Below are 133326 nucleotides of genomic sequence, written 5' to 3'. Positions count from 1 at the left end.
AGGCATCCGCCATTAGTGCCCTGGGGCTCCCCCTGCCGGCCGAGCCTGAATCATACCCTCCCTCGCTGGTTTTCCTCTCCGGAGGCGTGACGTCAGCAGGTGGCTGACGCACTGCCCGTCGGGTGACGTCGCCCGCCCGTTGCCAGAGCGACAGCTGACGCACGGCTGGGGTCCGGACGGCGTCAATGCCCAGGTTGGCCACTGGGGGGCCGGGAGCCTCGGGACCGGGTCGCCCCAGCCCCCACCCGTCCTCCCTCGGGGGCTTCCCCCGGCCTGGGGATCCCGCAGAGAAGACCGGGAGCTCCCAGGAGCGGCCGCGTGTGGCGCGTGGTCCGAGCCGGGGGCCGGAGGAAGCGTCTCCTCCGAGCTGTTGGGCTTTTATGCCTAAACCCGAAATAGCTCCGATGTGCGGGGGCCGGGCGCAGCGAGACGGCGGCTTGGGCACAGATGGGGGACGCACAAGCAGAGGCGCGCGGAGACAGACAGGGACGCGTGGAAATAGAAACAGACAGACAGGGACACAGACGCAGCTCCCGATGATGAGTGCGCTCTGCTGCCGGCGATCCTTGCCTGAAAGCCTGGAGGAGGGGGAGGCTGGTTCGCTTCACCTTCGCACCCAGGTGCTGCGAATTATTGCTGTGTGGCCATGGGTCAAGGACAAACTCTCTGAGCCTCAGTTTCTCCTCTGTGAAATGGAATGATAATCGCTACAGGGTCCATGTGAGAATGAAATGAGATCAGACCGTACTGAATTCTCACAGGACAGTGTCTGGCACTCAGTAATTTGCTTAATACTAACAACATCTGAGCCTGAGAGAGCCTGTTAGAACCCAAGTCAGATCATGTCCCTCCTCTGGTCAGAGCCCTCTATGGCTTTTACTTCACTGAGAGGAAAAATCAAAGCCCTCAAGAGGAGGCCCACACAGTCCTGGCACAGTGTGCCCAGTCACCTCCCGGTCCTCACCTCTTACCACTCCCTCTCAGCCTTTGCTCCATCCACACTGGTCTCGGCTGTTTCTGGACACACCAGTCACACTCTAGCCTTAGGGCCTTTGCACCTGCTGGTCCTGCCTGGATCTCTTCCCTTAAATATCCACAGGCTTCTCACATTCTTCAGTTCTTTGCTCAGATCTCACCTTTTCAGGCTTTTCTCCTGGAGGTTCTCTCCATCCCACCCCTGTTTAAAGTTGCTAGCCCCTCAGGACTCCCAATCCCTCTTATCCTGCTCTATTTTTCACAGGTCTTATCGCCTGATAATGTACTATGTAATTTATCTATTACACTTATTGTCTCTTCCCACATTAGAATATCAGCTGCAGGAGAGCAAGAATATTTTATCTATTTTATTCATTACCATATGCCCAGTGCCTAGAACCGAATCTGGAACATAGCAAGCTCTTAGTAAGTATTTGTTCAATGTCTGGTTATTATTTTGAGGACATAATAGCATAATTATAAAGTTCCTAGCAAGGTCTGCTATGGACTAACTATTTTACCCCCTACTTTGGCTTTTATTTCTTTTTCTTGCCTTATTGCACTAACTACCATTTCAGTTCAGTGTCAACTAGTAGAAATGAATGTAAACATTATCTCACCAACCTCGGCAAACCTTTGACAGACAGTTGTCAAACAAATGGATGAATGTATAAAGATAGCTTAAAGGTCACCTCCACTTCTCAGCCAAACTGAGACAGTCCATGTTCTGAGCTCCCACTGCTGCTTATTTTGTCCCCATTAAAGCATTCATCATTCTGAGTTGTAATTATCTGTATAAATGGTACCCATTCATTATGGTCCCCCACACATGGTCTCAATGAATGCTGAACAAATAAAGGAATGAATAAGATAGACACAGGGAGAAAGAGGCACCCCCTCTCTCTGTATGAAGTCAGATGCATGCACTCAGACAGGCAAAGAAAAGGCCATGTAGTAAGTAAGGGCCAGGCTCAGGCTCCAAAATTATGCTGACAGGGGTGCCTGGGTGGCTCAGTCAGTTAAGTATCCGACTCTTGATTTCCACTCAGGTCATGATCTCAGGATCCTGAGATCGAGCCCCACACTGGGTATGGAGCCTGCTTAAGATTCTCTCTCTCCCTCTCCCTGTCCTCCACCCCTAACCCCCACCTCCACGCAGCATGGGTGCTCTCTCTCTTAAAAAAAAAAATTACACTGACAGCCTTGCATTCAAATCCTAGCTCTGCCATTTATTAACTGTATGTCCTCGGGCAAGTCACCCAGCCTCTCTGAGCCTCGGTTTCCTTATCTGTAAAATGGGAATGATATCCATACCTATCTGAGGAGGTTGTTGTGAGGACGAAGTGAAGCAATGCATGTAAGGTTCTAAGCACCATGCCTGGTTCATAGTGGGTGCTCACAAAACAGTAGCCACCATCCTAGTAATAACAACAGTTATCATCATTGTTGTTGACCTCACATGGAGCTATAGACAGACATGGAAGATAGCAACACATTCACAGAAACCTCACCTCCTCCCATCCTCCCCTTAGACTCACCAGCTGACTCTGTTCTGCAAAGACTTCAAGCATATTCAGACCTCAGGGCCTTTGTACTTGCAGTTCTCATTGACCCAAAAAACCAGGCTCGGATATCGTGTTCCTCCCACTTCCTGATCTCCTTGACTCTGCTTTCAGTTTGTTTGTTTCTCTTAGACTTATAACATTCTAACAAGATAAAGAATGTACCTACTATTTTTGTCAGCTGTTGCTCATCATTTGCTTAGGACTTGAGGTCAGGATGTTGATCTGTTCTGTCTCCAGCTGGCTCTCCAGTCCTAGGGCAATGCTGGCATTACAGTAGGCGCTCAACATATATCTCTTGAAAAGAATGAATAAATCCAGTTGATGCCCTTACCTCCTCAGGCCTCTGCTCAAAGGCACCTCATTCCAGAGGGCTGATATAGATGCCTCCCTCCACCCCATCGCCCTCATTCAGCTTTATCTTTCCTCTCAACTGTCATCATCCCTGACATATCATATATTTACATTTCTGCTGTCCAAAGCCTGAGTTCCACGAGGGCAGGGGATTTTTCAGTCCGATTTTAGCTATACCGAGAACCAACTTCACAGACATGTGACCTGTGCAGTCCTCACAGCCCCGTGCTTAGAAGGTTTAACGCCCTGCCCTTGTCTTGAAATGCTTCATTACTTTGATCAAGGGCCCTGCATTTTCCCCTTGCCCTGGGCTCTTCAAATTCTGTAGCCAGATCCCCAGTGCCTGGAACAGCCCGTGGATTTGCAGATAAAGGAAGGAATGGAGGAGTGGATGGCCGGGAGAGGCCTGCAATCCAGGGAAGAGGGGCAGAGACACACACACTGCCGCTGTCCGGACACCTGTGCACGTTTGCAGAAATCAGCCTTGGCAGAACCCCAGGCTTGGAAGGCAGGGCATCATGAACTGGCCTGAGTGCCCAAGGTAGAGGGGTGCCTCTAAGCCTGCCTTCCCTTCTTCCCCTGGGCAGCAGGCCGGCTGGGGAGGGGGGTCCAGATGGCAGAGCAGGCTGCTCTGGGCAGCTCTTCACTTCATCCTCACAGCAAGGTCCACCAGGCTCAGGCGCAGAGAGAGGTGGCCTCCCTTACCCCAGCTTGTCAGCTCGATCAGCCAGTGGCCCAGCCTGGGAGCCCCTGGCCTGGCTTGTCAGTAAAGCACTGGCTTCACCCAAGCCCACCACCCTCAGAAGAAGGATGCCGGGCTGGATGGCCAGCAAGAGGGAAGGAGGTGAGGATAAATGCCCTTATCCACACCTTGGCCCTGAGCATTCAGGCCTGAGAAGGAATAGTTACTAACCAGCTCTATGCCTGGAGCTAAGGTCTTATCGCCTGATAAGGGCCAGGAAGGATCATCAGGGGCCTCAGGCATGTGCGTGTATATGCATGTGTGTGTGCATGAGAGTATACACAGCTGTCCGTGTGCCGCCGAGCAGGTGGAACTTTCCGTGAGTCTGTGAGTGTTGCACAGCTGAAACCAGACCATACCTGCAGGAGTATATGTATGTGACAGGGCGAAGCCACATCAGCCTATGTAGGAATGAGACTTGACGTGCCTCATATATGGTGTTTGTTTAGTATGATTATGTCCGTCTGGATTTAAGTGTGTGTGTGTGTTTGAAGAGTATTCAACTCCTCCAGGAGGTCCTCCTGGATACCCAACCTGAAGTGGGCCTCACCATTTTGCTCTTTTGACACAGCCTTCTATTTCTATCACAGTCCTAATCGTAATTTGTTATATATTTATTTGTTTATGTTGTTTCTTTTTCTGTCTTCTCCATTATATGGCACCTCTGTGGGAGCAGAGAGTTTTGTTCTGTTTCCTGCTGTCCCCAGCAACTGGCAGATAGTAGTAGGTGCTGAATAAATGCCCGTTGAGTAGATATTCATCACAGTAGGGCTGTGTCTGTGTGGTATAGAGAGGCGGGAGCTGGCTGCATATCGTTAGTTCCTGGGGGGGGGGGGGGGGCTGTGCTCAACTCTGGCCTTCACCTTCTTCCTTTCCCCTTCCTTCAGCCACGCTCACTTTATGGGAATGATGATACTCCATCAACTCCCTGTATTGCCTCTGACAAGCTCTTTCCCCTTTTCTGGGTCTTAGGGACTCACTTACCCCATCTGTACAATGGGAGGGAGGTGGATTGGTTCATGATAAGCCTCCTTCCGGACCTAAAGTACTATGAAAATAGTCTTGATCTAATACCCTAATTCATTCAACATTTATTGAGCACCTACTGTGTGCCAGGCACTGTTCTGGCCCTGGCCCTCCCTCATATAAGGAGCTGAATGAAGGGAATGAATAAGGCAAATACCAACCAGAAACCCCATTCCATCTCGAGCACCCTTACTCCCAGTCACTCTCTATGCCCTATGAGATTTTAGTCTTTAGAGTCTCAAATCACCAGTGGGTATTCCTCGCTTTACACACTGATCTTTCTCCCTCACCAGCCTCAGGTATAAGCACAGCAAACAGCCGGCTGTTTTTGCTGGTTGCTGTAGCCCCACCACCTGGCTGCAGTGCTGGGGCACATAGTAGGCACTTGGAAATATGTGTGAAATGAGCTAAGAAATTAATTGACCGAGTAAAGTCAGGCTCGCATGCATGACCTCAGGGAATCCTCCGTGCCGTTACCCACTTTGCAGAAGAGGAAATTGAGGCTCAAGGAGGCAGAGCCCATGCTGGGGTCCCACCGCTGCTAAGTAGTGTGTGGCTGTGGGATGCAGCAGAGAAAGCTTGGGTAGTCCAGAGGACCACTAGCAGCCGCCCACCCCCACCTCACAGGTACGCAAAACACAGCAGAAGATGCGCCGATGGTGGTGGTGTGAGAAACCGAGGGTCGGTGCAAAGCGACTCAGAGGGCTGTCTCAGTACCCAGGTGGACATGCTGTGCTGGCAGATTAGGAAAGTCTTGGCGCTGATGGGGAAGCTTCCGGCGCCCTGTCCCTAATTCTGGGAGCTCAGGCTCCCAGGACCCCGTTTCACAGGGGCGCGTCGGCTCCAGTCTCGGAAGCCAGGGAAAGACCTCCGCGGAAACCCGGGAATCTCTGGCATCTGGGGTCCTCCCCGCACAGCCACAGCCCGGAGGCCGGCCTGAAGCCCTCAAAGGGCGTACCGGTGGGCCCCGGCTTTCCTGGGGAGCGGGGAACCCCACAGCGTCCTGGTCCCCTCCCTCCGGGGTGCCGGGTCCCCTTCCCCACCGCAGCTCGCAGCCCCGAAGCTTACCTTGCAGAGGGGCTGGGGAGGGGATGCCCCGCCCTCTCCGGCCTGAGGGGCGGGAGGGGACAGGGGTGTCCAGACCCTTTGTTTGCTGTTGTGTGTGTATGTGTGTGTGCGCGACTGTGAGACCCGCTGGGGTGTGGGTCCGTGCGCGCGCGTGCCCGGGCCTTGACGGCCGCGGAGATGCTGGACAGGCTGGCCAGCAGGGGGAGGGGGAGGAGAGGGGGACCCCCCCGCCCCCGCCCGCCCACTCGCGGGTTTGAAAGATGCTCGAGGGGGAGGGGAGGCAGCGGGCGGGCGCTTTTGTCTGGATGGCCCCTCCTCTTCCCTGGGCAGGGGAATCCCCCCATCTCGAGTCCTTTAATACATTCCCTCCAGCCCCCTGTCTCCAAACACCCTCTCAAACACTAGTCTGGGAAAAAGCGCCCCTCACTCGAGGGGCCGGAGCTCCTCCCATCCCACCCGCCCCCACGGAACGCCCTTTAATCTGAGATAATCCTGGCTCTAGGCTGCAACACGGCCTTTTATCCCAGTATCAAAACGAAGGTTGGAATGCACGCAAGTGTGCAGCTGGGATCGCCCAAGCTCGCAGTAATGGAGTCTTTAGAGCCCCGGCCAACTAAGGGGGCTCCAGACCGAAGGGGAGGGGCTACGAACGATTCTAGAGTACCACACGAGGAAAGCTTCCATCCGCACCTCCACGATCCCCTTCCCGTCCCCCGGCTGCGCGGGGCTGAAGCACAGGCCTTTGGCTAGACATTAGCGACACCCAGCGACCACATGGGGAGACGCCGCGGACAAGAGCGCGAGATCCGTTGGCTTGGGTGCGGGGGGAGGGTCCGGGTAATTTTAGAGGTGGCGTGTGTGCGCGAATCCCCGCTCACGAATGGCATAGGATGGTGACGTGAGGGGGAGGCTGTGGGCCGAGCCGGGGAAACACCAGGTCCCAAGGCAGGACCACATCGCCCCCACATCCGACCCCCCAAGGGCAGGGCCATATCCCTCCTCCGCTTAGACCTTTCCAGGGCAGGGTCCTGTACCCCTAGGACTGGGAAAATGCTCTGATCAGACACCCCTCCCCAGCGCAGGGTTAGGTCCTTTTCTCCGGGGGCAGGGGGAGAGGTCTTCCCGCCGAAGCCCGCCCCTGCAGTAGGCTCGGGCTGACGTCACTGCGGCGTGGCTAAGGGGACAATCCCCTGCTTCGGTCTCGCCACCTGCCCCGCCCCTCGCGGCCGCAGCAAACGCCCACCGGGGGGCAGCGGGAGATGAGGGGGGCTCGAGTTTGGAACGCCAGCCCATATACCTCCAGGAGGTGCCCAGCGGAGGCCCCGCGCCCAATGAGGCGAGGTCCTTACGGGGACTCCCGGGGGCCGGAACACGTGCGCCTGACCCTTTAAGGCAAGCCGGGTCGCCACTGCCGCCACCGCGGTTACTAGGGATATAACGTCATGCGCGGGCGGGGAACGTGCGCGCCAGGGCGGAAGCGGAAGGGGCGGGGCTCCGCGGGCCGAGTTTCCAGCGCTGCCGCCGCCAGAGTCAGACCCGGAGCCGGAGCGGGCTGAGCCGCCGAGGCAAGATGGTGGACTATAGCGTGTGGGACCACATCGAGGTGTCTGACGATGAGGACGAGACGCACCCCAACATCGACACGGCCAGCCTCTTCCGCTGGCGGCACCAGGTAGAATGCGCGTGCCCATCCCCTTCCCCCCACCCCCACCCCCGCCCGGGACTCCGCTCCAGAGTTCTGACCCCTGGTACTGCCAGGGACCCCCACATTGACACCTGGGATTCCCAACGCATAGTCTGGACTTACAGTATAGCTTGAGGGGTTCCTCGATTCAACTCCAGAGCGCAGAACTGCCAGGGCGCTGAGTCCCTACCAGAGATCCCGGGCCTCCCCTCCGATTTCTGCATGGAACTCCCAGTTGACCCCTAGGGCACCTTTTTCCGAGTCTGAGCTGCTAAGATAAGCTTTGGGGGTGTTCCCTCAATCCCTTCTGGGACCTTCCACTTACACGCAAAACTCTGCCTCAGAGTCTGGACCCTGATCTGTTCTGGGAGACATTTCTGATCTTGGATATACCATCCGCCACTCCCCAAATCCTAGAGTCCTCAGTACTTTGAATTTATTCTGAGATCTTCCTCCCTAGTTCTTGACAGGGATTCCTATTCAGATCCAGAGGTCTGGCTTCTCCTCCCAACAGAGCAAGGAACTCTGTCCTCCCCTGCGATTTTTGTTTCTGGCTTGGGAGTCCAACCCATACTGGGGGCTCCTTCCCTAGAATGTAGACCGGTGCTCCACCAGGGCCTTAATTCTCATTCAGGACTGGAGTTTTGGAACCCATTTTCTCTCCAGACCAAACCACCGGTTCGACCCTGATGGAGCCTTCCAATTCCAGCCACTCGTTAGCGTCACCTACTGTGGACCCCATTTCCCATTATACCAGGAAACCCTACCCTGCAGGGCTTCCGGCCGGTTTAGAGCCCCTGCCCCTCCTTGGTATTGCAGGCCAGGCACCACCCACCCCCAACAGTTTCCTGTAGGAGCCTCTGGCAGCCTTGGAAGGCCTTATACCAACTCCAATCCAGCACCCAAACCCACCCGGCCTTCATCCTGACCCCAGCTCAGTCTGCTGCTCTCAGACACCCAGATTGTCCCTGCTCTCACTAGGGACCCTCCCAATTTGATTCCAGATTTACTGCCCCTTCTGTTACCTATTTGCCCCCAAATCTGGATCCCAGAATCCTGTCTGGGTGTCCTCCAGCCTTTCTCCCTGCCCAGCAGTGCTCACAGGCCAGCAGAAGAGCTCTCATAAGTCCTAATACTCTAACCTCTTGCTCCCCCAAATCAGAGCTCCTACACCCACATACTTGTGTATGTTGTACTCTCCCACTGAGGGTGAGCTATCTCACGGAACCTTCCAGTTAGGAATTCCTCACCCCACCCTCGCCTATGGCAACTCCCAGTCATTTATCCAGAACCTCCTAGAAGGGCCCTTCCCCGGTCCTGTGTTGTCTAGTCCCTACATCTGGTCTCCAGTCCCATTTCCAACCCTTACCCTAAAGCAGTAATCTCTTGGGTAGCGTACCTGCCAGGCAAGCCACTGAGTGTAAGAAGAAAGTTCTAGCACTTCCATTTCTTGCCGTGTGTAACATTTTATTATGAAATGCTTGAGACCTGCGCAGACCTCTAAAAAGACTATTCTTGGGAACACCTACTTTTCTCACATAAAGAGGTTAATCTATACAGCCGTATGGAGAACATTTTGGTCCTGCTGGGTGGGAAGCCAGCGCCCCGTCCCCTGCAGAGTCCTCCCCGCCACGCCTTCCTCCCTCCTGGCACAGGACCCTTTCCTGTCCTGCTGAGGACCCTGGGGCTGTAGTGGAGCCTAGTGAGGGTGGGGGTGGGGGAGGGAAGATAAGCATCTCCAGCACCAGCTTCGGTTCGGCAAGCCTGGGTTCTAATCCCAGCCCTACCACTTACTGCTTTTACTTTCCCTGCCCCTAGAGACCATCCTGAGAATGAAATGAGATTAGGCCCTACAAGAACTTGGCTCAGGGCCTGGGAGGGAGTAAGCATATGGGAGCGGGAGGTGGGATTAGTAAGAAGGAGCCTGGTGAGCTGCTGAGCACAGGCCTGCACACCTAGGTTCCAGTCCTGGCTCCGGAATCACTGACTTAATGGATGACCTCCGGCGATTCATTTGATCTCTTTGTGCCTCGGTTTCCCCAGCTGGGACTATTAAGGGTATCCACCTGATAGGGTTCTTATGAGGGGTTATCTTATTTATTTAATGTGTGTGATGTCTTTGGGATAGATAGCATCTGGCATGTGATAAGCTCTCTGTAAACTTTAGTGTCGTTATCATCATTGTTATTATTCAGGTAATCTGTGCTCCTGGGAAAGAAAAATTCCGGAAGTACCAGAAAGAGACAAGGGAGTCTCCCAGCCCCCTGCTCCCTTGTCCTGATAGAGCTGCTGTTACTGGTTTCTTGTGATTCCTTTCATCGAACTGGTTGGCACTGAGGTTCTGGGAGCCTCAGGGTTTCTTTCTTTCTTTTTATTTTTTAAGGTTTTATTTATTTGACAGAGAGAGACACAGCGAGAGAGGGAACATAAGCAGGGGGAGTGGGAGAGAGAGAAGCAGGCTTCCTGCCGAGCAGGGAGCCTGATGCGGGGCTCCATCCCAGGACCCTGGGATCATGACCTGAGCTGAAGGCAGATGCTTAACGACTGAGCCACCCAGGCACCCCGAGCCTCAGGTTTTCTATCTGTAAGGCAGGGGGGTGGGGACACCTGCAGACCCCCCGCTCCCTGCCGAGGCGTCTGCTCAAGCCACCCCTCCCAGAGGTGTAAAGCCCGAGCTGGGCAGGCTCTGGGAGCCTTTATTTAGCTTTAGTCTCCCTGGTGGCCACTCAGAGGACACTGAAAAGAGCTGGGTGGCCGCCCAGCAGGAACCAGCAGGGTGGTAGGTTCCTGCTGCCCCCTGAGGCCAGTGATAATGCCAACCCCAGGAGCCCCTCACAAGGCAGCAGGGAGCCTCCGGGGCAACACAGGCCCATCATGGAGAATGGGAAGTGGCAGGGCCCAGGGCCTCTTTCTCTTGTCTCTCCACGAGGCAAAGGCCTTCTCGACCTTTATCCACATGGGCAAAGTGAGACTCGCGATTGACTATAGCAGTCCTGTGGGGCGTGAGTGAAGACTCCAGGTTTCCCAATTCCCACCCACCGCGGGCCTGGCTCTGTGCTGGAACCTGGAGATAACGGCCTCAGAGAAGGCCCAGAAGTGAGTTGGGAGGCCATTCTGGTGGCAGTGGCCATGACGATGGTGATAACAGTGGAACGCGTTTGGTACTGAGTACTGGGTTGCAAGCAGTTTCCTGGGAGTAACTCCTGAGGCCGCATTTCCCAAAGAGGAACGCTGAGGCTTGGGAGAGTTTTAAGTGTTTTAGCCAAGGTCATGTTGCCAGTAAATGGTGGAGCTGGGTGACGTGACCGTGCAGTAACAACCGCTCCCAGTTATTGAGCATTTACTCGGGGCTGGAAATCGATCTAAACACTTGAAGTACATTTTCTTGTTTGAGCCCCAGAATGGTCCCCAGAGAGAGAGAGAGAGATTGTCCCCTTGGATGGTAATGGCAGTCGCCAGCACGGGAATGGGGCTTGCTGAGCGTCCAGCACGGCTCTGGACTGTTGACTTTAACTTCTCATCTCCTTTGCTTCTCCTGGTGCCACCCTGTGAGGTTGGTGTGGTGGTCGCCTTTGACAGATGAGGAAACGGAGGTCCCTAGAGGTTAGGGGATTGACCCAAGGACACCCAGCCTTTACTCTGGTGGCCGTGGATTATGATCCACAATCTCAGGGAGATTGTGCCCCAGCATCTTATCATGTTACCTGGGGATCATGAAGGGGCCTTTGGAGCACAGTGATGCGGCATGGGGGCTCTTGGGGGAGGCTCTGTTGAAGCTGAGACCTGGGGACAAAGTAGGTGGAGCGAGGGGAAGAGAGTTCCAGGTGGAAGGAACAGCCTGTGCAGAGGCCACGAGTCAAGAGCGAGCTGGTGCATTTGGGGAACCATGAGGGCTAGCATCTGCATAGGACCCAGAGTTGGGAGAGGAGAGTGGGACCCAGGTCCTCATGGGGCCTTGGTGCCATCTGGGCAGCTTGGGGCAAGGGTCAGGGTTCCCATCTGAACCCAGACACTCCAGGTTGGGGTGGCAGAGAGGGCTGCAGACAGATGTGGATGTTTCAAAGACTGGCAGCTTCTGAGTCTGGCTTGGGGGAGCAGCAATGGAAAGTGGTGGCACCTCTCAGGACTCAGTCAGTGGCTCTGGATTGAGCAGGCACTGCTGAGAGCCAGGGGAGGTGATGGAGCCAAGCAGGGCTGGAGAGCAGACAGGGCCATGCCATGTGAGGTGGGGTCCAGTGGGGACCTAAGCGAGAGGGGGAATGAGAAGGGGCACCATCTGAGCTTGGGGTGCAGCAGAAGAGGAGGTCTGGGGAGCAACAGCTGGGGAAGGGGGGACAGGAGGCTGGTGGGCACCGAGCTAAGGCTCAAGGAGGTGTGGCGGCCTGGAGACAGAGCTGAAGGGGCCTCGGGAGTGGTCCGGGAGCAGTGGTCTGGGTGGAGCGAATTGGAGAGACATCTAGAAGTGAAAGTAGTCAGGACTGGGTAGCAGAGAGGGAGGGAAAAACAGGGCCAGTGAGCAGGCCTCAGCTAGGGGCAGAGGTGGCTCGAGGAGGTTGCTGGGCAGGGAAGGGCACCCGAGTGTCACTGAGGGCAGCTCCAGGGAGGAGGGGGAGCCTGAGACTCCCATCCAGTACTTCATCAGTTTATTCATCCAACAAGTGTTTCCTGACTCTTTACTGTGTGCTTGTGTGTGAGACACAAGAGTGAGCAGATCCCCACCTCCATGGAGCCAGTATCCTGGGAGGGGGACACACGGAAAACACAGTAAATAATTGTCACCAGATGTTAGCAGGTAATGAGTGCTGAGGAGGAAGGTGACACAAGACAAGAGTAAGGGGAGGTTGCCATCTTCAGCAGGGTGGTCGGGGAGGGCCTCATCTGTAAAGTGACAACTGAGCCAAGATGGTTAGGATGCGAGGGAGTAAGTGGTATGGGGGGCGGAAAATCTGGAGGGAGAGCTTTCCAGGCTGCAGAAACAGCCAGTGCAAAGGCCCTGAGGTTGGCAGTGGGTTCAAGAAAAGGTGAGGCGGCCAGTGTGACTGGAGGGAGGGGGGCAGATCCGCAGGGCCTTGTGGGTCATGGATAGGACTTAGGCTTTTGCTGAGTGTTGTGGATGCCAAGGAGGGTTCTGGTTCTGAGCGGGCAGGCCGGGGTGGGGGTGGTGAGTGTGCCCAGACTCAGGTGTGTGCAGGTATACTGGTGGGGGTGGAAGCCGGGGGTTGGGCCACCGAGGGTGGTGCAGACATTCCCTGGGGCCGTCCCAGGTGCAGTGGGTGGGAGCCCCGGGTGGGGCCCGGCTGAGGTCCCGGGCCTGAAGGGCTGTGTCTGCCCACAGGCCCGGGTGGAGCGCATGGAGCAGTTCCAGAAGGAGAAGGAGGAGCTGGACAGGGGCTGCCGCGAGTGCAGGCGCAAGGTGGCTGAGTGCCAGCGGAAGCTGAAGGAGCTGGAGGTGGCCGAGGGCGAGGGCAGCAAGCTGGAGCTGGAGCGGCTGCAGGCCGAGGCTCAGCAGCTGCGCAAGGAGGAGCGGAGCTGGGAGCAGAAACTGGAGGAGATGCGCAAGAAGGAGAAGAGCATGCCCTGGAATGTGGACACGCTCAGCAAGGATGGCTTCAGCAAGGTGGGGTGGGGGGGTGCTTGGTGGTGAGACAGGTGCGGGGTGGGGGGGGAAGGCCTCCTCAGGTCAAGGGGTGGAGGAACAGGTATGGGGGCCGGGTGGACGAAGCACCCCACTGGTACCCCCCTCTGATCTGCCCGAAGGCCCTAGTCCGAGGCCACATGTGCCACACCCACGCTCCTGCCACACTGATGCTCATGACACCGTCACCACCTCCGCCGTGGAAGGGATGGGCGCTGCGGCCTCGGCCCACGCGGCCGTGCTGGACACGCCCTGCGGCCTCGCCCCAGCCCACTCCCCCTCTCGCCCCATCACAGAGCATGGTCAATACCAAGCCAGAGCAGGCGGAGGAGGAGTCGGAGGAGGTGAGGGAGCAGAAACACAAAACCTTCGTGGAGAAGTACGAGAAACAGATCAAGCACTTCGGTGAGTTGGGCACCAGTTGGAGGGGGCCCACCGGGGGGCGGGGTGCGTAGGACAGGGGCTGGCCCTCTGCCTCCAGGGCCCTTCAGCACTTTGCCAACACCTTCTGTAGGCATGCTCCGCCGCTGGGACGACAGCCAGAAGTATCTATCAGACAATGTCCATCTGGTGTGTGAGGAGACGGCCAACTACCTAGTCATCTGGTGCATTGACCTAGAGGTGGAGGAGGTGAGTGGAGCCTGCCCTGGGACTGGGGAAGAGTCCTTCCCTGAGGCCGCCACTTGGTGACATCCTGCCTATATTCTCTCTGGGCAGAAATGCGCACTCATGGAGCAGGTGGCCCACCAGACCATTGTCATGCAGTTCATCCTGGAGCTGGCCAAGAGCCTGAAGGTGGATCCCCGGGCTTGCTTCCGGCAGTTCTTCACTAAGATCAAGGTAGCATCCCTGAGGAGCCTGGGTGGGGTGGGGTGTGGCTCTCTCCAGGGCACCAGGCTCAGTCTACAGGAGGGGTGGACACATGTCCACTCAGACTCACGGCCGTGGGATCAGAGCCTGCTCTATCAGGGGAGGGCAGAGACGTGGAGGGGCCAGTGGTCGGCCCCCATACAGAGTTTAAGAGACAGGGGTGAGGGACAGAGTCAAGGACACCTCGGGGTTCCTCAGCTGAGCACCTGGAAGAACAGAGCTCCCCGTGCTGAGGTCGGGGAGACTGAGGGCAGGGCAGCCCGTGCGGAGCGATCCAGACAGAGCTCGAGTGAGGCGTGTTGAGTGTGGGGTGCCTGCAGGCCCCTACAGGCACATGTGGAAGAGGGGAGCATGGCCGGCCTGTGGTTTGGGGGGGGGGCGGGCAGGCAGGCAGGCAGGTGATCCGTCAGCAGGGAGGCGACAGCGTCTGCGGGTCTGCGGCGGGCCGGTCCTGGGGCCGGCCCGGTGACCGTCTCTCGGCCCCGACCCTCCAGACAGCCGACCGCCAGTACATGGAGGGCTTCAATGATGAACTCGAGGCGTTCAAGGAGCGCGTGCGGGGCCGCGCCAAGCTACGCATCGAGAAGGCCATGAAGGAGTACGAGGAGGAGGAGCGCAAGAAGCGGCTGGGCCCGGGCGGCTTGGACCCCGTTGAAGTCTATGAGTCTCTCCCTGAGGTGCGGCTCCCCTGCCCCGGCAGGGGGGTGGGGGCGGGGGGGTTGGGCAGCGGCAGGCAGGACCCCCCGGGGACCCAGGCCCTGACCCCCGGCCCATCTGCACCCACAGGAGCTCCAGAAATGCTTTGACGTGAAGGATGTGCAGATGCTCCAAGATGCCATCAGCAAGATGGACCCCACTGTGAGTAACAGCGCCCCAGGCCCGCCCACCAGCCGAGCTGCGCCTCCTGAGCATGCGATATGTCCTCCTGTCCCCCTCCAGCCCTGCTCCCCACTTGGCTAGGAGAAGCGTCCCTTGTGGGCTTCACGGAAGAATAGGGGAGGCTTGTATCCACACACTGGTTTACACGTATTAAGCACCTACTGTGTGACTACACCCAGCAGTGAACCCGGAACTTTCAGCGTGTCCCCTGCCATGGAGTGTCACCGCCCCTGTGGGCCATTTATGAGCCTAGTGGGCATACCAGGTTGGCCCCACCTTTGTCCAAGGAAGGGGTGCTCCTCCCTGGCCTTGGTTACCCCATCAAACCACAGTTTCTCTGGATACTGACTTGGAGCATGCATGGGGTGGGGGGCGGGGCTGAGCTCACAGTACACATCAGCTGCCGTTGTATGTATGTGTGTATTTTAAAGTAAGCGCTATGCCCGGCATGGGGCTTGAACCCATGACCCCGAGATCAAGAGTCCCATTCTCTACTGACTGAGCCAGCCAGGCGCCCCTAACTGTTGTTAATATTAGGAGCAGTGATCGTGCTGGTAGACAGGACCTTGTGTCTTTATAGACCTTGGTTTGACCCCCTTCCTGCTGCTTGGCTCACTGGTTGGCCACACTAGTTTCCTCATCTGTGAAATGGGTCTAGTTGCAGGACCTGGTCCAGGATTTCTAGAAGCTTCCATGAAAAAGGATTATCTAGACCGAGGGTCTTGACCCTGTGGTTCACAAGCTCACTGCCTGTCTTTAAAAGTAAAAGTTTTACTGGAATGCAGTTTTTTCTGGACGTACACTATTTAAACTTGAGTTCACGTTAAGTGAAACGTAAAGTTCTGTTCTTCACCTGAACGAGCCACGTTTGAAGGAGTCGGCAGCCACATGCGGCTGGTGGCTACCGTGTTGGACAATGCATGTTACAGGCCACTCCCATCATTGCAGAGTGCTCTGGACAGCTCTGGTCTAGAATAAGCAGTGAGCAGGCTTAAGGACGCGCAGGGGGACAGGCAGGCCACCTGGCGGGGGGCAGCCCGGCCTCACCACCCTTCTCCCCACAGGATGCGAAGTACCACATGCAGCGCTGCATCGACTCCGGCCTCTGGGTCCCCAACTCCAAGTCCAGCGAGGCCAAGGATGGGGAGGAGGCGGGCCCCGGGGACCCCTTGCTGGAAGCCGGCCCCAAGCCAGGCGACAAGAAGGATGTCAGCGCCTGAGGCCCCAGCTGCTGCCCACCTGCCTGCAGGCCCCTGTGTGCCCCTTTTCAGAAAACAAAAATAGATGCCATCTCCCCAGCTCCTGGCTTCCTCCACTTTCGCTGCTCCCGCCCAGCCTGGGGCCGGGAGAAGGCCTGTCCCCACCCCCACTACCCCCACCTCCAGTGCTCATCCAAGTCTCTGCTTTGAGTCAAGGGGCTTCACTGTCTGCAGGATGTTACCCACCCCACCCCCCAATCAGCATTATGCCAAAGGCCTGGGGGTCCAGGGAGGGGCGGAGGTTGCTAGGCTGGTCCATGAGGTGGGGGGAGGGTCTCCAGCCCAGAGGCCTACTCCAGTCATCATGGGCTCTGTTTTCACTGTTCATCTGCTGTCGAGTCTTCTATATGGTAAACAGCAATGATCTTCCAATAAAGGATTTCAGATGCTCAGGGGGGCGTCTCGAGGGCTGTTGACACAGCTCTTCTCTTGGAGTGGGAGGGAAACCCAGTGAGTGTTGGAGGCTTGGCCTGTGATGCCTCAGGCTTTATCCTCCAGCTGTCTGGGCAGCTCCCTCTATTATGATTCTAGGTTCTTGAATGTGCTATTCCACTGCCTAGAACATTCTTCCCCAGGATTCCTTTACATCGGAGTTCTCGGCCCCACCCCTCCACTCTCTGGCTTGTCCCCCAAGCCTCCCTGCCACCGCCCATTCAGGAGCATCTTTCATCTCTGACCACTGCCCTTTGCGTCCATGGTCTCCACCCTGGTCCAGATCCCCATCCCCTCGGGCCTGCAGCCCGCCCCAACCTCTTCCCCATCTCCCCCCTTCCCCATCAGACCCCAATAGGCAGTAACCAGAGGGTAGTCGTGAACACGTGAGTCAAGACACATCCCTCCCCGAGCATAAGCCCAGTCTTTGCTCTGGGTAGCTCACAAAGGCCTGCACCATCTGCCCGGGTCTCTCTGTGTCCTCCCCTCTGCTCGCCCTCTCTCCCGCTCCCTCCTTGCGGGTCCTTGAGCACTTTAAATTTCTCTCTATCAATGTGACCTTGGGCAGCTTACTCAGCCTCCACGTACCTCCCCCTCCACTGCACAATGAGTAATGTTAGTGCCTTTCTCCTGGGGGTAGTGCTAAAATGAGATCATGCCACAGGCAAGCAGGGCGCCTGGCACTTAGATGCTCAAAATGTGGGCCTTGGCGTGTGCCTGTCTCTCTCCCCGAACACCCTTCCTGCAGTCCTTGTGGGGCTCCTTTAAAAAGTAATAATTGGGCCACAGGAAAGGACCTAAAGAATAGTATGATGAACAGGGACATCAGTTTAGGATGAAACCAAGCAGCAAGGCCCTCTGCCTGCCCCTTCCAGGGTGCCTACCCCACCTCTGGCAGCTGCTTGTCCCTCAGGCCAGAGCTCAGTGCCACCTCTTCCCTGGGGCCGTTGGCCCACCTGAGTTGCCCCTCACACCCGGCCAGGCGGCTTGCCTCACCTGCCATGTGCCAAGCTTTGCCGACCTGTATGCTGTCTTCTCCCTCGTGCTGTTGAGCGCCACCGGGGCACAAACAGTCTTCCGTGGTCCTGAGGTACTCACAGTACCCTGGAGGGGCCCTGGCCCTTGGGGGGCGCTCAGTAAACCTCTACTAAAGCAAAGAGCACCTAGATGCTGTTGTGTGCAGGCTGATGGCCGCCAGGGGGCACTGGTGAGCTGCAGCCCCTGCTAGCATCCCCTAAAGGTTTTATACGGTGGGAATGGCAGGCGCAGAGCTGCAGGATCTGCAGGGCTTGGGGAGGAGGAAGGCATCTTAAGGCCCTGGGTAAACCTCGCCCATCCAGGATCTATCCAGGATTGGCAACTTCATTATTTACTGTGAAAACTTTCAAAGATGGAATCCATATTACTGGTTTTTCCTTTTGCCTCAGGCTCTAATATAACTCAGCACTGTTATGGATTCTCTACTTAAAATTTCAATATTTTGTTCATGGGTGGTTTTTTTTTTCCACATTGTGCTTTTTAAAAAATATTGCATTAAAGTATTTATCTTGGTTACCGAACTTTTTGGCGCCCTCTTTGCTTTCATGCCTCACCTCCCTCACCCTAGTGTGGGCTCTCCTAAGACAGAGGATTTAAAACATCAAATGCTATTAAGAGACATTCGGGGGGACTAGCTCTATCTCTGCTCATCCTCCACCCAAGCGGTTCCCCGCCCCCAATCACAGGAGCCCATGGGAACCCACTGTCCACACTTTCTTCTGACTCTATCCAAGGTTTCTTTTTGTAAAATTGAATGTGTTATTTTATTTTTTTAAATTGAATGCGTTCTTATCACCTCTCCTCTCCTTTACCTAAAACATACCACGTTCCACATTCTGAAATGCATCTTGCTTTTTTCACTGAACAATATGACCTGCAGACCCTCCTTTATCAGTCCATCAGCACTTCCTCATTCTATCCTGTGTGGAAAGCTCCACGGTGTGCCTATCTCAGCGTTGGTTTCATTCGGGGGTTTCCCAGTCTTTTTACAAACAAGAAATACCCTTGTGCACCATTTCCCATGAGCACAGGCATCCTACCTGTAGGAAAAATTCCCAGAAGCAGGATTGCTGGGTCTCAAGTGAGAAACAGAATTCAACTCAAAAGGGTTTCACAGAACAAACTGTAATGAAGGGATTGATGTCAGGGATGTGAGCCGGGTTGGAGAACCAACAGATGTATGTCGAGTGTATTCGTCTTCTGCAGCTGCCGTAACAAACCTAATGCCTTCAACACAAATTTATTGTCTTCCAATTCTGCAGCTCAGAAGCCTGACACTAGTCTCACTGGGATAAAATCAGGACATTGGCAGAGCTGCGATCCTTCTGGAAGCTCAGGGTGGGATCCATTTCCTTGCCTTGCCCAGCTTCTAGAAGCTGCTCACATTCCTTGGTTCCTGGCCCTTCCTCCATCTTCAAAGATGGCGAAGATAAGTCAGGCCCTCATATTCTATCACTCTGACTTCTTCTTCTGCCTCCCCTTTCCACTTTTTTTATTTTTATTTTTTTTATTTTTTTATTTTTTTATTTTTTTAAAGATTTTATTTATTTGACAGAGAGAGACGCAGCGAGAGAGGGAACACAAGCAGGGGGAGTGGGAGAGGGAGAAGCAGGCTTCCCGCTGAGCAGGGAGCCCGATGCGGGGCTCGATCCCAGGACCCTAGGATCATGACCTGAGCCGAAGGCAGACGCTTAATGACTGAGCCACCCAGGCGCCCCTCCACTTTTTTTAAATTAAGATTTTTAGTGTTATCTATTTGAGAGAGAGAGCGGGAAGAGGGGCAGAGGGAGAGGGACAGAGAGAATCTGAAGCAGACTCCACACTGAGCGTGAGCTTGACACAGGGCTCAATCTCACGATCACGACCTGAACCAAAACCGAGTCAGTCGCTCAACTGACTGAGCCACCCAGGTGCCCCCCCTTCCACGTTTAAAGATCCCTGTGATTACCTTGAGCCCAACAGGATAATCTTCTTACCTTAAGGCCAACTGATTAGCATCCTCAATTTCCATCTGCAATTTTACTTACTTATTTTTTAAAAGATTTTTATTTATGGGCGCCTGGGTGGCTCAGTCGTTAAGCGTCTGCCTTCGGCTCAGGTCATGATCCCGGGGTCCTGGGATCGAGCCCCACATCGGGCTCCCTGCTCCGCGGGAAGCCTGCTTCTCCCTCTCCCTCTGCCCCTGCTTGTGTTCCCTCTCTCGCTGTGTCTCTCTGTCAAATAAATAAATAAAATCTTTAAAAAAAAAAAAAAAAGATTTTTATTTATTTGTCAGAGTGAGAGAGAGTGCGCACGCACATGAGCGGGGGGAGGGGCAGAGGGAGATGCAGGCTCCGCGCTGAGCAAAGAGCCCCATGTGAGACTAGATCCCAGGACCCTGGGATCATGACCTGAGCCGAAGGCAGACATTTAACCAACTGAGCCACCCAGGTATGCCTCCATCTGCAAGTTTAATTCTCCCTTTTTATGCGTCTCCCTAATGAAGCATAACATATTCACAGATTCCAGGGATTAGTTCCTACATGGGCATTTTTGGGGGTCTGTTACTCTGCCTGCCACAGGGAGGCACCACATCCAGGGCTCAGGTGCGTGGACAGGAAACAGAATGAGCAGAACTCATTGAGATCTGGAGCCATGAAGAAGGCACTCCTTGCAGAATATGTGGTCGCAGAGATATAACCACTGCCCGCACCACACTGTGGCCAGCAGGGAGGGAGTAGGGGAATAGATATCCCTCCTTGGTCTCCCACTTCTGGTCTCTAGCCAGGCTTCCCCGTCGGCAGAACCCACCCGAAGCCAGGGATGTGGAAGCTGGGTGAAGCATTTTCATTTCTTGTGGCCACAGGAGGAAGCCCTCCATACACAGTTGCTCATAGGCAACAAATATCCTGGGTGCTGGGGATAGAGCCTAGAACAAGTTACTCCAGCCTCCCATACCCCTTACCTGGCCAACTTCTTCCCTCCCTACCACTTACCACCTCCCAACATATCATAAAACCCACTTATTAGTATTTATCTGGTTTATGTCCACTCCCCGGAGGCAGGGATTCCTGTGCTTTGTTCATGGCTAAATCGTCAGATCCTAGAGCACAGCACACAGTAGGCGCTCCGTAAGTGTGTGTTTTTAAATTGCGGTAAAATGTACATGCCATAAAATTAACCATTTTAACCTTTTTTGGATGTGCGATTCAGTGGCTTTAAGTACAAGAAATTGTTCTCGTTAAACATTTAACCCCTCATTCACAAAATATCTGTAATTTTGTGACTGGCTTATTTCAATTAGCATAATGTTTTCAAGGTTCATCCGTCGTGTAGTGCGTATCAATTTCATTCCATTTTAGAGTTGAGTAGTATTCCATTGTAGGATACACCATATTTTGTTTACCATTCATCCATCACTTGAATTGCTTCCACTTCTCCGTTACTGTGAATAATACTGCTGTGAACATGGGTGTGCAAATATCTCTTTGAGTCCTGCTTTCTTTTGCATATACACCCAGATATGGAATTGCTGGATTACATGGTAATTCTACATTTAACATTAGGAACCACTAAACCATAAACATATTATGAATTCGGTAATTCATTGTCAAGGGCCCAGAAGCAGAGTAAGAACTTGCCCTCAAAATCCTTTTCTGCCTTTTCAATTCAGAACCATGTGAATGAATTACTTATTAAAATAAGTAATTCTTTTATTTTTATATTTATTTTATTTTTTTTTTAAAGATTTTATTTATTTATTTGACAGAGAGAGACACAGTGAGAGAGGGAACACAAGCAGGGGGAGTGGGGGAGGGGGAAGCAGGCTTCCGGCCCAGCAGGGAGCCCAATGCGGGGCTCGATCCCAGGACCCTGGGACCATGACCTGAGCCGAAGGCAGACGCTTAACGACTGAGCCACCCAGGCACCCCCCCCAAAAATAAGTAATTCTTTTAAAAAAAGAATGACTGTATAAGAATGTTTCTTGGCACCACTTGGAAACCACATAACTGTCCATCCATGGGAGAAGAGACAAATAAATTGTAGCCTATTTTTTTTTTAAAGATTTTATTTATTTGAGAGAGAGAATGAGAGAGAGAGCATGAGAGGGGGGAGGGTCAGAGGGAGAAGCAGACTCCCTGCTGAGCAGGGAGCCTGATGTGGGACTCGATCCCGGGACTCCAGATCATGACCTGAGCTGAAAGCAGTCGCTTAACCAACTGAGCCACCCAGGCGCCCCACTTGTAGCCTATTTTTCAAAAAAATTTTTATTCTTTTTATTTTTTTAAATATTTTATTTATTTATTTGACAGAGAGAGAGACACAGCGAGAGAGGGAACACAAGCAGGGGGAGTGGGAGAGGGAGAAGCAGGCTCCCCGCTGAGCAGGAAGCCCGATGCAGGGCTCGATCCCAGGACCCTGGGATCATGACCTGAGCCGAAGGCAGACGCTTAAGGATTGAGCCACTCAGGCGCCCCCCCAAAAAATTTTTAAAGACTTTATTTGAGAGAGAGAGAGCGAGAGACAGAGCATGTGCGGGGGAGGGGCAGAGAGAGAGGGAGAAGCAGACGCCCCGCTGAGCAGGGAGTCAGACCTACGTGGTGCTTGATCCTGACCTGAGCCCAAGGCAGACACTTAACCGACTGAGCCACCCAGGCGCCCCAACATACTGTTTTCAATGTTCATCCATGTTGTGGCATGTGTCAGAGCTTTCATTCCTTGCTATGACTGAATACTCCATCATATGGCCATACTGAGTTTTGTTTATCCATTCACCTATAGATGGACATCTGAGTTGTTTCCACCTTTTGCCTAGCTGATGTTTTTATGTATTTCCAGCCCCTTGTTGAGTGCCTGAAATATGTTCTAATCAAACAATTCTGCAAAATAGATCTATATGCAGGGGAAAGGAAAGATCACCAAAAACTAGCATTAAATGAAAAAGATAATAGCATTCACTCTGCACCTGGTTCCAAGATCTTACATGTATTAACTTGTTTGATGTTTCTGACACATCTTGGAGTTTGAGACTCCAATTAGCCCCATTTTGCAGAGGAAGAGACTGAGCATTAAAAGTTAAACGTCTGCCCAGGATCCCACAATGGCTGAGCTGGGATGTGAACCCAGACTTTCTGGTTCCAGCCTTTGTGTGTATAACTCCTGTTTCCTCCCAAGACCAGCAAGGAATGTCCAGTTTAAGGCTGCTCGTGGGAATTTCCTGGGGGCATGTATTCACACATGTGCTCGACAGGGTATGGCACTTCCTTGGAAGGATTCCCAGGAAACTGACCAGCCTCATTGCTGTTTTGGGGAAGGGGCTGACTGTTCCATGAACACTCCAATTCAAAAGAACACAAAGGGGTTTTGTTTTTAATTCACTGACTCTTGGCTTTTGTGGGGCCTGGCGGGAGCTCTGGGAGTTCCCCCCTGCAGGGTCAGGGGAATCCCCCAATTCTAGCTTCCTCCTGAAAACCCTCTGGGGACCGGTGGCCAATCGTCGCAGTTTGCTCAGGACTGTCCCAGCTGTAACCCCGAAAGTCCCTTGTGGGATTCTCCCTCAATCCAGGGCAAACCCCGATGGTTGGTGGGGTGACCTGGAGCCCCCCTGCTGGTCCAGTAGACTGTCTCTGATTGAGGAGTTTGCAAAGGAGGCCTTGGGCCCTGGGGGCAGGACACTAGCCTTCCCAGCAGTCTCTGTAGTCTCTTTTTTCTTCAGCTGTCAGGTGGGTGTGCTGGTCTCACTCTAAGAGAAACTGAAAGAGCTCAGCGAATTCTCAGCACATCCAGTCTGGGACACTGTGAGCTAGTATTATATTCTTATTACTGGGGTCATTAACATCATTATTATTAGTCATGATAGTCACCTGGCACTTGCTGTCCCCCTGGGATGCTGGACACCCAGTCCCAGGCTCACCCCATGCTCTGTGGTCCAGCCTCCGGGTCCAGTGGAGGCTGCCTCACCTCACCCAGCTGGCTGTTGAGGAATCTGGCAACTTTGACTTCCTGCTACTGCACTCTGAGGGGCAGAGAGGAAGCTGAGGCCGGAAGGCCATGGTCAGCATTTCTGAAGCAAGCAGGACAGCAGCTCAGGCCCAGAAGGCTCCCTAGGCCATTCACCCCCCACCTTTTAGGTAGCTACTGGGGGCCAGGCATGATTCCAGGTGCGGAGAATGCAGTGGAGAACCACACAGACCCCTCCCTTGTGGAGCTGACATTCTAGAGTGGAAGACAGGCATTAAAATCACTGCTCGAAACTTCCAGTGAAATGTCAGGTTGTCATGAAGACTGCAGAAAAAAATACAGCAGGCCAAGAGACAGAAAAATGGGCTTGCTGATTTAGAGCGAGGAGCTTCTGGGGATGGGTGAGAGTTTATTTCTTGGCCTGGGTAGTCGGTTTATTACTGTTGTTCTTTAAAACTGGGCCCACAGGCGAAGCCAGGGAAAGCCTTCCTTAATGCATGGTAAAGGAAAACTTTCTCTACTCACAACACTTCTGATACCCAATATGTGCGTTTTCGGCACCAAACAACTCTCCAATTTTCTGTGGACACCAACTGGGAGGAACTTGATCAGATATCAAAGGTGGGGCATGACTTTTTTTTTTTTTTTAAGATTTTATTTATTTGACAGAGAGAGAGGGGGAACACAAGCAGGAGGAGTGGGAGAGGGAGAAGCAGGCTCCCCGCGGAGCAGGGAGCAATGCGGGGCTTGATCCCAGGACGCCAGGAGCATGACCCAAGCCGAAGGCAGATGCTTAACGACTGAGCCACCCAGGCGTCCCAAAGGTGGGGGATGACTTAAAAGGATTCTTTGCTCCCACCGAACCCAGCAGGCTGAAGATAGGCTCAGGCCAAGGTGGAGGGCTAGTCGAGAAGAGGGCTCAGATTAGTGTGGTCAAGGAGAGGGTCTCTGTCACCTCTCTGTGCCTCAGTTTCTTGCTCGGAGAAATGGGGATAACATAAACCCCCAGAGGACTGCTGCCAGGCTCAAATGAGATACTGCATGAAAACACTCAGTGCATAGCCTTCTCGGTAAACGACAGCGACTTGCTGCTGTGTGTTGATTAGAAGTCAGATCAGGTGGCACTTCCAAGCGGCTACTTTGACAGCCTGAGGAGGATCAGGGAGAGGATCTGAACAGGTGGGCCGGAAATGCCTCTCGCGAGTGTGTGTGTGTGTGTGGGGGGGGGGGGGGTTCTTCATCCAGCTAGGTGGAGCTGGCCAGGCGGAGATCAGGGAAGGAATGGAGTCACACGCCAGGGGGTCGGGCCAAAGTGAGGACAAGAGGTTTACACCAGGTCCGAAAGTCTCACTTGGGCCAACCGCCCGCGTAGGAAATCGACGTCACGGCGCCGTAGGAAGGCCGCACTCTTGAACCCGGCCTACTAGCCACCCCTTCCGCATCTCCGCCCACTCCGCCCCCCAGCAGCCAATCGCTGACGCTGCGGCGCATCCAGGTGCCGACCCAGCCAATCGCGGTTGAGGGTTAAAAAAAAGTGAAGCTGAAGACCAATAGCAGCGCCGCTATTGCAACGAAAAGACCAATGGTTACGAGCGATGGGTCACAACGGCGGCCAATGAGTATGCCCATTTCAGGCGGCCAATGGGAGGCGGCGTCTCGGAGGCGATTTGGCGGTGGCTGCCCGTGACTGCGGGGCGGGGTCCGGGGTTCGAGCCAGAGTCCGGGGGGAAAGGGTGAGCCTGGAAACCCCGGGAGGTCCTCTGGAGGGCAGCGGCCGGCGGGGGGTGTGGTGGGAGGAGCGGCGGGAGGCTGCGCTTGGCAGGGGGGTGGGTAGAAACACCGATGCCTGGTGGGTGCCCATCGCGGCTCCTGCCCGAGCCAGCCAGGCTTTGGGGGGGGGGGTTGGGGGGAGGGGTGCGGGCCTCCTGGGTGCAGACGTCACTCCTACCGCATCTGCCAAGCTGGCTCTGCACGCAGTGGGGACGAGGAAGAAGGAAATGGGCACCCCCAGAACCCCATCCGTGTTTTCTCCGATGTTAGCATAAAATAATAGCGAACATTTATTAAGTACGTACCGCACGCCAGGCTCTGTGCAGAGCGCTTCCCCTCCCTCATCTCACTGAATCCTCCCAACACCCCTTTGAGGGAGAGACTGCTATATATGCCTATTTTCCAGACCAGGAAACAAGCTCAGAGAGGAGCTGATTCCTGAGGAATCTGACATTGTGCTATGACGACATGCTCTTCTTCCCATCACTGTTTATCTTAAAACTGGAGAACTTGGAGGCCTGAGCCCCGGGCCTGGCTCTCGAAAAGTCTGGCGCCTGGATGAGGGGAGAGTGGAAACAACCCCTCCTAGGCTCAGGGGAGTCAGCAGGGCCTGGGGTCACTCGTGGGGGTAGATGTGGGAGGCAGGAATCTTGGCCTGCAGGAGAAAGACGATCAGGACGATGGAATCAATAATAATGATTTTATTTTTGGTTTTGTCATGTTTGTTATTTTTTCATGCCTGCATTAAGGGCTAGGTGCTGTGGGGATGTCACAGACTTCTTTTCGTGGCAATGCTCTCCGCGTCTTCGTTTTCTGATGGGGAAACTGAGGCCCAGTGTGGCTAAGTGACTTGCCTGAGTTGACACGGGGAGAGCCAAGATTCACTCCCTGGTCTGTCTGACCACACCTGCCTGCCTGGTGATTTGGGGAAGGTGGGTTCAAAGCAGGTTTTTATATTGGTGCAAGTTTGTCCAATGAAGAGGTTCAGTGTTGTTCATGACAAACCTAACAGGTGTGGACGTGTACCCTAACTCCATCAAACAGATGTAGAAACGGGCTCAGGAGGAGAATTGGATGCCTAAAGTTACACAATGAGGGGGTTCTAGAATCTTCCCCTCAGGCCTAATGTCTGGGGGCTGATGGCCTGTCTCTCTCTAGCCAAGCCAGCTGTCAAAAGCATGCCTCTGTGCCATTGGGGTGCCACCACCAGGGACAGCAAGCCTGATGGCGATGGAGCTCAGCCCATGGCCACCAAGGGAGGCCTGAAGGTCCTTCTGCACTGGGCTGGCCCTGGCGGCGGGGACCCCTGGGTCACCTTCAGCGAGGCCACACTGACCGCAGAGGAGGTCTGCATCCACATTGCACAAAAAGTCGGTGAGTCTGGGGCATTAGCCCTGTGGCAGGGGTGGAGGTGCTGACAGCAGCGGGGCCCATCCATCTGTCCGTCCGTCCGTCTGTCTGTCTGCCCGTTCATTCAGCAGACATTGAGTGAGCAACTACAGTGTGCCAGCCCCAAATCACTGCCTTTGTAGAGCTGATATTCCAATAGGAAAATTAGCAAGAAACACAATGAATAAGAAAACCATGTGGGAGGGACGCCTGGGTAGCTCAGTCGGTTAAGGGTCTACCTTCGTTCGGCTCAGGTCACAATCTTGGGGTCCTGAGATCAAGCCCCGCATCAGCCTCCCTGCTCAGCGGGGAGTCTGCTTCTCCCTCTCCCTCTCCCCACCCCAACTCATGCTCATTCGCTCGCTCGCTCTCTCTCAAATAAATAAGGTACTAAGAAAAAAAAAAACTCTGTGGGAGAGCAGAGGTAGATGATGGAGAAAAATTAAAAATTCAGGAGAGGAGCGCCTGGCTGGCTCAGTTGGCAGGGCATGTGACTCTTGACTCCAAGTGAGGTAGGAGCCACAGAGGACTGTGAGCAAAGGAGGGACGTGACTGGACTCAGGCGTCACAGGCGCTCTCTGGCTGCTATGCGGGGAATAGACTGTGGCGGATGAGGGTGGGAGCCGGGACACCAGGGTGGCAGTGACCTCCAGGTGGGAGATAAGGGGGAGAGGTCAGCCAGGGCCAGATCTTATGGTGCCTTAAATGCCAGAGGGAAGAGTCCAGCATTTACACTTTCTCCTGAGAGCAGTAAGGAACTGAGGAATGGCTGAAAGAGCCCGTAGTAGAGGTACCAAAAGTTATCATTTCTTCTTCCAGAGGAGAAGAAGGTCTGTCCAACTAGACCTTGCTTATATTCCCCTTCCTCTGGGAAATCCTCTCAAACACCCTTCCCCACAACTGGATGGGGGCCTCATGGTGGATTTCTACCACACCTCATACTTTCCCGTTGGTGGCTGATCCTTCAAGAGCCCTGACGGGTGTGCTGGGTGATGTGAAACATGCCCAGCAGAAGAAACAGTATGTGTAAAGAGCCCAGACAGCCTGATCTGTTTAAGGAAGCAAAAGATCTTAAGAGTAACTGGAGTGTCGCTCTCAAGAATTTGAAAAGGGAAGTAGGAATTGAAAGTGGAGCATAATTGTCAGAGTCCAGGTCGTAGTTACTATTTTTTTTAAGATTTATTTATTTTAGTGAGGCAGGGGAGGGGCAGAGGAGAGGAGAGAGAGAGAATCCCAAGCAGACTCCCCATTGAGCGCGAAGTCCGACTTGGGGCTCCGTCTTACAACCCTGAGATCATGACCTCATCCTCAATCAAGAGTCAGTTTAGGGGCACCTGGGTGGCTCAGTCGTTAAGCGTCTGCCTTCGGCTCAGGTCATGATCCCAGGGTCCTGGGATCGAGCCCCGCATCGGGCTCCTTGCTCCGCGGGAAGCCTGCTTCTCCCTCTCCCATTCCCCCTGCTTGTGTTCCCTCTCTCGCTGTGTCTCTCTCTGTCAAATAAATAAATAAAATCTTTAAAAAAAAAAAAAAAGAGTCAGTTTAACCGACTGAGCCCCCCAGGCGCCCCCCAGGTCATGGTTATTCTGTGCTGAGGGGGTTGGGCTTTCTCATGGGGCAATGGGGAACCATGGAAGGTTTAAGCCAGAGAGTGAAACAGTCAGATTGGTTCTTTAGGAAGTTGTCTCGCCAGGAGGCAGTCTCCTTCTGTGGGTGGCAATACACTTGGACCCAGCAACTTTGGAAAGCCATTGGCATCATCCAGCACTGTTGGAACATCCATTCCCTGAGGCCACACAGTTCCACTTCTAGATATTTATTCATTGTTCAGACGCTCAGCTCATGTGTTCTAGGAGACACATACGAGAATGTTTGGAGCTGCTTCATGTATCTTAGTGAAAAGTGGGAGACCATCTCAAAGTACCCTCTATAGAAGAACACACAAATTGTAGTAAGGTTGAATGCTGGAAAGCTATACAATCAGGAAAAAGGAAATTAAACCAAAGTTACACACATCATTTGTGGAGTGTTTTGGTTTTTTTTTTTTAATTTAATTTTTTTAAGTAATCTCTACGCCCAACATGGGGCTTGAACTCATGACCCCAAGATCAAGAGTCACATGCTGTACTGACTGAGCTAGCCAGGCGCCCCTCATGTATGAGGTTTTAAAACCTGTTGTAGGGCACCTGGGTGGCTCAGTCCTTGGGCGTCTGCCTTCGGCTCGGGTCGTGATCCCGGAGTCCTGGGATCGAGCCTCGCATCGGGCTCCCTGCTCAGCGGGAAGCCTGCTTCTCCCTCTCCCACTCCCCCTGCTTGTGTTCCCTCTCTCGCGGTGTCTCTGTCTGTCAAATAAATAAATAAAAATCTTAAAATAAAAATATTAAAACCTGTTGTAGGGGCGCCTGGGTGGGTCAGTCGTTAAACATCTGCCTTCGGCTCAGGTCACGATCCCAGGTCCTGGGATCGAGCCCCACATGGGGCTCCCTGCTCAGTGGGAAGCCTGCTTCTCCCTCTCCCACTCCCCCTGCTTGTGCTTCTGCTCTCACTCTTTCTCTTTCTGTCAAATAAATAAATAAAATCTTTAAAAATAAATAAATAAGGGGTGTCTGGGTGGCTCAGTCATTAAGCGTCTGCCTTCGGCTTGGGTCCTGACCGAGCCCTGCATCGGGCTCCCCGCTCAGCGGGAAGCCTACTTCTCCCTCTCCCACTCCCCCTGCTTGTGTTCCCTCTCTCGCTGTGTCTCTCTCTGTCAAATAAATAAATAAATAAATAAATCTTAAATAAATAAGTAAAACCTGTTGTAACATGAAAAAGTAAATTGTAGAAGGACACCTTTGTGTAATATTGCATTTAGAGTTTATAACATTTGAGACTGGGTCATAGAGGATATGGGAATGATAAACTCTAGTTTAGGAATATGGTTAACTCTTTGTGGGAAGGGAAAAGAAGTGGATGTAGGCAGGGGCAAGTTTTATGTCTTGTGGCTGTACTTTGGTGATGATAAAGTATTCTGAACGGACTTAGATAACATTTTCAAGTGATGTGTATAAAAGGATGCGTTGGGTAGCCGGTATGGGGAATGGCAGCAGTCTGGAGGCTGGACTAGGGCTGGGCTTTGGACTTGAAGGATCCCAGAGATGGAGGATGTGGAAAGAGCAGGTCTTGTGACCCATCTGATGTGGGTTGCGGGCAAAGTGGAGAACAAGGACCAAGTCCCAGCTTAAAAAACTGGGTAGACAAGAGGCAGGTTTGGGGACCTGGGATGAGGCCCCTTTAGAACAAGGCACGCCTAAGGGGGCCGTGATATCCAGGGGGAGACAGCCAGGAGGTAGTTGAATGTTCCTCCAGGGTTGGAGTTCAGAGACAGACCAGGCAATGTGTCAGCAGTTTGTAGAGTTGGGCTGGTCAGTGTAGGGTAGGTTCTTGCTGAAGTTAAAAGCAGCCCCCCACATTTTCCTGGGTCAAGACAATGAAGGTTTACCTAAAATCTAATGCAGGTCAGATGATTCACCTCTGTCTCGTAGCTTTGGCACAAGGGGTCTCTAACAGCCCTGAGGCAGAGGAGATGGTAAGAGTTTATTTCCAGGCCTGGAAATCTGTGTGTCCCTTTTGCCAACATCCCATTGGCCAAAAACTGGTCCTGTGGCCCCATCCCAGCTGCAAAGGAGGATGGGAAATGTAGTCTGTGAAACCACAGCCTGGTCACCGTGTTGCATTGTCCTCTGTGGGCAGGAGGAGGCCCAGGGAGGGAAGGCCTGTGATGGGAAACAGCAGGTCTGGGCGTCCACAAGGCAGATGGCAGCAGATGCTGCCTCCTGACCCTCTTTCTCTGTTCCTGACCCTCTGTTCCAGGCATCACTCCGTCCTGCCTCAATCTCTTTGCTCTGTTCGATGCCCAGGCTCAGGTCTGGCTGCCCCCAAACCACGTCTTGGAGATCTCCAGAGACATGAGCCTGACATTGTACTTCCGCATGAGGTGGGTGATGACCCCTTGAGAGCCTTGTCCCCTTTTGTTCTGTCCCCTTGCTCCCCTGCACCCCACCTTCCCGGAGCTGGTCTAAGTCCATGCTAAGCCCCAGCTGCGACCTCTCCATCCCGTCTTGCAGGTTTTATTTCCGGAACTGGCATGGCACGAATCCTCAGGAGCCGGCGATATACCGCTGTGGGCCCCCAGGGCCCAAGTCTTCCTCAGAACAGGCAGAGCAGGGGATGCAACTGCTGGACCCAGCCTCCTTTGAGTACCTCTTTGAGCAGGTGCGTGTAGGGCTGGGGAAGTAGGACTATTTGTGAGGGACTTAAGGGTAGTTGAGGAGCCCCCCATCTCTCCCCAGTTCACTAAAGCTAATAGATTTCAACTCATGCCATCTTGGATCCTTTGGCCACCTGAACCAAAGGGTCCTGAGACACGGGATTGCACGGGAAAAAGTGCTGTGATCAATTCGTGATGTCTGCCACAGGCCGAGAGTTGAACAGAGGAGGCATGCGTGCTGTGTATTTGACCTTTCCGGAAAACAGGGGTTCCCTCCCATCCCCGGGGTGGACAGAAGCTGGGGAGCGAACGGATGCTCATGCCTCCCTTTCTGCCCAATCCCCCCCAATCCCCAGGGCAAGCATGAGTTTGTGAATGACGTGGCATCACTATCGGAGCTCTCGAGCGAGGAGGAGATCCACCATTTTAAGAATGAGAGTCTGGGCATGGCCTTCCTGCATCTCTGCCACCTTGCTCTCTACCATGGCATCCCCCTGGGGAAGGTGGCCAAGAAGATCAGGTGTCTGGGAACGGGGCGGGCACGGGCGTCTGGGAGCCGCGAGAGACCTCGCAAACTGCCGTGTCTTCATTCAGCACTTATCTAGTACCTGCTGTATACACCTGTGGTGTTAGCAGCACTAGTTCTGGGTGTTGGGGCCACAGTAGTAACAAGTCAGACAGCAGCCACTGTCCTCCTGGGCTCACATCTGGTGAAGGAGACAGGCAGTAAACAAAATACAGAAGTGAAAGGTCCAGTGCTTCCAACGGTGATAAATGCAGAGGCGGGCAATTAAGCAGGAAAGGAGGAAGAAGGAGAGCGTCAGAGAGGGAGGGGTGTACAGTTTCAACTTGGGTGGTCCGGGACTTCCTCACTGACAAGGTAGCATTCAAATTCAAAGGTGTGAAGGAAGTGAAGGCGGGAGGCTTGCGAGTGTCTGGGAGAAGAGCATTCTAAACAGACAGCACAGGCCGTGCAAAGACCCTGAGGCCTGCCTGATACGTTGGAGGATGTGTGGCTGGAGCAGAGTGAGCTTGGAGAATTCCTTAGGATTCTGGGGAAGGACAGACACAGGAGTGTGGGGAGCTGGGAGCCAGCTGTGGGCTCCGCCATTGCCGTGAGGGCCCAGGTAATCAGGGTACACTGCCTGGAGGAGGTAGTGGGAGATGCGGATCTTTGAGGACCAGCAGTCCTTCTTAAAGCGTGCATCTTTCCGTCCCTGTTGCGTTATCACTCTGGAAGACTCGGGCTGGGACAGCGAAGTCCAGGGTGCTGGCAAGCCCAGAGGAAGTACCCTCTCTAGCCTGGATGGCAGAAAACACTTCCCAGGGGAGGTGACATTTCTGCTAAGACCTGAAGGTTGAGTCAGCTTTATCCCGATGTGGAATACATTGGCAAAGCATTCTAGGCAGAGGGAAAAGCATATACAAAGGCCCAGAGGCAGTAGGCAGCAAAGGCCTGTTTCTTGGGGATCTGAGCTTGGAATACAAGGGCCCGAGAGCAGGAGTCCATGAGGCTCTAGTCAGGCGGCCTTTCTCCCAAGGGCCGTTGGGAGCCCTAGGAAGCCTGGAAGTGGGGACAGGAGGCAGCTAAAACCTCGAGCTTTAGGATCCTTCTGGTCAAGGGGTGGGAGAGAGGGACGTGGAGAAATCTGTTACATAAGGGAGCTCTACTGGTTTGGGTGCCCGGCAGGCAGTGAGGGAAGGCGTGAGGGGGTGGGGCTTTGGGAGGAGCGGAGAGAGATTATCTGTTGATAATCATAACACCGATGATAAAGCAATATGACTTCTCCAACAGTGACAGCCCCTGACGGTCACATCTTCCTTAGGATGTGCCAGTCAGCCACCCTAATTGTCTCAGCCCTGGAGCTGGGCCCTGTCTGACCCCACCTTACGGAAGAGAAGACAGAGCCCTTTAGGGCCTAAGGAAGTTGTCCAAGAGCTGGGATTTTAGCCCCCTCGTCTCCTCCCGAATTTTGACCCCTCCCAGCCTCCCTGCGCCGGCCCTTCCTTGTGTTCTCGTCCGCCCTGCATGACAGCCTGCCCATTTTCTAGACGAGGCAGCTGAGGTTCAGAGAGGCTAAGCCACTTGCCCAATGGCACCCAGCTAGGCCTGCAGCCCCGGGCTCCTGACCAGCCCTTCCTGGTTGCCCCCCCCCAGCTTCAAGGACTGCATCCCACGCTCCTTCCGGCTGCAGATCCAGCAGCACAACGCGCTCACGCGGCTGCGCCTGCGGAACATCTTCCGCAGGTTCGTGCGGGCCTTCCAGCCAGGCCACGTGTCGCAGCAGGTCATCATGGTCAAATACCTGGCCACGCTCGAGCTGCTGGCACCCCGCTTCGGCACCGAACGCCTGCCCGTGTGCCACCTGGAGCTGCCGGCCCAGGCTGTCGGGGAGCCCTACTACATCCGGGACGGCGGGCAGGCTCCCCCAGAGCCTGGGCCGGAGTTGGCCACCGGGCCCCCCACTCATGAGGTGCTGGTGACGGGCACGGGTGGCATCCAGTGGCGGCCGATACAGGCAGAGGTGAGCAGAGTGCCTCCTCCATCTAGCGGTCCAAGTCGGGCTGGGGCTGGGGCTCCTGCTCAGCTTTGGCCTTGGCCTCCGAGGGGGACTGCTGTGAGCCTTTTCCCCACGTGGCTCTGGGCTATGTCTGTCTGTCCCCTGGGGTGGTTTTTTGGGGAGTGTCCTCTGTCTCTACCCCTTGGGGACCTAATTTCTGGGGTCTGCACCTCTGAGGAATCCCTGTCTGGTATCTGGGGGTGCGAGGGCCCGGCTCTTCCTGTCTTCCTCCCTGAGGTTCTGGCTTCTGGTGTGTGGATCTCTTGGGGGAGGGTCCCCATCCCATCTGTGACACAGACTCGAGTGGGGATGCCCGAGGAGCGTCCCCGGTCCCTCCAGCTCTGGCCTCCCCCCAGGGAGAATGTGTGGGAGACTAAACGGGCATAGCCCTGCTTCATCCACCTGCCCTACGTGCTGGGTTTCCAGGGTCCCAGAGGCGACGGCAGCAGCAGGAATCCCCGTGCTGGCCCATTTGGGAAGAAAACCAAGGCCCCAGAGGTGGGCGATCAGCCCACGGACAGGCCTCAGGAAGCGCCCTGGGCCTACTTCTGTGACTTCCAGGATATCACGCACGTGGTGCTGAAGGAACGCCATGTCAGCATCCGCTGTCAGGACAACAAGAGCCTGGTGGGGCCTGGGGCCGGGGGCCTGGCAGAGGGTGGGGGCGCCTCTGGCCTGCGAGGCCTGCCTGATGTCCATCCGTCCGTACCCACTCCCCCCACCCCTCACCCCCCGCCCTTGGCCTGCAGGAGCTGACCCTGCCTTGCCGGGCCATGGCCCTGTCCTTGGTGTCGCTGGTGGACGGCTATTTCCGCCTGACCGCCGACTCGAGCCACTACTTGTGCCACGAGGTGGCTCCACCACGGCTAGTGATGAGCATCCGGGACGGTATCCACGGACCTCTGCTGTGAGTGCTGGGGGTGGGCACGCGGGGGATGGGGGGCGAGGTGGCGGCCGCCAGCCGGACTGTCAGCTCCAGGTGTGGGGAGGCGTGAACGCGGTGTGTGCGCCTGTTTATGTGTGTTCACGTCTTGGTGCGCGTTCATGTTAGTGCGTGTGTGTTCGCGTGTGCATGTGTGGGAGTGTGCGCACTCGCGTGTGCACGCATGCAGATGTGCATGCCAGGGGTGTAGGGGGAGAGAGGGCGCCCGCGGTGGTGTGGACACATGTCGTGACGGTACTGGGGTTTGGGACTGTCACCGTGCACTTCTGCACGTTTAGCAGCCCGCCTGGCGCGTGGCCGTGCTTTATGACTGCATATAAAATTGTCGTTGCCTGTCGTCGCGGGCAGTGGGATGGGTGGTTTTTGTGGAGCTGTGTGTTGCACAGACGCTGGTGGCCATTCTCACGTCCGTGTGAGCGTTCACATCCCTGCGGGTGTGTGTCTGTCCTGGTCACTGGAGGTCCCTGCCTGTGCGGTTCTGTCCGGACACGTGGGGCGGAGAATGTGCGGTGTCTGGGCTTCGGGGGCTCCTCAGACATGCGTGCGGCCGTCCTGCATGCTGCTGGGTCAGAGGGTGTGACTCTGAGCTTATGTGGTCATCATACCTGTGCCTGGCTGTCCCCCATCCTACCTGTGACAGTGGGACTAGCCGTTGAGGTGTCTTGAGAGGTCTGACCCCTAGGAGCCAAGTCTCTATGCCAGAGGAGGGTGGAGTGGCCATTCTGTCTCTTGAGGGCCAGGGTGGTGCCGGGTCACCGCCCGGTGTGCGCCCCCCCGGTGGGCGTCTGTGGGCCCCATCCGCGGGTGTCCTTGTCTGTTTGGGTGGCTTTGACAGTACCGTTGAGTGGGTGATGCAGAAACAGTGGACCCCACGGGGCACCTGGGTGGCTCAGTCGTTAAGCGTCTACCTTCAGCTCAGGTCATGATCCCGGGGTCCTGGGATCGAGCCCCGCATCAGGCTCCCTGCTCCGCGGGAAGCCTGCCTCTCTCTCTGCCCCTGCTTGTGTTCCCTCCCTCGCTGTGTCTCTCTCTCTGTCAAATAAAAAAAACAAAAACAAAAAAACAGCGGACCTTGATTTCTCACGGTTCTGGAGGCTGGAAGTCCTAAGTTCAAGGTGCAGGCAGGCCCAGTGTTTGGTGGAGAGCCCCCCGCCCTGGTCCACAGACGGCCAGCTTCCGGCTGGGTCCTCACGTGGGGCGAAGGGCAAGGGAGCTCACTGCAGTCCTTTTTGTAAAAGGGCACGAATCCTATCCGTGGGCTCTCCGCCCTCTCCGCCTACTCAGCCCCCGGAGGCCACACTTCCTCGCTCCATCACGTCGGGGGGGCGGGTTTCGGCACGGGGGCTCTGGGGAGACACGGGCGTTCGGTGGACAGGAGCGTGGGAGCCCCCGCGTGTGTGGGTGTCTGGGCCCGGGTGGTGGCGTCACGTGTCGGGCCTGTTTGTGCTCATGACGGTTGTCACCTCTGAGCCTGGGATGTCGAGGCCCCAATGCCACCCTGTCACAGTGCGTGTGTCTGTGGTGGTTGTGCGGCGCGTATTGACAGACTGCCCAGCGTGTGGCAGAGTGGCTGGCTGGGCGTGTGTCCATCCGGTATCTGATCGCTGTCCCCTGTCTCTGTGCGTTACCGGTCGGTGGTGCTGCCTGACCGTGGCCCCGCGCATGCCTGTCCTGGTGCCTCTTTCATCCCGTGAGTTGTCCTGTGCGTGACAGCGTCACACTGGTGTGTGTATGTGCTCAGACTCTGCGTCACCACCTAAGTGCCCATGTCTGACATTTGTCCCAGCTGGGAGTGCCCCCCTACGGGCAGGTTCTGTGTGCCCCTGCTGCCAGGCGGGGGGCCCGCAGTACCCCCCATTCCCTGACAGTGGCCCCCTTGTCCCCTGCAGGGAGCCATTTGTGCTGGCCAAGCTGCGGCCTGAGGATGGCCTCTACCTCATCCATTGGAGCACCAGCCACCTCAACCGCCTCATCCTCACGGTGGCCCAGCGTGAGCAGGTGGGCCTGGGGCGGGGGTCCTGGGCCGGGGCTGGGCGCGCTCCCTGCCTGGACCCCTGCTCACCGCCCCCCGCCCCGCCCCCCACCGCAGGCCCCGGGCACACAGCACGTGCACCTGCGTAAATTCCCCATTGAGCTGCAGGCCGGGGGCTTCACGCTGGAGGGTTGGGACCGGTCCTTCCCCAGCGTGCGGGAGCTGCGCGCTGCCCTCCAGGGTTGCTCCCTGCGGGCTGGTGACGACTGTTTCTCCCTGCACCGCTGCTGCCTGCCTCGGCCGGGAGGTACGACATGGGGGGCCCTAGGGTGGGGTGGGGGTGGCATCTCAGGCCACCCTTGGTGATGCCACCTCACCCTCCCAGAGATCTCCAACCTCGTCATCATGCGGGGGCCTCGGGCCAGCACTGGTCCGCCCAACCTCAGCCAGCTCAGCTTCCACCGGATCTGCCAGGATGACATCACCCAGGTGCGTGTGGTCAGAGCTCTCTGGGGCCCGGGGGGCACTGGGGAGGGCAGCCCCGAGTGCCTGTCATGGAGATGCTCTCTGCCCTGTTCCTCCAGCTGTCCCACTTGGGCCAAGGCACGAGGACCAATGTGTATGAGGGCATCTTACGAGTGGGGGGCAGAGGCCCCAAGGAGGGCACGGCCGATGGTGAGGACCCCCCTACGCCCGGTGGGGACTGTGGGCAAGAGCTCCGAGTGGTACTCAAGGTGCTGGACCCCAGTCACCACGACATCGCCCTGGTGAGTGAGCACAGCCGGGGGCGGGGGGCGGGCAGGGGGAGGGCTGCAGGGGTCAGTGTCTGCGGCTGCCTGACCTGCCCCGTCCCCCCAGGCCTTCTACGAGACAGCCAGCCTCATGAGCCAGGTCTCCCACGTGCACCTGGCCTTTGTACACGGCATCTGCGTGCACGGCTCTGAGAGTGAGTGAGCCCCGGCGCGCCCACTCTCACCCCTGCTCACACCCGCCCCCGTGTGCTGGCTGTGCCCCGCTTATGCCCACTCCCTGGGTTGGACCCCGACCCTCAGCCTGTGTCTTCCTCACCCCTGAGTCCGTGCTCCACCTTGACCTATACCATGATCCCTGACTACACACCTCAATCTGTGACTACTTGACCTTCGATCTGTACCCCAACCGCTGACTCTATTCCAACACTCCCTGACTACACCTTGACTCTTACCTTATCTCAGTGCTGGCTACACCCACACCCTGACACCTGGCTATATCCCTAAGCTCCGTCGCCACCTAACACCTCTACCACCCAGCCTCTATTTACCCTTTGACCCCACCGGCACTGTGGGACCCCATGCGGATGCCAGCACTGTTGGGCACCCCAGTCCTCCCAGACCTCAGCCCCTGCTCTGCCCCCACCCCTGCTCTTACTCTGCATGTACCTCAAAACTCCTTGTCCAGCTAGTAGCCCCCAGATCCTCAGCCCCATGTGTCTGTCTCTCTTGCTTTCCCTCCAACACTGGTCGACACCCCATGAGCACCCCAAGCCTGTGGGATCCTCTCATCACTCATGCCCCAGCCTCAAGCTCCGCACCTCCACTTGTCTGCACCCACCCCCAGTTCCCCAGTCCCGTCCTCAGCTTTGTCACTTACGTGTCAGCTTTGCCCAGCTCCCTCTCCTAGACTCAGATGTCAGCATTCACCTCTTCCTCACCCTGCACCCACATTGCCTACCTCCCTCCTGCATCTCCCCTCACCCCCGAGTCGCTTGCAAGCCGCTCCCCGCATCTCTGCCCCAGCGCCTTCCCCACCCACCGTCGTCCCAGCCCCCATGTCCTGACCCCCGAGTCCTGGAGCGGGGAGGCAGGTGGGCAGCCTCTGCAGCGGCTGGGCCTTTGCAGACATCATGGTAACAGAGTACGTGGAGCACGGGCCCCTGGACGTGTGGCTGCGGCGGGAGAAGGGCCACGTGCCTGTGGCCTGGAAGGTGGCTGTGGCCCAGCAGCTGGCCAGCGCCCTCAGCTACCTGGTGCGTGGCCTGTGGGTGGGGCCGGGATCGATGGGGGGTGCCACGGTGGCCTCAGCATCGGGTGTGGGGGCCTCAACACATGACTGCATCTACACACTGGCCCTGGGGGATCTTTCCACGAACCTCTTCTGCTCACACACCCCTGTGGCTCTCATCTCCCCCAAGAGAAGAACACCTCACCCCTCTATGTCCCATGGGGCCTGCCCTCAGCCCCTCTGTCACTCCCTCTTGCCATTCGTCCCAGCTCCTCCTGGTCCCCAGTGACCCCAGTTTCCAGAGCACCTCTGGGTGCCTGGCTCTGTCCTAAGCCCTGAGGATGCACTAGAGAACAAAACGAAAAGTCTCTGTCGCTAGGGAGTGGGTATTTTAGTTGGGAGGGGCAAACAAATAATGATTAACTACATAGTATTTTAGAAAGTAGTGACAACTGTGGGAGAAAAGCGGGGTGGGGACAAGCAGTTGCTACAGTCCAGGGAAGAGGTGAAGTTTTAAATAGATGGGTGGGGGACGGCCCCACTAAGGTGACCCGAAGGTGAGGAAGGAGCTGTGCGGGCATCTGGGGAAGTGCATTCCAGGCAGAGGGAATAGCCAGTGCAAAGGCCCTGGGGCAGGAGCTCGCCTGGCGTGGTTGGAGGACAGCAGTTGGACCCGACCACGAGCTTTGGCCACCAGCTCCGGGAGGAATGCTGACATCTGGGGTGCCCAACAGTGCTGGAGGAGGAGGAAGGACCTCCTGGGTACCCAGTGCTGCCCCGTCGCAATGCCAATGTATTTGGATCCCCATGATTGTTTTTGCTTTGTTTTGTTTGTTGTTTGACCATGATTATTTTTTTCACGTGGGCCGTCCCTGTGGAGACCACGTGGGATGGGAGTGGGGCCAGCATCTACAGCACCCCCCCCGTGGTCACGCCCCCTTTCCACCCCACCACAGGAAGACAAGAGCCTGGTTCACGGTAATGTGTGTGGCCGGAACATCCTGCTGGCGAGGCTGGGACTGGCAGAGGGCACCAGCCCCTTCATCAAGCTGAGCGACCCTGGTGTGGGCCTGGGTGCCCTTTCTAGGGAGGGTGAGGACCCGGGCAGGGCTGGGTACAGGGACAGGCTTCCCTCCCACTCTTTTCACCCTCACTGACCTCTGACCCTGGCCCCCAGAGCGGGTGGAGCGGATCCCCTGGACAGCCCCCGAGTGCCTATCTGGCGGAGCCAACAGCCTAACCACTGCAGCCGATAAATGGGGCTTTGGTGCCACCCTCCTGGAGATCTGCTTTGACGGGGAGGCCCCTCTGCAGGGCCGTGGCCCTTCCGAGGTATGTCCAGGGCATCTCTGGGCCCTTCCTACAGAGGGGATTGGTACCTCCAAGGAGTCTAGAGGGCACATTCAGGGTCCTGAGCTGCCTCCCCTCTGGCCGTGTGCCCTCACGTATCTAGGTGGCCTCATCTCTCTGGGGCTCCATCTGGTTATCTGTCAGTTGGGGTTAACAGTCTCTACCTCATTAGGTTGTTGTGACACACAGCAAATAAGTGACATGGTTCGGTTTTAAGCAGAGCCATCAGGGCCGTCATGGGAGAAGCCACAGGCTGTGGGGGTGAGGGAGGACCAGAGGACTCCCCTGAACCAGCTGAGGGGTCCGGCGAGGCTTCCCAGAGAAGGTTATAATCTAAGTACAGGAGTGTTGCAGTGACCCAGGCTAGGAAGTGCAGCCTAGCAGCGGTCACGGCATGTACAAAGGCCCTGAGGCCTCAGATTGTGGTTGGAGCTTCCAGGAGGCAGAGAGAGGACGAGCCAGGGCAGGAAGGGCCTAGTGTGAGCTGCTCTCGAGCACAGCAGAGTCAGCTGGACTTGGGATCGAGCCCCGGCTCTGCAGTGGTGGCCAAGTCCGCTTCCCTCCGCCAAGCCTCAGTCGCGTCATCAGTAAAATGGGAGTGACCGGAACAAGCACCTAGCCTGCTCTGGGAGCTTGACTGTCTTTTGGAGAAGGGGACTGGCGGTGGGCGGTGGGCACTGACTGCTGTGGGTGTCCTTCCCGGCAGAAAGAGTGCTTCTACCAGAAGCAGCACCGGCTTCCCCAGCCCTCCTGCCCGGAGCTGGCCACACTCACCAGTCAGTGCCTGACCTATGAAGCAGCTCAGCGGCCCTCCTTCCGCACCATCCTGCGTGACCTCACTCAGCTGCAGCCCCAAAGTGAGCCCCACCGCATTGCCCGGACTCCTGCTTGTGCCCGCCCAGCGCCCCTGAGGTTTCTGCCCAGTGACTCATGTCACGTGTGACAGCATCTTACGGGCGTGCGGATGCCTGTGCTGAGACCATCCCAGGTGTCCATTAGGATGCAGCCACTTCTGCATTTTGGACATGACAGAATTTTCCAGCTGTTGCAAAAAAAAAAGTTTCCTTATATTTGAGATCAGATGCTGGGGGAGCGGTGGCCCCCTCTCTGTGCCCCCAAGTGTGGGCCTGCTGGGGAGGAGGCCGGGGTTCCGTGACACCCACTGTGGCTCTTCTAGATCTTGCTGACGTCTTGGCTGTGAACCCCGACTCGCCTATGTCAGACCCCACCATTTTCCACAAGCGCTATTTGAAAAAGATCCGGGATCTGGGCGAGGTGAGGGCCCTGGGGGCTGGGACAGGCCTGAAGTCAATTGTGGAAATATGGGTGGGGGGCCTGGCCTAGAAGACCTTCGGCCTCAAGGGAGGCTCTGACGCCTGGAAAAGGAGTCCTTGCCCCCAAGGAGACCCACTAACACGGAGTAGGTGGGGCCTAGGATTTTCCGATCGGACCCAGCTGGGGGTGGGGCCTGCGGAGCCGGGGTAGGGCCGACCCGCCTGCGTGTCCCCGGGGCCAGGGTCATTTCGGCAAGGTCTGCCTGTACTGCTACGACCCCACGAATGACGGCACTGGCGAGATGGTGGCCGTGAAGGCCCTCAAGGCGGACTGCGGCCCCCAGCTCCGCACCGGCTGGAGGCGGGAGATCGACATCCTGCGCACGCTCTACCACAAGCACATCGTCAAGTACAAGGGCTGCTGCGAGGACCCAGGTGGGCGGGACCGGCAGGGCCTGCGGCCAGTTAGAGCTTCCGGCTGGAGCCTCGGGCCGGGGGACGCGCTAGGGCGGCTGCGGCCGGGGCTGCCCCCTTCCCGCCTAGGCCCCTCTGCTGGGGCACCTGGGGATGCGTTTTAGGGTGGGCTGGCCCGCCTGAGGACTGGACCTGCTGTGGGCGACGCAGGGCCCCACCTTGGGGAGGGGGGGAGGCTGTGGGGCTCAGAACGGGCGGCCCCCAGCCCCTGCGTCCATCGCCCGCGTGGGCCACCCGTCTCCCGCATCAGGCGAGAAGTCGGTGCAGCTGGTCATGGAGTACGTGCCCCTGGGAAGCCTGCGGGACTACCTGCCCCGGCACAGCGTGGGCCTGGCGCAGCTGCTTCTCTTCGCCCAGCAGATCTGTGAGGTGGGCCCGCCGGCCCCTGTTCCTTGCGCCCGGCCCCCTCCTCCTCGGCCTGGCCTGATGGCCCCATACCGTCTGCTCACCAGTCCCCGCTCCTGGGCCGGCTCCCCAGCCCACCCAGTTTCCAGCAGCCCAGTCCCTCCCGGTTCTCGCACCCCTGCTGCCAGCCCCGCTCCCTTCTGCTGCTCCCAGCTGCCACCCTGCCCACGCCTGCCTGGTCCCCGCAATCCTGACCTGACCCCCCACTCCCCCACCCCCTTCCAGTCCGGCCCACGCTCCTCAGGCTCTGCCCCGCCCCACTGAGCCTGACTCGCCCTTCCCCCAGGGCATGGCCTACCTTCACGCACAGCACTATGTGCACCGAGACCTGGCTGCCCGCAACGTGCTGCTGGACAACGACAGGCTGGTCAAAATCGGGGACTTTGGCCTAGCCAAGGCTGTGCCTGAAGGCCATGACTACTACCGCGTGCGCGAAGATGGGGACAGCCCCGTGTTCTGGTGACCAGACAGGACCCGGCTGGAGTGGGGTGTCAGGGTCACCTGGAGCAGACAGGGTGAAGGGGATAGATGCTGGGGTCTCCGATGACAGGGCCTGGTCCCAGGGAAACTGCCCGCCCCCCCTCCCCAAGGATGGGGCCCTGACTGGGACCAGAGAGCCCCTAAGCTCCAGGTAAGGACTCCCAGCTGGTCTGGGCCAAGGCCTGAGTGCCCCATCCCCCCCAGGTATGCCCCAGAGTGCCTGAAGGAGTGTAAGTTCTACTATGCATCCGACGTCTGGTCCTTCGGGGTCACCATGTATGAGCTGCTGACCTACTGTGACTCCAGCCAGAGCCCCCCATCGGTGAGAGCCAGGCCCTCAGCCCCACCCCAAACCAGAGGCGCTAGAAAGGCATGCCTTGGATTCCCAGCTGTCCCACTGTAGGAGTGCTTAGTCCACCTGGGCCTCACAGTGCCATCACGATAGAAACCCACTCAAATAGAAGCAGCTTATTCAACCGTTTGCAGCCGGGGAGGCGCAGCTTGACGTAGATGCTCAGCTGTCCTCAGGAGACCCATTTTTCTCCATCTCCGCTCAGCTGCTCTCTCTGGTAGCATCTCAGGCAGGTCCCCGCCCCCGGGCCCCTAGCCCCTCAGGCGCACAGCCTCAGGCCTGGGCTGGGGGAGGAACTAAGGCTAGGCTAGGAGTTTGTTTATTTTTAAAGATTTTATTTATTTATTTGACAGAGAGAGACAGAGCGAGAGAGGGAACACAAGCAGGGGGAGCGGGAGAGGGAGAAGCAGGCTCTCCGCTGAGCAGGGAGCCCGATGCGGGGCTCGATCCCAGGACCCTGGGATCATGACCTGAGCCGAAGGCAGACGCTTAAGGATTGAGCCACCCGGGCGCCCCTAGGCTAGGAGTTTATTCCCAAAGCAAATCAGAGCGCCATTGTAAGAGAGGGGGAAGAAAAGATTCCGGACAGATGGAAACAGTTTGTCGAGAGACTTAATAGCAAATCCCTACTTCAGACTTACTCTATGAGTATTAGTTACCTAACTTACACAATAGCCCAGTGGTAGATGTGACCACCCCATTTTACAGGTGAGTAAACCGAGGCCCAGAGAGATGAGGTCATACATCTAAAGTTACGCACCAAGAACTGGCAGAGGCGGGACGGGCAGCCCTGTACCTGCAGGCTTCTGACCTCTACCTAGGGAGACCCGCCTCCTGAAAAGAGCTGGTCTTGTTTTCATGCAGAAATTCATCGAGCTCATAGGCCTCACCCAGGGGCAGATGACGGTGCTGAGGCTCACAGAACTGCTGGAACGAGGGGAGAGGCTGCCCCGGCCAGAGAGATGTCCTTGTGAGGTGAGACCCCCCACCCCCGCCCTTTTCACCTCCCCGCCATCGGACTGCAGAGAGAGCAGCCCCCACAGTCCCACTTTTTTCCTGCCCAGATCTATCTCCTCATGAAGAACTGCTGGGAGGCAGAGGCTTCATTCCGCCCCACCTTCCAGAACCTCATACCCATTCTCAAGACAGTCCAGGAGAAATACCAAGGCCAGGCCGCCTCAGTGTTCAGTGTGTGCTGAAGCCTACGGGTGGCTCTGGGGGGGGACTGGAGCAGGCACCCACCCAGAGGGCCTCGCCGCCCCCAGAGGGACCCGACAGGGAGAGGTCGGCCTTACCATTCCCCGTGCCTTATTCCTGCCTGGAGATCCCACCTCTGTGAATTGACTTTCCTTCTGTCTTACTCCCTTTGGGGTTGCTGTAACAATACCACAGATGGAGTGGCTTATAAACAGAAATTTATTTCTCACAGTTCAGGAGGCTGGGAAGTCCAAGATCAAGGCTCCAGCGTAGTCACGTTTTGCTGAAGGCCCTCTTCTTGGTTCGTAGCCCACACCTTCTGGCTGTGTCCTCACAGGGTTGGGGGGACTCGGGATCTCTCTGGAGTCCCTTTTATAAGGACACTGAAGAAGGCTCCACCCTCATGACCTAGCACCTGCCAAAGGCCCACCTCCTAATACCATCACATCGGGCATTGGGATTTCAATGGGAGAATTCTGAGGGGATGCAACCCTTCAAACTGTCATACCTTCCATGGTTATGAGCCTGGCACAGGCCCCTGAGGGACCCAGGACAAGCAAGGACCTAATCAGGCCCTTGAATCCGATCTTTCTGCCTCCCCCTCAGCTCCCAGCCTTAGTTAACACCCACCATTTCCACCAGCTGGTAATAAACTCGTCTTTTCTCTGCTGGAGGCTGTGATCCTTGGGCCCTTCTTCAGCGAGTGTTTGCTCTCCTGGGGACTGCAGCTAAAGCAAGATCCTGCAGAAGAAGCCAGACTAAACTCTTCAACCTTTGCTCACCTCCAGATCACCAGCTAGCAGGCCAGTACCTGGAGCACAGAAGGCTCCCAGTAACTGCTTGCTACAGAGACCAACAAAGGATGGAGGCCTTGAAGGGGCTCTTTCCCACGTAGATAAGCCTGCCAGGTTCACCCTTTCCTGCCTGTGTGACTTCAGGCAAATGGCTCTCCCTCTCTGGACCTTCGTTCTCTACTCTGAACTGGGCGTGGTCACGCGTGCTACCTCCGAGGACTAATGTAAATAGCTAATGAGGTTCTTTATGTCAGAGGCTTAGCAGAGAGACATGGAAACAATGTACTTAATAAACATTTGATATCGTTGTTAATCCGGTGTTTGCCAAAGTGTTTATTTTTTTAAAGGAAATGATTTATTTTTGCTTTTTTTTTTTCCTAAAAGATTTATGTATTTGAGAGAGAGCGAGCACAAGCGGGAGGGGCAGAGGGAGAGGAAGAGAGAATCTCAAGCAGACTCCCCATGTGTGGAGCCCAGCACAGGGCTTGATCTCACGATCCTGAGATCAGGACCCTGAGATCACGACTTGAGCCAAATCCAAGAGTCCAATGCTTAACCCACTGCACCACCCAGGTGCCCTTGCCAGGGTGTTTCTACTGAATAGCTGTACTTGAGACAGGATATGTGTCAGCCACATTGTGAAAGGCAGTGAAATATTTTTCTTTCTCATTGGATTTCTCAAGACCTTGTGCATTGCAGCTCCCCTTATCCAGATAATTCCATACTAATGTATTGATGTTTGCTTTTTATATAACAGTTTTCTTTTTTTTTTTTAAAGATTTTATTTATTTATTTGACAGAGAGATAGTACAAGTAGGCAGAGAGGCAGGCAGAGGGAGAGGGAGAAGCAGACACCCCGCTGAGCAGGGAGCCCGACACGGGGCTCGATCCCAGGACCCCGGGATCATGACCTGAGCCGAAGGCAGCCGCCTAACCGACTGAGCCACCCAGGCGTCCCTATATAACAGTTTTCATATTAAATATGCATTATAGTTATAAATTGGAGGGGGGGTAGGTAGTATTGACCTAAGCAGTGAAATGTCTCTATTAGCCAGGACTGTCATCTCCTTGAAGGCAGCTAATGTCATCTGGTTTCCTGTTTTTGCTTCCAGAGACACTTCATCCAGATACAAGGAAATCTGTACACATACTATGCTTTCTCATCTTTTGCAAAAATAGTAGCATGTGGAGTGCCTGGCTGGCTCAGTAGGTGGACCATGTGACTCTTGATCTTGGGGGAACCTCCTTAAAAAACATTTTTTTTTAGAGTTTTTTTTTTTTTTTTTAAGATTTTATTTATTTATTTGACAGAGACACAGCGAGAGAGGGAACACAAGCAGGGGGAGTGGGAGAGGGAGAAGCGGGCCTCCCGCCGAGCAGGGAGCCCGATGCGGGCCTCGATCCCAGCACCCTGGGATCATGACCCGAGCTGAAGGCAGAAGCTTAACCGACTGAGCCACCCAGGTGCCCCCCAATTTTTTTTTTAAGATTTTATTTATTTGAGGGGCGCCTGGGTGGCTCAGTCGTTGGACGTCTGCCTTCGGCTCGGGTCATGATCTCAGGGTCCTGGGATCGAGCCCCACATCGGGCTCCCTGCTCTGCGGGAAGCCTGCTCTCCCCCTCCCCCTGCTTGTGTTCCCTCTCTCGCTGTGTCTCTCTCTGTCAAAATAAATAAATAAAATCTTTAAAAAAAAGGGGGGGGCGGGGCGCCTGGGTGGCTCAGTTGGTTAAGCGACTGCCTTCGGCTCGGGTCATGATCCTGGAGTCCCGGGATCGAGTCCCACATCGGGCTCCCTGCTCAGCAGGGGGTCTGCTTCTCCCTCTGCCCTCTTCCCTCTCATGCTCTCTGTCTCTCATTCTCTCTCAAATAAATAAATAAAATCTTTAAAAAAAAAAAAAAAAGGGGGCGCCTGGGTGGCTCAGTCGGTTAAGCGGCTGCCTTCGGCTCAGGTCATGATCCCAGAGTCCTGGGATCGAGCCCCGCATCGGGCTCCCTGCTCAGTGGAGAGCCTGCTTCTCCCTCTCCCTCTGCCTGCCTCTCTGCCTACCTGTGCTCTCTCTCTGTCAAATAAATAAATAAAATCTTAAAAAAAAAAGATTTTATTTATTTATTTGAGAGAGAGCCCAAGAGGGGGTAGGGTCAGAGGGAGAAGCAGACTCCCTGCTGAGCAGGGAGCCCGACGTGGGACTCGATCCCAGGACTCCAGGATCATGACCTGAGCCGAAGGCAGCCACCCAACCAACTGAACCACCCAGGTGCCCCCCACATTTTTTTTTTAATAGTACCATGTACTACTCTACAGAACTCTTTTTTTCCTCACCCGATAGGTCTTTGAGATGGTCCCACATAACCAGGCCTACAGTATTTCCTTGTTCTAGTTTATGGTTGTGTTGTAGCCCATCATGGAAATGGAAGCATTTTTCCCTTCTGGGGGTCATTGATCATTTCTAATCCTTTGCCATGTTCACGATGCTGCTACAGTGAGTAACCACATGCGACATCATTTTACCCAGGTTCAAGGCTATCTGTAACAGATTCTCAATGGGAACAGCTACTTGCAGGATCAAGCCTGGTAATTGGCCACCTGGTAAAAGACATCGCCACTAGAATATATTTTGGTATTTGATAGGGCAGCCTCTTACCAAAATTATTTTTTTAGTTTATTCTTGGGGCGCCTGGGTGGCTCAGTCGGTTAAGCATCTGACTCTTGGTTTCGGGTGGGGTCATGATCTAATGGGTGGTGGGATTGGGCCCTGCTTGTGCTCCATGCTTAGTGGGGTGTCTGAAGATTCTCTCCCTCTGCCCCTCCCCCCACTCTCAAATAAAATAGCTACTTATTAAAAAAAAAAAAAGAAACCTTTTCTTATGGACAGTTTAAAGCATATGCAAAACAGGGAAGAATAATGTAATGAACCTGAACTTAACAGCCAACATCAGCAGTGTCCAATATCCATTGCCAGTCTTGTTTCAGCTCGACCCCCCTCCCTATCCCCATCACTGGAGAATTCTGAAGCAAATCCCAGACATCATTTTCCCTGTATGTATCTTGGAAAGAAAAAACCACAAACAATGCGTGCCATCATTATCACACCTAAAAAGCTTAACAATAATTGCTCAGCATCATTGTGTAGCCTGTGTGTGTTTAGATTTCCCCCAGTTGTTTCTTAAATATTTAGTGTTTGTTTACAGTTGGTTCAAATAAAAATGCAGACAAGGCCCTCCTTTAAATTCTGGGCTCCTCTTTTCTCCCCCTTGCAACACGTTTGTTGAAGAAACTGGATTGTCCATCATGTAGACTTTATCGGTCTGATGTCGCCCGTGTGGTTCAGTTTAATATGCTCCTCTGTCCTCACCTCGACCAACCAATGGCCAGGTCTGTTGCCATTTCTTGGCAAGACTTTCACAGAGGGCATTGTGCCTTCTCAGCAGGAGGCGCTCAAAGTCGCTCATCCTTCCTTTTGTGACTCCAGCAGCCACTCAGATCCATCAAGGATCCAGTTTTTCTTTTCCAACATTTTTTTACTGAAAAAGTATGAACATACACAAAAGTTAGAATAATACAGTGAATACCCCTAGATTCCACAATTACCTAAATTGCTACATTTACTTGATCATATTGTATCTATCCATTCCTCCACTCATCCATCAATCCACCTCATGTTTTGGATACAAATCAAAATAAGTCTATGTCCTGAGAGCCTGGGTGGCTCAGTTGTTAAGTGTCTGCCTTCGGCTCAGATCATGATCCCAGGGTCCTGGGATCAAGCCCCGCATCGGGCTCCCTACTCCGTGGGAAGCCTGCTTCTCCCTCTCCCACTCCCCCTGTTTGTGTTCCCTCTCTCGCTGTGTCTCTCTCTGTCAAATAAATAAATGCAATCTTAAAACAACAACAACAACCGTTATTTATTTTTGTTTTTTTGTTTTTGTTTTTTTGATAGTAGCCATCCTAATAGATGTAGAGTGCTATCTCATTCTGGTTTTGATTTGCATTTCCCTAATGACTAGTGACCTTGGGCATCTTTTTGTTTGTTTATGAGCCATTTGTATAGCCTCTTTGAAGAAATGTCTATTCAAGTCCTTTGCCCATTTTTTAATTGGGTTTTTTTGTTGTTGAGTTGTTGAGTTGTTGTCTGTATTTGCATCCCACCCGAGAATATTGAGCTCTCATGCTAACGCCTTTAGGCCCTCCTAGAAGTCCCCCCATTGTCCCCTTGAAATGTTGCCTTGAAGTCCCACCTTATCACCTCAAGGACAGTGCCTGCCTGGAGATTCCCTATTAACTTCCTCTATAACTTCCAGGAATTTCTATAATCTGGATATAATCCCTCATCAGATATACAGGTTTCCCTAGCCATGCAAAAGTAAAGCGTCCCGATGAAACCTTTTGTAAGTCAAAATGGCCTCATGTGAAGAAGTAATTATCATTAATGTATGTGGAAAAAATTGTTAGTGTTTCCAGACCCAAATAATAAACTCTCTCAGGCTTTTCTGATCCTTAGGACACATCTTGCCACCGGGCGCACAAAGTAAGTGGAGCTAAAGCAGACACAGGTCGGAGCTCCGGCGGCTGGATGCTGGGATGCTGCGTGTAATCCCGGGGAAGGACCTCGGGCGCCCCTCTCCCTGCGCAGGTGGGCGCTTCCGCTATAATGTCCACCGCAAAACCAACGCCGAATACTATTTTCGCTTTTCATCTTTTCTCCTAAAAGAAAAAATTCTCTTCAGATTTCCTTCGGTTGACAAAAACAGGTACTAATGTAGGTCTTTCGCAAGAGCCAAGTGACGGAAGGGAACTTTAGAAAAGGGAGGGAGACCGGTGTTATTTACAAATACTTTTGATTTCGGTTTTAATCGCTCTCTGAGGATTTTGTGGGAAATGGACTGGGTGTGTTGGGGTGGGGGGGGGAGGGCAGCAGGGGAGAGACCTGACCGGAGGGGGGAGATGTTCCAGCCGAGAGAGCAGGGGGCGTGGCCTCAGGATGGGGCGAGTGGATGGATGGTGGCTGCCATCCAGGACCTCAACAAGGTTCCTCGCTGGAGCTCAGATCAGAGGCACAAGAGGAAGGTCAGAGGCTCGGAAGATGGAGCAGATGGAAGTGGGGTACCCACCTGGCCCCCAAGTCCCTTTTCTTGGGGTGAAGAAGCCAGCTACCCAGAGGAGTGGGCAAGGGGGGGCGGTGAGGACGGGGTAAGGACCTTCTACAAGTAGCATCTTCGACAGATGATGGCTCAGGATTCGGCTGTACTCCAAATACCCCACCTCAGCAAGACACACAGGGAATGGGGCATCCTCCAAGATCTTCAAAGGGAACACGCCCCACAGTAGCCACTCAGACAAGTCAACGCAGAACCAGGCACAAGGGCCCAATCAACGGGGCCTCTGTTCATTTTCATGTCTTCACTCATCGTAGGGATCCCTCATTATCTCCCCCAAATCTCTTATTTACCTCATCCCAGGAATATCGAGATCCCATGCTAAGGCCTTTAGACCCCACCTAGAAGTCCCTCCATTGTCCTCATGAAATGTTGCCTTGCAATCCCACCTTGTCACCTCAAAGACAGTGCCTGCCCGAAGATTCCCTGTTAACTTCCTCTCTGGGAACCGAACACCCCCCTTCGCCCTAGTTCAGCGGAAGGTGTCTCATAACCTCCTCCACCGCACCGTGAGCTTCCTCGTACTGAGAACAAAGGAAGCCGACTGTGTTAGCATTTCCTGTTCGATCATTCTGGGGGCTAACGGTGTCAGGCCTGCCCCGTCCAAGAGCAGCCCCTGGACTTCTGCAATTTTAACGCTGTGGCCGGGCTTCCGTCCCCTGGGGGCCCCACCTGCTCCCCACTGCCCTGGGCCTCATCAGGGCAACTTCCTCCTGAAAGCTGGCTACGATGGTGCCCTCGGGGCTGCTGCCCGGGGTCTGCGGAACTTCACCCATCGCCCTGCTTCTGATCTGCTGTCTGCTGCCCCCAGGTGAGACAAGTCAGGCTGGGGAGGCCTGGGGCTGGGGGACTGGTCGAGGGTGGGGGGAATGGACAAAGCAGAGCTTCGCCCATCCTGCTCCCAGCTTCCGTAACACTTCCTTAAACTCGCGTCTGACAGGGCCTCGCCCAGTGGCCTCACAGAATGGCTCTTTACCTCAGCCTTCAGGGCTCCCCAACGCCTAGTCCCTGCATGTGACTTGGCCCCCCGCCCCGAAATACACACACACACACACACACACACACACACAGTCCTTCCCTGGACCTCTGTCTCTAGTCCTCCCTCTGCCAGGATCTCTTCCCTTTCACTCAGATCACTCCTACTTTCCTTTCAGAACTGGCCTGAGTTGTCCCCTCCTCTAGGAAGCTTTTCCTGACTCACTTCCTCCTCCAGGCTGGATCAGGGTCTCCCCTAGCCTTCCTCTGGGCTTTCCCCAGTTCCTGACCAATCATCCATCTTCCCCACTGGACTGAGTGCTGTGAAGGCAGGGAGGTGGGGTTGAAAGGTGGGGCCTGCGGGTGGGTAGGGAGAGGCACCAGAACGACCAGCAAGTGTCCCTCTGTTCCCACAGGTGCCCGGGGACAGCAGTTCCCCCTGAGGCTGGAGGTCCAGAGCCCCGTGGTGCCTGCCGGAGGGTCCTTGTTGGTAAACTGCAGTACGGATTGTCCCAATCCTAAACTCATCGCCCTAGAGACATCCCTATCCAAGGAGCCAGTGGGCAGTGGCCTGGGCTGGGCAGGCTTCCAGCTCAGCAGTGTGACTAGTGACAGCCAGGTCCTCTGCTCCAGCTTCTGCAATGGCGACCAGATGATATCCTCCTCTAACATCACAGTATACCGTGAGTGACGGAGCCTGGAGGTGGGCCCGGCCTTGGGCAGGAGTGGGGGTAGTTGGCCCGTGGTGCGAGGGAGCAGGGAACCCTGAGTCTGCAGAGATGGCCCGGGGCTCTGACCCAGAGTGTGGACCTGGATGTGTGTGTTTGTGTGTGTGTGTGTGTGTGTGTGTGTATGTATGGAGAGAGAGAGAGAGACGCATCTCAACCATATGCCAAGGCAACAGCTGTGAAATCAATTTACCTGGGTCCCAACAAGCATTTTTTCAATGACATCTCCTGTCTTTTCTTTCCTTTATTCTTATGGCAGGTAATAATTCATGCATGTGGTTCCCAAATCAGAAGTTATAAAAAGGCATAAAAATCAAACCTCCATTTCCTAGTGCTGGCTACGATGCTTTAGTGTGGACACTGGGTGCTCATTCAATCTGTAAGCAGCCCCAGACTGGGGGAGGTACACTTAGGAGCCTCATTCCGCCTATGAGGACTCGAGGGCTCAAGGGTAAAGTTGCTTGTTGGGGCTCACAGCCCACGAGTGGAGAAGCTGGTTGTCTGGCTCTCAAGTCCTTGCTCCTAACAGATAAGTCTTCCTCCCGAGACCCCGTTGTTACCCATTTCTTATGCTTCCTGCCAGAGTTTCTCTGCATTTATTTATTTATTTATTTATTTTTAAAGATTTTATTTATTTATCTGACAGAGAGAGACACAGCGAGAGAGAGAACACAAGCAGGGGGAGTGGGAGAGGGAGAAGCAGGCTTTCCACTGAGCAGGGAGCCCGATGCGGGGCTCGATCCCAGGACCCTGGGATCATGACCTGAGCCGAAGGCAGACGCTTAACGACTGAGCCACCCAGGCGCCCCGAGTTTCTCTGCATTTAAAGGAATACAATAGATCAGAAAATAGAGTATGTCACTCCTGGTCCCTACTGTTTCAGGAAGCCTTCACAGAGAAGTGTGGTATATGCGTGGGAGCGTGTGTGCGCTCCCGGTGCGGCCCAGTGTCTGTGTACCAATGAGTGTGTCTGTGAGAGGATGTGTGTGTGTCATCTCTGCGTGTCCCTGTGAGTGTTCACAGGGTTGGTGTCTGCATGGTCGTGTGTGCCTGTGGCCTGTGTATGTGTGTGAATGTGAATGTGGGGATCCACGCTTGTGTGTATCTCTGCGTGTGAGTGTGTGTTTCTGTGTCGATATGTGTGTGTGTGAGTGAGTGGGTGTGGAGGTCTTTGTCAGGACACGTCTGTGCATTTATGTCTTTGTATCTGCATTTCCATGTAAGGTGTAGACGTGTGTGGCTCAGATGCCTCTGTCCGGCGCTCTGTAGAAGACTGTTGGTCCTGGCTCACGGGAGCCGACTGTACTCATCCCTTCCCAACCCTGCGTCACGATGGGTAGCTTAAAAGCAGCCAGAGTGGGGGTATTTACATGGCAGAAATCGGCAAACGCTCCATGTTGGGGCTACCCCACCCCATCCCCGAGTTCCCAAGTGTTACTAGCAGTTGCCAGCACACCATTGTCTCTGCCTGGTGGTGCCCGAGGCTGAGATGGGGGCCTCTTTTTTAAATACTCTAAAATTGTAAATAAATGTTTCTTCTACTATCCTAAAGTAAAGCAGTCCTGTGAAACCTTTTGTGAGTCATAATGGTGTCAAGGGAAGAAGCAATCAATTTCTATTGAAAAAAATCTTGAGCATTCTCAGGCCCAAAATATAACCTCTCCTAGGCTTTTCTGATACCTTAGGATACATCTTGCTACCGGGCGCACAAAATAAATGGGGAGAAAGCACGGATGCTCGCAGACACAGGTCGGAACTCCGGCGGCTGGATGCTGGGATGCTGTGTGTAATCCCAGGGAAGGACCTTGGGCGCCCCCCCCCTCACTGGGTGTGGCGCCTGCTGCCTCTATAACCCCTCACTGCAAAACCAACACTGAATGCTATCTTTGGTTTTCCCCAATTTTTTTTTTAAAGATTTTATTTATTTGACAGAGAGAGACATAGTGAGAGAGGGAACACAAGGAGGGGGAGCGGGAGAGGGAGAAGCAGGCTTCCCGTGGAGCAGGGAGCCCGATGCGGAGCTCGATCCCAGGACCCTGGGATCACAACCTGAGCCGAAGGCAGATGCTTCACTGACTGAGCCACCCAGGTGCCCCTCCCCAATTTTTTTTTAAAGGCTGATTTATTTATTTGAGAGGGAGCACAAGCAGGAGGGGCAGAGGGAGAGGGAGAGAGAATCTCAAGCTGAGTCTGCGCTGAGCACAGAGCCCGATGTGGGGCTTGATCTCATGACCCTGGGATCACGACCTGAGCTGAAACCCAGGGTCGGAGGCCTAACCAACTGCGTGGAGGCGCCCTTGGCCATTTTTCTTAAAAGCGAAAATCCTCTTCGAACTTCTTCTGCTTAGCGGAAACAGGTACTGATTAATGTAGGTCTTTCACAAAAGTGAAGTGGTGTCATGAACTTTTGGAAAGCGGGGGATACCTACAGTAAGATGTTAACTATTTTTCGTGGCAGCCAGTGCATGGGCCTCTGTGTGATAGCTGAGATCCAGGCTTGAGTTGTTGAGGGAATGAGATGCTTCCCAGAGGAGGCCCGGGGTTTGGTACGCATGCCTGGGAGGGGCACTGCAGCTGCCGCTGGGAGGAGACCCAGCCTGGGGGTGTGCAGTCCCTCAGGGCTGTGCCGGAGCACCCTGAGAGGCTGCCCCATAAGAGCCTTGAGCACCTGGGATTGACTGAGGAGGCCAAGGCCAGAGTCCAGGCCCGAGGCTGGGAGGAGGGACCATGGGAGTCCCTGGATGTTACATCAAGGAGGCAGGTGAACACACATGGGTCTGGAGTTTGAGTGACTCACCTTCTTTTTTTTAAAGATTTTATTTATTTATTTGAGAGAGAGAATGAGAGAGAGAGAGCGCACACAAGAGGGGGGAGAGGGAGAGGGAGAAGCAGGCCTCCCGCTCAGCGGGGAGCCCGATGCGGGACTCGATTCGGGGACTCCAGGATCATGACCTGAGCTGAAGGCAGTCGCTTAACCAACTGAGCCACCCAGGCGCCCTTCTTTTTTTTTTCTAAAGATTTTATTTATTTATTTGACAGAGAGAGACAGCGAGAGAGAGGGAACACAAGCAGGGGGAGTGGGAGAGGGAGAAGCAGGCTTCCTGCCGAGCAGGGAGCCCGATTCGGGGATCGATCCCAGGACCCCGGGACCATGACCTGAGCCGAAGGCAGACGCCCAACGACTGAGCCACCCAGGCTCCCCGGTGACTCACCTTCTAACCCCAGTTGGGCCCCTTTCTGGCTCTGTGTCCTTGGGTAGATCACCTCACCCTCACCTCTCTGGGCCTGTTTCCCCATCCGTAAAGCATAAAAATAATAGAGATTTCGCTTGATTGCTGTGTGAATGAAGGCAGATGACATTTGGAAAGCCTAAGGAGAACTCTAAATAAACAGGAACTTTTATGAGTACTAATAACATTGTAAGGGGTCATAACTTAGTCTGCTTCCTTCCTTATTTTTTTTTCCCCTTAACTGTGAATTTCTCAGGAACAGAATATCTGACTTTTATTTCAGTGCCTGGCAAGATATCCCATAAAACAGGAAATAATAGGGGCGCCTGGGTGGCTCAGTCGTTAAGCGTCTGCCTTCGGCTCAGGTCATGATCCCAGGGTCCTGGGATCGAGCCCCGCATCGGGCTCCCTGCTCGGCCAGGAGCCTGCTTCTCCCTCTCCCACTCCCCCTGCCTGTGTTCCCTCTCTAGCTGTCTCTCTCTCTCTGTGTCAAATAAATAAAAATAAAATAAAATAAAATAAAATAAAATAAAACCAGGAAATAATAATCATGATGCTAAGGACAATAACAAACACTTCTACGGGCACAATACTAAGCCCTCTGTTTATTAACTCAAAGTTCAGGGGCGCCTGGGTGGCTCAGTCGTTGGGCGTCTGCCTTTGGCTCAGGTCATGGTCCCAGGGTCCTGGGATCCATCCCGGAATCGGGCTCCCTGCTCAGCCGGGAGCCTGCTTCTCCCTCTCCCACTCCCCCTGCTTGTGTTCCCTCTCTCGCTGTGTCTATCTCTGTCAAACAAATAAATAAAATCTTAAAAAAAACAAAAACAAAAAAAACCCTCAAAGTTCAGTTCTGCCCTGGGCGGCCCTCAGCCTCCTCTCGGCTCCGTGGGGTGGGAGTTGTAGGGCTGGCTGGTAAGTACAATTCTCCGCTCCCTAACCCCGCCCTAGGGTTCCCGGAGCGAGTGGAGCTGTTACCCCTACCCCGCTGGCAGCCCGTGGGCGAGAACCTCACTCTGCGCTGCCAGGTGGCCGGCGGGGCGCCCCGGGACAGCCTCTTCGTGGTGCTGCTCCGCGGGGAGGAGGAGCTGAGCCGGCACCCGGCCTCTGGGGAGCCCGCCGAGGTCGAGGTCACGGTCCCGGTGCTGGCGGGCAGAGACGACCACCTCGCCAATTTCTCCTGTCGCACGGACCTGGACCTGAGGCCCCGAGGGCTGAGACTGTTCCAGAACATCTCGGCCCCCAGGCAGCTCCGAACTTTTGGTGAGGGAAGGGACTGCAGAGGGTGGGTGATGAGCTGAGCCAGATAGGGGTGCCCTGGCAGGGAGGTTTCTTGCGAATGTAATGGACTGGACCAACGGCTTCTGGAAAGGCATGCCCTTGGCCACTGAGGACGGTGCAGCCTCAGTTGGGAGACTCGCGGCCACGGTAACTAACGAGAAACCTAAGGAGGTGTGTTCTGGGAAGGGGTGATCCAGGCCGCAAGGTATCCTGGGAAAGAGGGACCCTGGTTCGGGGCAGTGAGCGTCTCATCGGGAAAGGGGCATCCACAGCTCTGGGAGACCTCCTCCTGCTCACGCCTGCCCTTCTCCCCAGCACTGCCCATGACCACTCCACACCTCGTTGTCCCTCGGTTCTTGGAGGTGGGAACGACTTGGTCCGTGAACTGCACCCTGGACGGGCTGTTCCCGGCCTCCGAGGTCCAGGTCCAACTGGCGCTGGGGAACCAGACTCTGAATTCTACAGTCGAGAGCCACGGGAACACGATCACGGCCACAGCCACAGCCACAGCGAGCGTGGAGCAGGAGGGCACCCAGGAGATTGTCTGCAACATGACATTGGGGAGCGACAGCAGGGAGGCCCGGGAGAACTTGACCATCTACAGTAAGAGGGGGCGGAGCCAAGACAGCAAGCCAGGCGAGACAAGGGGCAGGGCTTCGGTATCCGGAGTGGAGCGACATATACATAGGGCGGAGACTAAACTGGAGAGGGGGGGCCTGAGCCTGCAGAGAGGGAGGGGTTGTTGTGTGGGCGGGGCCTAAGTTACCCGACAGGTATAGCCAGAGTACCCCAAGTTGGACTGGGGCGGAGCGGGGCGGGGGGGCTCAGAGTAGCATGAAGGCATGGCCTGGATACACCGAGAGGAAAGAGGCAGGTGGAGGGCGGGAACTGACCGATGTGAGGGGCGTGGTCAGTAAACTCCAGGGCAATGCCGCGTCTTCAGGCTTCCAGGGGCCCATCCTAAACCTGAGTGAGCCCAGCGCCCCCGAGGGAACCGCAGTGATTGTGACTTGCTTGGCCGGACCCCGAGTCCAGGTCACGCTGGAGGGACTTCCAGCTGCGGCCCCTGGACAGCCTGCCCAGTTTCAGCTAAACGCCACCGAGAGGGACGACAGGCGCATTTTCTTCTGCAATGCCAGCCTCGAGATGGATGGGAAGGTCTTACACAGAAACAGCAGCGTCCAGTTGCGTGTCCTCTGTGAGTAGGTCACTCTGATCTTTAAACCCTTGCTCTCCTGGTTTGGTGGGAAGACTCTCCCTTGCCCCATTGTGCCTCGAGTGTGTCTAATCATTTGACCAATCCACAGACGGTCCCAAGATTGACCAAGCCAAATGTCCTCAGCGCTTGACGTGGAAAGATAAGACTCTCAATGTCCTGCAGTGCCAGGCTCGGGGCAACCCGGACCCCCAGCTGCACTGTTTCCAGGAAAGCTCCGGGCTCGAGGTGCCCATCGGGATCCCATTCCTCGTCAGGTTAAACTATAGTGGTACCTACTCCTGCAAGGCGGCCAGCTCACGAGGCACACACACTATGATTGTGGTGATGAACGTTCGGGGTGAGCCAAGACGGGGCCGCGGGTCTAGATGGGCAAACCCGGGCGGGGGGCGAGGGGGGCGGGGGCGGCAGAGCGTGTGTATTTATTCCTTGCTTCTCTGCATAGATCGGAACTCCCGCGCCGTCACCATCGTCCTCGGGGTGTTAGTGGTCCTGGGCCTGGTGACTATCGTCGCGGCCTTACTGTTTGTCTTCAGCGTGCAGAAGCGGAGTGACATCTACCATGTGAACCAGGCGAGCACTTGGTTGCCCCTGACATCTAAGCAGCCCGAGGTGGCTACGGGGGAGGATCCATCCTGAGCCTCCAGCTGGGGGAATGCTGGACCAAGGACGATGGGGGTTTGGCTGTATCCCCGGGTTCCGCACCAATAAAGCGCTCAAAATCCGGAGTCTGTGGTTTGATTCCTCGTGTGCTGAGCCGCTCACCCACCGCGCTTCGCGTCCTTTGAGTGACATCTCTGTGGCAGAAAGGGGTGGAGCCTGTGGCTCCCAGACGCGGCTTGAACTCTGAGAGGCGGGCTGGGCCTTAGCCAATGGGCTGAGGGGGTGGGAAAGGAGGTGGGGCTTCTCCTGGCCAATCGGCGGGCGCGCCCTCGTTGCCGCTCTATGCCGCTCCGCCCAGGCTCGCTGGTCCCAGAAGGCGCCGGGTTTCCCAAGATGGCGGCCGACGTGTCCGTTACTCACCGGCCCCCGCTGAGCCCGGAGGCTGGGGCCGAGGTTGAAGCTGATGATGCCGCGGAGCGCCGGGCGCCCGAAGAAGAACTGCCGCCGCTAGATCCAGAGGAGATCCGGAAACGCCTAGAACATAGCGAGCGCCAGTTCCGTAACCGCCGCAAGATACTGATCCGGGGCCTCCCGGGGGACGTGACCAACCAGGTATGGGGGGGGGGAGCGTGGCGGGAAATACCACCGTGCGCGTGCGCGGGGGGAACCGGGCGACACCAACGCTGGCCTGCGCTGGGGGGCGTCGGCGGGAGAGTCCAAGCGCGGGATCAGTGCGGGATCGGGAGAAACCAAGAGCAAGATGTGGGGGGGGGGGGGGGGGGGGTGGGGGGGAAAAACCCAACTTGGGACGGGGGGGGGGCGTTGCGGGGGGCCCCCAGGGTTGGACGAAACCAAGGGATTGAAGGGGGCGGGGAACTAACTGGAGGGGGGCGGGCAACTTTGGCCTTGTTGGGGGATTGTGAATGGGCTGCTATATTGGGACTGTGGAAGTAGGGATGTCGGTTGCTCCCTGCTCTGATTGTGTTTTTCCCCACCCCCTCTACCGTGGGGCGGCGGAACCTTGTATCCAGAAGTTTCAGGGTTGAGTAGAGTATGCCTTTCCATAGCACGCGTTTACCGACTCCTCTGAGAGGTCCGGAAGTTGTAGTAGCTCCTGGGGTTTTTCTTCTCCAAAAGCCTCTGGATTAATTTGGAAAAATGGAGTCTAGTGCCCCCAGCTCACAGACCTGCAGACCTCCCCCACTGTTCTGTGCCCCCTCCCTTGACTGATCTGGCCAGGGGTGCCCTTCTTTTGGGGCCTACATGGGGCAGGGCTTCCCAGTGCTCTTTGGACCCAAGGAGATTGCATCTAGTCTGCCCTGCCCTGCCACAGTGAGATGGGTTCTTTCTCCCTGCTGCTGAGAAATCTCTGCTCTATGACCCACCTGCACATCTGCCACTGACTCCCTGCCCACGAGTAGGCACATGGCTGGTGGGGTCTCAGAGTGTGGGGAGGGGCAGACTTGGGGACAGACCTGGGTCAGGTGCCACTAAGTATGGTCTGGTTTTTTCCTAGAGCTGGCTCTCCTAGTGCCTACCATCTCTCAGCTGGGAACACTCTATCTCCTTCAAGGTGCACAGTGTGTCTGGCAGTAGCAGGCCCCAGAGTTTGCCCGCAAAGCTGGCTTACCAGAAGACCAGCCCTGTCAACAGGAGGGAATTGGGAGGCACGTGAAGTCATGCACTGTGGGCTTTTCAGTACACAGGGTCCCCAGTCAGGTATCCCCTGCGTGGCATTCCCTCTACTGCCCTGACCAGCTGCATGACCTTGGACATGTTCCTTTGCCTCTCTGAGCCTCAGTTTCTTCATCTACAAAATGGGTTAATGCCCCATTTGTTGGGATGTTGGAGAGAGTCAGACTTGTACCTGAGGTTCAGATGAGTTGAAGTTATTTCCCTAAGGGCAGAGCTGGGACTTGAACGCAGACCCATCCGAGTCTTAGGGTGTGTTGTGTTAGTTCAAAGCTTGGAGTCTGCAGCTAGGCTCTGGCTCTAAATCCCAGCTCTGCATGTTTCTTCATTTGTAAGATGGGGATGCTATTTGATCTGCCTTCATAGCTGGTCCACGTGGAGGTGGCACTGGGTCGCTCCCTTCAGCCCCTGGTGACTTCATATCCTTTGGCTTCTGTCTCCGCAGGAAGTGCACGACCTGCTCAGCGACTATGAGCTCAAGTACTGTTTTGTGGACAAATACAAAGGGACAGGTTTGTGGGGCTGTGGGTTGGGCTAGTGGCAGGAGGTGACAGTCCCTGAAACTGGGAGGGTCCACACCCAGTGTTTCCTGTCCTGAACTTCGGGCCCAACCTTGTCCCCTAGGCCGTGCAGGACAGACTGTTGTCCCACTCTGTCTCTCATCCTGGGTGCCCATTGTCAGGCAGCCTTGATGTTCCTCCCCTGGGCTCCCCAGCCAGATACCTAGGCATTGGGCTCCCCCCTTCCCCACGCCATTCCCCCCAGCCAGCCAGTCGCCCAGACCTGTCTGGTCTTCTCCTTCAAGTCCTCCAGAACAACTGGCACCCCTCCATTCCCTCAACTTCCATCTGATCCATGCCCCCTCCATCTTTGCCAAAAAGGCAGCCTCACTCTGGTCTGTCTGCCTCTGTGATTTCATGGTCCGGCTTGCCCTCCCCACCAGTAGCCAGCTCTGATCCAGTTGCGAATCTGATCAAATCCAGTCCTAACCTTCATTGTTCTCTCTCTTCAAAATTCTCTGAGGCTCCTCCTGCCACCACCTTGCGGGGATGTGCCCCAGCCTCACCATCCCCTCGGGCACCCATCAGGTTCCAGGTTGTTCCCTCTGCCGGTGCTCTTAGCTGTCCACAGTGCTATCCGGGTGGCATCAGGCAGCTCGCATAGTGCCCCAAACGCCCTACCCATCATAGCACTGTCACACTGGGCTCTTGTCGCTCTCTCACTCACCTGCCTCCTGCACTGGGTGGCTGGCTCCCTGAGAACAGGGAGGGGTCTTGTCAGCCTTGGCACTCCCCCACTCCCCGCATGGGAAGCTCTCTGTGGGTGTCTACGCCTGCCAGGCATAGTGCTGGTATTAAACCTTCCAGGGCCTTTTTTTGCAATCTGTAAGATGGGTGAGAAGAAGCTGAGGACCAGTAACCCCTGTGTGGCAGGCTAGCATAGTTGTTAAGTTCTTGGGCCCTGGAGGCAAATGGACCTGGGTTCAAGTCCTGGTCTGGCCTTACTCTGTGGCCACAGGCAAGTGATTTACCCTCCAGAGCCTCAGTTTTCTCACCAGCAAATTGGGCATGACCTGCTTGGGTTAGCCATGAGGCCAAACATGTTAAAATCCTAAAAAGCTGTGGGTGCCTGGCACCTAATAGGTGCTTAGTAAATATTGGCAGGGGCAACAAATCAAGTATTTACTGAGCACCTAGCATGCCTGTGTGCTAGGCATTAATAATCCAGAGCTTAACTGACACACTCATTCATACAGTCTTCCAACAATGTTTACTGAATGGGGTGTGCTGGGTACCAGGTACATAACTGTTAACCAAGTTAACAGATAGTCTAGTCTGCGGAGAAGGGTGTTATTCAGACAGCTGCAAGCATGGAGGTTTGTGTACATGAACATACACAAAACCAGAAGCTTCAGAGCCCTGTAAGAGCACAGAGCTGGGATCTGCAACAGGAGAAGTCAGGCTAGGCTTTGTGGGGGAAGTGATGTTTGCAGGCAGATTGAAGGGTGGGTGGGGGTTAACCAGGCGAGGCAGCGTGGAGGTCAGGGTTCCACGCTCAGGGAGAAGCAGGCGCAAAGCCCCGGGGCGGAGTGGGCCTGGCACAGTTCAGGAAGTAGCAGCAGGAGATGGGCGAGGAGGTCAGCAAGGCCAGTGGGCCAGGCCACACAAGATCCACTGGCCCCTGTAATGAGAAACCCCTAGACAAGGACAGGGCACCATCTGATTATCCTTTTGAAAGGCTCCTTGTCGCTGCTGCGTGGAGAGCAAACGAGGAGTGGCAGCGGGACTGGATATGAGAGGTGTTGGTGGCCTGGAAAGGTGGTGAAGGAGGGGTGCAGAGCAGGGCACTGGGGCTTGCCTGCCTGGGTTCAAGTCCAGGCTCCTCCACTGGGGCAGGGGGCACTGCTCTGGACCTGTTTCCTTGCTGGCCAAATGGGGGTTGTCAGGAGTAAGTTATTCTCATTTCCCATGAAGAAACTGAGACCCCAGAGCCATTCAGGGGCTGGAATCGAAGCCCCAGGCCCCAGCAATCACGTGCTTAACCACGGCCGTGCGTCACCCGAGTTAGTCGCGTGTAGGACCCAGCCAGGCACACAATAGGTGAGCCCTGCTGTGTGGGTGAGGAGCGGGGACCAGAGCAGGAAGCAGGGCTCGGGGAGGAAGGAGACCCCTGCAGCAGGAACTCCAGGCTGCCAGCCATTCCCTCAGCTGGTCCCTGACACATCCTGGTTTTTGGGTATTCTGAGGTCACGCAAGGTGTAGAGAGAGGTGGGGGGACGGCTGTGGGGTGAAGGGGGTGCCCCTCGGGGTCGCCCCCTGAGCCCGCGCCCCCTCCCGCTGCAGCCTTCGTGACCCTGCTGAACGGGGAGCAGGCCGAGGCTGCCATCCGCGCCTTCCACCAGAGCCACCTGCGGGAGCGCGAGCTGTCCGTGCAGCTGCAGCCCACGGACGCCCTGCTCTGCGTGGCCAACCTGCCCCCCAGCTTCACCCAGCAGCAGTTCGAGGAGCTGGTGCGGCCCTTCGGCAGCCTGGAGCGCTGCTTTCTGGTCTACAGCGAGCGCACCGGCCACTCCAAGGGCTACGGCTTCGCGGAGTACATGAAGAAGGACTCGGCTGCCCGCGCCAAGTCGGACCTGCTGGGCAAGCCGCTGGGCCCGCGCACCCTCTACGTGCACTGGACAGATGCCGGGCAGCTGACGCCCGAGCTGCTGCATTCGCGCTGCCTCTGTGTCGACCAGCTGCCCCCTGGCTTCAGCGACGGGGACGCCCTGCGCCGGGCACTGGCGGCGGCCCACACGCCCACCTTCTGCCAGGTGAGCCCTGGGCCTGGTGCCGGGGCCTGGGGGTGGGCAGGGGGCCAGAGCGCCTCAGAGGGGCCCTTTGGCGTCACCTGCCTTTTCTAATCTCCTGGGTCCCTTTTTAGTAAAGCAGCAGCGGTGCCACTTTGAATGGGGTTCTTGTTATAAAGGCCACGTGGTGTAGTGGGTGACAGCCCAGCTCGGAGCCAGATGGCTGGGCCTCAGATCCCAGTGCACCCTTTAGCAACTTGCTTAACCTTGGTGGCCTTGGGCCTCCTATAAAACGCAGGTGAGGCCGCCTTTGTGAAAGCTTGGTGCGAGGCTTGCTCACCTCTCGCTCCCATTTCCGTGTTCATCAGACGTTTGCCGAGTGGCCTCCTGGCTCCTAGGCCTGGCTTTGAGGAGGCTGTCCAGAGAAGCCCACAGTCCATTTGAGCCTGGAGGTCAGGAAGTTGGACTTGGCTGGATTCCAGCCCGGCTCTGGGTCTCTGGGCAAGTCACTCACTCTCTGAGTCTTGGTTTTCCTCCTCCATAAAAGGATTCAACACTCACACTTTGGGTTGGCAAAACAGTCTCTGGTTCATCCGAGTCACATGTGTAATGCATATCTGTGTGCCTCCCGGGCCCTGTGACAGGCACAGTGGCGTGAGAACAAGCCAGGCCCACTCCTCAGCCCCCAGATAGCCTTACCCACAGACCCCCAGCATAGATATTCCTTCAGCACCCACTGGGCACATTACTTAGAATCCCTTCATCCTAGAACAGCCCAGAGAGGCAGGTAACACCCCATTTTCAGGTGGCACAAGTTCAAGTGCCCTACCCAGGGCTCTACAGCCAGGGTGTGGCAGGGCTGGGATGGGAACGCTGCAGCCTGGCTCCAAGCCCCAGGCCAGCCTGATGGAGCTGGTGTACGGGCCCTGACTCCAGTGGCCGTGGGTGAGTCCCGCTTCCCTTGTGTAAATGGAGTCTTAGGAAGCCCGCTCCTTGCTCACTTTGCATTTGGTCACACTGCTGCCTTCTGTTGCCTACCTGCCCTGTGCTAGGCCCTGGGTGGGGGGCTCAGGAGACAGATGACTTAGCTTGGCAGCCATGTCCTCTCTTATGAAGATGGGACAGCAGAGCTATGACCAACTAAGTTCTCGCTCCGAGCCTCAGTTTTCCCATCTGGAAATGGGGCTAGCAGTGCTTTGTGATTGGGTTATTGTGAATGGCTACTTGTACATGCTTCCACTTACAGTAGGTGTCCTGGTTGAATGGAGGCCGGGCTCAGGAGTCAGGCACGTTGAGGTTTGAGCCTTAATCTCCCTCCTTAGGAGCCGTGAAGCCTTGGTTGCACTTTGACCCCTCTCTCTCTTCCTCTGTAAGATGGCACTTATTAGAAGATGTGCATCTGGGCCTTGGACAGAGGTGAAGGTGAAGTGCTCAGTAGAGGTGGGCTGACAGCTGGAGCCACCCTACCTGGGCACTCAGAGCAGGTGCACATCTAGAGTACCACCCTTCCTTGCCCCTGGGGAGCATCTCCTTAAATCCCCACAACCACCGTTTGAGGTGGGTTTGTGTGCTGGCCCCACTTTACAGATGAGGAAAACAAGGCCCAGGGCTGGGCACGTGCAGTGATGTGCCCACACCAGCCTGCCAGTAAGATGGGCTGGGAGTCGAGGTCCGTCAGCTGACCCCGGGGCCCCCCACTCTTAAGCGGGCACCCTCACCTTCCAAGAAGGCTGGATGCCAAGCTGGGAACTGGCCGTCCTGGTGGGGAGCATCATTTTCAACATCACCAAGATGAGACCATCAGGGAAATGCCCTAGCAGCCCGCTCTGGCGCGCTTTGCCAGTTAGTCACACGCCGGTTTCCCTAGCATCTCAATGCTGTAGACGCTAATAAAGCAGATGTCATGAGACCTTGGGTGTTTTAAGAAGCCTTTTCCATTTTATTTATTTTTGTGAATGGGCAGTCCAGTCCTGTTTGGAAATTCAGCAAGTGCAGAAAGGTCAGTGGTGAAGCCCCCCCCGCCCCGTGCCTTTGCCTGCAGTCCCCGCTCAGACCAGGTTGTGGTGGTGTCTTCTTCGGCGAGATTTCGTTACGCATTTCAAACAGATGTGTGTGTATGTCTTTGCGTTCCCCTTTTCCTGAGCCAGATATTGCCGTGCCTGCTTCGGTTTGGTTCTTCCCTTCGGTCTTGGGCATATTTTCGTGCTCAGACACGAGAGCTTTTTCATTGCTGTTGGGGCCACGCCGTATTCCATTTCGTGGACTCCGCTGTTCTCTGTGGATGGACATTGTCTTGGTTCCATACCACACTGTGCGTCACTGGGGACCGGGAGGAGCATCACTGGTTCCCGAAACAGCCATAGCCACACACAGGTGGCTGGTTTCTTGAAGGGCAGCAGTGTGGCCTTGTCCGCTCCCAGCTCCAGCTCCATGGCCCGGGCAAGGGACTGCCCTTCTCGGAGCCTGTTTCCTCCCCTGCAGAGTGGGAGTGCTGCCCGTGCCTGGCTCTGCAAAGTGGTGAAACAGCCCCTGTGGCGCCCAGCCCGTGGGCAGGCATGGTCCGGCCGGGTGCTCGCCCGGGATCTGTCTGCCCTGGGACAGCACCCACGATGCCCTGAAAACCAAGACGTTCGTTCCCTGAGTGGGTGGCAGGCTCGCATGGTAGCAGAGCCTGACCCGACCTGACCTGATGGGGCCATTTGTGTCTTGCTGCAGAGATCTGGGCGTCTGATGTGCGGGAGCCCCAGACCCCAGTGGGGGAACGGACACACGATATATAGCATGTGCAGCATCCTCCCTTTCTTCCAAAAAAGTCTCAGTCCTGAGACACATCTGGCCCCAGGGTCTGGAAAAGAGGCTGTGGGCCTAAAGTACCAACGGGCTGCTGTCAGGGGAGGCGGGGCGGGGGGGGCCTCACTGGTTGTGTGACCTCCCTCCCAACTGGCACATCCGGTCTTGAACCCGAGCTTGGAGGCCACATGTCTCACCCCTAGACTGTGTCCTTCCTGCACCTTCGTGTGCTGGGCAGTCCCCATCAGAGTCCCAAAGTAGCGCTGGCCTGAGCCCCAGGGGACTTGACCCATGCGAGGTGGACCCCAGCTTTGTGCTCCTACACGCTGTGTGACCTTGGGCATGTTGACCTTTCTGAACCTCAGCTATCTGCTCTGAAAAATGGGTAGGATGCAGCCTCCTGGGGCTACTGAGAAGATTCGATGAGCTAATGCAGGAACAGGGCTTAGAAGAGCGTAGGGCCAAAAACCCACGCCCTCTGGGGAATTCACGGTCATGATCGGGATCCCGATCTGGTCGCTGGTTGTCACTTCACATGAGGGCTGCCACTGCCACCTGGGTGCTCACGTCTACCCCCCCCCCCAGCTGGCATATGGCCAGGATGGGCAGCTGAAGGGCTTCGCTGTGTTGGAGTACGAGACGGCGGAAATGGCAGAAGAAGCGCAGCAGCGGGCGGACGGCCTGGCGCTGGGGGGCAGCCACTTGCGCGTCTCCTTCTGTGCCCCAGGGCCCCCTGGCCGCAGCATGCTGGCCGCGCTCATCGCTGCCCAGGCCACGGTGAGTGCCTGCCTGGGAAGTGTACCCCTGGGGGTGGGGGTGGGGGTGGGGGAACCAGGGGCCAGGCCCTCCTCTCTTAAAAAGTCAGGGTGTCGGCTGGACTTGGGATGAGAGGGACGGGTGAGCCCGCATCCCGGAGGCCAGGTGGGGCTCTAAGCCGCTCTTCCATTTCTCTCTACAGGCCCTCAATCGGGGCAAAGGACTCCTGCCCGAGCCCAACATCCTGCAGCTGCTCAACAACCTGGGGCCCTCTGCCTCCCTCCAGCTGCTGTTGCACCCCCTGCTCCACGGCAGTGCAGGGGGCAAGCAGGGTAAGGTGGGGCCTGGAGAGTGGTGGCCGGGGTCCCCAGCACTCTCGGAACCCAGCGCCTCCCCAGGCTTTTTTCCCATCTGAGCTCTGAGTGTCTCGAGCCCGTGAGCAGGGGCTGGGATGAGAGCGGCAGTCACCAGAGGGAGCTGGTGCCCCGAGCCCCTCAAGGGGTGGGGGGGGGGGGGGAGCAGAGCCACCTGCAGTGAGGCAGGGTAGTGGAAAGGGCTGTCCCTCCCTGGGGCAGACTCCCCTCCTGGGCCCTTGTTTTGGGGACATCAGTTGTTTTCTGGGAGCTTCAGGCCCGGGGTTGTGCTTAATTGGGGCGGGCGCTTCCATCCAGGGTCCGCTGCTCACTTCCTGGTCTCCCCCAGGCCTCCTGGGTGCACCTCCGGCCATGCCGCTGCTCAGCGGGCCCGCCCTATCCACGGCGCTGCTGCAGCTCGCCCTGCAGACCCAGAGTCAGAAGGTAACTGCGCGGCCCCGGGCCCTCCGCACACACACGCACGCCCCTGCCCCTCGTCGGTCCATTTCACACCCCCTCGCACCTACCAGTGGCTTGCCATCGGCAGGGTGACGGGACATGTGGTCGTGTCCGTGGCAGGTGCTCAGGACTCAGGCAGTGACTCAGTCTGGGAGAGGAAGTCCGGGCTTCACAGGGGAGTAGCTTGCTGATGGCTCGCTCCCGCCTTCTCATCGCGTATACACGGAGACCCGGGCAGACCAAGATACGCACACGCACACACACACGCCACTAATCCACCCGGTTTGGTTCACTAGGGCCAAGTCAGCGACGTGGGTGCGTCTGACCGTCACTGATGGAATCAGGGGCTTGCGTGGCTAAAAGTGACTGGCTCCATGTGGCTGGGGCACTGTGTTGGACGCTGTGCTTCCAACAGGGGGACTGGGTGTGGGACAGTGTGCCTGGGAAGGACTGTCATCTTATGTGTGTCTGACCGTGGTTAGCAGTGTGGGTGACGGGCCCTGACACGCCGAGCATATGGTGCATGTCCCCGGGGTCTCTCCAGGGCCTAGTATGCAGGAGGCCCTCCGTCACCACTGGGTGGCCAGATGGGTGACGGCTGGGATGTTGCAGACACTGGGGGACACTGTGCGTGTCTGCCCATGACGGGCTGGGGCCTGGAATCCGGGTGTGCTGGGTGTGGTGACCCCTGTCTGCTGTCCGGGCCACACTGGCCCATCTCCAGCTGATTGTGCTCTGTCTCCAGAAGCCCGGGATCCTGGGAGACTCTCCCCTGGGCACCCTTCAGCCTGGGGCCCAGCCGGCCAACCCCCTCCTCGGGGAGCTGTCTGCAGGTAACACAGACCCTGCGCCCCCTCATCTTTCTGGACCCCGTTCCCACTTCCCCTTTCTGAGCCCCTTTCCTTACTAAGCATGGACACATGATCTCATTTCTCTGGGTCTCAGTGGCCCCATCTGTCAATTGGGCCCTCACCTCCCAGGGTGGCTGGGAGCATCCTGGGAGGTGATGTGCTTAGAGGGCTCTGCACAGTGCCCACCACATACCTGCTGGTCCGGGTCCAAGTGGAGGCTCAGGGCCCCGGGAAGACGGGTCCTGTGGGGTTGGGCGCCAACATCATCTTCTCCCTGCAGGGGGGGCCCTGCCCCCGGAGCTGCCGCCCCGGCGAGGGAAGCCACCGCCTCTTCTGCCGCCACTGCTTGGCCCTTCTGGGGGTGACCGGGAAGCCATAGGCCTGGGTCCCCCAGCAGCCCAGCTCACTCCACCCCCTGCCCCAGTGGGACTCCGAGGCACCGGCCTTAGGAGCCTCCAGAAAGACAGTGGACCTCTGCCAGCACCCCCTGGGGTAAGGCTCTGCCCTGTACCCAGTACCGATCCGGCCTCCTGACCTGCAAGAGCCCGCCTGCCAGGGGCCCTCACGAATCCAGCCCTCCCACCACAGGTCTCGCTGCTGGGGGAACCCCCAAAGGACTTCCGGATCCCCCTGAATCCCTACCTGAACCTACACAGCCTACTCCCGGCCAGCAACCTGGCGGGTAAGGAGGCTCGGGGCTGGGGAGGCACAGGGAGAAGCCGCCGCCCAGCTGAGGGCCACCTGCCTAACCCCCCAGCCCCTGGAGGTGGTGGTGGAGGCGGCAGCAGCAAAGCCTTCCAGCTCAAGTCCCGCCTGCTCAGCCCTCTCGCCAGCGCCCGCCTGCCCCCGGAACCAGGGCTGCCTGACAGCTGTGGTTTCGACTACCCCTCGGTGAGTACCTAGCTGCCGTGCGCTCAGCCTCCCGAGGGCTGCCACTGTGGCCCTTTGTCCCCCCAGAGCGAGTCGTTCTCCGGAACGTTATTTCTGTAATACCGAGGGCCAGGCGAGCGCTAGGGAGATCGCGGGGAAGGTGCCAGACACAGTCCCCGCCCTGTCTCATGTCTGCTTGTCTCTGCACATCAGACCTGCTTCCCGTCTGTCTTTCTCTCCCAAGAGGCGTTAGGCTGGGCTTTGGCCTCTTAAAGACAAGGCTCGGTGTCCTGTTGGTCTTTCTGTCCTTCACTCCCTTCTCTGACTCTTGTCCCTGTCCCTGTCCCTGGAGAGCTGTTCCTTCTGTGATCCCAGCCTCCCCCGGGGTCAGATGTTGCAGCCCGGCCACCCGCAGGCCCCCCTGTGTTATGTTTGGCACACACCAGGTTTGCTTATTTATATATTTATTTTTAAGATTTTGTTTATTTGACAGAGTGACAGCGAGAGAGGGAACACAAGCAGGGGGAGTGGGAGAGGGAGAAGCAGGCTTCCTGCTGAGCGGGGAGCCCGATGTGGGGCTCGATCTCAGGACCCTGGGACCATGACCTGAGCGGAAAGCAGACTCCTAACGACTGAGCCACCCAGGCGCCCCTGGCCCACACCAGGTTTTAAAAAAGTTAACAACTGAAATAAATGTCAACGCTAACGTATAAAAGGGCTCACACAATGCAGATGCCCAGTGGCCTCGAAACACTGTGAACACCTGGCCCCACAGGGGCCACACGCCTTCACAGCAGCCGCCTCCGGGGCTGATGTGGAACCCCTCTCTGCCGTGGGGCGCACACTCCATCTCATCCCAGCTGCCCAGCCTGCAGTTGGAAGTCGCCCGCACACAGTCGGGTGTGCCCTCTGCTGGAGGGGGCCAGACTTCCCCGGGACATCTGTGCCGTGGAACTCAGCCAGGGGTGAAGCTGGTGCAGACTCCCACCCAACATGCTTCTCTCCCTTCCCTTCAGGATGTGGGACCTCGGCGGCTCTTCTCCCACCCACGGGAGCCGGCGCTAGGGCCTCACAGACCCAGCCGACACAAAGTAAGAGCTGCCCCGTCCATCTCATCTCCTGGGCGTATCTGTTAGCTTTTGCTGCATAACAAGCGGCCCCACCACTTGGTCGCTCAGAACAGCAGATACTTGATTTCTCACCAGTCTTCGGGGAGCTCAGCAGGTGGTTTCCTGGCAGCACAGCTGGGGCTGAGCAGTCTGCACTGGTTTTAGTCACATACCTGGCAGTTACTAGGCGGGGGAAGGGGACTCAGCTGGGATGATTTATCTGCTGCCCCTGGAGCTCGTTCTCCAGCAGGTCACCCTGTGAGGCTGGCCCACATGTGGTGGTGGTCCCGGGGTTCCCAAGAGGAAGCAGGGAGGCCAGGCACCTCTTGTCTTCAGCGTCATGCTGCTGTCCCATTGGCCAAAGCTGGGGGGGAGGGGGCATTTGGGAGGATCTACAGAATGGGTTGGATTCTTCAATAATCTGTCTCACTCGGCCCGCCCCCCTCTCTGCAGATGTCCCCCCCGCCAAGTGGTTTCGGAGAACGGAGTGGCGGGGGCGGCGGGGGGCCCCTCTCCCACTTCTATTCGGGCTCTCCCACTTCCTACTTCACCAGTGGCCTGCAGGCTGGCCTCAAGCAGAGCCACCTTAACAAGGTGAGGAGCTTCCCCAGCTGTGGACAGTTCCCCAGGGACAGCCAGGATGTAGGAGTCCCTGCGATCTTTGGTGCCTAGGCCCAGGCCGAGGTGGTGGCAGAGCGGGGGTCAGCTCTGCTCAGGGACGAGCTCAAACGGGCCATCCCCACACCTGTGTCTTGCACCTAATGTTGCCCAGCCTTCCTGGCCACCTTTCACTCCCTCCCCAGTAGCCTGCGGTGTGGGTGAGATTAGCCCCACTTGACAGATGAGGCAACAGGCTCAGAAAAAAGAAGTCCCCCCAGTCTCCTAGCTGATGAGTGGCAGAGGCAGGGTTCAAGCCTGAAACCCCTTGCCTTTGCCCTGGGGGCCGCTTCCTCTCCCATTTCATCTCTCTCCCATGTCTCCCAGGCCGTCGGCTCCTCTCCACTGGGCTCCGGAGAAGGGCTCCTGGGCCTTGGCCCTGGGCCAAATGGCCACAGCCACCTGCTGAAGGTACGGGGGGTGGGTGGGGAGGGAGGGCAGCGGGGACACGCCAGGTTGGGGAGCAGTGGCCCCTGGATGGCCTCTGACTTGTCACCCCCTCCCCTCTGTCTCTAGACCCCACTGGGTGGCCAGAAACGCAGCTTTGCCCACCTGCTGCCCTCACCCGAGCCCAGCCCCGAAGGCAGCTATGTGGGCCAGCACTCCCAGGGCCTTGGGGGCCACTACGCAGATTCCTACCTGAAGCGCAAGCGGATTTTCTAAGGGTCCAGTGCCAGAGATGCTCAAGGGCCTGCACCAAATCGCTTTTGGGTTTTCTGGTGTTCTGTTTGTGTTTTTTTCCCCCCTTTCAGTAATAGAAAAATCTCTGAAAGACTTTGTTGACCAACCAGCCGGAACCCAAGGAGTGTGGGGGAGTCTGGGGGCCACTATGCACCTCTGGCCTGCTCCCGGCATGGAAACTCTACAGCCTTAAGAGAGAGGGGCCCTGGCCTGCTCTCTGTCCCCTCCCCTGTATCCGCCTGTGTCTGTGTCTCTCTGGGAGTCCTCTCCTGCCTAGTCACTCCTGTATCTTGGCCTTTCGAGTGCCTTGGAGGTTCCCCTGACCTCCCGTGAGGATCAGAGACTGTCCCCCTTTTTTAACTTTGACAATTGACTTTTGTTTCCTTTTCTAATTTGTATTATTTTTTAAACAATCCAGGACGACCCCCAGCTCTGATTCCTTCAAGGTCCAGCATATCTGGGCCTTCATTCCACTCTTTTCGGTTTGAAACGGCTCAGCCCTCTTTCTCTCATGTCTGCTGCAGGCATGGCTGTGTCCTGCCCCTGCCTGCCCACTCTGGCCTGTATTCCAGCTGGGGGTCCGCAGCCCCCTGCCACAGTTCCCTCGCCTTCTGATGCCTTAAAGCCGGGTCCCAGGCCCTGCGGTCAGAGCCTCTTAGATGCCGAGCTCTGGAAGCTTGACTCAGGACCAAATGGCTCTGGCCTGGGGATTGGGCCCCTCTACCCAGGGTCCCCACTCTGAGGACAGTAGAAGGCCAAAGCCTTGGTCTTGGCAAACCAACCCCATCATCCCTCCTACCCAGGCGTATGTGCAGAGATGGGTTTTCTCTGCCAGCTTAAACCAGTCCTGCTGTCAGTCTGTGGGAGTCCGGTTATTGTGCATCTCACAGCCTCTGCTGTCTGCCCCCGCCCGCCCCCATGTTGAAGATGAGCTCCACCTCTCCATCCCCAGGCTAGATCACCTGGAGCTGGCCTCCTGTTGGCCCAGTGCCCAGTCCAGCAACTTCATGCAGATAAGCTCTGCCCCTGCCCACCAGCAGGACCTATCGGCCTGAGGAGATCCTGGGCCTTCCCCCTGGCTGGCTGGGCCACCAGCTTCCCTCCCCTGACTCTGGGGGGTCCACATCCACTCCAGGGGGGTGTCGTCTCCCCAGTCCTCTCTCACAGACCTTCCTTTGCTGAATTAAAGTTTGTAAGTAAATGGTTTTAAAGAAAGCAGAGCTGGCTGGTTCTTGGGACAAACAGTGGGCCTGGGTGGGTAGTCGGGGATGGCCCCGCAGGTCTTTCGTGTGGGTGAAAGATCTTTGGTGCCTAGGCCCAGGCCGAGGTGGTGGCAGAGCGGGCGTCAGCTCTGCTCAGGGACGAGCTCAAACGGGCCATCCCCACACCTGTGGGGCATGGCCCCTCGCGCTCTGGCAGTCCCTGGAGTCCTTCCTCGCACGCTCCCCACTCAAACGGCAGAGCTCATATTCGGGCAATTACGGGCCCTTTGGTCGCGTGGCTGCCACTGGGCATGCCCAGGCCCGGGTCACGTGATGCCTGTCATGGCGGCCTCCGTGGCCCGGGGAGGTGTGAGTGCTGGGTTTCTGCTGCGGGCGGCTGGTGGAGCCTGGTGGAGCCGGCCTGCGGCCTCTCGGGGGTCGGGGGAGGCGGCGGCGCCAGTGACAGCCAGAAGATTCCGAGCAACAGGTACCTGGGGCGCTTTGGGGGACAGCGTTAACCCGCCAGACGCCCGCAAGGCGCGCCGCGGCCGCTCACCCAACCGTGTTTTCCAGGCTCGCGCCCGGCGGGGGAAGAAGAAGCTGGCGGCCCCGAGCGGCCCGGGGACGTGTGAGTGTAGGGGGCTAAGTCCCCCATTCTTTTTTCTTTTTTTTTTTAAGATTTTATTTATTTGACAGAGAGAGACACAGCGAGAGAGGGAACACAAGCAGGGGGAGTGGGAGAGGGAGAAGCAGGCTTCCCGCAGAGCAGGGAGCCCGATGCGGGGCTCGATCCCAGGACCCTGGGACCATGACCTGAGCCGAAGGCAGACGCTTAACGACTGAGCCACCCAGGCGCCCCTAAGTCCCCCATTCTTTATCCCACGAGGTTCCTCCGGTCCCCACCTTGCCCTGCAGCCTCATCTCTGTGTCCCCCTTCTACCTCGTCCTATTCCCCTGGACGTCTAGGCCCCCTAACCCTAGACGTGACCTGGCCACCGCGCCCACCATCAAGTTTGGTATCTGCACCCCCGTCTGTCCCCAGGGTGAACGTGGTGTTCGTAGACCGGTCAGGCCAACGGATTCCGGTGAGCGGCAGAGTGGGGGACAATGTTCTTTACCTGGCCCAGCGCCATGGAGTGGACCTGGAAGGTGGGAACCCCACACTGGGAATTGGGGAGGTCCTTATTCATTGTTTTAAAAACCCTGCAAATCAGATACGGTTCTCCTCCGTTACTTCACCCTCCCGTGGCTTCCCATCAAACATGCCTAAAATCCAGACACTCCTCACCAATGTCTCAAACCCTGACCAGCTCTAAACCTTCATTCACTCAGCAGTTATTTATTGAGCATTTATTAGAGGTCATTAAAATTCCTGCCCTCCAGGAGCTTGTATTCTCTCCCTCCTTCCTCTCTCTAATCTAGACACACTGGCTTTCCTGCTGTTCCTCAAACAAAAAGCCAAGTCCATTCCTGCCTCGGGGCTTTTGCATTTGCTGCTCCAGACGACTGAAGTACTTTCCCACCAGATTAATCCTTCAGGTCTCAACGTAAATGTCATCTTTCTGACAGTCTCCTCCCCTCAGCCCAGCTAAAACCCGCACCCCTGGTCACTGTCACCTCAGTGTGCTTTATTGTCCTCCTAACACTTCTCAGTGTCTTGTTTCCTTTTTGTCATCTGTCTTCAGAATGAGATCAGAAACCCTGGTGCTACTTATCGGTTGCCTGTCATGGTGTTTAGATGTAACGGGTATTAAATCAGTATTTGCTGAATAAAAGATAATCATAGCAGACATTATTTTAAGCGCATTAAATACCTACTGACTGATTGAATCTTCCTGATAAGGTTATGTGATAGGGAAGATTGTTATCTCATTTTATAGGTGAGGAAGCAGCCCCAGGTTAAGTTGACATGATCCAGGGTCAAGTAAGTGGCAAAACTAGATTCAAAGCCAGCTTATTTTAGCCACTAATCTGTGCTGCTCTTCTCTGTATATTGAACACCTTGTTTGCCAGGCAGCAATGTACAAAACAGACAAGGCCCCTATCATTTCACATCAATTTCAACTTAATAGGGACCATAATCCCAGGAATAAACATGTAATTATATCATGAGCAGCTGGAAAGGGCAGTCTGAAAAAAAAATGTACAGGGTTATTTGTTGGGTGAATATAATACAGAGCCTGATTTAATCATTATCGGGGGTGGGGATGTTGGGGGGCTGGTCATGGCAGGCCTACCTCAAGTTCTGTTCTGGAATCCAGTCACCAGGAGTCCAGGACAGAGATTGGAACATGAGTTTTAGAGGCAAGTGGCCTGTGTTCATATTTTGCCTCTTACCAGCTCTATGACTCTGAGCAAGGTACTTTACCTCTCTGGGCCTCTGATGCCTCATGTATAAAAGGGGATAATTTAGTTACTGTCTCATTGGGTTGCTCTGGAGGATTAAACAGATCTTGGACGTAGTGCTGAATGCCTGGCACCTGGTTAGTATGCAGTGCCTAGCTGGGACTATCATATTCAATAATCTCTATCTCATGGGATGAGGGTGCTAATGAGGTGGGAAACAGGACTGAGGAAGAGATTCCTTGGGGACTGCCTGGAGCTTCAGGGTCCAGACATTTTATCCCCAGGAGACGGGGAGTGTGGGCAAAGTCACCAGGTTCCCCTGGGAGGTTCTCCCAGGTCAGGAGGCTGCTTTGCAGCTACATCCTCATTATCCAACACCTGTGGAAGACAGAGAGAATTCTGTCCCATTCACTTAAAACACATGTCTCTTGAGCATCCATATGCCAGGCTCAGTGCCAAGTACAAAGACGGAGGCCAGGTTGATGGAGCATAGGTACACCCAGAGATTCAGGTGGTAACCTGAGACTGTGGTAAATGCTGTGCAGAAATTAGAGTCCCCAAGGCCAGGCAGGGGTGGGGGGTGGTGCAGGGAGAGGATAAGAAACAGGAGATGGGGGAACTGGAAAACAGATGAGTTCTGTTGGTAAAAGAGTGGAGAGAAGAACATTCCAGGGCGGGGGTGCAACGAGTGCAGAGGCCACGTGCTGGGGACGGGCTTGGTGCGTTGGAGTTGGCGGGGGGGGGGGGCGGCAGTGTGGCTGAAGTGAGTGAGTGAGGGGTCGGGAGGATCTCAAAGATTGAGTGGAAGAGTTTGGTTTTATTCTGGCTGCAAAAAGGCCTTGGAAGGTTTTAGACCAGGAGGGACATTATCCCCAAAGTGCAGTTCTCAGTGATCAGTCCAAAGGGTGGGAATGTGTCCGGGGGAAAAGCAGGAAACCCCAGCTTCTGTATCTTTCAACCCTTATTTTCTGGTCTCTTCCCCTGCCACACTGAGTGTTGAGGAAGCAGGTCCCATCTTCGGGAGCAAGAGGGAGAGGGAAACCCATTTGCCCAGCACAGTGACAGGGTCCCCGCAAGGGCTTACAGGCTGCAGGGACCCTGCCTTTTTCCCCCTCAGCCACACTGAAGTCAAGTCCACGCTCATTCATGGTTCCGTGTACGCAGTCTGGTCCACAGCCTGCTGGGGGGGTGGTCCTTGGGAGACGGGACACCCTGAACGTCCCTTTGCAAAACTTACACGCAGCTCGGGAGCAGCTAGCCGAGTGGATGACGGGGCGGAGGGTGCGCTCGGTGCGGGCCCGGGAAGGACGGACGAGGGGCGCGCGGGGAAACAAAGGGCCTCTTCCCCCTTCTGTCCTTGACCGCATGGTGCCCACCTGACCGTGCCCCTCACTGGCACCTCCTCACTTGTTGCCCCCAGGGGCCTGTGAAGCTTCCCTGGCGTGCTCTACCTGCCACGTGTACGTGAGCGAGGACCACCTGGACCTTCTGCCTCCTCCCGTGGAGAGGTGAGCGGGGGCGGCCCCTCCCCGCTGTGCAGAGGCCCGTGTGGGCCGCGCCGGGCAGCCCCAGCCCGACTCGGCCCTGCAGCTGCTGGCCATGGCGCTGCCCCACGCCGGCCTGAGAGGTGCCTCGTCCCCGCCCTGTGGGGCCCCCACCAGCTGGACAGCTTGCCCCCGGGTGACTGCTCTTCTCCTTGCTGCAGGGAGGACGACATGCTGGACATGGCCCCGCTTCTTCAGGAGAACTCCCGGCTGGGCTGCCAAATCGTGCTGACTCCTGAGCTGGAAGGGGCCGAATTCACGCTGCCAAAGATCACCAGGAACTTCTACGTGGACGGCCATGTCCCCAAGCCCCACTGACAGCCCGGGCACCCGCGGCCCGGCGGCCGGGACTGCAGGAATAGCCAAGTTGCCAGCCCAGCCCAGAGCATGGACAGGCCCGAGAGAGATGTTGGAAGCAACCAGAAGGCCAGAGCCCCTGCCTCAGAGAGATCCCATGTCCAGGCTCTGGTTTGGGAGGCCGAGGGGGACCCAGCCCTGCTGGGGTGGCCTCCCCCAAACTCAGGAGAATCAGTGTGTGGATAGGGTGGAATCTGACTGGAACAATAAAACTGTCTCACAGACCTCCAGTGTCTTGAGGCTCCTGGGGGGGGGGCGGGGAGGGCAGGCCCTGGGGTCTGTAGCCGCACCTTCTGGACCCCCAACTCCCCCCTCCCACGGCAGCGCTGGGGTCGCGGGACGGCTGAGGCAGAGGCCCGGAAGCTGCCTTCCTGGAGAGCCCGGGAGCCCGAGCCCACGTGCACCCGCGTGCCAAGGCCCCGCCCCCCCGGCCGCGGAGGGATTTGGGGGGATCCAGGCTGGCCTGGAGGGGTGTGAAGGCCACCCAGGCGGAGCTGCCAGAGTGGGACCGAGGCCGGCCTGGGGGGGTGGGGGGGCTTGGCCCCGGGCGCCCAGCGCTGCCTGCCAGAGGCGCCCCGCCGCGCTCGCCCCGCCCCGCCCCGCCCAGGTGGGGCTCCTCGCAGCCTCTGCCAGAAGCGCCCCCACCAGGCGCGTCCTGCTCCACTCAGGTGGGGCTCATCGAGTGGGCTCAGGGTGGGCGGGGCCGGGCGCGATTAGGGAAGTGGGGCTGGGCCGGGGCGTGATGGAGGCCGAACCGGTCCCAGACTTCTCGAAGCTGCAAGAGCTACTGGCGCCGCCGTGTCTGGACCCTAAGCCGCCCCGGGCGCCCCCTGCTCAGCAGGCACCAAGGACCCCAGGATGCCCCAGACCCAATGGCAGGTGCGTTCAGGAGCGGCCCCTTCCCCCAACTTGATCCAGTGGTCAAAGGGTCATGACCTCTGGTTCCTGGGGGTTATCCAGAGGTCACCATGTTAGTTACTGGCACTTAAAAAGAAGTTCTGGTCCCGAGGGATACTTGGGGTCATGTGGGGGTCATATGGGGGTCAGAGGCCACGCAATTCCCCCATGTCTCTGAGGACTACATTGGTGCTGCCCAGGGAAGGGGGTGACCACACTGTCCCTTGTCCCCAGGTCCTTCTGGCCTGCAAGCCAGGACTCAGTCACTGCCCTGCGTTTCCTCCAAGAAACAGCAGAAGGGCTGGTTCAGCCCCCTGCCCGGGACACCCAAGCCCTGGGGCCCTGCTGGGAGCTGAAGGCCTTGGAGACTCTGGGACCCTCGCCTCTAGCAAGGGATGCCAAGAACATGCTGACCCCAATCAGCCAGCCATGCTGCAGCTCAGGGCCCCTGGAGGCTCCCCCAGCCCCCTCAGCCCTACCCCAGAGGAGGCCCCGGAAGCAGTCAAAGCCCCACCCGGGCGCTGAGAAAGTGGACCCCCGGTTCGAGGGGGTGACCCTGAAGTTTCAGATAAAGCCGGATTCCAGCCTACAGATCATACCCAGCTACAGGTAGGGGCTGGCCCAGAGGAGGGCGCCCTTTTGCAAGTTATAGTAATAATGGTGGGGGCAGGGGCCTCTCGGCATCTGCTCGCAGGCGCCCCACACCAGCCCTTCGTTACAAATGGCCCAGCCTCTGAGCGAGACCTCAGGCTGGCGCCATGACCCAGCAACGTCCTGGTCCGAGCATAGGTCCTGTTTATGAGACGGGCCTGACCCTACTGAGGGTGGTTGCTAACTGTTGTTTTTCCCAGTAATGATCATGACCACCACCTGTCAGGAACAACAACCATGAGAGGTAACAGGTAGCCCTTGATGTATATGGGCTCCCTGAAGCCTTGTGAAGCCCATTTTGCAGATTTGGAAACTGAGATGCAGAGGATGCGATCGCTTGTCCGGAGTCACGCAGTGAGGACTCAGGAGAAATGGGATCTCAAACTGGCAGGCTGGCCCCAGACTTCCTACCTCTTCACATAATACTCATTATTATTACTGATGAGGGACAAGGCCAGGCCTTTCAGACATCAGATGCCTCCTTGGGGGATGCTTCAAATCCCGATAGTAAATCATCACTGAGGGGCCGCTGCCTGGGACAAGGTACAGACCCCCCAGTGCTAACTCCTGTCTACTCCCCAGCCTGGCCTGCAGTAGCCGCTCTCGGGGCCCCTCTACAGGCCCTGGCAGGGGTCCTGAGGCCAACTCAGGAGGCGGCGAGGCCCTCGGTGAGTCCTGGTGACTTAAGAGCTATAAATATGGGGGGGGGGGCAGTTTCCCATCCTCTCTGTCTTTCTTCCCATCCTGCTTCCCCATTTAGACCCATCCAGAAGGAGTCATGGTGCACCTCCCTCCACTCAGGCTGAGTCACCCCCACCCCCGGTTTCCTCCTCTGCTTAGCTTTGCCATCTGTCTCCCTTCCTGGCTTTCCCTCTGTCTTAGATCTGGTAATACCCAGGGCTGGCCCAGAGCCAGGTGGGGCCTTCGTAGAGATTCTAACAAAATGCCCCACCTGCACAGGCCTCCTGAGCCCAGGCTCTTGGCCTCTGCCCCTTACCCTTTGACCTCTGCCCCCTCAGGGCCCCGGTGCTGTGCTTCCTGTAGGACCCAAAGGACCCCACTCTGGAGAGATGCTGAAGATGGGACCCCTCTCTGCAATGCCTGTGGTATCAGGTCCTCAGGATGGAAGGAGTTTGGATGCTTAGCCAGTGTGGGGTTCTGGGAGGGGAAACACTCACCCTTGTGGAAAGTGGAACTACCCAGAGAGTGGTAGTTTCTGGACCCCTGCTGCATTCTGATGTTGGTTTCTCGCACCCCCACCCCAGGTACAAGAAATATGGCACCCGCTGCTCCAGCTGCTGGCTCGTGCCCAGGAAAAGTGTCCAGCCCAAGAAGTTATGTGGCAGATGTGGGGTGTCCCTGGGCCCCCACCAAGGCCCAACTCAGGAAGGGTAAGCCCTTCCTCACCCAGCTGAGCCTGTCCTGACTCAGTTTCTCTGTGGTGGGGAGGGCAGGGAATGGGCAGAAGCCCTCCTGGGAGGAGTGGGGAAAAAACTTGGGTCTTCAAGGGTCCAGCCTGCCTCTTCTCTGCCCCCTCCCATTCAGGGATCTCAGGTGGAAGACCCAGGCCTCGGGCTCCAGAGTCCCTGTCTCAGGGGGCCACTGTCCCCCTCCCTGGCCCCTGGTCCGATCAGGTTTGGCTGAGCCTCCCCTCAGAAAATGTCCTCAGCAGTGACACTCCTACTGTGAACAGCAATAACAATAAAGAACACAACTACTCTGAGAAAGAGCGCTGTGACTTGGGGATCCCACCTCGTGCACACTTCCCCCTCTCTCCCCTGCGCCAGGAATGTGGGGGCAGGTGTTTTCTCATTAGGATTCTGAGGGACACACACACTCGTACATACAGGGACCAGCCCACCCACAGAGAATGAGCCACATTCACCACAACATCCCATATAGGGCAACAGCCACCACATGCAGAGACAAAGAACACATGGAGACAGACAGACACACGGGGCGCCTGGCTGGCTCGGTCAGTGGAGCGTGCGACTCTCGATCTCGGGGTTGTGGGTTCGAGCCCGGTGTTGGGTGTAGAGATGACTTAAAAAAAAAAAAAACTTTTTTTTTTTTTTAGAATTTGTTTATTTGACATAGACAAAGCGAGAGCAGGAACACAAGCAGGGAGAGTGGGAGAGGGAGAAGCAGGCTTCCCGCTGAGCAGGGAGCCCGATGCAGGGCTCGATCCCAGGACCCCGGGATCATGACCTGAGCTGAAGGCAGACGCTTAACGACTGAGCCACCCAGGCACCCCTAAAAAATCTTTATTTATTTTTTAATTTATTTGAAAGAGAGAGAGAGCACAAGAGGGGGTAGGGTCAGCGGGAGAAGCAGACTCCTCGCGGAGCAGGGAGCCCAATGTGGGACTAGATCCCAGGAGTCCGGGATCATGACCTGAGCCAAAGGCAGTCGCCCAACCAACTGAGCCACCCGGTGCCCCCCTAAAAAAAAATCTTAAAAAAAGGCAAGACAGATACGTGTGTGTGGGCTAACACACATTCACATACAAGACACGCTGACAAACTCGCGTGTGCTGACACGCACATGAGACACACAGACCACACACTAGACAGAAACAAGCGTTGACGGACACACGACAGATACATACGTCAACATGGAAAATACACCTAGGTGACACGCACATTGGCACACAGTGATACACACACAGCAGTCCCTTTATCCGTCAGCTCCACCTCTGCCTGCAGGATGTCCCCTTCCTACAACTTTATGCATACCAGTCCCTTCTGTGGCCCCCTCCCCCCTCTTCCAAGAGCTCTCCCACCCCACCACGGGTGTCCCTAGCCTGCAGGAGAAGAGGACCCTGGCCAGAGCTCAGCCCTGTCGCTGTCACCAGAACACACAGGATACCAGTGCCCACTGGGAGAACTGGAGGGATGCAGCCAGGGTGGGGGGTGGTCCCGCATGGCAGTGAGTGAGACCTGCAAGGCCACGTAGCCCAGGAAGGGGAGCCCCTGTGAAACCCTCTGTCTCTTTTGGGTGAGCCTGTGGGGAAGGTCTGGGCCCAGTTCCTCAGCCCTCAGATCCCTGACTCCTCCAGCCCCACATTCCTCAGCTCAGAACACCCTCCCCGGCGTCTCCCCTAGCTGCTGCCTTCTCATTACTGGGAGGGTGGGGCAGCCTTCCTTGACCACCCAGTCTAAAATACATACCCCACTCCCATGCTGTCACGCTCTAGTTCAGCTCCTCACTGGTCTCCCTCCTAGAACCTACCAGAATTTGTCAGTTCTCTACTGCTCTGGGGTTATTTCATTCACCTTCATCTTCCCACCTGGACCATGACTTCAGGGGTCCAAGGCCACAACTGTGTCCCTGACCGTGATGGGCCACCCCAGGGCCCAGCATGGAGTTCTTTGGGGATGCACGTTGAACACATGAAGGTCTCAGACTGTGTACCTGTGAACTCACGGCTGTTTTTACCCACTTATTCAGCATTTATTGAGCAACTACTGTGTACCAGACGCCAAGGGGGACAGTTTATGGTGACTAGAACAAAGAACCCTGCTCTAGCGAAGCCAATATTCTAAAGTGACAGTAAACAGTCAAATATCTAATAGAGTGTCAAGTGGTGGTTGATGCTACAGAGAAAAGAAAGTATGTAAGGAGATAAGGCGTTGGAGGGCTACCTCAGTTTTGCTTCTCTCAGAGAGACAGCCAAGGCCTCTCTGACATTTGGATAGAGACCTGAGGATAAGGAACTGGCTGTGGGACTTTGAGGTGAGGACAGTCCGGGCAGAGGGAATGGCAAAAGCAAAGGCCCTGTGGCAGGCTGGACTTGGTGGGACGTAAGGAATCGCGAGGAGGGAAGTAGTTAAGGGTGTGTGTGTGACAGGCCGCTAGTTCCTCCCACCCCCAACCCCCTAGCAATCCCCCCCAACCCCCCCCCCCCCCCCCCGCCATTTCCTGCTCTTACCTTTGCTCAGGAAATGCTTGCCTAGGGCAGCTGATGGAGTGGGAGCTGTCCAGGATTGCTTCCTTCTCTCAGGCTCTGTTCCTGCTTTTGAGGGAGGCAGAGACCGCAAGGGTGGGGGGAGAGCAGCTGTTCTCTCCTTATGCTGTAGGGGGTGAGGGGGGCGGTGGTGTGCGGAGCGGGTTGCAGCTGACAGCCGTGTGTCTCTTCTGAACCATGACAGGCAGTCAAAAGGCAGGTTGGGGGTAAACTGAGGCACGGTGGATGGACACAGGATGGAGGAGGCATTGAGGGTGGGGCGGGGATGCACCCTTTAATAGTTGGGACCTGTCACTCATAAGTGCAGCCACTGTCTGCATTTCCTCATCCTGGCGAGACCTCAGGACAGGGGCCCAATGCCCAGACCTCGGGGAGGGGGCTCCGCCCACCCTGGGAAGACAGCTTCTGCGGTGCCTGGAACCAGGCCTGGGGGAATCACCTAGCTCCCACCGCAAGAGTTAGCGGGGTTAGAGGGCAGCACTGGGCGGAAGAGATAAGGGGCAGGGAGCGGGAGGAAGGCCTGCAGTCCCCACCCCAGCCCAAGGCTGGCTGCAGCAGGAAACCGGACACGGAGAGAACACGCTGCAGCCCGCACCGCATGAAGGTGGCTTGGGCTGTGCTGACACATAGTAGGCCCTCAAAAACCAACAAGCCGAAGTAGTTTATGTATCAATAACCCGCGGGGTTGGGACTGGAACCTTGGGTTGCTTCCACATGGCAGAGACTGAAGTGGACGGACCCAGAGTCCTTTATAAAAACTTTATTTGTTGGGGGGGGTAGAAAATGGGGTTGACGCCCCTGGAATTGAATAAATAAATGAATGAATAAATAAATAAATACATAAATAAATAGAACAATAAGTAAGCCCCCGTGTGCCTCTGGGGGGCGTCCCCCGGCCCGCGGGGAGAGGGGAACCGGCTCAAGCCGACGTCAGCTGGATGGCGAAGACCTCGCCCCCCGCCTGCGCCTCCGCGGTGCCCGCAGCCTCGGTTCCACCTTCGGCGCCCGTGCCCCCGCCAGTGCCACCGCCCGCGCCGTTGAGACACACGGCCTCACCCGAGCTTTCGGCCTCCTGCACATTATACTCGCCCTTCTTGCAAGCGGTGGACTGAACGTAGAAGGCCAGGCCGGCCCCCGCGGCCAGTAGGGCCGCGCCCCCCGCCGCGCCGCCCACGGCGACCCACAGCCATGGACCTGCGGGGTGGAGACCCTCAAAGAGAGTGGACCAGCTCAAGGCTCCCAAGCGCGGCCACCTCTGTTCCCTCCCCATTGGCACGAGGTCAGTCCTCACGGGCCTGGCAGGGAACCCCTGCGAACTCAGAGCGTGGGGTGGGGGAAAGGAGAAAGCCTTCAAAGGCTACCCCAAGCGCTGGTGCGACCCCAGACCCATTTTACGCGTCACCTCAGCACATGAGGATAGAAGCGCCTAGCCCCAGGGATACCCAGAAGTCAACTCTCTTCACCCCCAAGAGGATGAGGGTAGGGGGGGACCGGGTCACTCCTTTACCCCGGAAAACCCGAGATACACGAAGTGGGGGGGGGAGGGGATCTGGGTGGGACCCCCATCACCCCCATCCTCTACCCTAGGTCCCTCTCCAACACCTCTTCTCCACAGCGGCTCAGTGAGAGGTGACTTCTACCCCAAGTTAATAAGCCCCTCCCACAGCCGTCACAGCCCTGGAGGGTCTCTCCCCTTGAGCTCCAGTCCGTTCCCTCTTCCTCCACCTTCCACCCCAACCCGCCATCAAAGCCCCACTCGTCAGGGTGCCCCTGACTTCTGCCCCCGCCCACTTCAGTCTCATCTGCGGGGAAGGAGAGGGAAGCGAGGACCGGGTCAGGGCCGCGCGGCGCAGGCCACGCCCCCTGCGGATTCCCTCGCCCCGCCCCCAGCTGCCACTTACCAGCCACGCGCACTGTGATGCGTCGCGCGTGGCGCCCATGCGCGTTGGTGGCTGCGCACTCGTACTCGCCGCCGTGGCTGCCCATGGCGCCCGCCACGCTCAGCGTGCTGTTGTTGCTCGACAGGCCGATGTTGAGCGCCCCCGGGGGCGCGCGCCAGCTGATCTGGGCTGGGGGCCAGGCCTCTGCGCGGCAGGTCAGCGTGAAGTTCCCGCCTGGCCGCACGCCCCCGGGGGGCGAGGCGGCCAACTCGGCCACCACCGGCCGGTCTGCAGAGGACAGGAGGTTGGAGGAGCCCCTCAGAGCCGGTCCAGGCACCGACCAAGTGCCCCTCCGCCCACCACAATCAGAGCACCCCTCCTCGGATGGGCAGGCAGGGATCCGGCCTTCCTTCAGAGCCACCTGCCCCTACTATTCGGCTGTAGTCAGCACTAAAACCCTGTGCCCTGCTTCTCTGAAGGAGAGGGGGTAGGGACCTGCACCAGTGCCCTTCTGACCTAGAATTTGAGGGGGGCGCGGGCTCCTGTTCCCTAGAGTTTTCATTAGCCTCAGGTTTAGACCGGGAATCCTTGTCCCCAGGAAGGGGGCCTAAGGAGGTACCCTTGAACTGCCCTGGGCAAGCCCACTGCTGCAAGTCACTGTTTTGGGAACCCAGTGCCCTCTAACGGGTGCTACTCCCACTCACATTCCACGCCCACGGTGACCGTCCGTGCGTCCGTGCCATGCATGTTGGTGGCCAAGCAACGGTAGGTACCCGCATCTTCTCGGGACACGCGCAGCCGCTGAGGCCTGGCCACGCCCTCTCGGGAGCAGCGCACTTGTGGGGACGGGCGACCCCGGGCGGCGCAGGCCAGCCCTGCAGCCTCGGCCCCTTCCAGCCACGTCTGGTGACTTGGGCAGGTGGACTCATCCATTTGCGGTGGCGCTGCAAAGCAGCCATGGGGGACGTCAGGGAGGGGCCCGGCCCCTGGGGCACCCCTACTTCCCGCCAGCCTCGGCCCCGCTCACACTCCGTGCTCACGGCGACTGTCTTGACCATGGAGCCGTGCCGGTTGGTGGCATTGCAGATGTAGATACCAGGTGCCAGTTCACTAGCGGTGCTGGGGACTCTGGGACTAGAGTCTGGGGAGGCCAGCGGCAGCAGCATCCCCTCACTGGTGCCCTCTGAGCCGATGCACTCCACACTTGGCTCCGGCTTTCCATCCACCTCACAAGAAAACAGCTGCCCAGATCCTTCCACCCACGTCCAATTGCTGGGGCAGCTCAGCTCCTCGAAACTGGGGCCATCTGGGGAGCAGAAGGTCACACAGGGACTGGAAGTCAGGCCAGGGTTATCCTGACATACCCTATCTTGCCCTGTGTTGTCCTCACTCACATTCCACCGTGACAGCCACATTTTTGGCCACAGAGCCTTGAGCATTGGTGGCTTCACAGCGGTAGGTTCCTGCGTGCTCCCGGACCACATGCAGCAGGCCCTCGACGACCCCGGCCTCCCCAGGGCGCACACAGCTCACGCTGGGTGGCGGGACCCCATGTGCGACGCAGCTCAGCGAGACCTCTGTTCCTTCCAGCCATGTAATGTGTTCTGGGCAGCCCATGCTGTCCAGCGATGGGGCGTCTGGAGAAGGAAGTGTTGTTGGGTTTGAGGATGGGGACTGGCCTAATGTCCCTAGACCCTCTTTCCGTATGAGGGCGGCCACAAAGGGTTGGGCAGGCTGTGCCCTGCCCAGACACTAAACCAAAGAGGTTTTACGCTGGTGGAGTGGTGAGCTGTTTTTAGTCCTTTTTTCTGATTCCTACAAAGTGCCCACAGGATCCACCCCAAGTCTTTGGCCTAGAAATTCTTAGACGCCTTGGAAAGCCCACCTTCCCAAGATTCTGTCCACACACCACACCCCAGACCCTTAGGGACACATCTACCTCTCCCCCTCCCTCCTTCTCTAAGATCTTCCCCTAATACCGCTCACCAGCCTCTTCCCTTTCCCAAAATCCTGCCCAAAGACACACTTCAGACCCTGTAGGCTAGTCACCCCTAGACCCTGAGAAGCACAAATGCGCCTTGTGCACCCCCACTCACACTCCACCGTCAATGTCACTTCCTTGACTGCCTCGCCCTGGACGTTGACCGCAGTGCAGCGGTAAGTGCCGGCGAGAGCTCGAGTGACCGGACCCAGCAGGCCCAGCGCCAGCACCGCCCCGCTGTCAGGCCGCTCGCAGTGGACGGAGGGCGCAGGGTTTCCGCGGGCCTCGCAGCGCAGCGTCTGCTCGGGGCCCTCCGGCCACGTCCAGCTCCTGGGACACTCAGAATCATCCAGTCGAGGGGCGTCTGCAGGGGCGCGGGGTACTGAGAAGCTAGACACGGTCCTTGAGGAAAAGCCCCACTTCCACAATACGGCCAGGGACCGGACAGGCCCTTGGAAATCACGAGGAGGGAGGCGAGAGGTTAAAGGCCAACTCACATAGGACGCGGAGTTCGGCGCTCTTGTTCTTGCTTAGGGTCTCCCCGTCCACCTCGAGGATGGCGTCGCAGAAGAAGCTGCGCTTGTCGTCGTCCTCGGTGGCATTTAGCTGAAGCTGGGCGGGCTGCCCCGGGACCACGGCTGGAATTCCGTCCAGTGTGACCAGGGCTCCGGCCCCAGCTGCGCAAGTTACTGTCACCACCTTCCCCTCGGGGGTGCTGGGCTCGCTCAGGGTCAGGACCGGCGCGGGGAAGCCTGGGGGCGGGGCATTGGCCGGGAGTCCACTGACCACGCCCCTCCTGCGGGTGGAGGCTGCCCCTTATCTGCCTGAACTCTCTGGGCTCTGCCGCCGAACTGTAGGTACCTCGCTCGGCCTCTGCGGATGCTTAGGCTCCGCCCTCTTCTCGCCCCGCCTCCTCCTCGCCCCGCCCAACTTTACGGGGTCCCCACTGGGTTTGCGACGTTCCCCTTCCGGCGGCGGCTCAGACTCCGCCTCTAAAACTATTCAGCCTCAGTCCTCCAACTTTCCCACCCCTTAGGGACACTGGGACCACGGCTATTCCTATACTAAGGCCCCGCCCACCCTTTGCTCTGCCTTCCCGTTGCAGAGCGACCGGATCCACCCCTGAGCCGCGGCGGCCCCGCTTCTCTCCCTCTTACTGTAGACGGTCAGGTTCTCCCGGGTCTCGCGGCTCTCGCCCCCCAGGGTCACGTTGCAGACCAACTGCCTGGCGCCCTCCTGTTCTGCGTTAGCTGTGGCTGTGGCAGTGGCCACGAGCGCGTCCCCCTCCAGGGTGATATCGGGACTCAGCATGTGGTCCCCCAGCGCCAGGTAGACCCCAGCCTCCGAGGCTGGAAACAGCTCGTCCAAGGTGCAGCTCACGGGTCTTTCTGAGCCCACTTCCAAGAGCCGGGGGGCAGCGAGGCGCGGGGGGTCCGGAGACAGGGCTGGGTGTCGAAGAACAGAGCTTGAATATCATGTATCGGAACCACTCAATATGTACTAAGCGCTTTACATGCACTATCTTACCGTATTATCCTCAAGGCACAGAGAGGAAAACAACTTACAGCTGGTGTATGTTGGAATAAGGATTGGAATTCAGATTCCTCTGCCTCCAAACTTCTTAAACACTCCTCTGACCCCTTTTCGTCCCCTTCTGCTCCCTGTACCCACTCACCGAATGTTCGGAGCTCTCTCGGGGCGGAGCTGTTTGAAAAAAGCCCCAGGCCATGCGGCCGCAGGTCCAGCTCCGCGCGGCAAGAGAAATTGGCCCCATGGTCCTCCCTTCGCGCCAGTACTGTAGCCGTAAGCACCGCGCCTCGCGCTCGGGGTGGCTCCCCCGCGAAGCTGCGACGGATGAGCTCCTGGGCGCCCCGCAGCAGGGTCAATGTGAGGCTCCCACGAGGCCCAGCGCCTGGGACCCTACAGCTCAGGGTGAAGTTCTCGCCCACAGGCTGCCAGGCAGGCAGCGGTACCAGCTCTACACGATCCGGTCGCTCTGCAACGGGGGAACCACCGCTCTTGGAAACGCCGAGGCTCCCAGGCACGTGGCGTGGAACCCAGGGGCCCAGGGGCGGAGAGCTTGGGGATCCAGAGGGTGGAGCCTGAAGGGGAGGACCCTGTGACCCAGGGGGCGGGGCTTGGAAGGAAGGGAAAATAGTAGAGTGAGAGCGTGGCCGCTGAGAACTCACGGAAAGTGCGAATGAGCCCACGCGCCTGCAGCGTGCGCCGCGCGCAGCGGAAGAAGCAGACCGGCTGGGTCTCCGGCTCGCGGATGTCCACCAGCTGCCGCGCCAGCCAGCGCAAGCCCCTCTGGGTCCCATTCCGGCGCAGCGAGGTCTCCAGGCCACCGCGCTCAGGTCGTGGGCAGTTGGTGCTGCAATTCAGCCACAAAGATCCCCCGCGCTCCACGAGCGCCACGCGGGGCTGCAGGTCCGCCCAAAAGGGCTCCTGCGCGACCGCTGACCAGGAAAACGTGGGCTCAGCCTGGGGAGCCACCTTCCTGGGATCTTAGTGCCCCTATGTCGAATCAGGGATTCCCGGGGAATTAGCAGAGGCCACAGCCAAGGAAGAATTCAGGAGTTTCGCGTCCTGCCCCGGCCTCAGGTTTGGAGGCGCGCTCCCAGGGTTCAAACCTCGAGGGCTTCTCTGGGACATGTCAGCAGAGAGCCCTGGTCTCCAAGGTGCCAATGGAGTGATGGAAAAGCATGGAGGGAGGGGGATGAGATGAAAGACGGGGTCTTTGACGCACACAGCAATGACGGGAAGAGGGGACCTCGTGTGGAGGAAGGAAAACGAACTGGTTCTCAGGGTTCTTGCCAGAGAGGGGGAGACAGGTTGAGGCGAGGGCAAAGGAGAGATGAGGCTGAGTCAAGGATAAGTGAGGACCAAACCCGGGAGAAGAACACGAAAGAAGACTCGAGGCTGGAGCTCATGGAACGAACCGCGGTAACAGCTGAGGGACTCGGTTGCCAGGGCTCCGGATGGAGCGGGAATAGCGCTCTGAGTCACAGCAGTTGGGGAGATCGGGTCTTTCCGGACCACGACTGAGGGGGATGGCAGTCCGTGGACCATGGAGCATAACAGAGCGTGGAGAGGTACCCCGGAAAGGGACAAGGGAGACACGGGGTCTCCAGGGCATGAGATGGGCGCGGAAGAGCACCCAGGATCTCGACGAGGGCAGGGTAGAAACCTGGGCGAGCGAGGAGTCTGGGAGCTGGGTCTCCAGTGTGTGTTGGTGGGAAGAGGGATAGAGGGCAAGGCCCGGGCTCAAGGTGGGGCAGAAGCGTGGGAGTAGAGCGAGACGAGGGCGGAGCCGGGAGGGGCTTGTGGCCGCTGTTCTGGTCCCGGAACTCCGCCCCCGCCCTGTCCACCCTGAGCCAGGACCCGGCTCTTACCTGAGAGGCCGAAGAGCCCCAGGCCCAGGACAGCCCAGAGGCCGAGCAATGCCCGGCACAGCCCCGGCGAGGGCCCTGGCATCGCCGCCGCGGGGGAAGCGCAGGAGGCGAGGAGAGCGCGAGCGCGAGCGCTGAGCTGGGCGAGAGGACGGCGCGGCGGGTGGGTTGTGGAGGAGGCAGAGTTGCGTTCCGGGATTGGTTTAACGTTGGTAACTTGGTTTCCAAGGAGGAGGCGGCGGCAGAGGCGGCTGGGGGGCGGGAGGGCGAGCGTGCTCCAGGCTCCCGGCCTCGGCGAAGGCGTGCTGGCAGGAGCAAGCGACCCCCGGGGTCTACGTGGAGGCCCGCCCCATCTCCCGGAGCCTTCTGGGGGCGGCCGCGCGCTCCCGCGTCATCCTCGGCGGCGAAGCCGAGGTCGGGGGATGCTGGGTTGCCCTTCTCAACCGCCCCCACCCTACCCCTAGCTTGGATGCTGTGGTAATGAGCTGGACTCAGAGCCCCGCCCCCATAGTTAGTTCCCCCACCCCCTCCCGCGCCCCTTGGGCAGGGGATTGGTTTGAAGGCTAGGAGAGAGCTGTAGAGCAGGATGGGGGAAGGCACAATTCTAGGAAAGGGTGTGTGGGGATGCCTCCCTCACTGATCCTTCTCCTTTTGAGCCGGCGAGCTGAGGGCTGTAGCCACGCCCCTAGTCTCCCTCCGGCTCCGCCCCCGCACGCGACAGAGGGGGTGGGGACCAAAGTGCCAGCGAGTCGGGAACACGTGTGCGTGCGCGCAGCGTTCGCCGGCGTCTAAATTAGGGTCGGCTCTGCTCTGGGTCTGTATTTACCCAGCGTGCAGCGGGCACGTGTCTACGCGGCGTGTGTGAGCGCAAGCGGCGGAGGAGCGCCCCTGAATCCGCTTTCGGCGCGGTGGGCGGGGGCCTGGACCGCACCGGCCCTCCTAGACATCCAGTGCGGGCTCGGCTTCTGTGTCCACGCGAGACCGAGAGACCAACTATGACACTTCGACCCTGCATCCGGGCCCCAGGCTTTGACGCCCCCCCGCATGTGCCCCCCAGGCCCGGTGATTATCAAGACGTTGCCAGGGGCGGTGCCTGGGTGGCTCAGTTGGTTGGGCGACTGCCTTCGGCTCGGGTCATGATCCTGGAGTCCCGGGATCGAGTCCCGCATCGGGCTCCCTGCTCGGCAGGGAGTCTGCTTCTCCCTCTGACCCTCCCCCCTCTCATGTGCTCTCTCTCTCTCTCAAATAAATAAAAATAAAATCTTTAAAAAAAAAAAAAAAAGACGTTGCCAGGACGCGAGTCTGTGACACCCCACGTGGGCCCTCTGATTGTTCCCTCCCCGCAGTCACAACATGGGTACCTTTGCTTCGCATCTCCGTCCCTCAGTGTGTCATGTGACCCCGTCCATTTGCGCTCTCAGCGCCAGAGCTAACGGTGAACTGTGGGGGTCAGTTCTCGCTCCACCCCTGTCCTCCGGGAAAGTGCTGGGTCGCAGGTGGAGGGGCGGGGGGGGGAAAATGGGAAAGGAAACTTAACATCCAATCAGAGCTGCTGCGTGGCGCGGCGGAGCCAATCGGGGGGAAAACCGTCCTGTGAGCCAAGCCTCCCACAGCCCAAAGCCCTCCAGCGCCCAAGCTATGCCCATTTGCACCCCACTGATAACGCCCGCAGGGGGGGTATGTTACCACACTTGGCTGGGAATGCGGAGGGACTGGGGCGCCCGGGTCCCCAGGCGGCTGAGAAGGAGGAAGCCTCAGGTGCCCTCCGAGAGACAAGGCACTTAGAGAAAGTGACTGAGGCAAGGCCAGAAAAGAAGACCACCTCCTCAGAGGAGGTACGCTCGCGGGGGGACCTTTAGGCCGTGAGGCAGAGGCTGACTGAGGAGGACTTTATTGAATCAGTCAGGGTTCCCCCCAGTTGTCCCAGATTCCTTTTTCCTCCGGCTCAGACGGCAGAGACCCTCCTCTCTTTACTCCGGTTCTGCACCAACGGCCGTTTTCGCAGGTAGGCGGCCCCCACGACGAGAAGGATCCCCGCTAAGGCTGCGATGGAGGTGGAGGCCAAGGCTTCGGGCGCGGGGCGCCAAGCTGGGGACAGGAGGTGAGAATTAGGACCGGGGCCCAGGGAGACGTGACCTCCCGCTCGACTCGCTCACCCTACCGGCGTCACACCCTGGCCCTCCCCTCCTCAGGGGCCCAGGATTACAAAGGTGCCTCACCGAGGCCTGTCAGCGTTATGGGTGCCGAGCTGCTGCGGACCACCAAGCCATCAAGACTGAGGCGTGCGTGGCAGGTCACCGGTTTCCAGAAGTCGCGGGGCCTGGCGGGCAACGTGTAAGTCAGCGTCACGTTGGCCAGATCAGTGCCGGTGTAGCGCTTCAGGTTCTCAGAGTAGATGACCCGGCCGCCGTGCCTCAGAGTCACCACCAGGAAGCCCACGGGGAATACGTGCGTCACGTGGCAGCGCAGAGTGTACTCATTGCCCACCAAGAGCGGAGGCTCCAGGATCACGCTTTGCGGCCGTTCTAAAGCGAGAGGGGGCCTCTGAGCCAGGTCCGCGTGCGCCCCCTAGCGCGTCTGTTAAACACCCGCCCCGTCCCCCTCCCCTCACCCCAGCAAGGCCTGGACCCCCGTCCCTCACTGTAGGCGGTGATCTTGGCCGTGGCCCCCCGTGTTTCTCCTGCGCAGGTGACGAAGCAGCGCACCTCGGAGCTCCAGGCCCTCACGTCCAGCAGCTGGTAGGATACCCAGCCGGGCCCACTGAGCGTTTGGCCCCGCTGCAGCCCAGTGCTGAGGCTGGAATTCTCCGGCAGGGGGCAGCTGGTGCTGCAGTTGAGCCACACTGAGCCCCCCGGCTGCACGGCCTTGAACCCGGGGCTCATGCGCACCCAGAACGGCGCTGAGGTCTCCGAGGGCGCCGGGGAGCTGCCTCCCGGGCCTTGGGCCCGCGCTCCCCGGCGCCGACGCGCTCTCCCGCCTCCCGGGTAGGCGGCCGCCAGCAAAAGCAGCAGCGAGAGGGGGAGCAGAGACCCCATGGCAAAGGGCCCAGACTGAGGGGCCGAGCGCCAGGGAGCCAAGGCTGGCTCTGGAGATAAGGAGGCCGGCAGCCCCGCCTCCGCAGCCCCACCCAGAGGGACGGAGGCCCCTCGAGGGCCTGGGCGCCTGCAGTATATAAGCCCCTCAGCCCCTCCCTCAGCTCAGGAATGAGGTTCCAGGCCTATGTAAAGCGAGAGTCCGAGAGTTTTCTGGAGAGGAATCTTTAATTTTCGCTTGAGTCTCAAAAGGTCCTAACAAGCCCCAGATTTGGATTAGAGCCTCGGGGGTGGGCCTTGAACCGGCAGCCTTTTCCTGGGGGAGGAAGTGGGAGGACAGGGCTGGAAAGGGCTCCTACTGGATGGGACACCTCCCCTCAACTCAAACAAGGCGGGCGCACATGAAAAAGCTTTATTAGCACAAGAGAGAGAGGCTTCCAGAGCTGGGCGGGGATCTTCCCAGGCCTCTCCTCCCTACTGCCTGTAGGGCCCTCATCTCTGCAGGAACTTGGGGCTGCCGGAGTGCTCTGTTCTTGCTCTGTCCCACTGAGATGGAAACAGGACAAGGCGGGGACACAGGGGTTGGACATGGTTTCATGGGACTCCATGGTTTAGCTGCCAATGAGTGGGCATTCATGTTTAGGCATGCCCCGGTGTCACTGTGAGCACTAGCAGAGAGGCATATGGGCAGAGGGGGGGCTAACAGAGGTCAATGCCAGTGATGGCGGGAGGAGTCCGGGCCCAGTGGGTTGTCCCTGGGCATGTCACCAACTAAACAGTATCACCATTGCCAGTCCCCTTCTGGAGGAAAGCAGCTTTAGCTAATGGAATGGGAAATTCCAGCCCCACTTGATCTTTTTTTGCCAGGCGCTCCTGTGCAGTGCACAGCTAGTGCGACTGTACCTGGCCACCCTAAATGAGGTTTAGACTGACAGCTCCCTGAGGACAGGAACTCATGCTCCTCTTCTTTACCATTCTAGCCCACATAAAAGGCACCCAATAAATAGCTGGTAAAAGAACAAATGAATAAATACGTCATCATCGAAAGTTGGGGACAGCCCGTGGACTGCAGGGCTGGACCTGGCATCTGTCAGAGGAAGTATGGGGGTATGTGTTTCCATGCTGCTGGTGTTTGTGCAGGTTACTTCTCTCTTAGGGCTGTAGGGCCTCAGCACACGCAGTAGGGGTGGGTTTCACTGTTTCCCAGTTGGGCGTCCCATGTTGAGTGTCCCACCACACCCCCCCCAGACAGGGCAGGCTTTGACATCCCTCATAGTCATGCCCCAAGTCCTGCCCCCTCCTTGTGGCTCAGTCCTGTGGCTCCAGGTCAGGTGTGAGGCTTGGGGATCCTAGGCGTGCAGGTGCCAGGACCCCTGTATCCTGAGGCCTCTAGCCTGTCCTCAGGCAACCTGGGAAGGGGGGTGGAGCTGCATGGCTTGTGACCACTGTTGTTCAATGTGGCACCGCTGCCAGCGCGCGGGGGGCTGAGGGGGAGGCCGGGGCGTGGCCCAGGTTCAGGGGGGCGTGGCCGGTGTGTTCAGCTTCATGGCAGCTGCCTCCTGGGCCTTCTGTAGCCTGTATTTCTGGATCTTCCGCTGGCGGTTATAGAGGTAAGCGGCTGCGCTCACAGTTCCTAAGATGACAGCAGCCGCCACCAGAATGATGATGACCATGTTATTCTGGTGGTCTGTGGGGAGGACACAGGGCGTGATGAGGGTTGAGCCAGGCTCGCTGCCCCTGCCCTGCCCAGCCCCAAACACCGGCACACTCACAGGTCACGTTCAGGACTACTTCGCGGGTGACCACACCACGGGGGCTCCGGGCCTGACACAGGTAAGTGCCTGCAACCTCCCGCTTGACGGGTCTCAGGTCCCCGATGGGCAGCAAAGCCTTATCCTCCTTCCGGTGACATTTCAGCTCAGGAACCGGGTTCCCCCAAGCTTGGCACCGCAGGGTCTGCTGGGAGCCTTCCTCCCATGTCCAGTTTCCCGGGCAATCCCTCTGGTCTAGTCGGGGACCATCTGGAGAAACACAGCAAGATGAGGGAGGGGGTGAGGGACTAAGAGGACATCCCCCCACCACCACCTAGGACTGGAGGACTCAGGAATCTGGGGAGAGGGCTGGAGGGGGCCCTCAGAGGGCAGGAGCTCATGGGGTCTTAAGGGGTTGGGTCTTGGGGATTAGGGGTCATTTTCCAGTGGCCCCACTCACACAGGACGCGGAGCTCCCGGGTCTGGTGCTTGTGCAGCACGTGTCCAGCCACGTCCAGAGCAGCAGAGCACGAGAAGCTGCGCCTGTGGTCCGCAGCGCTGGCATTTAGTTGGAATTGTGCCCTAGGTGCTGGAGGCCCCGGTGGCAGCCCGCTCAGTGACACCACGACTCCAGCCTGGGCCTCACACTCCACAGTCACCACAGTCCCTTCTGAGACCTCTGGCTCACTTAGGGTCAGGTTGGGCGCGGGGAAGCCTGGGAGGGGGTGGGCACACAGTGAGCACCGCCCCCCAGGATTCGCCCCCCCCCCCCCCCAAGCACGGCCCCCTCTTGACTTACTGTAGAGGGTCACATCCTCCTTCCACATCCGGTCTTGTTCTCCCAGGGTCACCACACACGCCACCTCCTGGGTGCCCTCCTCTGCTGCGTTTGCCTTGACATTGGCCATGGCCAAGACGGAGTCCTTGCTGTACAGGGATGTAGAGGGCAGTTTCTGTTCCGCCAGCGTCAGGCCGACTTTGGCCTCCGCAGCTGGGAACAGCCCATCCATAGTGCAGTTCACAGCCCACTGTGTGCCCACTTCCACCATCCTGGGGGTAGCAAGGCGTGGCTGGGTCTCTGGCAGGACTGGGGAGAGAGGGTGGGTGTGAACAGAGAAGGGACAGGCAACCTGAAGCCCCCTTCTGGGGCATTTTCATTCCCCCCACTTGGGACATCCTCTGGTTCCCAGAGACTCTGGCCTGGGTCACCCCTGTCCCGAGACCCACGCAGGGGTACAGGCTTCTCAGAAGATCCTGCAGCTGGGGCACCCCATCCCAGACCACCCCACCCCTATGGCCAAGAACATGCTCTTTCCAGAAGCCTTTGTAATCTAGGTCACCACCTGAGCACCCCCACGACCCACACCCCAAGCAGGAACACCCCCTGAGCCCATCCTCTCTGGCGGCTCCCCAGTGCCTCACCAAAGGTTCGGAGCTGCCTGGGGGCCGAGATGTTCTGGAACAATCCCAGCCCTCGGGGCCTCAGGTCCAGGTCCGTGCGACAGGAGAAATTGGCGAGGTGGTCGTCTCTGCCCGCCAGCACCGGGACCGTGACCTCGACCTCGGCGGGCTCCCCAGAGGCCGGGTGCCGGCTCAGCTCCTCCTCCCCGCGGAGCAGCACCACGAAGAGGCTGTCCCGGGGCGCCCCGCCGGCCACCTGGCAGCGCAGAGTGAGGTTCTCGCCCACGGGCTGCCAGCGGGGTAGGGGTAACAGCTCCACTCGCTCCGGGAACCCTGGGTGTTAAGGGGGCGGGGTGGTGGTGTGTGAGCGGGACGGGCTGCCCGCCCGCAGGGGGCGCTGGGGCGCCGGCTGCACCTGTCCAGGAGCCCCACCGCTCTCCACTCTTGACACTCCCCAAACCACCTAAGCCGGACAGGAATGTTAAGAGCTTCGGGATAAACCGGTTGGGAAGTCCCCAGGAGGTTGTGAAGGGGGCAAAAGCAATTTATTCACTGCAGCATCTGAGAGTGAAAAGCGGAAAAGCGGGGCGCCTGGGTGGCTCAGTCGTTAAGCGTCTGCCTTTGGCTCAGGTCATCATCCCGGGGTCCTGGGATCGAGCCCCGCATCGGGCTCCCTGCCCCACGGGAAACCTGCTTCTCCCTCTCCCACTCCCCCTGCTTGTGTTCCCTCTTGCTGTATCTCTGTCAAATAAATAAATAAAATCTTAAAAAAAAAAAAAGAAAAGAAAAGCGGAAAAGCACCTCAAAATCTATCACCAGGAGTCCCGTTCAAATAAATACAGGAAATTTAAGCTGCCTGGTCCAGTAGAGATTGTTTTTAAAAGCCCCCTGCTCCCCCTTCTCCTCTTCTTGGCCTTAGTTTTCTCCAAAGCACCGCTCACCGTCTGATATCCGAAGGTGACACATCTACTCAGTTAACTTGTTTCTCCTCTATGTCCCCCCCCCCAATGGTAGTTCAGCCTGGAAGGGCAGGGGTCTTTGCCCCCTGACCCTCCGCTGGTACACAGTAGGCTGTCTATGTTCATAGAAAGAATAAGGTCGAGCCACCCACACTGATTCGAGGCCTTTCAGAAGCCCCCTTTTAAAGGAAAGAAGTTCCCGAATGTGCCGTGTGATCCCCTGAAATGTTAAAAATGCAAGAACAACCCACAGACACTCAAAATGAAACTCTGAATATCCCCTGAAAACACAACACGTGGGCTTTGTTTTTGCCAGGGTCTCTGCTCCACAGGAGGTAACAGAATTTCAAGCCTGGGCTGCTGGTGAAAATTAACAGCGGAGTCCCGGTGAGCTGTGATTCAGCACTGAGACCCCCCGCCAAAGGCTTCCCAGGGCGAGGTCTTAGTGTCTCTTGGCAAGACTGTTAAAGTGTCAGGGGCCGACACCTAGCTTTGGGGCTTCACTGCTATGAGCTGTACGTGAGTGACTTCGCCTCTGGAATAGGTGTAGAAATCGAGCCTCAGTTTCCTGAGCTGTAAAATGGGTTATTGGAGGTAAGACTTTCATGAGTCCATTTAAGAGGTAGAGAGAATGACTGTAAATGAGCATGAGGTTTCTTTTTAGGGTGATGGAAATGTTCTAAAATTAGATCGTGGTGATGGGTGTACAACTCTATAAACACGTTAAAATGTGTTGAATTGTACACTTCAAAGGGGTGTCTTTTATGATGTGTACACGATATCTCAATAAAGCTGTTTTAAGAAATAAAAGGGCAAGAAACCCCTCAGACATCCAGCGCTTACCTCTAACCACCTGCTGCAAACACGAATTTGCAGAGCTGGTGTAAACCTCAAACCTCAGCACACATCCCCTACCCCCACCCCCCACCCCCAAATGGAATTCACATCTCCAAGCCCAGCTCCTTGACTTTAAGGTCAGACTGGGGGAGGAGGTCTGTCTTACTTGGACCTCTCCCTGAGCCCCAACCTTCAGTCCTGGTTACTTCACTCTTCAAATATTTGTCTGCCCTCCCTTCCTGTACCCAGCCACTGCCCACACATGTGGTCTGGACGAGGTCCACAGCCAAATGCTCTCTGGCTTCCCATAAGCCTTCTGCTATCTAGAACCCTGGCCTGCTCACACACCCTCCGTGGCTCCCTAGCACCCTGAGGAGAAGGTCCCAGCTCCTCCACCTGGCATTTGAGGCCCTGCCCACCTCAGCTCTAGCCACACCAATCTGTTGGTCTTCAGCCCCTCCTAACACCCCTCCCCCCATCCTCCTGTTTTCCCACTCAAAACTTTGCCTAGCCTGTTCCCTCTGTCCTGAGTGTCCGTCTATCAACTCTTACTCACCCTTCAAGGCCCAGTTAGGGGTCATCTCTTATAGGACTTAACGCCTTTATTCTTTCTAGAGAAAGCTCAGCCACCCAGGGATCCTGCCTCATCTTTACACTGGGCGTGGAGCAGGACCAAACTAGATAGAGAGTCTCTTAGGGGACCCCTCTACCGCGTGCCGGGCACCTGTTCCATTTCACAGAGATGGAAATGAAGGCAAAGTCTGGCACCCAAAGGCACAGAGGGAGAAACGTCACAGAGCCAGGACTCAAACTTGGCGCACTGAGCTCTCAGCTATCAGGCCGAAATGCGGAAGTCTTTCGGGGAGGTTTGCCTGGGGTTTCACAGGCCACCAGGAATGTTCGGGGACTCCCCTCACCTGCCCAGAATCTGCTCAAACATGCTCCAGGTCAGAAGCAAAGCTGCTATTTCCCCAAAGGCTTCTTTTGCCCAGGCACCGTGAAGGTGGAATATCCTTTACGCCTCCCGGCCTCGTTAGACCCAAGTGAGGAGGGCTCATGGGAAGCCAAGCCACGTCCCCCACGGTCGCCCTGTTAGTCAGGGCCATGCTGGGATTGGCACCCGAGGCTGGCTGATCCCAAGACCAGTGGGCCGGTTCTCTTTCTTTTCCTCCTTCCTTGTTCTTTTTGTTTTGTTTTGTTTGCACCTGCGTTTTATTTCTGTATGGCCTCTGGTAACAGTAATTCTTGCGGTGCAAAATGCCCAAAGTAAAAGAAGGCCCATCGAGACGGCTCGCCTGCTGCCCTCTCCCAGAGCAGCCCTGCCCCAGCTTCTGTCCTCACAGCCAGCTAACACGGTCACTTCTTGCATTTCCTCTCATGCCTCCTTTATGTGCCAACACAGGCATCCCTCCCCCTGCCGCGCTGCTCCTTAACACCAGGGATGGCTGCCTCTCACTCTGGGCATACCTCCCCTTCCCTTCAACTTGACAGTACACCTTGGAGCTCATTCTCTTTTGGGGACACAGGAGCTTCCTCTTTTTTTTTGCGCAGCTGCATACTATTCCACCACACGGTCTGCTGACAGTTTATCTCCCCGGCCCGCTACGCCTGAGTGGCTTGCGAACGTTTGCCCTTCCAAATAAAGCCGCAGTGAATAAGCCCATCCTGCGCCCCATTCAGTTCCCTCGTGGATGGGGTCACAGGGAAGCCCGGTTCCCAGGAGTGGGATTTCTATGTCCAAGCTCATGTGCCTGTGTCATTTAGAGAAGTGACACCCCCTTTCCCCGCTCAGGGTTGTGCTTCTTGATGCCCCCACCCTGTCAGCAATGCCCCAGGACGGCCTGCTCCCCCCACCCCTGTTGCCAATATGTGAAAAATGCCATGTCCGGGCTGCTTTGAAATTGCCTCTTCTTTTCAAGAGTCACATCTAGGATCTGTCACATGTTTAAAGAGGCCTAGAGTATTCGAATGTACCGAATCTCTGTATTGTGCTAAAGGCACCCAAGAAAATTCAAGAAGGGGTTTCAGAGGACAGTGAGGCTCTCCGAAGATGTGCCTGCCCACCAGTCCTTCGGTGAGTCAGCTCTGGCCCCACCACCGAGCCACCAGGGCTGTCCTGGCCTGCGGGGACCCCTACACACCCACCTCCCCCACCCAGCCTGCCTAGTCCAGCCCCTGGGCCCAGCCACTCACAGTACACGGTGAGGGACATTGAAGCCATCGTCTGTTTGTGACAGTTTGCAAAACATATGGGATGGCTATCTTCTTGCACATCACTCAGTTCAAAGACCTTCCAGTTGACCCCATGGGCCACTTCCTTCTTCGTCAACTGAGTCTCCAGGCCCAAGGTGGAGGACTGGTCACAAGAAGTACTACAGTTCACCTGCACGGAGCCTCCGCGGGGTATGATGGCTTCTGGGGGGTGCACTGATGTTTGGGCACCTCCAAGTCCTAGAACAAGAGATGGAGGAGGGGACAGGCATTACAAATTGGGTTCCCCAACAATTACCATGTACCCAGCCTGTGCTGGGCGCATAGCCTTGAATGAGACAAAAACTCTGCCTGCAGTGTGGGAGACAGAAAAATTCACAGGCAAACAAGATAATTAATAACTGATGTTAATACGAGCTTTGACAAAAACAAAACGGTGATAGAACAGACAGTGCCTTGGCAACAGGGTAATGTGTGAATGATGAGAGGGGGCTGGCCATTCAGAGAACAGAGAAATTAATTCCAGGCAAAAGGAACAAGTGCAAAGGCCCTGTGGCAGGATGGCTGGAGCAGAGCGAGTAAGGGGGAAGAGCTGGGAGCAAGGAGGTCAGGAAGATCGTGTGCGTGGTGCAGGCCACGCAAGGTCTTGTTCTTCATTCTGAAGGCAATGGGAAGCCATAGAGGATTTTAGCAGAGGAGGGACATGAAGTCAGTGTTCTTCTCCATCCCAAGATGTGAGGTGGAGAGGGCTAGCCCTCCAGGAATGAAGAGATTCCAATTAAGCTGGCTCCCTACTCCCTCTGGCAAGTGGTCTCCCCTCTCCAGGCCTCAATTTCTCCATCTGTAAGGTGGGTGAATATAGTCATCCCAGCCCCTGCTAATCCAATGGACTCACAGCACAGGGCAGGCAGTGAGTGCTGCGGGGGATAAGAAGGGGGGTGGTAGTGGTTAGCTTCCTCAGACCCTGGTGCCTCTGAAGCAGAAAGTCTGTCTGGGCCCACCCCTTCTCTCTCTCCTCCAAAGATTCCTGTCCTCAGCTTTGGGTCTACTCTATCTGGGGTGGAGGCGTGGAAAAACAGTAGCTCTGTGAATTCTCCGAGAGTAATGGGATGGTTTCCATTTCACGGAGTGAAACGGTGAGGCTGGGAGAGGTGACGTTACTCACCTAAAAAGCCACAGAATCCAGACTGGCATCTGGACTAGAAAACTTTGTTGAGCTGGTAAGCACAGGTGTCCCTTTCCCACCATCGGGCTTCCCAACACCCACCGCGGTATGTGACCCACTATCTCCCTTTCTCCCCTCCCTCCAGACTGGGGTTGGTGGAGGGGTGCTGGGGCGTCCCACTCTCAGCCTCTGGTCCCTGGGCAAGTCAGCCCTGGAATTCCCCCGCGCAGAAGCAGTCCCGGACTTCCCCAGAAGTAGGAGATGAGGAACAGAATGTACGTGTGTTGGGGGGGGGGTCCCCAGCCTACTCAGCTTGGCGCCGGACCCATCCCCATACCGTCTGACCCGGTCCTGGAGCCAGGCGTGGCATTGGGCCAGGACACAACCATTTCGAGGAGGCGTCTCTTGCGTTCTCCATTTTACGGCTGAGAAACTGAGGCTCTGGGAGGGAGACTCAACCTGTAGCTTGAGGCCACTCATCGAGGTGATGCAGGATCTGGATTCGAACCCACGGCTGTTGTCTTTGGCTCTAGCCCCAACTTCCCATAAAGAGCTACCTAAGTACGATTGGGGCTTATCCCCAGCTGGCCGGCTTATCCCCAGCTGGCCGGGAGTCGGTCCTCCCAGTGCCTGCAGGGCGCAGCCTGGATCCCCGGAGTTGGCGCGACGGCAGCTCCCACCCCTGACTCACCTGGGAGCAGAGCTCCGATCAGGGCCAGGAGCGCGGGCAGCGCGGGCCGGGCGGGGCCGGGAGCCATAGCCGGCCAGACGAGGGCGGAGAGCGCAGAGCGCGCGGCAGAAGCGCAGAGGCGTGCGGCGCGGACTGGGCTGCTGGAGCGCGCGGGAGCTTTTATAGTGGCCTGGTCGGGCCCGGGGGGACAGAGGGGCGGGGCTGCTTTCCCGGAAACCTCGCGCTTTCCCCTCCGGAAGGAGGGCTCCGGCATTTCCGGATCGAGAGGGTACCGAGCCCAAGTCGGGCTGTCCCCCCTATCGAGCGCTGGAATTTCCGAGTCGCAGCAACGAGGACCGCAGCGGCCCCGCGGGCCCGGGGGGCCGCTCCTGGCGCTAAGGGTCCGGTCCCCGGGGCCGGGCTGACAGTGGTTCTGCGTTTACGCTGCGCTAAACTCTTTACTGAATTCTGCCAACTACCCTGGACGGTAGGGACTGCTATTGTGTCCATTCCACGGAGGGGTAAACCGAGGCTCCGAGCTGCGAGGGGATTCGGACTCAGGTGTGACGCCCCAGCACCTGCGGGCCTCTTTAGCCGAGTGGAGTGTCCGTCGCTTGGATGGGGGCGCAGGAGTCCCTTCGGCGGCGCGGTCTCCATCAAGGGCGCCCCTCCCCAAGGAGCACGCCGCTGCCCAGCGGACAGATTTCCCGAGAAGCGGCAGGAACAGGCCCGGGCACGTTCTGGCGGCCGCGAAACCTGGGGGTGAGGACTGGCGGCGTCATCACGTCCGGGGCCCTGCATCCCCCCTTCGAATGGGCGCTTCCACCCCCGCGGCCTCGCTTCCCCTTTCGGCCTCCGCAGCGGGGACATCTTCACGGCTTCCAGAAAAAGGAAGGAAGCCGCGTGGTCCTGACGCGCTGAGTCCCCCGCTGCCGTTCCTAGGCTCTTCGGGGAAACTGAGGCAGCAAACCTTGAATGGAGAGGGGGCGCTGGGACCCTTTCTTTCCGCGGGGAAACAGCTCCTAGGCCCCCAAGTGGGGCGGGGAGAGAGGCTGTCAATTTCCAAGTGCTGCGCGAGGTTCCTGAAACTTGAGCGCTGGGCGCCCGCGCTGACTACGTGCAGATGTTTGCACCCGCTAATTCTATTAGGGCGGGGCGGGGGGAGCGTTGTGACGGCCTCGGCCTGCGCGTGTGACCCCAAGACTTGGCATCTACCACGACGAGGCTGGGGACCCTGGGGTCTCCCAGCGCCAGTCCGCGCCGCCCAAGGCTTCCTGTTGTGGGGCGCGCGCCGCGTCGCCATGGAGACCTCGGAGGGGCCAGGGAGGTCGCGCAGCAGAAGGGGAAGGGAGGGGGCCCCGGGGACGTTCGGGCCCTTCCTCGGGAGGATGGGCCTGAGAGTCACTCATCAGCCAGCAACGCGTCCCTTCCCCCGCCCCGATCATTCCCAAGGAATTTCCACGGGGATCTTTCTACGCCGGGTGTGGTGGGTGCTGAATTCCCGCCCAGACCTGCCTGGGCAAAGGTGCAGAGCAAAGGTGCAGAATGGGAACCAGGACGCGCTGGGCCTGGGAAAATCCCGTGCGGGGTCGGAGCCGAGGATTTTCCGACGGATTTTCCTTTTTCTTTAAAGATTTTATTTATTTATTTATTTGAGAGCAGAAAGATTGTATTTACTTATTTATTTATTTATTTAAGTATTTAAGAGCGAGCGAGAGAGCGCGACCACGAGCAGGGGGAAGGAAAGGGAGAAGCGGACTCCCCGCCGAGCGGGGGAGGGGCTCGATCCCGATCCCACGACCCCGGGATCACGACCCGGGTGGAAGGCAGACGCTCTACCCACTGAGCCACCCTGGTGCCCCCGGCGGATTTTTTGGGGGATCTCTTCCTTGGGTCCCTTGACCTTAGTCCAAAGTGCGCGCGGGCCGCGAGCTCCCCCGCGCGGCCCAAGTCTTCCTTGTAGCCATAAAAGCGCCAATCTTTCTCACTTCTCCCGACTTGCTGGGCAGTGTTTATTGAGCGCCTGCTGTATACCAAGAATCCTTCCAGGTGTGCTAGCGACACAGCAACGATCAGAAAATACAAAAATTTCGCCATTGTGCAGAGATGGTTTTAGTGTGGGGGGGAGACAGACAAGAAACTAAAATATATGGGGTGTTAGCTTGTGATTAGTGCTGAAGAGAAATAAAACGGGAGGGAATAGGCAATGTGAGGGTTGATGAACTTTCAAATAGAGTACTCTGAGAAAGACTGAGAAGGTGACATTTGAGCAAAGACCACGGGAGGTGAGGAGGGAGCTGTGACAATACCAGGGAGGGAGTGTACCAGGCAGAGAGTTCTGAATGTGCAAAGGCCCTGAGGTAGGGACAGCCAGGAGGCCAGTGTGGCTGGGGTGCAGTAAGGAAAGGAGGAGGAAAGGAGGGCAGGGAGGAGATGATGCAGAGCATGCTTGTTGGCCTACAGGGGACTTTGGTTTTTCCTCCCAGTGAAGTGGGAGCCATGGAAGGTCCTGAGCAGAGGAGGGACAGGCCTGACTCAGGTGTTTATAGGCACCCTCCTGAGACTGCAGGAGCTATATTCTGGAGGCAGGGAGGACAGGGTGGAAGCCAGGAAGCCAGAGAGGAGGTGACTACTCTAGTCCAGGTGAGTTATGATGGGGCCTTCGCTGGGCTTGTTGGTCCTGGTCTGAGCCCCTGGGAGGATGGAGAGCCATTTCCTGAGATGAAGATGGGGTGGTAAGGTTGGCAAGAGGAGCATCCACCTCCTGGTCTTACATTCCCTTTGTGTTTCCTTGAGGAAAAGGAAAACAGAGGCTCCCCAGCCCTTCACCGAAGCTTCCAGGAAGGGCAGGGCTTCCTTCAGGGTGCCAGGCTGTCTCAGGCAGACCAACGAATCGGCCCACTGCAGACCAGAGGCCATGGACACAGGGCAGAAGTATCCACATCCCACTCTGTGGCATCGTGCCTGCTCTCTCTTCAGTCTGAGCTCTGACGTGGCCACCCTGCCCTTCCTGGCAGCTTCCGTGCACTTCTTTTGTCTCTGAGCATTTGGAACAGGCTGTTCCTCTAGCCCAGAATTCCCTTCCACCATTTCTACAAAAGGTTCTCAGAGCATTGCATCCACAAGGTTGTAACAGAATGAGGAGTAGATGGGGGTTTGAATGCAGGCTCCGATACTTACCAGCCATTTTAGCGTAAGTTCTCCCCAAAAGTAGACCCTGAAACAAAACTTGGTGTTCAGGCAGTTTATCTGAGCGGTGATCTCAAGAAACACCTGGGGTGGGGGGAGTCAGGGAAGGCAACCAGTAAAGGTGTGCATTAGCGGAGTTACCTGTTGGGGTCACTAAGGTTCAGCCTCACGGAGGAACTCTCGGAGGTGGGTAGACTCTATGCCAATCCTGTGCCTCGCTGGGTGGACTGTCAGCTCCCCAATACTTCATTACTTCATATATATATTTATTTATATTTCCTTATTTAAAAAATTTTTAGTCACCAGCCTGTACATTACATCCCCAGGACCTATTTATCTTTTTTTTTTTTTTTTAAGATTTTATTTATTTGTTTGTTAGAGAGAGAGCACAAGCAGGGGGAGCGGGGGAGGGAGAAGCAGGCTCCCCACTGAGCAGGGAGCCCGATGCGGAACTCGATCCCAGGACCCCGGGATCATGACCTGAGCTGAAGGCAGACACTTAACCAACTGAGCCACCCAGGCGCGTCCAGGACCTATTTATCTTATAACTGGAAGTTTGTGCCTTTGACCCCCTTCACCCATTTCCCCACCCCCTGCCTCTAGCAACCACCAGTCTGTTCTCTGTAACTATAAATTCAAGTGTTGCTGTTGTTTATTGAAGATTCCACATGTGAGTGAGATCATACAGTATTTGTCATTCTCTGTCTGATTTATTTTACTTAGTAATGACCTCAAGGTCCATCTGTGTTGTAGCAAATGGCAAGATTTCCCTTTTTTTTTTTTTTTTTTAAGTAGGCTCCACACTGGGTGTGGAGCCCAACACAGGGCTTGAACTCACAACCGTGAGACTGAGACCTGAGCTGAGATCAAGAGTTGGACGCTTAACTGACCTGAGCCACATGGGCACCCCAAGCTTTCCTTCCTTTTTTTAAGGCCAAATAGCTTTCCACTGTGAGTATGTATATATCCATTCATCCACTGATGGACAGTTAGGTTGTTTCCCTGTCTTGAGTATGGTAATTAATGCTGCAGTAGCATGGGGGCGTAGATGCCTTTTCAAGGTAGTGACTCTGTTTCCCTCAGATAAATATCCAGAAGTAAAATTGCTGGATCATACGGTAGTACTAATTTTAATTTTTTGAGGAACCACAATCCTGGTTTTCAAAGTGACTATGCCAGTTTACATTCATATATATACGTTTAATTGAGACAAATTCACATAATATAAAGTTTACATTTTCTTAAAGATTTTATTTATTTATTTGTCAGAGAGAGAGAGAGAGAGCACAAGCAGGGGAAGCGGCAGGCAGAGGGAGAAGCAGACTCCCTGTTGAGCAGGGAGCCCGATGCGGGGCTCGATCCCAGGACTCCTGGATCATGACCTGAGCCGAAGGCAGACGCTTAACCGACTGAGCCACCCAGGCGTCCCTATAAAGTTTACATTTTTGCCCTTTAACAATTTTCTAGTATATTCATAATCTTGTACCACCATCACCACTATTCGATTCTGGACTATTTCCATCACCCTCCCAAAAAACCTGGTACTTCCCAATCCCCTTTCCCTTCAGCCCCTGGCAACCCTTAACCTACTGTCTGTCTCGGTGGGTTTGCCCATTCTGGACATTTCCTGAAAATGGAATCACACAATCTGTGGCCTTTTGTGTCTGGCTTCTTTGCCTCAGCATAATGTTCAGAATGTTTCGCATAAAGGTTCATCCACAGGCGCCTGGGTGGCTCAGTCGGTTAAGCGTCTGCCTTCAGCTTGGGTCATGATCCCAGGGTCCTGGGGTCGGGCTCCTCACTCTGCAGAAAGCCTGCGTCTCCCTCTCCTTCTGCCTGCCACAAGATACGACATTTTGTTGACCCGTCCATCAGTCAATGGACATCTGGGATGTTTCTTCCTTTTGGCCATGGTGAGTCATGCTGCCCTGCACATTCATGTACAAGCATTGGTATGAACATTTTTTCAATTCTTTTGGGAATACACTCAGAAGTAGAATTGCTGGGTCATATGATAATTCCAAGTGGAACTTTTGGAGGAACTGCTAGACTGTTTTTTAAAGATTCTATTTATTTATTTAACAGAGAGAGAGAGCGAGCACAAGCAGGCAGAGGGAGAGGGAGAAGCAGGCTTCCCGCGGAGCAGGGAGCCCGACGCGGGACTCGATCCCAGGACCCCGGATCATGACCTGAGCCGAAGGCAGACGCTTAACTGACTGAGCCACCCAGGCGCCCTAGACTGTTTCCCACAGCAGCTGTACCATTTTACATTCCTACCAGCACTGTAAAAGCATGCAAGACTTCCTATTTCTCCACATCCTCGTCAATGCCGATTTTCTGTTTTATGATTACGACTCTTATTGCCATCCTAGCGGGTTGTATGTCGTCGTGGTCCCCCCCACAGTCCTTCTGACCTGCCCCGCAGACAAGCCCAGCACAGCCCTGCAGCGGAGGCAGCTGGAGGGGAGTGTGCGGGACAGCAGGTGTCAAGGATGCTGAGAGCCCCTGCTGGGAGTGTGACCTCAAGCAAACCACTTCCCCTCGAGCAAACCACTTCTCAAAGGCCTCAGCTGAAGAATGGGATGGTAACACAGACCTCAAAGGCTGGATGTGAGATTTCACTGACCTAGTTTGCGTGCGGTGCTTGGCAAGCGCAGAGCGAGAGCGGGTAGCAGTCGTCCCAATTGGTCTGTTTCACTAGGACCCAGCGCTGAGAATCTCCCCCTCAAACTTCCTCAGTGGAAATACAGGCTTCCTCTGCGTTCCCACAGATCTGGTTCATGCTGGTATCACAGTTCATCCTAGCCACCCTAGGGGGTAAAGCAGAAATTCATGTTGTTTATGCGACAGTCGAAACAGAACTTGGCTTCTCCTTCCGCCCCGTTTCTTCTGTGCTGGAATCGTGCCCCACCCCCGGCTGAGAAGTCTGCCCAGGATTCAGGCCCAAGTCAGTATCATATTCAAGTCTCTGAACTTGACTTGATGTCGGAGGGGAGCCCCGGGTCAGGCCTTGCCGGGCTGGAGGCCTCGGTGCGGAAGAATGGCCTGGTCTCACTGCTGGTGACCTTCTTTCTGTCTGCCTCCCCCCCCCATCACTAGGGGGTCCCTCCTGCCCAGGTGCGGGGAGGAGGACACAGGGGACAGGGCTGTTCCTCCCGGGCTGGGGGCTTTGGATGGCCCAGCAGTGAGTTAAGGTGGCACCCCTGAGGGATTTGATGGGTATGTTTTTTGGGGGGCTCTGAGGCTTGAGACCCCTTGGTTGGAGTGGGGGCATCTTGGTCTGGGTCGGGGCTCTTCCCTCAGCCCCACCCAGGGGACCTCCATGCTGACCACGAGTAAGCAGACCCCTTGGCCCTACCGTCAGAGCCAGGTGGCCCTCCGAGTGGGATCCCAGCCCCAGAGGCTCACTTTTGCTTTTGCTTTCTTAAGCCAGATTCAGCCCGGGAGTCCTGGGTCTCCTGCCTTGAACGGCTGACTGCGAAGTGCCCTCCCTGTCTGGGCTCTGTCTGGGTCAGTCCACGTCCCAAGCGGGCGGGAGAAGGACTTGAGGGTAGCAACAGCTCCCCTGAAGAAATGTCTTCATTCATCTCTCTCTTTTCTAAAAAGGTTCACTATAGGTGCCTGGGTGGCTCAATTGGTTAAGCAACTGCCTTCGGCTCAGGTCATGATCCCAGGGTCCTGGGATCGAGCCCCGCATCGGGCTCTCTGCTGAGCAGGGAGCCTGCTTCTCCGTCTCCCTCTGCCTGCTTGTGCTCACTCTCTGTTAAATAAAATCTTTTTTAAAAAATAAAAAAAGCTTGTTATAGAGAATTTCAAACACAGACGACAGCAGAGGATACACGATGAGGCCACACATGCCAGCTTCCACGGTTCTCACGGCTGATCTGGTTCCAACTCTCCCCTTACCCCCCGTCACGGGATCAAGCGGTTCCCCTCCCCGCAAGGAAAAAATAAAAGCGCTAGCCCCCAGGACCTGCGAATGAGTAGGATGAGGTCATTGGGGTGGGGGTGGGGGGCGGCTCACCCAACATGACCGGTGTCCTTATAAAAAGGGGAAATCTGGACATAGGCACATCCATGGGGACATTGCCATTCTAAGACAAGGGCAGACCTTGGGGTGACCGCGAGCCCAGTCATGCTGAGGATTGCCAGCAAACCACCAGAAGCCAGGGGAGAGGGATGGGACGGAGTCTCCCTCGCAGCCTCAGAAGGAACCAGCCCTGCCGACACCTTGATCTTCGATTTCTAGCTTCGTGGACCATGAGACAATACGGTTCTGTTGTTTCAGCCATCCAGGCTGTGGTACTTGGTTAAGGCAGCCCTAGGAAACTAGTAATACACACACTGCCTCCCGATTATTTGAAAGCACATTCTAGTCATCAGATCTTTTTTTTTTTTTTAAGATTTTATTTATTTATTTGACAGAGAGAGAGACAGTGAGAGAGGGAACACAAGCAGGGGGAGTGGGAGAGGGAGAAGCAGGCGTCCCGCCGAGCAGGGAACCCGATGCGGGGCTCGATCCCAGGACCCTGCGATCAGGACCTGAGCCGAAGGCAGACACTTAATGACTGAGCCACCCAGGTGTCCCTCTTTTCTTTTTTTAAAGATTTATTTGAGAGAGAGCGTGCGCATGCTCCTGAGTGGGGGAGGGGCAGAGGGCGGGGGGAGAATCTCCCGCAGACTCCCTGCTGAACACAGAGCTGACACACAACTCCATCCCATGACCCTGAGATCATGACCTGAGCCGACCTCAAGAGTCGGATGCTTTTTTTTTTTTAAAGATTTTATTTATTTATTTGACATAGAGAGAGAGACAGCGAGAGAGGGAACACAAGCAGGGGGAGTGGGAGAGGGAGAAGCAGGCTTCCCGCCTAGCAGAGAGCCCGATGCGGGGCTCGATCCCAGGATCCCGGGATCATGACCTGAGCTGAAGGCAGACACTTAACGACTGAGCCACCCAGGCGCCCCATCAAGAGTCGGATGCTTAACCGACTAAGCCACCCAGGCACCCGTCAGATCATTTTTTTCTAATGCCTTTTATCATCCTTGGTCTGGCTGCGGGTTTCCAGTATGGTGGAACAGGTTCCAACACATCTGTCTGGGAAGTCTGCGGGAGCAGGGGGTTGGCCTTGCTGTTTCCTGACCGCTGCGAGGTAGACAACTAAGCAGCCTTACTTCTAGCTAGGACGATCTAGTCTGGGTGCCGTCAGGACAGCTGGGTCTTGCTCGAAGCCTCGTGTCCCCATCTGGCCAGGGAGAGGCGCAGGGAGAGGTAGGGAAGAGTTTGGCTTTAGCCCAAGCAGCATTTCCCACACCCTCTGCACCCCTTCTTACTACAGGCTCCAAATGGCTTTTTTACTTAGTCAAAGCTGGTGCTTTAAGGATCAAAGTTTATATCCATGAGGATTTTCAAAGAATGTGCTGTGAGCTCTGAAGGCACTCCCCAGAGATGCATTCCAGACATGTTTTTGGCAAGGGGCAGCCTGGCCCATGGGTGGTCACTGTGGCCCCCTGGCCTTGGCTAAATGGACACACGCAGATGTCAGTTCTGGCTGACTTTAAGGAAATTGACCACATTACAGTCTGCGTCAGGACTGTTACAAAAAAATTAGCTTGGGGAGCAGACAACAGCAGCGGACTCCAGAATTAGGATACCAGTTCGGTGTTCTTAAAAAAATGTGTTTATTTGCTCATTTATTGACCACAGGGATTCAGACTCTGCTTAGGGGAAGTCATGATGATGAAAGCTCAGGTTTACACTTCCTATTTGTAGAATCAAACCGGGATGTGAATTCTCAGGTCCAGTGCTGGGCAGTGGGGAGGCACTGGGAGCCGGTTCTTACGGACAGCTGGGCCCTCCTCTGCGCGCTCCTGGAGCCCCTCTCGTCCTACTGGAGCTGAGTGTGGGTCACTGCTGTAAAGAGCCCTGAGGCTGCCCCCTGAGGACGGAGGTACCCAGCAGCACCTAGCACTGAGGAAGAGCTTGACTTGCCAAGTGGATTTATTTACAAGATGGCAATGAGCTGTTCTGTTTCTCTTTTTTGATTAAAAAGTAAGATTCATCTTAAAAATGAAAGCGAAAATTGGGGCCAGAGTTCGGTGCTCGGCCGCTCTGTGCACAGCCGCACTGGGATGAGGGGGTCCGGGCCGTGCCGCTCCGCCCCCCACAAGGCGGGCACGAGGCTGCCGGGCCCCAAAGGGCGGAGGACCGGGGCTCAGGGAAAGTCGCGGTAGGGCAGGCGGAAGGGGTAGAGGGGCGTGTAGCGCGAGTCGTGCCAGAGCAGCTTCTCCTCCAGGAAGGCGACGGTCTGCAGGGTCAGGACCAGGGTCTGGTGTTTGAGCATGCTGTACGCGTTCAGGCCTGGGGGTGGAGATGCAGTCCAGGCCGGGCTGCCTACCACCTCTGGGGCCCCCTTTCCTCCCCGAGGAAGCAACCCCCTCCCCGTATTGCCCTACTCTAGAGACACCGGGGTGCGGCATGGGCTCACGGATCTTGCAGGCTAGGCTCAAACCCTGGCTCAGCTGCTCACTGATGGCAAGACCCCGGGCGAGGGACGGTCCTCAGCTCAGTCCCTGATTGAGAGCCTCCTGCGTGCCTGGCTCTGCCCTGCGCTGGGGCTGGGATCCCCACCTCCCTCTCCAGCCGGCCGGCCGGACCCTCGGCAGAGCAGGGGCATGAATGCACTGCGGGAGGCCTGTGGCTGCACTTAGTGAGCGAGCGGGACAGGAGGCGGCGGCGAGCGCAGGGACAGGATGGGGCAGGTTGTGCAGGATCTTGCGGGCCCCAGGGAGAACTTGGGCCTTGTCCCGGAGGGAGGTGGGAACCGCAGAGGGCTGTGGGCAGAGGAGGGCCGCGCTGAGACTCGGGTGCGCACAGGCGCCCTCTGGTGGCCGTGGTGGGGGAGAACAGGCTGCGGAATAGAGCAGGGGCCAGGGACCCGGCCGGAGGGAGACGGGGAGCTGGGGCGTAAGAAGTGGTGGAATCCCCCATATTAAAGTCAACGCCGAAGGGGTGAGCTAAGAGACGAGTGGAGGGTGACAGCATGGTCTGGGGCCTGAGCCACAGGAAGGAAGGAGTTCTTAGGTGCGAAGGTGCCCGTGAGACCCCCAGCTGCGGCCGTCCGGGAGGAAGCCAGTCATGCCATCAGGACACCGAGAAAGAGCTCTAGGGACTGATCAGCCAATGTGATGATGGGTGTGACATGCCCAAGCCAGACCGGATCCCACCTCCCAGCCTCTTGGAGGGAGGAGCCGGACGAGGACAGCCAGCAGCCCCTCCACTCACTCTGAGCCCCGCACTGAGCCCTGAGCTTGGACAGAGCCATTCTTCAAGGATGGCATCTCCCCGATGCTCCGTCTGGGCAAGCTGAGGGCTGGGTTGAGGAGCTGGCAGGTATAGACTTTTAACTGCCCATGGACTGCTGGGGACCTGGTGGGGGGAGAACTGGGGCCCTCCGCTCACCGACAGCCGGGATCAGGTTGAAGGTCTTCAGGCCGGAGACGGCTGCTATGACGTTCTGAGGCATGTCCTCGTGGGCTCTGAAACGGAGGCCAGGAGGTGAGCACCGCAGAGGACGGCCCCCAGCGCCCCCACCCCCGCTCCGCCCCGCACCCTCACAAGTCTACAAGGAGCACGGAATCCCCCCAGCGGCGGTAGCGGGCCAGCTCGGTCAGGTACTGGGGGTCGGAGGTCGGCAGCTCCAGGGAGTCGACAACGTGCAGGTCATCCTATCAGGAAGAAAGGACGGTCTGAGCCCCCACAGCCCACACCCCCGGGCGCCGGCAGCTCCCCGCGGGATCAGGCCCGTACCTGGGCCAGCTTGACGGTCAGCGCCACCTTGAGGCCCCGCACCCGCACCTTCATGGGCAGCATGTAGTAGTAGCTGGTGGGGCCCCGGGGGCCGTGGGCAATGCCTCCTGCAGAGAAAGAGGTGTGTGGACAGGTGAGGACCCCAGCTGGGCGTACAGGACAGAAATCTGTCACAGTGGCTGGTGTAGGGAGGCTGCCAGCAGGCAAACCGAATCAGCAAAGAGGACAGGGCCTTAAGGAGGGAAAGAGAGGGGACACTGGATCCAGCACCGCCCGGGACAGGTGACTTTGCCTTACTGGGCCTCGACTTCCTCAGCTGTCAAACCGTGAGTGAGGACCATCTGCCTGTGTGTCCACCCTCTGCTGGGCCCTGGGGGTGCAGCAGGGAACAAGATGGGCAGGATCCCTGCCCTCCTGTCATTCACATTCAGACAGAGGTTCAACTGCAGAGGAAATCAGGGCGGTCTTTTTGGGCGGCACAAGGAGTTGTTGGGGGCCGGGGACCCAAAGAAGGTCAGGGAGGGCTTCCTGGAAAAGGCACAGCCCAAACACATGCTAAGGATGCAGAGAGTTGGCCAGGCAAATAGGAGCTGACACTGAATCAGTTGTCTGGTCAGAGAGGATGTGGAGGAACGAGGGGGGCCTGTGGGCACCACTGCCTGGAATGCCAAGGTGAGGAGCCCAGACTTCCCAAAAAGGCTGCAGGAACCACCTGGGGGCTTAGGAAAAGCACTCTGGGTGCTGTGTGCAGGGTGGTCCAGGCGAGGTAAGACGGGAGTTGGGGCCAAGAGGGGCTGTGGCCATGGTCTGATGAGAGGCTAAGGCCAGAGCTGACAGGGAGCTGGGAAAGCAGCCGACTCTCTGATCTCTGACCCGCACACAGGTAGTGAGGTCTGCGGGCCGGAGTCCTGCTGCCCCTGCCCAGGTGGAAGGAATGGGACTGACAGCTATCACACCAGATGGGTGTGAAGATGCCCCCAGGGCCCCTCCCTCCCTGCCCCGCTCACCTCCTCGCCAGATCGGGGAGCGGATGCTGCCATGCCTGGAACGCCCACTGCCTTTCTGTGGCCAAGGCTTCCGGCCTCCACCCTGCACCTCGGCCCTAGTCTTGGTCTTGGCATAGCTCTGCGGGTGCAAAGGGAGGAGACGGACGGTCAGGTTCCCAAGGCAGACACTGTCACGGCTGAGAGGGCCCGGGCCTGGGAAAACAGCAGTGAGCTGGGCAGTAGGTGCTCACCAGTGGGGAGCCCGACAACAGGAGGTACAGAGATCAGGGATCCATCGGGATAAACACACAGCACTTGGGGAGGGAGAGAAGAATAACGAAATCGAGAGTCCCCTCGTCTGCTCCAGAATGTCAGCCCCAGAAAGGCAGGGGCTCTGCTGCCTGGCACACGGTAGGCACTTGGCATTTTTTGAATGATTTTAATGTGGTGGCAACCGGAAGGAAGGTGTGGCGTGGGGAAACGTGTGCAGAAGCTAGAGAACATCAGGGAGAGGTATGGGGTGGGGGGATGACGAGGGACTTCCACGGTGAGCTAGGGAGGGTGTGAACAGGGGAAGCACTCACTGGACTTCTGAGGTAAGCAGATGGGAAGCAGAGAGACCCTGACTGGTAATGGTTCTTCAACGCACTTGGCAAAAAAATCCAAACTACTCACCACTGCTCCCGCTGACCTCTGTGGCCACACTAGGCTCCATGTTGTCCCTGCCGCAGGACCTTTGCATGTGCGGTTCCCACTACCTCTACCTTAGCGCCACTGCCCCCTTTACCTAGTTAGCACCTACTATACATCGAGGCTAAATGTCTCTTTTTCTCTGGGACAACTTCCCTAGTCATATATTTACAGGCTTGCCTACTTGATTCATGTTCACCTAACTAGACTACGAGCTTCCGAAGGGCAGGGATCTTGCCTGCCTTGTCCACTAGCACCATGCCTAATGCACACTGGGTGTTCAGAAAACACCTGGCATGTCACCCATCAGTGAATGGTTCAGAAGAGAGAAGGTAAGGCCTGAGCCTAACAATCCAGAGAAGACAAACCGAGGAGCTTTCTCTGCCTCCTTCCACCAACCTCCCCCACTTGGGCACTCACAATTCTCTTAAAGTTCTTCTGCCATATGGCAACCTGGTGCAGGATATCCAACCTATGGAGAAAGAAGAGGCTGTGAGAGGCCTACCTCCAGTTAAAGCCCTCGCCACCTCACCAGATGAAAACAGGGGCTCCTCCCATCCAGCTCCAGGGCCCTGTGTGATCTGCCCTCGCCCCTCTCTGCCCCATCTCATACCACCGCCAGGCCCACTCCATTTCCATTCTGTGAAATGGGGTCCAGCCTCCATGCCTTTGAGCTCACTGTTCCCTTTGCCTGAAACACTCTTCCCCTGGCTGGTTCCTCCTCAGCCCATAGGTCTCAGCCCCAAACAACATCTCTGAGAGGAGCCTCCTTGCTAAGAGGAGAGCCACCACTTCCTCCTTCTCACAGTACCTTACTCTTTTCCCACCATTACAACTTACTCCTTGCCACCTTCTTTATGGACTGGTTTGCCTCTCTGGCCCTGCACTATCCTCCTATTCGGTAGACACTGGCCAGATATGTGCCTGCTGAACCCCTGAAATGTGGCCAGTGCCCCATGTTGAAATGACACCGTTTTAGATATATCAGGTTAATAAAATAGATTGTTTCTTCCTTTTTTTTTAAAACATGGCTACTAGCAAAATGTAAATTACACACGTGACTCACATTATGTGGTTACATTGGACATGACTGCCGGGGTAGCTTGCCCGGGGTTGGCAAGCTACTATGGCTAGTAGGCCAACCTGGCCTGCTGCCTGTTTCTGTAAATATGTTTCACTAGGACACAACCCTGCTTTTGTACTACATCAGCTGAGAGGAGTAGTTGCCATGGCGACACGAAAGCCTGCAAAGCCTAAAATATTTACTCTCTGGCCCCTTACAGAAAAAGGTTTGCAGACCCCTGATCTAGACTGTAAGCAACATCAGCAACCTTGGTACTCATTCATTGCTGTCTTCCCAACACCCAGAATGGAATCTGGCATATACCAGACACTTCGTAAGGATTTACAGAATACACAAAATACGTTGTTTTTAGTTTCTTTTGTCACTCTCTAGTAGATTGGGACTCTAAAAGCAGGGGGCAAACCACGCCAAAATCAGTAATAGTAATAAATTAACAGCACTTATTATGTGCCGGATACAATGCACGTGAGGGGCATCATACGCCTTGGTAAGCCGATAAGCCAGCCCAAGGAGTTGGCCCACGTAAGGTTGAGATCCTGACTCTAAAGCTTACAAGCTGTGTGATCTTGAGCAAATTTCTTAACCTGTCTGTGCTCAGTTTCTTTATCTACAAAGCAAGAATAACTGAACCCTCTCCTAGAGTTGCTATAAGGACCTACTTAACCAAAATGCCAATAGGCTATGCCAGGGCTTGACCATTGTTAGTGCTTATTTTTGCAAAATTCGGTAACAGCATATCATAATCAACATAATCAACATATCTATAGAACTTATTAGGTGCCAGAATTAACTCATTTCATCATCACAGCAACCTCTTGAGGTTTGACAGAATGGGGACACTGAAACACAAGCGGGAAGGCAGGATTTGAACTCAGTCACTGAAGCTCCAGAGTTCTGCGTCCTTAACTCTTAGATCTCAATCTTACATAACCCAGTAGCAGGGAAAACCATCATCCCCTTTTGGCAGGTAAAGAAGCTGAGGCTCAAGCCCAGGTCATCCTGATTCCTAAAGCCCCGCTCCTCCTCCCTCTGGCACTCAGTTCACCATTTCGCTCCCACTCACCTGGGCGCTGTGGAGAAAACTTCGGGGTGCAGCTCGGCCAGACCCACGCGCTCCTGCTCGTAGCCGCGCAGGGACTCCACCCAGGCCTGCACCGGCCGCCGGGGCGCGGGTACCGGGAGCTCGCACCTGCGCAGCACGGGCACCTGGGGACCTGAAGCGATTGGGAGGTCAGGGGTCAGGGCCAAGCGTCAGGGCTCCCGGTTGCCGCCCCTCCTGGAGCGACCCTGGCAACCTCACCCGCGCCGGCTACTGACTCTGGCTTCGGCGCCTGGGGTCCTGCCTCTTCCGCCAGCGCGTTCAAGCCCTGTAAACGGTGGACGAGAGTGAGAAACGACACCCGGAACCTCCAGCCTTTGTCCTCCGGTCCCGTCCCCAGTGCCCCGCCTCACCCGGCAGCCCGTGGGCCTAAGGCAGGCCCGCGCCCCAGCCCGTACTAGCTGCAGCATTGCGGCGCAGCTCCCCACGCGGAGAGGTCAAGGCTCCTTCGGGATGTGCGCGACGCCTAGCGATGACATCACGCCCGCGACACCGCCCACTCCGCTCGGATCGGCGTTGGAAAGCTGAGTGCAAGAGGGAAGTCGGCGGGGCCTGGCCCAGCGTGCCTTCATCTCCGCCCCAGGACTAACCCCCAGGCTCCAGTTTTCACGCCTGGCCTAAGGGACCCCCTGCGACACCTGGAAACACGCGACCTTGCAGCAAGAAGCCGCGCCCCTTCCGTAGGCCCTGCTTTTTCCTGGGTCCCGCCCCCAAAGAGCCCGTGCGGGAATCCAGCCAATGAGATCTCCCTGGCGGAAAGGCACGCTCCTCGCTCAGCCAATGAGCGTTAAGCCTGGAAAAGTGGCCCGCCTATGGCTGGGCGGTTCTGGGGCGGGCACTAAGAGAATATGACCAATACCTGTTACGCTTTTGGTGTCGGTCACGCCCTCCATGCCCCGCCCCCGCCCCATCTAGCCTCCTAGACCCCCCGCGGTGGTCTTTCAGTCTCCAGTGAAGGGGTTTTGTGTGTTTGTTTACGTGCGGGGCTTCGTCTCCCGCAGAAAACCCTCAGTATTGAGCCTGTGGGACCGTGCCTCTCAGATTCCCCAAGGCAGAGGGTAAGTTCCCCATCAAACCACAGATTAGGTCTGTGTCTTCTCCGCCTCCTAGACAGGGTCCTGTCCACTCCCAGAACTCTCTCCGAAAACACAGCAAGGTGGGGAGTCCGCAGACTCTGGATTTCCTCCCTCGTTGCGCACCCTTACAACTGAAATCTAAAGATTCGTTTTTAGGTTCTTTGCCAGCTTCCCCGCGAGGCCTCCAGAGGGCGTCATGAACACATAGCAGCCTTCGCTGCCTCGCCGAGCCTGATCACCTGGCTGGCCTAACGTGGTCTGGGAGCCAACCTCAGTTTCCTCATCTGGAAAATGGAGAGGTCGTGAGACTTCAATGAAATGAAGTCATGCCTAGCACAAAGTGAACACTTAGTGGTATTATTATTATTATTATTATCGAGGGTGAGTTTTGTCATCAAAACAAGTCAAGAGCCAAGGCAGGGATGGGGTGGACCCTGGAGGACTTGAATACCTACTAAAGATGTGGGCGCTCTTTTTTTTTTTTCCGCATCTGATATATAACATGGATATTTTTGTGTAGTATTAATAAAAATTTACAATGTATTCCATTGGGTATTCTATCCCTGCTAGAATAATTGTGGGTGGGTATTTGAAACTCCACCCACTCTGCAATTTAGAAAGGTCTTTCAATCCTTTATGTTGTAGAATTTTATTTATTCGTTTTATGTTTGTGTAGGTAATTCAAACACCAGGCAAAGAAAATTTCAACAAGTACAAAAGAAAACTAGAGTGAAGTGTCTCCTCCAATCTCTGATCCTGCCCCTCCCTGTTCCCCTCCCAAAAGCCACCACCACAACCAGCTATGTGTCTCCTCCCAGAACCAGTTTATGATTTATAGGCAGATTTACAAGTCTGTCCTGTGCCAGGAAGTTTGGATATTATGTAGCAAATGATGGAACAGAACTTGCTTAATGATTTATTAGGCACCTACTGGTACGGAGTAGGTAAATCCAGCAGACAACATTGAGATACTCAGTGCAGTGCAGAAGGTTGAGGAATCAGAATAGGGGAAAGGGGATGCCTGGGTGGCTCAGTTGGTTAAGCGTCTGCCTTCGGCTCAGGCCAGGATCGCAGTGTCCTGGGATTGAGTCCCTCATCGGACTCCTTGCTCATCGGGGAGCCTGCTTCTCCCTCTACCTGCTGCTCCCCCAGCTTGTGCTCGCTAGCACTAAGAGAATATGCTCTCTCTCTGACAAATAGATAAATAAAATCCTAAAAAAAAAAAAAAAAAAAAAGAATAGGGGAAGGGAGGCCTACAGTGTATGTGGGAGCCCAGGGGAAGAACTCTTAACCCCTGGGGGCAGGGGTCTTAGAGGTGACTTCCCTAAAGCTGTAACTTGAAGGCCCATCAGGAGTTTGTCCAGAGGAGAAAAGGTGTTCCAGGCTGAAAGAACAGAGTTGCAAAGATCGGAAGTGGGGAGAGAGCAGCAGGAGTTAGGGGTGGCTGGACCTTCCTAATGGCAACTCATTCATTTAAGTTGAACCCACCTCAGGGCCTTTGCACTGCTCTTTCTTCTGCCTGGAACATACTTTCCCCAGAGCTCCACATGGCTCTATCTCTTACCTCCTTCAATTCTTTGCTCAAATGTCACCTCCTCCACGAAGCTTGTCCTGACCACCCTATTCAAAATTGCAATCCCCACTCCCGGCCCTTCTGACCCACTTATCCTTTTTTTTTTTCCCATCAGTATTTATCTTCTTTTTTTCTTTTTAAAGATTTTATTCGGGGTGCCTGGGTGGCTCAGTCATTAAGCGTCTGTCTTCAGCTCAGGTCATGATCCCAGGGTTGTGGGATCGAGCCCCACATCGGGCTCCCTGCTCGGCGGGAAGCCTGCTTTTCCCTCTCCCACTCCCCCTGCTTGTGTTCCTGCTCTCGCTATCTCTCTCTCTGTCAAATAAATAAATAAAATCTTTAAAAAAAATAAAGATTTTATTCATTTTTTTTTTAAAGATTTTATTTATGTATTTATAGGACAGAGAGAGACACAGCGAGAGAGGGAACACAAGCAGGGGAAGTGGGAGAGGGAGAAGCAGGCTCCCCGCAGAGCAGGGAGCCTGATGTGGGACTCGATCCCAGGGTCCTGGGATCAAGCCCCGAGTCGGGCTCTCTGCTTGTTGGGAAGCCTGCTCTCAGATCTTAGATCTCTATCCCCCTGATGTCACGGACACATAAGTTACCAAAAAAATGATTATTTGCCCAACAACACTCTAGTTGCAGAGACACATGTTCAAATCTAGGGGGTGCCGCTAAGTGGCTGGGTATCCCTAGACAACTGGTTAGCTCTTTCAGAGTCTGGTCTCCTTATAGGTGTAAGTGGGACATACACGAACCCTCCCCTCCTGAGCTGAGTGAAGGATTAGAGTTCTCTTTTCCTTCCATCTCACTCCCCACAGTCTTTTTCCAACCGCAGAAGGAACCTGTAAACACCTGAGTCAGATCATGTCCCTCCTCTGCTCACAACCCTCCGTGCCTCTCATTTCGCTTTGAGCAAAGGCCATAGTCCTCACTGCAGCCCACAAGGCCTTGCAGGACCTGTCCTCACCTCCTCCCACCTTCCCCCTTTATTACTCTGTGGTTTAGACCACACTGGTCTTCTCACCAGAACTGGTCAATCCCATGTCAGCCTCAGGGCCTTTGCACTGGACTTCTCTCCCTTAAATATCTGCATGACTCACTCCCTCACCTCCTTCAGGTCTTTACTCAAATGTCACCTTCTCAGGTGACACTGGGTCTAAAGTCACTGTTCCCTTCCTAACCCACATTCTTCATATGCCTTCCCAGTATCATTGTTTCCAGCACGTTTACCACGTTCTAACAGATGATGTCATTCTTACTTATTTTGATTCTTTTTTTTTTTTAAGATTTTATTTATTTGACAGAGAGAGAGAGCACAAGTAGGCAGAGAGGCAGGCAGAGGGAGAAGGAGAAGCAGGTTTCCCACTGAGCAGAGAGCCTGAGTGGGGCTTGATCCCAGGACCCTGGGATCATGACCCGAGCCGAAGGCAGACGCTTAACCAACTGAGCCACCCAGGCGCCCCTATTTTGATTCTTGACTGCCTCTTCCAGTAGAACATCAGCTCCTGGAGGATGGGGTCTTTATTTCTTGCTGGGCCCTCTTGTTAAGAAGGGTGCCAGGCATCCAGTAGGTTCTCAGTACATAGTAATTGAACCAATGGGATGTAGAGAAAGAAGTTTGCACAGGACTCCTCTATCAGCTATTGATTGTGAGCAAGCCTTAATGAAAGGGAGGTAATGACCTTGAGACCTGCATACAGAAAGGCTCAAAGTTTGAGCATTTTGGTCCAAGCCAGGGTGGAGGTCAAAGGTTGATGTGTCTGGCCCTCTCCCGTGGATCAAAGGCTCAACTGCAGGTGACCTCTGTCCCCAGCGGTGTGTGACAAATGTCAGCCTTGTAGTCCAGAGATCTCTGCTGACCATGGGCATGACAGCAATTTAAGGAGCAGACATCGGAAGCTGGAGGACCCCCCAACGTCTGGCCTTTTCTAGTCCCCCATCACTGTGCAAGGGTTTTCACAAAGTCCAGAGGTCGAGGATGGAATATGGGGGAAAGCCCTCGAATAGGAGGTACAGGGCGTGGGGGCAGGCTTGACCAGGGGCCCTGACCTACTGGGGAAGAACTGCTCCCTCATCATTGACAGAACATCTGCTGTGTGTTTGTTTGCAGCTCTGTGGGTGACCGCCAAGCGTGAGGATGAGGAGTCTCCCATTGCAGCAGCCCCCAGAGCCCCTGGGGGTGGGCCTGATTTGCATAGACATTTCCATTCCCTTTAGTTCCTTTCAGTTCAGCCCAGATGGGAAATGGAGCAGAGAAAACAGCTTGAACCCCTTGGGGCAGGGCACATGGGCTCCCCAGGCCTCAGTTTCCTCCTCTGTAAAACAGTAGTATAATTACTCCACCGTCACATGGTTTGTGTCCGCCTTGGGCCTATATACCTTCAGAAGATTCATTCCCTGCTCCGCCCTGCCCCATGGCGAGGGGCTGACCCTTGCATAGACCATCCCCTTGCCTACTGGCTTCTGCCCAAATTTAGCCAATGGCAGGCACTGAAGGCCGATTGGAGGGCAGGAGGAAGGGGGAGTATTTCTCCCTATCTGCTTCTGGCAGCATCTCCCACTGGGCATGGCCTCCCTATTTGCTTATTTCTAACTAGTCTAGGGGCGCCTGGGTGGCTCAGTCATTAAGCGTCTGCCTTTGGCTCAGGTCATGATCCCAGGGTCCTGGGATCAAGCCCCGCTTCGGGCTCCCTGCGTGGCGGGAAGCCTGCTTCTCCCTCTCCCACTCCCCCTGCTCGTGTTCCCTCTCTCGCTGTGTCTCTCTCTTTCAAATAAATAAATAAAATCTTTAAATAAATAAATAAATAAATAAATAGTCTAAGTAACCCTTTCCCCAACTTTGGTTTCTCGTCTATATAACCAACCCCTGCGCTAAATCCCCTCTGTCAGAGATATGTGGATGTCCCTGTGTAGACCCTGACTGATGTAAGGCAGCTGGGAGGCATTTGTGTTTTGTTTTAAGATACAATTTATTTTTTTAAGATACAATTTAAGTAACATAAAGTCTTCCCTTTTCGGGGTACAGTTCTGCAAGCTCTCGCTAACATATATAGTCATGTAACCACCACCACAATCAAGATACAGAATTATTTCATCACCAAAAATATACTGCTCGCTGTGCCCTTCATAGTCAGTTCCTCCCACTGTCCCCAGATACCCGCCAACCACTGGTCTGTTCACCATCCCTACGGTTTGGCCTTTTCTAGAATGTCATAGAAATGGAATCATCCAGTAGGTAGCATTTTGTGTCTGGCTACTTTCCCCCCTTATAATGCATTGGAGATTCATCCATGTTGTTATATGTCACTAGCTCCTTACTTTTGGAAGTTGGGTCACCAATATTATGTCCTTGAGTGTAAGGATGCCCTGCAGTTTGTCTACCCATTCTCTAGCTGAGGGAGCAGCTGTGAGCTTTTGACAGTAACCAGCACATTATATATGAGTCAGCTGTTATTATTTACGCTCGGGGGGGTGCTTGCTGAGAAGTGGGCCTCTGAAATGCCCTGTTCCCCTAACTGCTGCCTCTCCCATCCAGAGAAAACTCTGGAAGGGCCAAGACTGTATCTGCTGCAGATGTGCAGCTTTCCGGCCCCATCCCTGAAGTGGAGAGTGGGCCCCGAGCCTACGGAGGAGACAAGGCGGCTTGCAGCTCCAGTGTCTGCCAAGATCAGCATCTGGAAAGCTTCTCTGCAGTTGGGGCCCCTTCCCCCAGTGCTGTGATGATGACGAGAAACTTGGGACCTGTCTCAGACACTTCTTTTCATGCAGTCCCTCCTGCCAAAAACCAAGAGCTGGGGGCTGGGGAGGACAGCAGAGGCCCAGGGAGGATGGAGGGATTAAGGAGAATGTTCCACATCTCACCAAGGATGGATGTGGTCCTGAGTGGTTAGCACTGCCCTTCTGTTCCGACCCACTGGGACAGCGATGGGGGTCACTGACTCAGGACTAGGACGGGGACTCGGGATGAGCAACAGAGCAAAGAGTTCTAGTTCAAGTCCCACCACTACTGTGTGCTTTGGTTTCCTCATCTTTAAAATGGGGTGATGAGGAAAAAACAAAACTATGGAGATAGTAAACAGATGAGTGGTGCCAGGTGTTGGGGGGGAGGGAGGGATGAATTGGCAGAGCACAGAGGATTTTTAGGGCAGTGAAACTACTCTGTGTGATATGATAATGGTGGGTCATTCATTATACGTTCATCCAAACCCATAGAATGTACGCCGGGGTGAACCCCAAGGTACACTATGGGCTCTGGGTGCCTAGACGTTCATTCACTGTAACAAATGTACCCCTCTGGTTGGAATTCGATAGTGGGGAGGCTCTGTCTGTGTAGGGGCAGAAGGTATATGGGAAATCTCTGTACTTTCCGTTCAGTTTTGCTGTGAACCTAAAACTGTTCTAAAAACTGAGGTCTATTAAAAATAATGGGATGACAATAAATAATAATGCTCCCCCCCAGAGTTGTGAGGAATCGTAGAGCCGCTCCCAGCCCTGTCTGTCTGTGTTGCGGGAGCGTTAACCATTATTGTCTGTGGCCCTGTAATTAGTGGAGGCTGGTCCAAGCCTCTTCCTTCTCCTCTTTCCCCCTGCCTAGGAGCTCCCTAAGAAAAGGGCCTCGTTTCCTTCCTCTTCCACTGTTCTCTGATTCAGGGGCCCCCCTAGGCAGGGCTCAGCTTTCCCCTTGACCTCCCAGACCATCAGGAAGTCTAGGCCTGCAGTGTTTTCCAGTTCTCTTTCCAGCCCATTCCCTCAGCTGACCGCCAAGACCTCAGGTTGACCCAGAAGTAGGAGATGGGGGTGGGGGGTGCTGGGGGAAGGCGGAAATTGTCTCTTGGTGTATCTGTGTGTCTCTTGGGACATCACCTTTGTCTAGGAGCCACTGTCCCAATACAGACGGCCCGGATATGTCTGTGGCCTTGATATCACCCCACCCCCAGGTCCCTGGGGGGGGTGGCAAACTGCTGAGCCAGCCGGGCCGAGTAGGGGGGGCACTTCCTCCCCAGCCTTCAGGTCCCCACAGAGGGCTGAGATTTCCGCTCCGATAGCTCCCTGGTGAGAGGAGGACCCAGTTTGCTTTGTGCTTTGTACCCCGTGTGTTGAACACCTGGTTTCTAGAAGTTGTCCAGGCAACACACTGCACTTGGCAGAGGTTTCAGTGGGTTTTTGCCGAGGTCCGATCAGACCCCAAGATCTGGCCTGGAACTGAGTGGAAATCTGGCTCAGGAAAAGGAACAAAGTCATTGTCTGACTTTTCTTTATCTCCCCATCAAAGCCCTACTACCTGCATTGGAACAATCTCGTTTCTTCTCTGTCTCCTTCATCGCGGACTGTCAGTTTTGGATGGCAGAAACCAATGAGGCGTAACCAGAGCTAGCACTGAGCATTATATGAATATATATGCTGAGTACATATATGTAGCATTAATATATTGATTCTTTCTTTTTTTTTAACTAAGCCCTGCACCTAACGCCTAATGTGGGGCTTGAACTCATGACCCTGAGATCAAGAGTTGCATGCCCTACCCACTGAGCCAGCCAGGTCCACCAATACATTGATGCTTAATGTTCATTTCTTTTTATTCTTTTTTGTTTAAATGTTTATTCTTTTTTATTTTTTTTTAAAGATTTTTTATTTATTTATCTGAGAGAGAGAATGGGAGACAGAGAGCATGAGAGGGGGAGGATCAGAGGGAGAAGCAGACTCCCCGCTGAGCAGGGAGTCCGATGCGGGACTCGATCCCGGGACTCCAGGATCATGACCTGAGCCGAAGGCAGTTGCTTAACCAACTGAGCCACCCAGGCGCCCCTTAAATGTTTATTCTTTTTTAAAAGTATTATTATTAATATAGATTTATTCTTTTTAGACATGTTTCTTTTTACAGATGTTTGTTCTTTTAAAAAATTATGTTTATTATTAATATAAATTTATTTAATAGCAATATGTTGAATAATATCATCAGTATGTTTATTAGCCATGTTATTGTTTATATTATTGATAATATTCATTATTATTTTTATTACAAGAACAATTTTATGACTAGAAGTCTGGTGATTTGTTACCTGTTATTTGATTTCTCGTGTCTTTGTCAATTTTTTAAATTGGTAATATGAGCTAAGAATTTCCAACAGTCCCCCAGGGTACACTATAAAAATCTGGCCCCCTCTCACCTGTTCCCCTGCCCCCAGTTCCCCTCCCAGAGGGTAACCGCTGTGACGGGTGTCTTGTGCCTTCTCCGGGAGGTGACCGGTGAGCCGACAGGCAAATGTGTGTGTATTTATACAGCTCTTATAAATACACCCAGAAATGCAGGCAAGCAATGCAAACTGATCTACATTGTGCTTATTTTCAACTGAACATGTTGACACAGTTTCCCACCAAGACTAACCCATTTTCACTTTTTAATAGGCAGAAATGGATCACTTTTATTTTATTTTTTTTTTAGATTTTTATTTATTTATTTATTTATTTGAGAGAGAGAGAGAGAGAGAGAGAGAGAGAGAAACAGCATGAGAGGGGAGAGGGTCAGAGGGAGAAGCAGGCTCCCCGCTGAGCCGGGAGCCCGATGTGGGACTCGATCCCAGGACTCCGGGATCATGACCTGAGCTGAAGGCAGTTGCTTAACCAACTGAGCCACCCAGGCGCCCAGAAATGGATCACTTTTAATTTCTTTTCGTATTCTTTTGCTTTTCAACACCCTTTATGAAGTATAATATACATACAGAAGCCTGTACTAAACCTCTCCCTTCTGTTGGTTGCATTGTCTGGGTATCAAGTTGCCTTAATTTTGTTTTTTTTGTTTCTTTTTTTTAATTTCATCTTTCTTGAGGCACCGTTGACATATAAAACTGTGAGATATTGGAAGTGTGCATCATTTTGATTTGATATATGTACATGCTGTGAAAGGGTGCACAGCTAATTAATTAAGACTTTCATCATCTCACACATTTATGTTTTGTGTGTGTGAGAACGCTTAAGTTCTACTCTCTTGGCAAATTTCAGTTATACAATACAGAGTCAGCAAGGACAGCCACCACATTTTACATTAGATCCTCAGACCGTATTCATCTCACAGCTGCAAGTTTGTACCCTTTTACCCAACTCTCCCTTTTCCCTCCCAGCCCCAGCCCCTGACAATCACCACTTTCCTCCTCTCTGTTTCTCTGAGTTTGACCTTGTTTCGTTTCATTTAGATTGCACATATAAGTGATACCAAACAGTATTTGTCTTTATCTGCTTGGCTTATTTCACTTTGTATAGTCTCTCCAGGTTCATCCATGCTGTTGAAAATGGCAGGATTTTCTTCTTTCTCATGGCTGAATAATATTCCACTGTGTGTATCGTATTTTCTTTTTTTAATAATTGTTTATTTTTATTTTTTAAAATATTTTATTTATTTATTTGGCAGAGAGAGACAGCGAGTGAGGGAACACAAGCAGGGGGAGTATGAGAAGGAGAAACAGGCTTCCCGCTGAGCAGGTAGCCTGATGCGGGGCTGATCCCAGGACCCTGGGACCATGACCTGAGCCGAAGGCAGACGCCTAATGACTGAGCTACCCAGGCGCCCCTTTTTAAAATAATTTTTTAAAGATTTTACTTACTTATTTGAGAGAGAGAGAGAGAGAGACCGCGCGTGCACACAAGCTGGGGGGAGGGGCAGAGGGAGAGGGAGAAGCAGACTCCGTGCTCAACAGGGAGCCCATCTCGGGGCTCGATCCCGAGACCCCGGGATCATGACCTGAGCCAAAAGCAGATGCTTAACGGACTGAGCCACCCAGGCGCCCCTATACCACATTTTCTTTATCCATTCCTCTATTGATGAACGCTTAGGTTATTTCATATCTTGGCTATTGTGAATAATGCTGCAATGAACATGGGAGTGCAGATACCCTTTTTTCATCGTTTTGCGTTTCAACATTCTTGACTGAAGTATGATACACCTACAGAAAAGTGCACTGAACCTCTCTCTCCTTTTTATTGCACCATCTAGGTCTCCAGCTGTCAATGTTTAATTTATTATTGGCATAGGACACACATGCACATGTTACAAAAATCAAAAGGTAGGAGAGCATTCACAGAATGAAAGCAGCCTCCCTCCTGTGCCCTGTCCCTATCTCTCCCCTCCTCTCCCAGGGAATTCACTAGTTTCTTCTTTCTGCAATATTCTGGATATTCTGAGCACATGTGATGGAACATCAGCTCCACAGGGACAAGGAATTTTGTCTGTTTTGTTCCTGATATATCCTTCTTAGGATACTGTCTGGTACACAGCAGGTGCTTAATGTATCTGGTAAATAGACATAAGAAGGTTATGCATGCATTTTCTCGAACAGTGCCCTCCTAAAAGGCTGTCTCTTGCACCTGAACATACGCTCCATGAGGGTGAGGACCTTTTTTTCCTGTTTTGTTCACTGCTGTGCCCAGGAGGTATACCAAAAATATTTGTTGAAGGAATGAGGGGCTCTCCTATCATGTTGTCTAGCTGCTGATTTCTCACACACACACGTGCGCACATCAGTAAATGAGGGTGTCCTTCCATCTCAGCAGCTAGGCACGCAGAGTCGCCCAGGAGAAGCTGAAATGAGGAAAAGAGAGGGAAACCAGGGACGCCTGGGTGGCTCAGTCGGTTGAGCATCCACCTTCAGCTCAGGTCATGATCTCGGGGTCCTGGGATGGAGCCCCGCAGCATCAGGCTCCCTGCTCAGCGGGGAGCCTGCTTCTCTTTCTGCCTGCCGCTTCCCCTGCTTGTGCTCTCTCCCTCCCTCTCTCTCTCTGACAAATAAATAAAATCTTAAAAAAAAAAAAAAAGAGAGAGAGAGAGAGAGGGAAGCCAAAGAACTGTATAGAAGATTGGGCCCCACGTTGGAAGGCAGGATGAACCCAGGCCTTCTTGGCTGGTTGACTACAGCAAGGGCAGAGGCAGCATAGACTGTTGGGTGCTCCCACTTTTTTAGGGGTCTTATCTGAATTCTAAGGTCTTATCAAGGCAAAAACTAATCCTGTCTTTGGGGCAGGGCGTGGCACATGGTGGGACTTGATTATTGGAGGAACTCAGAGGAGGCGCTTCATGCCTATTTGCTGCTTTGACACAGAGGTGCTTCGGCGGCTCCTTGTTGAGTAAATAAAGGGGATCTCATGTTCTCCTCCAATTCCGGGGCCCCAGGGATGAGGCAAGAGTATATCTACAACCGAAGACAGTTGTTTCAGGTTGAGGCCACCTGGCCAGGAGGGGCGTGACGTCACGCAGTCGCGTGACGTCACGCGCCGGCAGGTTCTCACGAGTGGGGGCTGGGAGGGGCAGGGCGAGAGGTGGGGGGGCGGACAAAGGGACCCCGCGTGCCTCCCCCGCCGTCCCCAGCGCGCGCGCCCGGGCCGACCCGCCACATCTGGAATTCATTGCCGCCGCCGCCGGAAAGGGGAGGAGAGGAGGGCGGGGCGAGTGGGGGGCCTAGGCGGTGTCTCTCCCCGCCCCCCTCTGTCCCTGGTCCCGAGCCCCGGGACGCAGTCCCAGCCCGGCGGGCAGCCCCAGCCCCTGCCGATGCCGTCCCGGGGACGCAGACGCCAGAGCCCCTCCGGCCAGGGCAGGGACCCGGGCCGGCCCAGCCAGGTGAGTGTGCGGGACGAGGGGGAGGCAGAAAGGACGGGCCCGGGATCCCTGAGTCGCAGGATCGGAGCTGGGGAGCCAGGCCAGGGGTTGGGGGCGCACCGGGGCGCGCACGCGCCGCGGGTGCTCCTGCCGCACAGAGGGAGTGGTCACTGTGCGCCCTCTCCACGACTCCAGGCGGCCCCTACAGCCTCGCCCGCGAACCCCCAGACTGAGCTCCCCGCCTTCCCCGGCGGCAGGAAGTTGGCGCCGAAGAGAAGGCGGATCCGAGCGCTTTCGGCCAGAGACTGGGAGGCAGAACGGTGTGGTCCGGGACCGGGGGGGAGGGAGGGGGGGGCTTGGGGAATGTGTATGAGGGGAGGGCTCTCCCGCAGGCCGACTCGGGCTGGGCGAGAGCGAAAGGTGCAGCGCGCCGCGGAGCTTCTAAGCCAAGGGGCGGGGTCCCCAGGGAGGGCCGTCTGCCCCACCGCCTGCAGGTCGGCCTCGGTGTCTCAGTTTCCCCGAGTAGTTCGTCGTCTTCAGTCACCCCCCTCGGGGGCGTGGCTTTGTTCTGGAAGGAAAGGGAACGTGAGTGCGTGACTCCCGCGCCTCTCTTTCACCTGGGGCCCAGGGACAGGGCGGGGGTGCAGTCACCTGTGGCGCGGACCCCGTGTGGTCCCGGGCCCAGCAGAGCGTCGGAACCTCGCCCCCTCCTCTGGCACGAGTTGACTCACCCGGGGATTTCCATGCCCTCCCCCGACTCTGCCCTAGTCAGATGCTCCAGGCGCCACGCGCTGAGCCCACGGGCCCCCCGCGTGGCGCGACGGCGGTTTGGTATGGCCGTGCGGCTGCTGCTGGGATCCCCCCCCCCCCGACTCCCGCCCCTAAGTCCTCTGGGAATACTGGGACGAAGCCCCTGGCGGGACGCAGAGGCGTCCCCCACCCCCACGGGACATGTAGGGGTTCCTCGCGTGTGGCTGTCGCGAGAGAGGAGGCGCGGCCCCAGCGGGAGCGAGTGTGGATACCGCGCATTCCACCGCCAGATAAGGAGGCCTAGACTGCAGCCCGAGGGCGGGGGCGGGTCCTGCCGCTGTCTCCATGGAGACGCGCCGGGCTTCGCCGGTCAGGGGGCTGCCGGCGGCCAGCCTTTACTGTTGTTTGGGGGCTAGGCTGAGTTTAGGTGCCTCTACCGTCGGGGGCCCACGGGGCTTCTTTCATTCGTCCGTCCGTCCATCCATCCATCCATCATCCATCCGTCCATCATCCATCCATCATCCATCATCCATCCATCATCCATCCATCATCCATCATCCATCACACACGTTTTCTGAGTACCTCTGTATGCCAGGCATCATGCCAAAGGGGCTGAAAACGGACTCGGTCGCTGGCCTCCAACACTCATATTCTACCACGGAAGCCAGACAGAAAACAAAAATTACAATAATAATCTCTGAGAATGGCAAGTTGTGTGAAGATAATAAAGCAAGATGCTGTCATAGAAAGGCCCTGGGGAAGGTGGCTATGATAGACTGACGGTCAGAGGAGACCCCTCTGAGCCGGTGACCTTAAAACCGAACCAGAAAGAGGAGAAGACAGTCATTCCAGGATTTGAGGGAAGGGCATGCCAGGTGGATGAACAGCAAGAGCACAGTCTCTGAGGTAGGGATGGGGGTGGCACCTAGGAGGCCAGTGTGGTTGGAATTGAGAGGACCTGGGGGAGAGTGGGAGGAGGCCAGATGGGCAGGGGCCAGGCCGTTTTGGGCAGTGGGGAGCCATGGAAGAATTTGGAGCTGGGGGAATGACACAGTCTATTGGCGTTGTGACTTAAATAGACTTCAATAGCTCCCCCTGGCTGCTGCATGGAGAACGGCAGTGTAGGGCGGGCCTGACAGCTGAAGGGAAACCAAAAGGGGGTGGGGGGCGCTGCCCTAGGGCAAGTGGCATGGATCAGTGGAACTGTAAGCACTGAGGGCCTGCCTCAGGGGAACTTGGAGGAGGGGCTCTTGGACGCTGCTGAGGCTTCCCCTGTCCTTCCTCTCTTCTAATCTCCCCCTGAACAGTCTTGGTCTATCTTCCCTTCCCTCCAAACCCTGTCACTTGTCCCTCTCATTCCATTTCAGGCCTGGCCATTCCACGGTTCTGAGCCCAGTGACCTCTTACTGAGCCTCTGGGAAGAAGTTAGGACGGCCTTGGTGAAGGTGAGCAGGAGACAGGCCCTCTGGAGCCTGACACAGGGAGGGGAAGCAGCCAAGGCCTGTATCTGCCTGGGGATGCCTCTTCTGTCGGCCCCAGTCTCCAGGCCCCGCTTCCTCTTTCTGGGAAGCATGAGCCTGCCTTAAGCTCTGTCTTCAGCAAAGTCCTAGTGGGGAAGATGAGAAGAGGGAAGCAGTGTGGGCCTCAGTTTCCCCTTCTCTAACTAGGCGAGTCACGCCTCCTTCTGAGGATGCCTTGACAGCCTCCAAGGGCTGCAGAAAGTGAGTGTGCAGGCTCCCAATCCCCACCCCCCTCACACCCCCCAAGGAAGAAGACAGACTTTTCTGTGGGTCTCTGGGGTGGGAGGACTGAACCCAATTCTTATTTCTCCAGGAAGCCTCCATAACTCTTCCTCTTGGCTTCCAGACCAGAAGGTTGGTGGCCCCGTGTGAGGGAGGGGTGAAGGGGGTGGCCATGGGACCACCAGCACGGGTGCTTCCCAGGCCTGCAACGGGCCCTTGCTTCTCAGTCGTGAACCTCAGGAGGGGCCCAGCAGGCCAGGGAAGCCTGGGGGCGCCTGGTCGGCGTGACCCGGCGGTCAGGCCGCGGTTCACACTCCCCCCAGGGACATCCGCACAGCCCTACCTCTGTTCTCCGAAAGAAGTGGTCGGCCGGCAAAGGACAGATCGCTAGCGCCTTCCTTACAGCGCCCCCAACTGGGCCAATCAAATGCCGAGGACGGAAAGCTCCGGCCAATGGGCGAATCGCTCAAGGCCCTGGGATTGAAAATAAGCCAATCAGGGCGCGGGCTGTTTCTGCCCCGAAGGCCGGTCCAGTAAAGCGGAGGCCAGGGCCAAGCCAGCTCCCGGCCGGCTGCAGCCTGCAACGGGCAGAGGGCATCGGGGCGCCCAGGGCCCGGTCCGGCAGGGGAACAAGGGGCCTCTGTGTGGCGATCTGGGCGGGGCGGCAGTCTCCGGGGATGCGCACAAGCCCTTCTCTGTTTCCAAACTAGGACGGATGCCCCTTCACCCAGGGGGAGCAGCTGCCTGTGTCAGGCCCGGGGCCAGGGCGCCCCTCTGAGGGGGCGTCCGGGGACTGAGATGGCTTGGGTGACCCCGGAAGCCCCCCATAATTCCCAGGCTCACTAGGAACCGGCCTAACCAGCCTCTTCTGGAACGGCACTCCTGGAGCGCACGTGGTCCTTGCCAGGCATGTTTCCAGGCACCTAGGGAGGGCTCCTCCCGCGCCCTCCCCCATTAGCTAAAGGCTGGAGCTTCCTCCAGGCCCCCCTCGTGAAAGACAGACACCGCACCAGCCCCTCTGCGACACCCCCCGCCGCCACCACCAAGCTGGGAGGAGGCCGTGATGTTGGCCTCTCTGCCCACGCTTCTTCCCGCCCCCTCCCCCCACGGCTCAGTTTTCCTTGAGAGGGGGGTGACTCAGGCTTTCATGGAAACAAATGCCGTCCCCCACCTCCCCTCAGCCCCCTCTCCGCGGTGCCGCTCGCCCCCTCTTCGGCTCACATGACTTCAGCGCTGCCGCTCGCCCCCTCTTTGGCTCACATGACTTCAGCGCTGCCCCATCCTCCCCGCCAGGACCTCCCAGACTGGTCTCTTGCGGCTCCCCCATCCCATCACCCCCTCCCAGCCTTTCCCACACCGGATGTGACTGGGAAGTGAGGACTCCACCCTGTTTGTTCCTGGGGCCTCACATCTGGATTTCATCGTGGCGGGGGAGGGGGGTGCCAGGGCCCTGCCCACCCAGCTGGGACCCTCTGTCCCAGGGCAGGGCTAGATGGTGCTGATGAGAACAGGATGTTGGGAATCTTGCCTGGCTAGGTCAGTCTACATCCCCTCCTCAAAGACTGGCTGGAGGGCACCTAGTCCCCGGCTGTGTGTGTGTGGGGGGGGGGGGGGGGGCAGGAAGAGGGGAGCTAATATATCGGCTAATATTTATTGAGTGCTTGCTATGTGCTAAGGGTGCCTCATGTACCATTCAAGAGGATTTTCCCAGTACTCCTATAAAGCGGGCTTCCTTCTCCCCATTGCACAGAGGAGGACATTGGGGGCTGAGAGGCCGAGTGTTGAGTGACTTGCCCAAGGTCCCACAGCATGTCAGGTGGAGTGGGGTTGAACCCTGGTTTGCCTCCAAGGTCTTTGTCCTTGAAGATGCCATCACGTCGGAGACGCTTAAACCTCAGGGCTGCCCTGGTGTCTCCCCAAGACCTTATCTTGGGAGCACCCATGGCCGCAAGGCTTAGACCCAGCCTGAAATCCAGGGCAGTGGGTGGTAATGAGCAGGGGATGGTGCTATCAGCAGCCAGCATCTTGCTGACCCAGGTTGGCAGGCAGCACGAGGCCCCAGGCTCTAGTGTATTCCAGAAGGGAGATGAGCCCTCCAGGCCCTGCCCAAGGCTCACTCTCTGGGTAGGTGCGCAAGAGCTCTGGAAGTTTACTT

General features: G+C 56.3%; 12 protein-coding genes across 23 annotated transcripts in view; 7 read left to right on the top strand and 5 right to left on the bottom strand.

Moving 5' to 3' along the window:
* The window catches only part of PDE4A (phosphodiesterase 4A), a 53125-nt gene extending 50331 nt beyond the window's left edge, over positions 1 to 2794 (bottom strand). The window contains exon 1 of one of the 2 annotated variants that reach the window (XM_032395944.1): positions 2707 to 2794. The gene's annotated coding sequence lies outside the window, so the exon portion shown is untranslated. Of the gene's footprint in view, positions 393 to 2706 lie in introns of those variants that run through there. The other variant, XM_032395943.1, reaches the window with a different exon arrangement.
* Positions 2795 to 7205: 4411 nt separating this feature from the next.
* Positions 7206 to 18038, top strand: CDC37 (cell division cycle 37). The gene is made up of 8 exons (XM_032396135.1): positions 7206 to 7399; positions 12747 to 13028; positions 13343 to 13451; positions 13561 to 13676; positions 13764 to 13886; positions 14411 to 14593; positions 14703 to 14774; positions 15860 to 18038. Exons 1-8 carry the CDS (start codon positions 7298 to 7300, stop codon positions 16013 to 16015), a joined length of 1143 nt encoding a protein of 380 aa, XP_032252026.1. The 5' UTR covers positions 7206 to 7297; the 3' UTR covers positions 16016 to 18038.
* A 7106-nt stretch (positions 18039 to 25144) lies between these two features.
* On the top strand, positions 25145 to 44953 carry TYK2 (tyrosine kinase 2). 4 transcript variants are annotated; one of them, XR_004298302.1, is made up of 25 exons: positions 25145 to 25197; positions 25984 to 26608; positions 30473 to 30596; positions 30727 to 30874; positions 31226 to 31389; positions 33028 to 33394; positions 33857 to 34057; positions 34180 to 34337; positions 36263 to 36371; positions 36463 to 36652; positions 36731 to 36834; positions 36930 to 37112; positions 37204 to 37291; positions 38223 to 38350; positions 39282 to 39417; positions 39503 to 39657; positions 40382 to 40532; positions 40853 to 40950; positions 41192 to 41384; positions 41674 to 41792; positions 42115 to 42287; positions 42513 to 42630; positions 43525 to 43635; positions 43704 to 44158; positions 44646 to 44953. XR_004298302.1 is itself a non-coding variant. In XM_032396073.1 (25 exons), exons 3-25 carry the CDS (start codon positions 26413 to 26415, stop codon positions 43857 to 43859), a joined length of 3570 nt encoding a protein of 1189 aa, XP_032251964.1. In that variant the 5' UTR covers positions 25145 to 25197; positions 25984 to 26166; positions 26393 to 26412; the 3' UTR covers positions 43860 to 44953. The 4 variants fall into 4 exon arrangements, 3 of the variants coding, with proteins under 3 accessions (XP_032251964.1, XP_032251963.1, XP_032251962.1); XM_032396073.1 differs by having other exon boundaries at positions 25984 to 26166; positions 26393 to 26608; positions 43704 to 44953; XM_032396072.1 differs by having other exon boundaries at positions 43725 to 44953.
* Positions 44954 to 50381: 5428 nt separating this feature from the next.
* Positions 50382 to 57961, top strand: ICAM3 (intercellular adhesion molecule 3). The gene is made up of 7 exons (XM_032396045.1): positions 50382 to 50617; positions 51198 to 51464; positions 55688 to 55999; positions 56333 to 56620; positions 56961 to 57215; positions 57325 to 57573; positions 57679 to 57961. The coding sequence occupies exons 1-7, from the start codon at positions 50536 to 50538 to the stop codon at positions 57870 to 57872; spliced, it is 1647 nt and encodes a 548-aa protein (XP_032251936.1). The 5' UTR covers positions 50382 to 50535; the 3' UTR covers positions 57873 to 57961.
* A 185-nt stretch (positions 57962 to 58146) lies between these two features.
* On the top strand, positions 58147 to 71351 carry RAVER1 (ribonucleoprotein, PTB binding 1). 2 transcript variants are annotated; one of them, XM_032396044.1, is made up of 14 exons: positions 58147 to 58448; positions 59974 to 60040; positions 62372 to 62841; positions 66193 to 66384; positions 66566 to 66695; positions 67066 to 67160; positions 67921 to 68008; positions 68307 to 68518; positions 68615 to 68708; positions 68784 to 68917; positions 69913 to 69987; positions 70459 to 70599; positions 70990 to 71073; positions 71179 to 71351. In XM_032396044.1, exons 1-14 carry the CDS (start codon positions 58179 to 58181, stop codon positions 71323 to 71325), a joined length of 2199 nt encoding a protein of 732 aa, XP_032251935.1. In that variant the 5' UTR covers positions 58147 to 58178; the 3' UTR covers positions 71326 to 71351. The 2 variants fall into 2 exon arrangements, with proteins under 2 accessions (XP_032251935.1, XP_032251934.1); XM_032396043.1 differs by having other exon boundaries at positions 68615 to 68917.
* A 1244-nt stretch (positions 71352 to 72595) lies between these two features.
* Positions 72596 to 77014, top strand: FDX2 (ferredoxin 2). Its single transcript, XM_032396046.1, has 5 exons — positions 72596 to 73032; positions 73119 to 73173; positions 73588 to 73694; positions 76312 to 76399; positions 76597 to 77014. The coding sequence occupies exons 1-5, from the start codon at positions 72612 to 72614 to the stop codon at positions 76751 to 76753; spliced, it is 828 nt and encodes a 275-aa protein (XP_032251937.1). The 5' UTR covers positions 72596 to 72611; the 3' UTR covers positions 76754 to 77014.
* Positions 77015 to 77664: 650 nt separating this feature from the next.
* ZGLP1 (zinc finger GATA like protein 1) lies at positions 77665 to 79984 on the top strand. Its single transcript, XM_032395959.1, has 6 exons — positions 77665 to 77671; positions 77890 to 78298; positions 78923 to 79008; positions 79360 to 79453; positions 79606 to 79731; positions 79975 to 79984. Exons 1-6 carry the CDS (start codon positions 77665 to 77667, stop codon positions 79982 to 79984), a joined length of 732 nt encoding a protein of 243 aa, XP_032251850.1.
* A 3074-nt stretch (positions 79985 to 83058) lies between these two features.
* Positions 83059 to 90985, bottom strand: ICAM5 (intercellular adhesion molecule 5). 3 transcript variants are annotated; one of them, XM_032396089.1, is made up of 12 exons: positions 90922 to 90985; positions 89564 to 89811; positions 88358 to 88627; positions 87844 to 88164; positions 87326 to 87613; positions 86666 to 86920; positions 86284 to 86532; positions 85582 to 85824; positions 85215 to 85493; positions 84892 to 85131; positions 84209 to 84475; positions 83059 to 83501 (listed from the first exon to the last, which is right to left on the bottom strand). In XM_032396089.1, the coding sequence occupies exons 2-12, from the start codon at positions 89643 to 89645 to the stop codon at positions 83227 to 83229; spliced, it is 2769 nt and encodes a 922-aa protein (XP_032251980.1). In that variant the 5' UTR covers positions 89646 to 89811; positions 90922 to 90985; the 3' UTR covers positions 83059 to 83226. The 3 variants fall into 3 exon arrangements, with proteins under 3 accessions (XP_032251980.1, XP_032251981.1, XP_032251979.1); XM_032396090.1 differs by lacking the exon at positions 90922 to 90985 and having other exon boundaries at positions 86666 to 86806; positions 89564 to 90077; XM_032396088.1 differs by lacking the exon at positions 90922 to 90985 and having other exon boundaries at positions 89564 to 90074.
* A 482-nt stretch (positions 90986 to 91467) lies between these two features.
* On the bottom strand, positions 91468 to 92595 carry ICAM4 (intercellular adhesion molecule 4 (Landsteiner-Wiener blood group)). The gene is made up of 3 exons (XM_032396191.1): positions 92202 to 92595; positions 91780 to 92085; positions 91468 to 91648 (listed from the first exon to the last, which is right to left on the bottom strand). The coding sequence occupies exons 1-3, from the start codon at positions 92593 to 92595 to the stop codon at positions 91506 to 91508; spliced, it is 843 nt and encodes a 280-aa protein (XP_032252082.1). The 3' UTR covers positions 91468 to 91505.
* Positions 92596 to 92989: 394 nt separating this feature from the next.
* On the bottom strand, positions 92990 to 101728 carry ICAM1 (intercellular adhesion molecule 1). The gene is made up of 7 exons (XM_032396189.1): positions 101608 to 101728; positions 99734 to 99991; positions 95766 to 96077; positions 95143 to 95430; positions 94804 to 95058; positions 94365 to 94613; positions 92990 to 94279 (listed from the first exon to the last, which is right to left on the bottom strand). Exons 1-7 carry the CDS (start codon positions 101672 to 101674, stop codon positions 94107 to 94109), a joined length of 1602 nt encoding a protein of 533 aa, XP_032252080.1. The 5' UTR covers positions 101675 to 101728; the 3' UTR covers positions 92990 to 94106.
* A 5286-nt stretch (positions 101729 to 107014) lies between these two features.
* On the bottom strand, positions 107015 to 117138 carry MRPL4 (mitochondrial ribosomal protein L4). Of its 2 annotated transcripts, none has more exons than XM_032396142.1 (9): positions 116798 to 117138; positions 116646 to 116712; positions 116409 to 116559; positions 114682 to 114733; positions 113593 to 113710; positions 112586 to 112692; positions 112394 to 112503; positions 112238 to 112314; positions 107015 to 107585 (listed from the first exon to the last, which is right to left on the bottom strand). In XM_032396142.1, the coding sequence occupies exons 1-9, from the start codon at positions 116852 to 116854 to the stop codon at positions 107572 to 107574; spliced, it is 753 nt and encodes a 250-aa protein (XP_032252033.1). In that variant the 5' UTR covers positions 116855 to 117138; the 3' UTR covers positions 107015 to 107571. The 2 variants fall into 2 exon arrangements, with proteins under 2 accessions (XP_032252033.1, XP_032252032.1); XM_032396141.1 differs by lacking the exon at positions 107015 to 107585 and adding an exon at positions 109741 to 111136.
* Positions 117139 to 128572: 11434 nt separating this feature from the next.
* S1PR2 (sphingosine-1-phosphate receptor 2) overlaps positions 128573 to 133326 on the top strand; it is a 7613-nt gene continuing 2859 nt past the window's right edge. The window contains exons 1-2 of one of the 4 annotated variants that reach the window (XM_032396185.1): positions 128573 to 128700; positions 130797 to 130874. The gene's annotated coding sequence lies outside the window, so the exon portion shown is untranslated. Of the gene's footprint in view, positions 128701 to 128725; positions 129000 to 130796; positions 130875 to 133326 lie in introns of those variants that run through there. The other 3 variants (XM_032396186.1, XM_032396187.1, XM_032396188.1) reach the window with 3 other exon arrangements.

This window comes from Phoca vitulina, unplaced genomic scaffold, assembly GCF_004348235.1.
Source record: "Phoca vitulina isolate PV1807 unplaced genomic scaffold, GSC_HSeal_1.0 scaffold89, whole genome shotgun sequence".
Classification (NCBI taxonomy): domain Eukaryota; kingdom Metazoa; phylum Chordata; class Mammalia; order Carnivora; family Phocidae; genus Phoca; species Phoca vitulina.
This window is presented reverse-complemented; position numbering and strand designations above follow the sequence as displayed.

Bases quoted from the DNA above. Each gene is read 5' to 3' on its own strand.
- TYK2 (XM_032396071.1), top strand. From the start codon at position 26,374: ATGGCCTGTCTCTCTCTAGCCAAGCCAGCTGTCAAAAGCATGCCTCTG. The intron at 30,597-30,726 runs GTGGGTGATGAC...CCCGTCTTGCAG, and splicing joins ACATTGTACTTCCGCATGAG to GTTTTATTTCCGGAACTGGC. The intron at 42,631-43,524 runs GTGAGAGCCAGG...GTTTTCATGCAG, and splicing joins CCAGCCAGAGCCCCCCATCG to AAATTCATCGAGCTCATAGG.
- ICAM5 (XM_032396089.1), bottom strand. From the start codon at position 89,645: ATGCCAGGGCCCTCGCCGGGGCTGTGCCGGGCATTGCTCGGCCTCTGG. The intron at 85,132-85,214 runs GTGAGCGGGGCC...GCTGCTTTGCAG, and splicing joins AGTCGCCGTGAGCACGGAGT to CGCCACCGCAAATGGATGAG. The intron at 84,476-84,891 runs GTGAGTGGGAGT...TGTCCTCTGCAG, and splicing joins GGTCACCGTGGGCGTGGAAT to ACCGGCCGGTGGTGGCCGAG.
- ICAM4 (XM_032396191.1), bottom strand. From the start codon at position 92,595: ATGGGGTCTCTGCTCCCCCTCTCGCTGCTGCTTTTGCTGGCGGCCGCC. The intron at 92,086-92,201 runs GTGAGGGACGGG...CTCTCGCTTTAG, and splicing joins GGCCAAGATCACCGCCTACA to AACGGCCGCAAAGCGTGATC. The intron at 91,649-91,779 runs GTGAGGCACCTT...TCCTGTCCCCAG, and splicing joins CATAACGCTGACAGGCCTCG to CTTGGCGCCCCGCGCCCGAA.
- MRPL4 (XM_032396141.1), bottom strand. From the start codon at position 116,854: ATGCTGCAGCTAGTACGGGCTGGGGCGCGGGCCTGCCTTAGGCCCACG. The intron at 113,711-114,681 runs GTGAGTGCCCAA...TTGCACCCGCAG, and splicing joins AGAAGAACTTTAAGAGAATT to AGCTATGCCAAGACCAAGAC. The intron at 111,137-112,237 runs GTGAGCGGAGGG...CTCCACCCCCAG, and splicing joins CAACCTGATCCCGGCTGTCG to GCCTGAACGCGTACAGCATG.
- ZGLP1 (XM_032395959.1), top strand. The intron at 78,299-78,922 runs GTAGGGGCTGGC...TCTACTCCCCAG, and splicing joins CAGATCATACCCAGCTACAG to CCTGGCCTGCAGTAGCCGCT. The intron at 79,454-79,605 runs GTCCTCAGGATG...CCCCCACCCCAG, and splicing joins TGCAATGCCTGTGGTATCAG to GTACAAGAAATATGGCACCC.
- ICAM1 (XM_032396189.1), bottom strand. From the start codon at position 101,674: ATGGCTCCCGGCCCCGCCCGGCCCGCGCTGCCCGCGCTCCTGGCCCTG. The intron at 95,059-95,142 runs GTAAGTCAAGAG...ACCCCCTCCCAG, and splicing joins GGAGGATGTGACCCTCTACA to GCTTCCCCGCGCCCAACCTG. The intron at 94,280-94,364 runs GTGAGTGTGCCG...TCCTCCCCACAG, and splicing joins AGTAGTCCTGAACGTGACCT to ACCACCAGAATAACATGGTC.
- FDX2 (XM_032396046.1), top strand. From the start codon at position 72,612: ATGGCCCCGCAGGTCTTTCGTGTGGGTGAAAGATCTTTGGTGCCTAGG. The intron at 73,033-73,118 runs GTACCTGGGGCG...CGTGTTTTCCAG, and splicing joins CAGAAGATTCCGAGCAACAG to GCTCGCGCCCGGCGGGGGAA. The intron at 73,695-76,311 runs GTGGGAACCCCA...TGTTGCCCCCAG, and splicing joins CCATGGAGTGGACCTGGAAG to GGGCCTGTGAAGCTTCCCTG.
- CDC37 (XM_032396135.1), top strand. From the start codon at position 7,298: ATGGTGGACTATAGCGTGTGGGACCACATCGAGGTGTCTGACGATGAG. The intron at 13,029-13,342 runs GTGGGGTGGGGG...GCCCCATCACAG, and splicing joins GCAAGGATGGCTTCAGCAAG to AGCATGGTCAATACCAAGCC. The intron at 14,594-14,702 runs GTGCGGCTCCCC...CTGCACCCACAG, and splicing joins TCTATGAGTCTCTCCCTGAG to GAGCTCCAGAAATGCTTTGA.
- RAVER1 (XM_032396043.1), top strand. From the start codon at position 58,179: ATGCCGCTCCGCCCAGGCTCGCTGGTCCCAGAAGGCGCCGGGTTTCCC. The intron at 68,519-68,614 runs GTAAGGCTCTGC...CTCCCACCACAG, and splicing joins CTCTGCCAGCACCCCCTGGG to GTCTCGCTGCTGGGGGAACC. The intron at 68,918-69,912 runs GTGAGTACCTAG...CCTTCCCTTCAG, and splicing joins GTGGTTTCGACTACCCCTCG to GATGTGGGACCTCGGCGGCT.
- ICAM3 (XM_032396045.1), top strand. From the start codon at position 50,536: ATGGTGCCCTCGGGGCTGCTGCCCGGGGTCTGCGGAACTTCACCCATC. The intron at 56,000-56,332 runs GTGAGGGAAGGG...CCTTCTCCCCAG, and splicing joins CAGGCAGCTCCGAACTTTTG to CACTGCCCATGACCACTCCA. The intron at 57,216-57,324 runs GTGAGTAGGTCA...ACCAATCCACAG, and splicing joins CGTCCAGTTGCGTGTCCTCT to ACGGTCCCAAGATTGACCAA.